Source organism: Rhinolophus ferrumequinum, chromosome 3 (assembly GCF_004115265.2).
Source record: "Rhinolophus ferrumequinum isolate MPI-CBG mRhiFer1 chromosome 3, mRhiFer1_v1.p, whole genome shotgun sequence".
Classification (NCBI taxonomy): domain Eukaryota; kingdom Metazoa; phylum Chordata; class Mammalia; order Chiroptera; family Rhinolophidae; genus Rhinolophus; species Rhinolophus ferrumequinum.
The window spans coordinates 20,882,233-21,026,411 of NC_046286.1; the positions used below are offsets into that span (position 1 = coordinate 20,882,233).

The 144,179-nt window shown below is 41.6% G+C and overlaps 1 protein-coding gene across 2 annotated transcripts; it reads right to left on the bottom strand.

Annotated features, from left to right (window-relative positions):
* Positions 1–262: 262 nt before the first annotated feature.
* On the bottom strand, positions 263–80,350 carry ELOVL5 (ELOVL fatty acid elongase 5). 2 transcript variants are annotated; one of them, XM_033097069.1, is made up of 8 exons: positions 80,028–80,350; positions 26,899–26,964; positions 23,479–23,666; positions 8,706–8,783; positions 7,688–7,859; positions 5,943–6,067; positions 3,459–3,593; positions 263–2,139 (listed from the first exon to the last, which is right to left on the bottom strand). In XM_033097069.1, the coding sequence occupies exons 2-8, from the start codon at positions 26,954–26,956 to the stop codon at positions 2,002–2,004; spliced, it is 894 nt and encodes a 297-aa protein (XP_032952960.1). In that variant the 5' UTR covers positions 26,957–26,964; positions 80,028–80,350; the 3' UTR covers positions 263–2,001. The 2 variants fall into 2 exon arrangements, with proteins under 2 accessions (XP_032952960.1, XP_032952969.1); XM_033097078.1 differs by lacking the exon at positions 80,028–80,350 and adding an exon at positions 35,726–35,744.
* Between the last annotated feature and the right edge of the window lie 63,829 nt (positions 80,351–144,179).

Genomic DNA, 144,179 nt, shown 5'->3' on the forward strand with positions numbered 1-144,179 from the left:
AGGAAAGAAGGAAGGAGGAGCATGCTCAAAGCTGGGACCTTCAGTGGGGGGACCAAGAAAAGGCAGAGAGGAAAGGGTTAGGGTGGAAACAGCACCACACCTTACCTGTGTGGGGGTCCCTCCTCACCAGAGCTAAGCAACAACATAACCTTTCAAACTGAATTATTTCCAGCTATTTGGGTGAGTTCCTCGAAGGTGCAGAAAGTGGATTTTTCTCCAGTTTTTCATAATTGGCAGCACAAAAACAATGTAAAACGCAAGCATAGGTAATCAAAAACATTTTAATGATTAATAATGTTTGGACATTATTTAACAGTGTGGGTATATCCAGATGAGCTAAAGCACACTTTGACAGCACACTACTGAATGTTATAGTTTCTGTATTGAAATACGTAAAGACTTTTGCAAACTAGTACCTAGACATACATTTACAAATATACACATTCTAGATTTGATAAGGTAAATGTAAACAGATGCTGTGACTCCTTCCAAACAGAAAACCCACAAGACTAGGAAGAGAACCAATTGGCTCCCTTTAATATGAATGTGCAAAATTAAAGCATGATAAACTGATATTTACATAAATATCAAACCAACAATTAGTTTATATATTGTCAATGACCTTCTAAGATGTGTCGTGAGTGGTTCAATGAATATTTTTTCTCCCCCAACGGAGAACTTATTCAGAGACTAAATTTCGACACTTTAAAATGACACATACAATAGTCCTTATCTGTTTGACCACTGCCTCATGGGTGTGAGACATGAGTTTATGATACGTAGTCTACTATTTTTAAACAAGCGGTTCTAAACAAATCTTTAGATTCTACACAGAAAAAAATTACAGATGTTATTAGATTTACATTAAACAAACGACCCTATCCAATTTCCTAGTTCTCTTATGCTATAGCTATCTGTTTAATTTTACCTTAAAAATTTTTTAAGGAAGGTCCTTTATCCCCCTTTATTAATTTTGGTAAGCTAGGCACATTTTAAAAGGAAGTTTGTGTCAAAACAGATAGCAGTACAGAAATCAATCCACATTTGGACCCTGGCAACCAGTTCCCTAGCGCTCGTCTACGGGACTCTGTCAAATGGTAAATAATCAATCATCTCTCTTGAAAAGTCTATCTCCTCTCTCTCATGACTGGAAAGCAAAATGGGCTTTGTTTCCTGTATAAAAACACTTAGCACTTCAGAAATTAAAAATGGCCTACTCATCCTACACACTTCCTAAAATCTTGAAGATAAAGAATATATATTTAAGTTTCATCAAGACTGCTTTGGAGCCCCCCCCTTTTTACATTATTAATAGTGGCACTCAAAATAAAAAAATAAGATCTGTTAAAAAGTTAAACTGACTGTTCCACTAGATTTGAGCCTGCCTGATTTAAAGCCAGTATTACAAAACCGAAGGTGCCGTTTCTGATTTCACATACACAAGTCACTTGAAATTATGTGTCACACACTAGTTTCATAAATCACGGTGTTGGATTTTTCTAAACAGAGCTATTAAAAATGAATAAAAACTTGAAACATACCGTAATTTAAACTAATAAGCTTTGGGCCCTGCTTTTTAAAATTTTAAGGCATGTGTGTTTCTCTACTGTAACAACATTGTACAAATTTACAATCACATGCATGACCTACAGTAAAAAAAAAAAAAAAATAGTTTGGATTACAGTGTTTTTAAATTGTGAATCACAATTCAGCACCTATCATGTTATAACTAATAAGGCAACAGCAGTGTCATATACTACAATAACTCTCCCTCCGCAGTCTAGCGCAGGGGTCGGTGAGAGCCCAGAAATGTTAAAAATCTTATGCCTACTTGACTAATCTGTATACATTTTCTAGGGGTTTTGAGCTGATGAAAGGTCCTATATGAGTCACACGAGTGTGGGCTGGGCTAGTTACAGCAGCTGTTAACGAGCATCGGGCACAACTCCTCCTGTGCTTACAATCAGGTGGCGTGGTGTGGAGGTCGGCAACGCTCCCTCTTCAATCCTTCCGTTGCTTTCTCGGCTTCACGTTGTTCTCCAGGGAGGAAAAGCGGGTGGTGTGTCCGTTCACAGCCACGGATCCGTTCTGGTGGTCCTTCAGGTGCTCTCGACTCCGGGAAGGCCCCTTCTTGTAAGTCTGAAAGGCACAAGGGCAGATGGGAGCACGTGATGCGCGGGCTCGGACGGGGGCTGCTCCCGAACCCTAGGCCGAGTGGCCTTGCAGGACCCAGCGCTGCCAAGAGGGAAGTTCTGTCGTCGAGCGACCCTGAACATGTTTTTCGCCACTGGTTTCGATCACTATTCTGTTTTTTGAGGCTTAGCCTGAGGTAAGTTCACTGAGTTATGGGTTGCAATATAAATAGTGTTTTAAAAATTAAATAGAAAATTCAATTTGTACTTCATTATTTTGCCCTTTCAGTATCTGGTGGCCCAGCCGGTGTCTCCCACTCTGCTGTACTTCTCCCGACACTCACACCCCTTGTCTTGAAGACTTGCTCGTTACTTCAGCAGCTGTTTCAGCCCTTTTGTACAAAGTGCTGTGCTGCTTTCAGCAGTGAAAGGAAGCATTAGTTCAGCTTTGTGGGGTCGTCCTTTAATCTCCCTCCTCCACGGTGAATGTCCCCAAGTGCAGCACAAGCTACGAGTCCAGCAGTCTATGAACTCATCTATACCACACCCGTGTGAAGAAAGGTACAGATGGGCACAGGGGTGGGGAAACGTGGTTGAGACCCCAGCTGGTGGCTACACACGACCAGGCTTTACTGCCTCCACATGTGAGGCCTCTGCCCTTGCTCCCGACCTCCTGTGCCTGCCCGGGAACGAGGCACTGCCCACGGGAGCAGGCACACACGTCACCAGGGGCTGATGGGAGACTCGGGAATCAGCAGTGGCTGCGAAGTGGTCTGGCTCCACCGGACATAATCTGCCCTAAAGGGATCCTTCCGTGAGCAAAAACCTGCATTACATCATACACTTGGAAATGACCTGAAGCCTCCAAACTCGAGAAGTAGATGTGTAAGAAAACTGGGACAAAAGGGCAGATTTCTATCGATAGCTGATAGACTGTGATGGAAATTTCTTCGGACATTTAATTTAGCTGTGAAGTTCAGAGCAGCGGGGCTGCGAGACTTCTGATTGAGAATCCCCTCTACCTTGTCCACTGCAAGCCACAGGGAAGTAATCCAGCAGCACGCTGAACAGTTTTGCTTTTGCACACAGATCCCGAGCCTCCCCTGCCATAGATCCCGAACTCAGGAGGTGTGGGACAGATCTAGTACCTCCTACGCCAGCAGTGACTGGCCCTCCCGATGCAGGGGCTGCCTCGTCACTGTGGCTAAATTCAAGCCCAGTGCACCGCACACACCAGGGGCTCCAAACCACCCCCTTAAACGAACAAATGAGGGTCTTTGCTGATAACATCCCAAATCCCAGCTGCCACAGAAGGGTGAGACTTACCTGAATGTAGAAATTTGTGAAGAGAACAATCAGAGAAATCATGTATCCAATCTGGAAATACAACCAACCAAGAGGGAATGCACACCGCCAGATGACCCCGCAGCTGGTCTGGATGATTGTCAGCACAAACTGAAGCTGGTGGGAGAGAAGGGACACAGATGAGCAGTGTGGCACCAGCCGACAGACGAGGTGCACGGCAGAGGGGCTCGTCACCCAGTGTCCCTGGGATTTGCGAAGTAACACTTATTAACCTTTCTGTAGGCACCACAGTACAATGCATACACTAAATGTATCCCAAACTATCTCTCGGTCTGCGTTTGTGCTATATATATTCTCCTCCTCCCCTCCAAGCTACTTAAACCACCTTCTCTGAAATTCGGGGAATAGTGAAAAATATTGTCTTCTATATTTGCAAGTTTCTAGGAGAGTACTCAGGTTCTCATCACAGAAAATACTGTAAGTATGTGAGGTGATGGATGTACTAATTAAACTTACTGCTGTCATCATTTCACAATACATACATATTATCAAATCATTACGCTGTACACCTTAAACTCATACGATGTTATATGTTAATTATGTCTCAGTGAAGCTGGAGGCAAAAAACAAAACACACACACACTTCAGGAACACAGTACAGAGATGTGAGTGTGAGTGTGTGTGTGTGTGTGTGTGTGTGTGTGTATGTTTAGGGAGGAAGAAAGGGTGTGAGATGTATGTTTAAAAGGAACCAGTGATGTCACTGCAGAACGTACAATCCCACTGGACAATTTTCCTATACCTTATCTGTGTACCCTCTTTTGGTTTGGTGAAGGCTCCTAAGTACATTTAAACTGTTATTAGGATATAACACTAAGCCCGTAGTATAGTTCTGGTGAGTAAATCTTGAAATGCATATGGTAGTGCTTGGAGAAACAAGGAAAAGCTGTTAAAATAAGGTGTGGCTCATCTATGTAACTTTACTAACTATTGTCACCCCAATAAACTTTAATTCCAGAAAAATTAAATAAAAAGAAAAAGGTGTGGCTTCCAGAGAGTGCCTCTTCAAAAGAGGAATAACAGCAGAGGGCTGGGTTTTGCCCACTGGATTTCTGGCCCGCTACCAGTGCTTCTATATAAAGAACCGGGCTTTTCTTTTTCTTTTTCTCTTTTTTAAGCTCAGTACTCTAGGTTGATAAATAACCAGGAGTGGTGCTTATAATAAACCTGGGCAAACTGGGTGCGATCTTCTGCCTCAAAAGGCAGAGCCTAATGGGAGACCAACTTCCCCATTCTGTTCTTTAAAATTTTGCTTCTGTAGAGCCACGGCTGTGTCTTGTAAATCAATCTCCTCATCACTTCTCCTCAAGTGTAACAAGAAAGTTAAAGAACAATTATCTTTGCTCATAGGTGGGTGAGGAAAAATTAAGGACTATATAGCAGCTGGCAAAAAGGTGATAATGAAATGTCAAACACATCAGCCGCTCGGATCTTCTCAGGTTTCTTTTTCCAGACTGTTATTTTTAAATATTGAAGAAAATCACAATTGACTTGGAGGGGTCTGAATCAGCTTGGTTTCTTTAGAAAAATATGTTAATAGGCAAGGCCAGGGCTAAAGGTTTAACGTCTAAGGCCTTCAGTCAGCTAGCTTTGGCCTATTGCCTCAGTGTCCTCATCTGCAAAATGGGGATAACAACATGAAATCAGGCTATGGGAACAATTCATGTAAAATTGCTTACTTTAGCATGAGTGCCCAACATGTAGTAAACTCAACAAATGTCAGCATTTAACATTAGTAGTAATAGCATTGATGATTCGTTCGTGGAAGAATTCATGAGGGGAGAGGAATAGGGATCTATAACATACTGACAACTGGGGAAAGCTTAAAAAAAGGATGGTGAGAAATAACCAAGTGCAAATCATCGCTGGATGGCCCTGGCAAACCTTGGGAAGGGGGCTGTCATTTGAAGCACTACAGGTGTCATCCTCACTAACGGGTGCTCCATTATAAAAGGGCTGAGAGGTCGGCTGGCACCGGCCTTACTTAGCAAATATCCTCACTGCCTAATGAGCTACAAGCACCCTGAACTCATGTCACTCCACAGCCCCTTCTGAACCTCCTGGGAACACAGATAAACAGTTTTCACTTTGGATTTTGGATTATAATTAGAAAACACACACACACACATATATGCACACGTGCTTTGTGCACAAACTGAGAACAAAGGACTGAACTTGAAGTCAGAAAATTAGATTCTTATCTTCGTTCTACAACTCAACTCGCTGTAAGACCAGAAGCGCAGTTTCTCCAACGATGAAAAATTTAAAAATTCCCTGCTCTGCCCACTTCATGGAGTTTTAATTGGATCCAATAAGAAAGGAGGGAAAGGCATATCTTAGATGCTATTAAACAGCAATAGAACTGGGAAGGCAGCAAGAGCATGCTAGGAAGACCTCTGTGTACAACCAGCTGCAAGTGCAGTGGCAAGAGGCCGAGTTACTCACCAGCTGCCCCTGAGTGATGTACTTCTTCCACCAGAGGTACGGACGCATGGAAGGGACAGAAGACAGACCATAGTAGGAGTACATGAGGACGTGGATGAAGCTGTTAAGTGTGGCACCAAAATAAGCTGCAGGAATAGGGGGGATTTGGACAGAAGGATGCATCAGCGTTTTATATATAACAGATATAAATAAAATGAAATACAACAAAATAAAATCCAAGATTCTTTTTAAATCTGAAAAACACATGTTTCTGAACAGGGGCTGGGAAACAGAGAAGCAGCAAGCACTACATGGATGTGCAATCAGAATTCAATTCCCCCCAGCAGGAAGTCATCAGGATGCTTTAAACCCAGGGTCAGCTGTAGCTGCCAGGTGGGCATCTGACACAGGAGCCATGAGACCCTCTGCCCTGCTCTGGCATCTAAAGGCTTTGCTGCCAGCTCCCCGTCCACTCCCAGAGGCAGCCTCAGATCACTGTTGAAGGCTTGAGGAAGAACAGCCAAGGGGCCTTATGTTCAAAGCTGGCTGTCTCTACACAACGGCTGAGGTTTGGAGAAGCCTTTGAAGTCACCTCCTAATTACTCCCCAGGCCTGCAGTACCGAGGCCATATATTTTTATTGATACTACAGATCAGAGTCCAGTTCCTTAGAGATAGAGATCTGTCTTTTATCACATGATTTTTAATCTCCAGTAAAACCACCCTCTGTTCTCCTTTCCCACAGTAGGCAACCACACAATGCTATCTCGCTTTTCCACGTGCAGGTAAACAAGGCTGGGATCAGGGAATGAGTTTGTACTCCTGGCTATGACAGTAACTGGCTGTGTGACCTTGAACAAGTCTCGTCTATTCTCTGGCTGTTTCACATGGGCCAGCTGGAACTGGTTAACATCTTTCATCCTGCAAGTTTTTTGAAAATGAAAAGCACTCTTCAAATGTAAGGAGGTGCTCTTTCTATTAGAAGAACGTTAAGTCAGTTAATCTATAGTCTCGAGGTTCCCGACAGTGAGAAAAGATTCTATGCCTGTGTGAGTCCTGGTGAGCCACGTTACTCAAGGGTAGTGTTACCCTAGTGGGGAAAATATGCGAATTGACTCAAAAGTTCTCTGTCAAGCATGTCAGTGATGGATGACACAGTGATGGATGAAACTTCAGATGACAACCTTTTCGAAACTACCTATACATCTTTCTTAGAGAATTTACTTCAAATGTTGGTGCTTCCCATAGAAGGTATCCTGCTAAACATGTTGCACAGAACACGAGAGTCATTAGATGAGAACGTGTGCAGACTTCCTGACGCACTGCTTAGCTCGAGCTGTATTTCATCATCAGCCTTGTTCTCTGGCGTTCACTCAAGGGTGTGATTTCATCTTCCTAGCCTGCGCCTGTCAGTCAAACATCTTCCACATTGTAGAGAAAGAGAATGAGAAAAAACCTGGAACAGCTGCCCTCTAGGACAGAGAACATTGTCCCTATTTGTTAATATGCCCCAGGCTGGGAATCAGCCATTTCCCTCACTTTGCCAAGGCAGCACAAGACATTTACGAAACCAGAAAAAGCTTACTGAGCTTTTTTTACTCAGCTTACTGAGTACACGGGCCACACAGAGTAGCATCCAAAGCATCCCAGACACAAAGGTGAGATGCTTGACCTAGAACTGTACAGAAACGGCACCTTTTCTGAAAGGCGGTTTCACGTCAGCCTGTTCCCGAGTCCCCTCCCAGCCCACCGGTGCAGGAGACTTACAGTGGCCGCAGGGGACCCAATTCATCACAAACCACCAGATATTCAGCATGGTGGCGTGGTGGTAGACGTGCAGCACTGTGATCTGGTGGTAGTTCTTCCGCAGGATGAAGAAGAAGGTGTCCATGAACTCTATGAGCTTGGAGAAGTAGTACCACCAGAGGACACGGATAATCTAAGAGCAAGGGGGGATCAATGTCTCTCTGGAGAATCACCTCTGACATGATTATGAACATCCCAGAATCCCATGGGAACTCAGCGAGGCCCGAGTGCCCCACAGGCTCCTCGAGTCCTACAGCTGTTGGGAGCGCTGGTCACCCCGAGAGTGGCTTTAAGCACAGAACACAACCAGGGGGAGTGGGAGGGGGAGGTTTGAAATGACATCAGGGACAATTTCAAAAGGGCCAATGACACCCTTTTCAAGACAAACAAAAACAGGAGGCTCGGATGTTTCCTCGGAAGGAGCCTGCAGAGAGCCGTCAGTACAGAAAAGGCCAACCGAAAGGCGCTTCTGGTTTCAGGTGCTGCTGTGGGGCAGGTGACAGGACACGAGGCAAAGACGAAAGGGAATCGGAACTTTCAGTGTCAGGTCTCTGCCCAGTTGAATATGTCAAACCGGTGCTCTAAGGAAATGACTGCCCACGTTAAACTTACACCAGCAGCCTTTTATGTAAAAAACAAAAGACTCAAGAGTGGCGGTCAGAATCTAAACACCACCCACTCAGAGGAACGAGTGAAGCATTTAAGATCTTATTCTTATGATCTCGTGTATATTAATATAGCATAAATACTGATAAATGCATGCAATTTTCTTCCTGGAAACTGTTAATAGGACTTACTTGTACAGAGAAGGAAACTTTAGTTCTCATTTTATACCTTTTATGTTGTTCAAATTTTCATATTGTATACATAACTTTTTAAAATGTCAACAGGGGTTACCCGGACAGTGAGGTTCTAAGCCATGTTGTCTTTTATACAACTTCTTTATTAAATCATATTTCAAATAAGAGAGAGACAGTACCTTCATATCTGCTTCTCCCGCACTGCGTGTGCCCTGACAGAAGAAGTTGTATTTGCCTTTCCATACTCCTGTCACTAACTAAAAAAACAAAACAACAAAAAAAGGGAAAAAGTCAATCACCAATAATATCAGAACCATGTGAAGATCTATTCAATTAAACTTCATTAGTTTCAGAATCTATGAAAATTGACCTTGGGCTGGCTGAGGCCAATTTGCTCTGAGCTAAAAACAAAACAAAACATGACAGGGGAGTATGAATAAAGTTTAAGTGTAAATGATGTGAGCCTCAGTTTCACCAGGGGTGGACCCGGCTATAGGGGAGGGGGCGGACCTGGGAGTTACTCCGGGTGGCAGCCTGCAGAGATGCTTCGTACAAGCTGACTTTCTCCAGAATCCTCAATTCCGGAAGCTATCACAAACGCCCTAGCAATTCCAGAGCACTGACCAACCCAATCACGGGCTCCCACTGCTGGCCCACACAGCCTCATGGGAGATCACTACATCACACAGTCAGGCTTTCCCTCAACCACTGCTTCTCCAACTTGAGTATGCAGCACCACAATCACCTCAGGGCCCGTTAAAACAGGCGGTGTGCGCCGCCTGGGGTGGGATCCCCCGGTGATACAGGTGCTGATGGTCTAGAGACCATACTCTGAGAACCACTGCTGTCAGCCTAGGGCTGACCTAGTCCAGCTTCATCATCTTCATTATTTCCTGTTGCTGTGCCTTCCCCGGGGCCCATGAGTTAGGCACTGCACAGCGGAAACTGTGCACATTCCTCAGAATTCAGCTGCAGCAGAGCAGGCACTGTGGCGTCACACAGGACCCCAGAATTGGGGCGCGAGCTCTAGGTTACAGACCTGCAGTATCACCAGCTCAGCGTGGAGGCCTCAGTTTCCTCACCTGCACACAACGAGGACACCTGGCCTAGATGAGACCTAAGGACTCGCTCTAACAGTCCAGCGGGAAGGTCTGACTTGACCGCCCTGTGCGTGTCCACCGTCTACTATGTTCTAGACAAACACCTATGAAATGATATTCTTTGCCCACGCAAACTATAGCTCACTGCTTCCTCCCGAAGCCTAGAGTGACCTCCAGTTTTCCGGACTTTCCCTTGGTGGCCACCTGGCACCGGATGGGGAGAAACCCGAGGTGGCCTGCTTTGTGCCCCATGTCATCCCATATCCAACACAAGGAACCGCCCTGGGTTTCAAAGTATTGTTCTTAAAGTGAGTTCCCCAGTCCAGCCACGTTAGCACCACCTGGGAACTCCAAAGACATGCAAATTCTTGGACCCGCCCCAGACCTTCAGAACCAAAACTCCGGGCCTCCAAGTCTCGGATCACAGAGAATCTAATACTGTGGTTTACGAAGTATGATCTAGACACAGCAGCATCAGCATCACCCGGAAGTTGTTAGAAATATGAAATTTCAAGCCCCACCTCACACCTACTGAATCGGAAATGTCGGGCTATGAAGCCCAGTGGTGTGGTATCAGCTTGTTTTCCGGGTGATTTTGATGCCGCTGAAGTTTGAGAACCGCTGGCTGAAAGCTGTGGTTCCCACTCTAGCTGCATCCCAGGATTACCTGAGGGGCTTTTAAAACGTGCTACTGCCTGGCCTCCCCCTAGATCATGAAACCAGAATTTTGAGGGGTCTTTTACCAAGTTCTCAAAGCAATTCCAATGTGCAACGACGAGTGGGAACCGCCGGTTTCACACAACATAACTTCAAATAAGAAATGGTTCGCCTACCAGTGCCTTGAGAAAGACTAACTGAGAACCCAGGACTCCAGAGCCTCCTGCGCCCCCCGGCCAGAGTGTATAGCTGGGTGAGCAACACGGGCTCCCTCAGGGAACAAAGGATTACAAGGGTCTGAAGACAAACTGGTAAACCTCCACCCCATCGGACCTCAGAAACATTATCAGGCAGTGGGTGTAGCCGTTGCACTCACACCAAACACCCTGCTTAGATAGAACCTGACTGTTCTACGAACTTCCTTTTTGTTGTTTTCCTTCTGCTCTGTCATCTTCTATACATAAAAAAGCACCAAAGACCAGCACAAGGATTTCGAGTACACATGTGGGTAGGCATCATTTTATGATGAAAAGCCACCAGGGTTAGGAAGCAGAAGGTGAATGCCGGGGCTATTTTGGCAACCATATCCATCTAGGCCTAAGAGCTGAGGCAAGCCAGCTAATTCCCTTAGTCCTTGGTTGTTTTTACTGTAAAAAGATGACGAGGTTGGACTAAATAATCTCTAAAGGTTCTGTTCTAATTTTCTACAATGTTTATGTTAAGACGTCTTGAAAACAGACCACGCACAAACTATGCTGCCTGACCTTTGAAAGGCCAGCACCCGCAAGGTAATTTACTGGAAAGTCTATTATCTTTTTTGTCTTAAACCACTCTGGAAAGCCATGGCCAGTTAAGCATACCACATGCAGACCTATCAGAAGTTCCAAGAATCAAGTTACAAAGCCTGGGTCCAAAGTGCAGTGAGGGGTGGGGTGGGGTGCTGGCGTTGTCCTCAGATCTGCGGTGGGAGAGAAGGAAGTGCCTTATGTGTTGGCACAGAGTTCGCGGCTCGTCCTTCTACCCCACGAGGGAACCAATGAATTATCTGCTGTGGCTGGAGGGTACAGAAAGTGACCTGATGCTTCTTGATGAAATTTTCACAGGACTATCGCAAGTGAGAATAAGGACAACAGAGCAAAGTGTTCATAAATCTTAGATTTGTGCAATTTAAAATACACCTTTATATATAATAATAGCCATACTTGGCAAAATGAAAAATTTACTAACATGATTTTTCTTATACATGTTTTTGCAATTTTATCATGAATCTAAAATTCGAGGACCTACCACCCGTTTTCCAGCTACCATTTTGGTTTATGGCGTCCTAAGACACCCTGGGTCAGTCTCCTTTTGCCAATTTTGGAACAGGATGGCTGGTGTGTGTGTCTGCACGTGTGTGCGTGCAGAGCTACAGAGGACTGAGCTCACGAATGTCTACCTTGGCAGGGGTGGGGAAAAGCAAGAAACTTCTCTGGGAATGAAAACAAGAAATTCTTGCCCATAATCCCACAGATGCCCTAACCTCGGGGCGGGGGGGTGGGGGGCAGAGATGGAGGGGTCTGTTAACTCCAGCAGAAGGCACCTCTGACACATGTCTTCTTTCTATTGTCTTTCAGAAGGAATCCAGGTAAGATTGGCACGACTCTTTAAGCTTAGTTAACCTGAAATGCCATTTGCCTTTCTCCCCATAAATGAAAACAAAAACAAAACAACCCCAAACCTGTTTAAAACACCTGTTCTTTGGAGGCTGAAGAGCTCAAACCTAGGTGTTGGGTGGTGAACCTCCCCAGGACCGAAGCACAGAGCAGGTCCACACCCCGGAAGCCGCTGGTCAGCGCTGCCTGGCCCACCAGGCTCCTGCGGGAGTGCAACCAGGCTTCCCGGCAACACCCCCTTGACTGACTGCCGCTGCCATGCAGCACTTGTCCTGGGGCTCCTGGGCTCCTCCAACCACAGAATCCTGTGTGTAAAACCCTTCAGTGACTCATCACCACCTTCAGAACGAAACCCTGAATCCCACGCCCAGTATTCAGGTGTAAGTGTTCTTCCAGGGCCTCTGGGCTGATCTTTCACTCCTCCCTCTCCAACAGTCAGATGGCACCCACGTCTGTCCTCCAAGCCTGCGGTTGGTTACTTAACCACCACACGGTGACCAAGGGGAAGAGAGCAAGTTTGGGACTAGACAGAACAAGGTCAGATCCTCGCTTCCCCACGTATAGCTAGGTGACCTTGGACAAGGTATTTCGATCTCTTTAGGCCTCAGTTTGCTCACTCCTCAAATAGGGTAAAAGTAATGCTCCCGCCTCTCAGGGCTGAGAAGTTAACGAGATGAAGTGTGCAGTGCTTATCTGACCCGACCTGGTCTGCGGGATAAGCACCACACGTTCGCCGTGACCATTACTCTCTTCCTTTCCATTGGAACGCTCTCTGCAACCACGGAGTCCCATCTCCAGCTCTTCAAATCCTATCTGTCCTTCAAAGTTCAGTTCAAATTCTACTTTCTTCATGCCTGCTCCCTTGAGGCCTGCAGCCTGAAGTGCGTTCTCCTTCCTCCAAGCTCACCCTGCCGTGACTTGTACTTATTTGCTCATGTGCTCCCTTTCAAGCCCTTTGTTAATGGGTCTGTGTTAAGCTCCTCTGTAAGCTCCCACATCCACACAGTCCAGCTCGGGCACTCGGGCACCGGCACCCAAGAGTGCACAACAAAAATATTTGCTACACTAATGACAAAGAGCTCAAGGTGCTGCTTTGTCCCCCAAATCTAGGCCTAATGTTTTATTTGCAGCAAAAAAAGGGGGGGGGGAGGCTTTACTTCTGGTTTGCAAATGGAGGGATTGAAATACCAGGAAGTATTTTAATGACGCTTGAACATGACGATATTCATCTGAATTCTGTTCACAAGATGAAAACCAGTCTTCATCAAATGTCATCTTGGTGACATGGAAAGTTTAACTCTCAAGCATCCTTGGCTTCAGAAGGAACAGAATAATTTAACACACAAGGGCCAAGCACCTGAGCTAAGGTTGATTCATCTGAAACTCTCAGCAATCCTCCACAAAATGGGCCTGTGTCTGGGTCCTGCCCCCTCCATTCCCGGCAGAAGAAAACAGCGCGTCCGTGTGTAACAGATCCCAGAGGCTTTGGGAGCGAAGCCTGGCCTTCCCTCCAGCCCCACGAGCAGCGCATGAGAGGAGACAATGCTCTAGTCAAAGACGCCTCCGCCACTGTTTCCCTTCAGGGCTCAAGCCTGGATTCTTTCCAAAGAGCTGCTTTGGTCAGTCCCTGGAAATTCATCAGTGTGCTGCAGGCACGGCAGGGGGAGAGGACTCAGGAGGCTGAACAAAGGAGAGGCACAGAAAGGAGGGCAGGTCTCTCTACCCGGGCTTCTGGGAATCAGCTCTGAAGGAGGCAGGACTGTATTCCAAGGAAAAAGCAGGCCACAAGGAACAGCTCGCCACTACCTGGACAGGTCCTGACACTGCTGATTACGAGAGGGCATCGTTTACCCTACCTGGCTTTTTCCAAGTAATCGAGATACAAACAGCATCACTGCAAACTACAGAGGTGCCAAAAAAAAATGTATACACATTTTAAGAAAGGAAAAAAAACCATTGTAATTGTAATACTCAATATATACCGATAACAAAAGATGAATACAAGTCACGTTTGACTTCTGCAATGACAAGAGGTGCTCTCTCAGTGGTTACCATCAGCGTCCAGACACTTCTGATGATGGTGAACTACTGCTTGAGCAACATTGGCCAAAGTGTCCACTTGTATACATTTTTTGGGCACCCCTGGTATATATGTGCTTCCTCCTTCCTTGGAGCAAAGCAAACTTTAATTAGTCCAGTCGCATGTGAACAGCTCTAATTAAAGCCGAGCGAGAAGCATTCTTTTCTCCTTAGGAGACAAATTCAGTAACCAAAGGTGGTTTTGTGCACCTTTTCATTTAAAGAAGAAAAGTTAGGTGAGTATCACAGCTGGTCTGGATGACAGCACACGGAGTCATTTCTAATAGTGAGAGTTGACTTTTCTCATCCAACACCAAACTGGACCACAAATGAGGTATATAACCTTTACCATGATAACCATTTCTATGGCACCCTCTGGAATGCTACCAAAGCAGCTCAAGAAAACAAGCGCATTTGAAATACTTAAAGAATAAGCAGGAAAAAATGCCATCCTGGGTGACCCTTATCATTCACCCCCACATCCCAAGATGTCAGAGCAACAAGATAACCCCCTTGCAGAAGGGGCTGGTGGCCTTTGGTGATAAGGGCTTATGAGCTGTGTGGTTATGACCCCCGAGGCAGAAAGGGAATGACAAGTAATGAGAATAGAGACTGTCCATACAGGCATTCAAATGCCTCGAGGGACACTTCTAAACACCATCACCAGAGGTGTGGGTGGGGTTGACATTTTCAAAACGACTTTCAGTGTTTCTATGTGAACCCCTAAGCGTGTACTTTTTAGACCTTGTAGAAGATGAGAAGTGATGGGTGGCCCAAAGGCACACAGCTTCTCGGAGGCACTGCTGGGGCCAGCACCCAGGAATCGTGGCTGTCAGTCCAAATGCCACCACACACAGCAGCTCCTAACTCCTTTGACCTTCTTTGTCTGTTTTTGAATCCTTAGTAAGAGCACACGGATACTCTATCCATGGAAGAATTCTGTGGAAAAGCAGACCTTCAGCTGCATCTTTATCTTCACCAGATGTTTGGTTAAAAAATTAACCATCAGCTATTCCACAATTAAAGTACCTATTCCCTCTAGGGTTTAGCTGGCCAATCTTGGCAGTGCCATGATGGAAGAGGGTCACGTCAAAGCACGTGGTTTTGAATTTCAGATCTCTCATGTTCAGAGCATAAGGACGCTCATTACGCTGTCACACCCATGACCTCCAAAAGTGTTTTTCCCCCCTTATGACGAGAACACCCTTGGGTTACAGCTGAATGGAATACTCTTAAGTCATAAGGACAGGCTCTGTACACTGGAGAACTCTTCAGAACAAAGCACAAAGAAACAGCTTGTCCTCAGCCCAACCTGGAACAGGTATGTCTGGCATTTCTCCCTGAATCCCAGGCCCTGCCCTCTTATGCTGGCAGTCCTTTTCTCTCACTGTTCAGGCCTCCTGAGAGGTGCTTCAGGTAGGTTGCTTCCATATATCCAGCAAGAAACACTCATTTTATATTCCATGGAGGTGTCGGTGGCTGGGAAGAGAAAAACCTCAAGCTAAGACATAGCATTCTGAGGCAGTACTGTCCAATGATTTGGAGCGCAGACTCGGATCCCAGGTCCACTCTGGAGCTATCGCTCTGCGCAATGGGGGCAGTAACAGTGCAACGAACATTAAATGAGTTAGCCCAGTACCTGGCCTACGGTAGGCACTGTGTAAGTCTTTGCTCTGATTTTAGCCAAACATTTACTATTTTCGCTTCCAAGGCCTGAAGGCCCACGACTAGGTCTGAAGTGGTATTGCTCCTACAGTGTACAGAAGCTTCCTACTGTGTACAGAAGCCCCAACCACAGCGTCCTTTGCATAATTTAAAGAGAGAGCTCCAGCCTACCTGCTGACTTGGGCTTTGCAGACAGAGCCTGCTTTAGTTGCGGATCTGTAGAGTGGTGCGCTCCCCGTTACACCAGCTGCAAGGCTGTGCTACCCAAAGGTTTGCAGGGTCAGTTTAGAGGAGTCAGGCCGGGCTTTGGACCAACTCCCACTGCCTCTCTACTGGAAGGCATTCCTTCCTTTTCCCCTGGGGGTGAGGAGTGAGGGGAAGGCTGTGCTTCCTCCTTCCCTCCATTTGCCCCCCTGAATGGCATTCTCTCAAGACAGTGCCAGAGAAGCTGAGGGGCAAGGGACAGAGCAGAGAGCGTCCACTCCCCGAGGTTTCTTTCTGAGCAAGGAACTTCAGTTGTAAGGGAACTAAGAGTGAGAAATACTTTAGCCAATGCTCAGGCTTTTCTTATAAGTATTAATCTCACCAGATGTTTCAGCTTCTCTGTACTTCTGTGAAATGGGGAAAAAACAGAACAGTAAATATCTTTTTCAAAGTATTTTGGTAAACAAAATAATTCTTTTTATAAAATTCAATCATCTATTGTCAGATCTTTTATAAAGTGTTTTTCCAAATCGTATTTTCCCACAATAATGTATCTATTTTAGGAAAGCCTGAAGGGAAAGAAAAACAACAAGATAGTTTAGAATAGAATGTTTCCAAAGCAACTGCTCTGTGGTTCTACTGAGGACCTTCAAAGCCAGAGCCCGGGGAGGAATCAATCGCCTGTCAGGTACCTGGGGAGATGCTTCAGCAGCATCCACGCCACAATTATACAGCGGTTAGAAAGCACAAGTGAAATACCCACCCCGTCAAGTGCTCAGTTTCTTTCATCTTTCCAATAAAGCAGCATCAGAAATCTTCACAAGATTCAAAGAAACAAACACTGACGTCTGGTTCCGGCAATGGAGCAAGTTGAACAAAAGCTGAACAACTCCCCCACTACTGACACACACACAGAAATGCTGTATGAAACACACCAAAAGAATTCCAACATCATTGACGCCTAACTAACTACAAGGTGAGGTTCCCCCCGGCCCCCCCAAAAAAGAATTATTTGGAAAAGAGGAAGTTAGCTTACCTTCAAGTCCTTTTAAAATCTTTTTTGTATTTGGGGAAGACACACTGACCTGAGGTGACGCCGGTGATACTAGTTTGGATGCTTACACAGGACGCCTGACAAACCGTTCTGTTTTTGTTTTTAAAAAGGTAAAGAAATTTAACATAGATTTAATATTTATTCCAAGAAGCATGACCTCACAGATGTAGCTGGAAGAAAACTTTTTAAAGACTATGTTAAAAAGCAATATAGTGATGATTAAGTTTGGACATCGCTGTCATATCTACATTATGAAGGGGTGAAAAAAGAAAGATGTTTCCATGTTATGGAATGAAAAAAAAAAAGAATGAGCCGTGAACTTTTGGAAATGAAAGCTACAGTCATTGAAACTGAAAATGAATGAAATGGATGAAACAGATTAGACACAAGTGAAAGTACGAGTGAATTAGAAGAATTCACCAATTTCACAGAAGAGAGAGGTGAAGATGCAAAAAAATGTGAAAGAGAGGATAGGTGGGATCCGAGAATGTCCAACACACGTCTAATAAAAGCTCTAGCAGGAGATAATGGACGGAGGAAGAGAGGCCTCAATCAAGGAGATGATGCCTGGTACTGCCCCCAATTTGTGAACCATAAATTCTCAGAATGCAGGCACACAAGTCCTGAATGATAAAAACGGATGACATCTAGGCACACCATAGTTTTAGTTTTAAACACTTTAAAAATACCTGGAAAGAAAAAGATTACCTACAAATGAATAAAAATGGACTGCATTTATTCCAGACTTCTCTGGAATAACTCTTTAAAGTGCTGAGGAAAAATAACTGTTAATCCAGAATTTTACGCCCTATGAAATACTCTCATAAAGACAAAAATGTCAGACAGAGACTTAGAGTTTACCCTTCTCAGAAATGAACTACTTCAGAAAAATAAAACTGAACCTCAAAGAATGGATTTCACAGATCAAAGCGAGCAAAATAAAAAAGAAACAAAAATCAGTAAGCATTGATTGTAATGATGATGATTGTTTAAGACCTGAGAAGAAGGTAGAATTAAACAATTGCCACCAAAAAACATGGAGGACGGGGCATCAGAGATGAAATCTTCTAAGGTCCTTATATTGTTCAGGAGCACAGAAACAGTAATTTACTTTAGACTTTATTAAGTCAAGAATGCATGTTAAAAACTTTTGGGTAACTACTAAAACCACAGAATTAGAACGAGTAACTTTTAAATAAAAATAAAAATATAAAAGTTCAACAGAAAGCAGGAAATTAAAAAAGGGCAAAGAAAACACACACATACGAGGTGTGATCAAAAGATACGGTGAATGTTTAAATAAAAAGAATTTATTACAATAAAAGACACATCGCCATTAATCCCTCTCAAAATGCTCCTCCTTGCTTCAAACACACTTATCCCATCGTTCTTGCCAGTTTCTGAAGCAGTTCTGGAAGTCCTCTTTCGTGAGTGTCTTTACTTTATCCTCCATCATGACAATACTCAGTGTCACACATTGCTTCTGGCAATTTCTGTCAAATAAAAACATTATGGCGTGTCCTCATCCACCTTATTCACCGGAGCTGGCACTGTGTGACTTCTGGCTCTTCCTCAAAGTCAAAATGACCATGAAAGGTAAACACTTTGAATCGATTCAGGACATTGAGGCAGCCACAACAGCACAATGAAGGACACTCAGGAAAGAAGACTTCCAGAACGGCTTCAGAAAGTGGAAAGAACAACGGGATAAGTGTGTTCAAAGCAAGGGCAAGTAATTTGAAGGGGATTAATGGCAATGTGTCTTTTACTGTAATAATTTTTATTTATTTAAACATTCACCATATAGTTTTTGATCACACCTCGTACACAAAACAGATAGAAATTATTCTAAAATAATTATTATTATGCTAAATGAAAATGGATTACATTCTCCACTAAAGGCAAGAAACTGTCAGACGCAGTCTTCAAACTCTTACATGTGTATGTGTATATCTGGTAAAAAAAAAAAAAAAAAGACAAAAACTCGATCACAGTTGCACAAGGAGATGTGTCCAAGAACACTCAACACAACTGTTAATTGGAAACCTACATGTTCACCCAAAGAAAAACGGATAAAATGGTGTAAGAAATTCTAACACTAAACTAACACACAAAAGTGAAACTTAATGATTAAAAAATCCTTAAGATTCAACATGGATTCATCTCAAAACATAATGTTAACTGGAAAAAACTATTTGAAAGAGAATGTAAACAGTATATCATTTAAGTAAATTAAAAAAATGGTCTCAGAATATACTATACATTGTTATGTATACATATATGTGTACTAAAAGCATAAAAACATCCAGAGAAGAAACATGTAAACTTTAGAAGTTACATCTGTGAAAGGGCTGTACTTTCTATGTATTTTGTAATGTTTTCCTTTTAAAGAAGAAATTAAAACGTCAATATTTGTTAAGTGCACAGATATCATTTATGTGATTTTATTTTCCATATTTTGAAGCAGTTCTGAAATTACAATTTAAAATAAAAATCGCAAAGGGAAAGAAAGAGCAAGTTTTGGATCTATGAAAATCCAGATCTATCTAGCCCATTAGCTGCCAATCATTTTTAACATTACATTTCAATGTTCTGAATGTTTGAGAGAGGGAATACTCTCATGCTAACCACACATCCAGTTCTAACTTCAAGGGAATAAACATACACAAATACTCAAAAAATAATCTTGTTTGCAATCTGTGATTTATCTCTGCTAAATAAAGTAAAACCGTGGTTCTGGCATTTGCTTTCTTTCTCTCCTAATGCTCAGGACACATTGGGAGGCCCATACTAACAATGGGGGAAAAAGAGGTGGAAAAAACAGTGTCATGACAACCATCCCCTAAGCCAGCGACCTGTGTCAGAAGGTGCTAGAGGGTATATCCACCAGAGCACTGTAATGGAAAGGAATGTAGCTCGCGCGTTGGGAATGAAGAGGTACCCTGCTGAAAAATCACTGCTTTGGAGCTCAGTCCTCTCAAGACTTCACAGAGGCACTGATCCTTGAGTAGAGTCCTCAAAAATGAGATGCAGGTGGTCAAACTGAGGCAGGCTTAGGTGAGAAAGGAAGAGACCAAAGAATGAAAGAGCCTGGTTCCGGGGTGGGATGGGGCAGGGTGGGGTGTCTGAGTAGAGCTGGTTGGGTATAATGGCCAGACAAGGAAGCTCAAAGTGTCCTGAGGAAAGAAGCGGGAAGTGCTCTCAGTTCGAAGCCACGTGGACTGTGTCGTACTGACCCATCTTCCCCGGCAGCTCCTGATGAGTCCCAGGATCAGTGCACAGAAGCGGGCTGATCAAGAGAGACGTTCCCTCTTGGGCTGGAACAAACCAAGCAATCAGATCCTCCCTGCTTAGAGTGGTAAGAGCCAGAGGCAAAAGGGAGAGAGCAGACACACCAAAATGCTTCCCCGTTGGGACAGAGCAGCTGGCTAAGTGGGAATTCCATGTTTGATAAGTTCTCACAAAGGAGTCAGCAGCGGCTGAGAGAGCTTGCTGGGTGGGCCAGGGGAAGCCGGAGTCCAGCCTGGGTATATAGAGCATCATGAAGAATTTCATGTGGGGTAGGTGGGGATTCCCAGTCTGGGGCTTGGGAACCAGGGGGAAGGCATGCGGATACTTAGAAAAAACAGAGGGGCATCTATTCAGAGGAAATATGCACTGAATATCTGGGGACAGGAAGGAACACAAGATTTTTATGTTTGCAATGAGGGCGGTTTTACAAAGGCAAATAATGCAAACTCAAGTTGTTTCCTTGTGTAACGTGACAATTTATTTCTGAGCCTTCACCATTGACTCTGATCTTACACAACACCTAACGGAACATGGAAAAGCTAAAAGGTTTGCCATAAAGTCCTATACTTTCAATCTAAAACATCCCACTGTTCAAATACACTTCTAATCAGGGATCTACGACCGTTTTCCTGGAAATAAACACTAAGTTCATGAGATACTGAGCAGTAATGCCACCTCTCTTCTTTTGGTTTTCTTCCTACCAAACGCATAATCTATGAACATGTCCATGTTCTTTCTACATTTTAAACTCAGTTACACAATTTTAAAATGTCGTTTATTGACTTTCTTTCTTCTAACAATTTTAACGTTTCAGTGACTCTCCCCCACCCCGACCTGCCCAGCTTTCCTGTTTATTGCCCCTTTTTCAAGATTTCCCTCTTTGTGTCCTTGAGTGATAATGTTATTTGTCTTAACCTAGAACTTGCCAAGGCAGCTGTGAATTGATGCCACAGGATTAAATAAACAAAAATATCAGTGAGTACATATTTGTTTTAAAGATTCTTTACAGACCCAAATAAGAGATAAGCAGGAAGGTAAATAAAGACTAACAATCATGACATGCCAATTGTGTGACCAAAGGCCTACGGCTCCAACTCTTGGGACATTTCTCTGAAATGAGGGGTCCAGTGGACCATCACCTCAGTTTGTTGTACAATTTCAAGACTGCCCTCCTGTGTTTCAGTATTCACTGGAATATACATGCTAAGTTAAAAAAAAAAAAAAAAGAAAGAGAGAAACCTGTAGCCAAAATGAAATTAAAAACTTGACAAATGATACGTTATAACGGTCTTACTGATGAGTTTATGTAAGTACAGAAAAAAAAGTCAGAAATCAAACGTAAATATCTTTACCTTGGATATTACCAGGGCTTATTTTCAACTCAGGTATAGCTAATCTGGGTAGAGTTCATAAACTTGATTTAAGTTAAGGAATTATTACCCCCTTATCTATTACTTCTCATGTACTCTACATTGTGAGTTGAAAATGTTATTTTCCTCCTCTGTATTATTTCTCAAATCTCTATATTCAGTGCTTAGGCACTGCTCAACACCTTCTATTGTTCTCACCAAGCTACTTATTATAATATTTCAGAATCCCCCAAATTCACTCCTATATGCATAGCAGCAATTTATACAGTTTTCTTCCCTCTTTACCAAGAAATTATCTGTTTAAAGATAATTAAGGTTAAATTATGAAGTTATAGCTAGCTCTACTTCTGGAACTTGAGAAACATAAGGCAGATGCTTACGTTCTATAAGCTTTGACAATCTTAAATACGTTTTCTCTAGAATATTGCTATGTGCAGTAATAAACTCTATAAAAGCTTCTTAAGGAAATGGCTCTATCACTTATCAATTATGGGAAACTAAACAGGTCAGTCTGCAAAACCTGACTGCTTGCTGCGGTTTGTCCCTTGAACACAGAGCTGTGCTGGGCCCAGGAGCCACTCCTGGGCACTGCTCCTGACTCCAGTCCTGCAATAGCCATCTTGGAGGCTAATTAAAACTGCCTTCGTTCTAGAATAGGACAGAAAAAAAGCAAATCAGGAGCTGTAAGCATTTCACAGAGTCTCAAGTATAAAAGCAATGGTAGTAGCATCTACCATTCTATTACAAAGCTTTTACTGTGGTTTATGAAACACACGTGAGACTTCCCATAGCTGCAATACCGCTGCAGCTCAAATGCAATGTTTTCCAGGAGCCTGTACACCCATATCTGCTCTCGCACACAGACACATCATCACAGCCTGAGGCTGATGGAGAATTCATTCTTTCCTCTAAACACCAATTTTAAGATTCGTATTGATCTCTCCCCTTATCTTCTTGACTACTCCTTGGAGAATTAAAACCACAATAAAAGGTTAAAAATCTACATAAGACTGCTTACAAGTGTTCCTTTTATGCATGGCTTGATTCTCTACTTTAGAGACGTAGCAGTAGTTTTGTGTTGTAAGTCTGAAAGGTGTGTAGTCCTTTCCCTAAAAATGTACACAAATTGTGCTTACCACTGGAGAGCTGCTTCCCACCCCCTTAGCTTTAAAGGTTGTATTACTATACTGTGCAAAATAGGAGGATATAGTAATGATGCTGATTCGTCTTTCATTTTTATTTAAGCTACAACATTTGCCTTTGAGGTCATCAGATATGGTTTTCAACATTCCAGTTATACAGAAAAAAGTAACTGGGCCTGAACTCACACAGACCATTCAAACCTGAAACACAGATCTCACTATCCACTCTTCTCAGCTTCTGAAAAATAACTTGTCAAATCTCAAAGCTATTTACAGTTATCAGAGCAGGAGAGGCAGGCTGACTTACCACAAACATACCAAACACAAGTACCACCCACTTCCTTCCTCCCCCACCCTCAAACAATAATCATTTATTAAACGCTTAATAAAATGCTCACAAATCTGTTTTTCACCTTTTGTTCATTTTCCACTCTGCATTTTGCTTGCACAAGAGTATTTCTGAAATATTTATTTAATTCTGAGTATAATGGGAAACATAAATAAAAGAATCAATAGCAAAGGCTTCTATTTTAAATATTCTAGAAGGCATATTTGCACACACAACTCTAGCATTTTGAGTGAGCAATCTAAAAACCTACTCAAAGGGCATCAATGTCCTTGCTCTTCCGGTTGTCTCCCCACCCCATGCAGCTGCCTTTCTTTGTTTAGGAACGCAATTCAGGACAGTGATAGTACAGGGAAGGGAGGGGAAGCCCGCGTTAACCTCTGACCTACCTCACAGAACATATAGAGAGACAGTAACGTGAGTCCAAGGTTATAGACAACTAAAATTCCTCGGCAAGAGAACGGCTGCCTGTTCTTCATGTATTTTGGTCCCAGCCATACAACCAGTAAGTACACGATGGAACAGATAAAAGTAGGTATATAATTGTCCAGAAGAAACCATCCTTTCACTCTGGTATCTGGCAAGTAATAAAAGAAAAATATTTAGTGATTAATAAGGCAGGTATAAAAATGACCACCACATTTTTCAAACATTAAAAAAAACACAAAAAATTTCTCTAACCACAATTTTATAATAGTCACCTAATACTCAAGGTCCTAAAACCAACAAAGCAACCAGAGGAGGAAGCATGAGTTTTCAACCTATATCATACGAGGGGAAGCTCCTTGTTTCATGCTGTGAACAACAATTGTGTATATTACTCATGGCTTTTACTAAGTAAAATGATTTTTAAAAATCCTTTCCAACGAATCTTTTTGAAAAAAAAAAGAAAACCAGGAGAAAGCTAAATTTTCCATTAACTGGATTTATTAACCAGATTTATTCAATTCTGCCTGGGATAACAAAAGCCTAGAAGTGGCCGTCTTTGAACTCTGTAGTCCTCCCAGCATGTGCAGACGCCCTTAGCCAGCTTAAGGAGAGTCACCGATCACACAGGCAAGCATCTGCTATGGGGGCAACGGTCTACAGCACAGGGGACCTCTTCTCATTTAAGGGAGGGTGAAGCAGCAATGGTTACGACTACTGAAGGCATTATGGAACCAGGTGAGGAGCAGAAGCTTGAGAGAAGCTACACTGAGGTGAGGGAGCTACTGGTGTAAGAAAGATCTGCCCCACTCCCTCCCATCCCTTTCCAAGGCAGGAATGAGGAGGAAAAGGAACAGCAGCTCCAAGTAGCTGCCAGCAGCTATCTGACAGCCTTCTCCTTAGACGGGAGTATAAACGCCTTGGTAGTCAGATCCCCTAGATGTTATCTGTCCCCTGCAAGATTCGACTTCCTCCTCTGGCCGACTCCCAGGAAGCCACCTCTGCATCCTCTTATGAATGCAGAAACCTGTGGCTCCTCAATCTTGTCTGCCCTCCAAGGCTTCCTACTCTGGAGCACAGAGACACATGCAGGTTGCATCTCCTGCATCTTCGGAGAAGCAGCAGCTAGTGGGGACAGGCTTTGCCCCCTCCTCGGCCTCCGGGCTGGACCATCTTGCTACTCTCTCCAGTGCTTTTTCCCTTGACCTTGGAGGACAAGCACAGGTTAAGTAAAGCATATTTCTACCTGGGGAAGCTACTGCCAGTCTCCTTTCTTGCAGACACCCTAAATCCTCCCCGTTTTCTTCTTGTGGCTTTCTTCCCTTGGCTTCAGGGGGAAACGACTCCCACCCTCTTGCACTAGTTGTGCTAGGCTGGCAGAGAGTGTTATTGTCAGTTCTGCTGAACTGGTGGTTGGTTTTTAGAAGTCCTTTAGGGAAGCAGCTGGCCCCGGTGACCCTGACAAGGGGTTTCTTAACATCTTTTGTCCTCAGCTCTGGGCCTTAGCTCTCAATTCTGAGAAAACAGGTTTCCACTTAGCAACTAATATCAGATGTTAGTTTGTGCGTACATTATATATCACAAACACAATAAATGCACACCCAAAAAAATCTCCCATTTCCTTTTATGTAAAGCTCTGTTTGCTTTTTACATTTTATAACCGATCTTCATCTTTCCATATCAGCAAATACCCAACCTCCTTCCACAATGCCAAGTACTTCCTGGGCAGATGGCCCCATCTCTGCCCCAGGAGGGGCAATCTTGAGGGATCTAGGCAATCATGGTCATCCTAACCCACTCTCTGTGACTGCTTCAGACATGGGCACGTGAAACAAGTGTGCCCACTGAGCTTTGAGGAGATGCCAACTAGTGAAGGTCTCTGGGGAATATCCTTGTTCTTAAACCCATGTAAATGAGCAGATTTCTTCCTCCTCCTCTTGACGGTTCTGCCTGGAGTTGCTGCAGCCATCCTGCAACCATGAAAGAGCAGACCTATTCTGAGGACAGAGCTGCTGATATACTGAGGATGCAAAGTAGAAAATGACAAGAACCAGGCTCCTTGGTTAACAACAGAGTCCCTGAAATAACTCAGGAGTTGCCCGATCTTGTAATGCAAGCTAACAGTTTTTACCGTGTTTCCCTGAAAATAAGACTGGGTCTTATATTAAGATTTGCTCCAAAAGATGCATTAGGGCTTATGGTCAGGGGATGTCCTCCTGAAAAATCAGGCTAGGGCTTCTTTTCCGGTTAGGTCTTATTTTCGGGGAAACACAGTACTATTGTTTCAGCCATTTAAAATTGAATTTTGGGGTCCTGGAAAGCCGAAGTGGGGCATCGTCCCCACACACAGATGGAACTAACTTATTCTTTCCCATTGGCTGTACACGAATTTATTCAACCTGTGTCCCCTACGGATGGGCATCCAGGTTAGTTCCAGTTCTGACAAGCAAGGCTGTAAGGAGCCTCCTTATACACATCTTTGCACAACTGATCAAGGGTAGCTGTAGATTAAATTCTTAGGATTCAATTAGCTGAATCGAAGGGCACGTGCATTTCAGTTTCGGTAGAAGACGAAATTACCCTCCAGAGCGGTTACACCGTGTTAGACTCTCTCCCCACACTTGCAGTATTATCGCAGATGGCATCACACGTAGGACTTCATCTTTGCCAGGTGAACAGATAAAGAGCCTTTTGTTGTGTGCTTTTGTATTTTAAAAACCGTGAGTGAAACGGAGCATCTTTTAAAAGATCTGTTTAAAAGCCTCTTGTAATTTTTCTGTGAATCCTTCTGTGAACCTACAAAGTTCCTTCTTTACGGATAAGACATCACAGATGACATTAAAAGAAGGCAGCATGAAGCTGATTTACTTCCTAAAAGATAATAAAAGATTAAGAGGAGTATAAAAAGTGAATTCAGGTGTACCTATTTACTTGTTGACATGACACAACATGAAAGGACACTGAACAGCCCTAAAATGATAAAAAAGGAAAAGAGTTTTAACCTCCTATTGCAGTAATACATTTTGGAAGCCAGTTTCAGCTGGAGACTCACAAGAATTAAGGAAAACATACTGGTGATAATGGTGAAATCGGTGGCCTTCTCAGGCTACAAGCTTTACAGCATGATTTGACCTCCAGCTAAAGTAAGCAGAGGATCACAGCTGTGTCTCTGTTGCAAAAGCCAGGGGACATGGCAACATTTCAATAACCATCAAAGGACTTGTCCAAGCCCCTTGTTATCCAGGACAAAGCATTAGTCTTATCACAGAAAATGCTCATGTTTTCTAGAATCTCATCATGCAATATTTACAAGTGGTTACAGTCGCGGAGGGAGAGGGGGAGAGGGAAGGGAAGGCAGGAAGCAAAACCAAAAACCACCTTACCTCGGGGGCCTAGCAATGCCTTGAAATAGGTACTAAGTGATGCATCAAAATTTTCCATTTTAAAACCTATTAAGAAAAAAAAGACATTGATTAATCTCTATTCAAAATGCTTTTTACACAGTATTTTTTCGTAAAAGAACTAGAACCAATTCTTTTCAAAGAATATGCTATGGATAAGGTTAAATTCCTCATGTTAAAACAAAAATGTTTTTGAACTCACACAAGTAACGTATGTGCCAGTTCTAATTTGAAAATCAAAAAGACACAATCCCGTGAATTCACTTTATAAATGAAGTGCCAGTCTGAACTTCTTTTCTCAGTTCCATAAAGCTGAAATCTCAGGGGGGAGAAGAGTGGAACTGGATTGAAAGGTGGCAGACAAGAGGCGATCCCATCTGGGCAAGAACCAAAGCCTGAACTAAGACAACAAAGAAAGGCAGGGAGAGCTGTATCAGAGGAAGGAACGCCACCTTGAAAAAACGGTTTCTTCTGCTTGTTACTTTTATTATTATTTTTAAATACTTCACACCCACAGTAAAAAAAGCAAGTATTAAAAATGAAAAGAGGCGGTAAAAAAATCTCATCACTTCCTTCCAACCACCATCCCTAAAGCCCCACCATCAGAAGGAAACTAATGGCAACATGCATTGGGTGTACTTTTCAGAGGTCATGCCAAATGGGTGTTATAACAATTGTTGACTGTAGACGTAGATCGTCCATTAGTAGATGATGATGTCAACTTGGCTTATTAAAAATAATAATAATCTAGATCATAATAATCAGAGTGAGAATAAATATTGTTTCATTAATCTTCAATGTTATTGTGTCACGTTTGTAAGTATGATGTACTCAGCTGTGATGAAAAATATATTCTTACTGGGGGGGGTGGTCACAGTAAAAATAAAATCTTAGAAAAACACTGTTATACTGAGAAGTGAGCCCTCCCTCCATGTTGTTGTCAATCGGTTCTTGGAACTATGGCAAACCCACTTATAAAGGAAACCAAGTTTACCACGGGCTCATTGATATAAACAAGAGTTAAGTTCCTTCAGCATCTTATCAACGTTGTAACAAAAAGACATTATTCGAGGACATGCTGTATATTACTTGTTTTCAGGTAATAAGATATCTTGGGGACAGTATCATATCAATAGTTATAGATCTACTTCCATCTTCTAAGATTTTATAAATCCCTACGTTTCCCCCCTATTTAAGGCTTACATTTACAAGGTAGCGAGGCATCTTTTCATCTGGGTATTGACCAGATTTTCTATACTAACATTAGGAGGCATATTTTTTCAACTTTCCTGGTCAATACTCTTACAGCAATAATCACACATATTTTACCTTCCAAGAGCAAAGGCAAAAATCAGTTTTATTAACTAAGCTGTTAATCTTTTTTTTATTTTCAACAAAATTTTTTTACAAGTTTCAGGTGTACAAAACAGACTTATTAGACAGATATTTACATGCCTCACAAAGTCATAACAAGCTGTTAATCATTTGATGCTACTTCTCTTCCTTGGCTCGCCACACGGACACGTATGTCTTGTTTGGGTAATTTCACGGATAAACTGCTTTATCTGTGAAATTACCTAATGGGCTGTGATAGCTAGAACTGAGTCAATCCAGCACAGCCGAGCTGTGACACAGAGAGAGCTGGAGCCACCAATGACCCTGGAAGTGGCAGCTACCAGGGTTCTGTCCAGCCCTGGAGGGGACGCGGGGAGGGGACTCACTCCCTCAACCCATGGCTGGAAAGCAAGAAGCCACCGGTTGCCACACATCCAAGTGCCACCAGTTAGGTATGTCACCTTTGTCCCTCAAGTTACACAACCATGCCACTAGGTCACTTCTGAAATTCAAAGATGAAACAGCTTTTTAACAGAGTTTTCCTAAGACCATTTTTGTCCTGAGCCATTGTCCTAACCTCAGACTGAAACTCTTCAGGAGACAGAAATTCTAGAAAATCCTGAGGAGAGTTGGCTCAGCTTTCCATTTCCTCCACAGAATTCTTCTTCAAAAGGATTCCATCCTTAAATAAGAAATGTATCTATTAAAGGCAATTAGAAGTCCTACAGCTAAAAAATAGTTTAACCGTATCCAGTTTTTCATCATCTATTGAAAATCGTCTAGAAAATGCAAGTAGTAGAAGACAACCATCTTGTTTTTATGAAATCCAAATCACTCTAACACAACAGAACCTCATCTGCGATGGGTGGTAGGCCATATATACAGAGGGCACAGGGTCTCAAGCGGCCTGGTCAACAGCAAATGCAGACACGGCTCAAGGAGAAACACGGTCATCAATGCCAAGACTACTGGAAGAATTACTGACAGACAAGCTGTCCACTCAGGCCACATTTACCTTCTTCCAAGACATTTTAACCCTGGACCCTTCTACTGCTTGATGGGCATATAGCTTCCTAATGCGTCTAATAATCAAGCAGGAGGCACAAAGGAGCCGAGCGCAGGTATGGAGGCATAACAGGCTGGCAGGTGATTAAGTCGCTCAACGCTGGGCTCTTTATTAGAAAATCTGGGTTTGAAACCTATTTTTTTCCACTTACTAGCAATGTGACTTTGGACAAGTTATTTAACCTTCTATCTGCAAAATGGGGGAAATGGTAATTGCCTCTAAGGTTAAGAAGGTCACATGACTTCATACACATTAAAGTCCTTAGGGCAGTGCCTGGCGTGAAATAAGCCCTCAGTAAATGTTTCCTAGTGTGCATTTGCCACAGGTTCAACCCCATAGTGAATGCTGCCAACCATGTGTGGCCACAGGGGCACAGCTGGCATTCTGTCCCTGGACCCATCTACTAAATGCCATCAGTGAGCTCAGTCGTGGTGACAACCCACCATGTCCCCTTCAAGGCCTAAAGCCCCCAGGGGGATAGCAACAAAGGTGGGGGATAGCACCTCAGGGGAGAGGGTCAGTATTGTCAGTAGGAGACATTATCCAAACATGAAAGACAAGACTAAAAACGAAACACTCATTAAATACACCAACAGCCAACAGCTACTGTGTACAAAAGATTGCTGAACTGGAAGAAACACAAAGGAGCCAACCTAGAGACCTAGAACAAACTAGACCTTCCCAATGGGGAAAGAAGTCAGATGCTGTAAATCAAACACAAAATTCAGTTTGCAAACAAGCAGATGTCAGAATGATGCATGCTAAAACCAGCTGTATATATACATGCTTAATACCAAGCTATAAAAACAATATTCAAATGACAGTATTCGGGGATCCAACGTCAGGAATGACCCTGACAAAAGCAGTACGGGAATCATTATCATTTTTTAATAAGAGGTCTTTCAGAGAACAGTAACCAGTTGGGGTTTCCATGTAAGACAGATATAGGAAAGCTGGGAACAAGAGGAAAGAAATGTTGAAGAACGACAGGATGAAGTTGGGGGAGCGGCAAGAACATTAGTGGACTTAGGAAAAAAACCAGGCCGAGGAATTGGTACAAATGACCTATTATTACAAGGACAATCAATCCCTAGGACAAAGTTGAACTTGAGAATCTAGGCTAACATCTTGCAACAGAAAAGCAGCTTGATTAAACACCCGGTAAAAATTCAGTCCAAGTGTCCTGAACAGCAGACGACCAAAGGGTGTGGAATTTAGTGTTTGGAGATACTGAAGAATTCTGTTACAAGCCATCTGTCCTGAATCATCTGAGTCTAAACCCAGCTTGAGTAGAGGCCCAAGGGAAGCTGGCAGGCACAGGGGCCCTCTTTCCTCTTTCTAACATAGAACATTTTCTCTAGAAAAGCACACGCACACGCAAGAGGTAATTTTGTCAGTAACGGCACACCTGCTCTTAGACTGTATTTCTTCTCAGCTGGAGAATTCTTCTCTTAGGTTTGCAGAACTTTTCATGATCAAACTCAAGAACGTATGAAATAGGCAGCAAAACATTCTCGAAAAAGACATACGTAGAAAACCACCACCATAATTTTCAAAACAGTTGCTCATTATTCCTGAGATGTCTGCATTGAAAGGGAGGAAGGACGGGCAGAGGCGGCCCGTGGGACATAGTCCCCTGATCGGTCCTCATCCGTGAGTCCCAGTCCTGATGCTGCATTGGACTCGGCCGTGCTAAAAGTTGCCCCCAAACTCTCGTCCTACACACTCACAACATGGACTGTAACCTTCTTATCCAGGGTTGTTTACACAGGTCTTTACACAGGTCACCAAGGTCTTATCCTGGTCTTTACACAGGTCACCAAGAGACAGCTGCGCCGAAGGTTGACTTTCATCATTTACTCCCCACAATGACATGTTGCTGTCTAGTCGGCCACATAGCTAGCATCCCTGGCTACCGTGCATTCATTTTTTCATTCCTACCACAGGCTTATCAAGGGCCTACTATGTGCCAGGCATGGAGGCACTATGGCCCTGAGGGAACAGAAATTCCAGGCTGGGGTAGAAACACACACATAGAAAATATGTTACAGAAAGTAATTGTTAGCAAGAACAAATAAAGCAGGGTAAACGGGGTGGGATCGCAGAGCGAGCGGAATTTACTTTGGAGAATGTAGTTAGAGAAGGTCCCCCTGAGTAGGTGTCATTGGAGCAGAGACCTGAATGGACAGAGCAGGCCACCTGTCTATCATGAGAAAGGGCATTTCAGGTAGAGGGACAGGTGGGTGCCATGGCCCCGAGGTCAGCACTACGTGGCATGTCAAGGACCGCAGGCCAGGCCAGGGTAGGGCGAGGCAGCAACTTGGGAGGCCTGCCCTCCTCCACTCCCCGCCTGGCGCCCAGACCTCGCTCAGCGGTCATCCATAGACATCCCTCACAGGGCACAACCTGTAGAGAGCATGTGGCCAACAGGCGGGGGACAGAAGAAGGTGCCAATCCTTAACTGCTCTCACTGCCACCATCCCTCCATCTGCCTGGCTGCATCCCACCTGCCAGCACTGTGCCCTTTTCCTTCTCATCCCCCTTGCTGAGCTTAGCTACTGGGCCACAGGAGCAGCACAAAAGGTCTCAGCAAATGAATTCTTCACTGCCAGGCTGGGCTGGCCCGCCCCACGGAGTGAACTGGGTACTTGCCCAGCAGCCTGTGGGCCGAGCTATATACGCTTTTGTACTTTTCTAAAGGAATGGGGGAGGCACAGAGCCCTGCAAAACCCTTGCCACTTTGCCTATTGATCTGGAATCATGGCAACAGCGTGACCCACTTTGTACAAGATGCCCAACGGCACTGCCAGGGCTGCAGCCTGCCTGCCTGCCACCGTTGCCCACCTTCTACGCTGCACGTGGACCAGTGACATCACTGCTCCATAACCGGAGTCACTCTATGGGCAGCTTGGGCGAGCTGGGCCAAGTGGGAACACAGCTGCTTTGTACAATTGTACTAGCAGGGACCAAGCCCAGGCGCTGGGCCCGTGGAAGAGGAGCTTTGGTCCTAAATGCCGCAAAAGAATAAGTCATTCTTTGATCTGGCTGGTTCCCCACATGCAGACAGGAACAGGGAGTGGTCAGCACCTCCGGGAACCAGATCACGCTGACATCAAGCCACGCGTGGCTTCCCATCCTCTTTAACCAGGAGTCTGTGACACCCACTCAACGTACGGGGCTTCCCAGCATTACAGGTCCTGACAGGAGCACAAGGATCCTTTAAAAAAACAAATTCCACCTACGACCAGTATCCAAAAGCTATTCACTCACTAATTAATTCAAGGGCCACACGCAGAAAATGAGGACTGTGAAAATGGGATAAGGGTAGAAAACAGAAGCAGGTAAAAAATTAGAATCGATTTTAAAGAATTCCTCTTTTATGCCTCTTTTCCCAAAGACTCTATCATAGTTGAAAGCCACGCCCCACTATCAAATTCAGCAGCGTTTCTGGTAACCGTGCAGACTGTTATTGTAATGGAGCCGCACTGTAAATATCTCACGGAGAAATTAGTTGGGGCTGGTCATTCTCTATCACTTAAAAGAGGATGTGGCAGAGTTCAGCACCCTGTTACCTAAAGTACGGTTGTGTAAATACCAGGAACTGGCCCCGAGACACAGAACTAAGTGTTTCAGGACTGAGGTGAGCCTCAGGCTTGCATTCAGGACAAACATTGGAACTACCACAGCACAAGATAGAGAAGCCTGGAAATACTGACGCAAGCAGAACACAAAAGGGCAAAATCCGAATCCCCAAAGAGAGCAGTGCTCATGTGGAAAATCCATCTGTCTATGCGTTAGCTCTCTGCAGGAGCAGTGAGCCCAGGTGAATCATCTGCGCGAGGTTAAAGAAGCATTAGTGTTCACTTTGATCTAATATCAGACGGAGTTTGCTGGAGGCTTGTCTGAAAAAAGACACAGTAAGCTTTTCAGCAAACCAGTCTTGCACCCCCTTCTATCGGGCTCCCAAAGAGGGACAACAATGTGAGAGAACTGGGGAATGGGTGGGGGGTGACAATGCAAGAAGGTTGCTGGGGTTAACGAAGGCTGGCATAGGAAGTAAGCTCCTTCCCTAACAGTGCTCAAATGCCAGTTCTCTGCCTCCATAAAAATGCAAATGCTAATAATCACTTCGGCCATTTACACCTGGAGCAAGAGAAAGCCGGACAGCTACTCTGGGATCTTAAGGCAAATCTGTTTTAAAAGACACCAAGATTAAAACAAAAAAAATTATAGTAAAGAAGTTAATTTCCTAAACTCACAACTAGGCTATTTGCTGAGTCCAAAGCTTAGCAGGCAAGATCATTAAGGTCACACCTTGGTTCTTGCTGCTCAGGTGACGGCAGCAGGAAGCATCAAGCTTGCTTGGAAAGCCCCCTTTCCTGTGGAATCAGTCAAGTCCCACCCGCTCTTGGTTTAAAACCGTTTTTATTGCAGACGTTTACCTACTGTTCAGCAGAACTTCCTCATCGCATCCTGTTTTATTTATTTTTTGAACTGTTATGGTTCATCTAAAAATAAGTCAACTGAGCTGGCCTTACAAGCAACAGGGGTCAGGATGCAATTTCCCTCCGTTTTCTTTGCTCTCTGACCCATTCATCCCTTTTAACAGTCAACTTGTGTTAAGCAGGCGTGGGAACATCCTTCAGATTGGCTGCCAATAGCACGAAAAATTAAATGCCACTTTGACTTGGCAGTCACAACACTGCTTTTTGAATTTAAAAAGGTTCTTCTAGTTGGAGAACATCAGCTCAGGAACGAGAGGAGGAAAATAACCAACCACACCTTGCTCAGAAACGTTAAATACAAAACATTGTCATACAGACCATGAAGGGAAAGAACATTTAAGTACGAACACGCTTTCAGATATGAAAGTACACTGATAACGGGATCCCTTTAGAATGCTAGCATTTAAATAAATAACTCCGGATTAAATCTTGGCTGGAGAGAAATTTCTGTGTCACATCAACACTGCTACCATTATTATGACAATCCAGGAATCTATTTATGCTTATTTTTTTTCCTCCACAGAACCCCCATAGTTGCTAACTCCCATTCTAAGGGCATAACAAACTCTTGTTAATACTCTGATAAGAGTCACCTTATCATATATTGTATAAGTAGGAAAAAAACCACAGCCTTATTTGGGGCCTTAGATAAGTAACTGCAAAAGTAGGGCACTGAAACGCACTCCCAGCTCCTGCTCAGGGCTGCCTATGTTTAAAGGAGGCTGAATAACCTCATTCTGGCGCAATGGACATTTGTGGGGGGAAATTTTAAATGTTACAACACAGGTTTCCCGTGTAGAAAAATCAGGTTAGACAGGTTAAAAGAGAAGCTCCCACCTCCTGTTCCTTGGTTGCCACCAGTTACTTAAAAAGCATTATTTTAACCATTTCTAGAGAAGGACATTCTTCTAAAGCAGTGAAGCTTTGCTCATCAAGGAATTATCTCTTGTCCTTCGTCCCTTTCTCCCAGGCCCAGGTCAGATGTTAAAAAGGCTCCCCCGTGTAGCTTCACTGTCTGGACAACCCATTTAGCACACAGCAACTTCGTCTTCTGTATGAGTTGGACACTTAGGATTTCAAGGTCTTATGGGAACACGCTCTGCACCTCCTGGGGTAAAGCCCCAACCGTTCAAGAGCAAGTACTCCCGTTTGTTCTATGTGTACAATGATTATCTGTTGGTGGTCCTATAAATGGGGCAATACACCTGCGATTATGAAGTAAAAAGGGGGAAACAGTGTCACGCACTGACACCCATGAAGCCCACCAGGGCGACGTCCTAAAACATGGACTAAATCCTACTTACAGAGGCGTTTCCTCAGAGGACAGTCCTCCGTGCTGGTGATCTGGAACGCTTAACAACGACGTGTTACTCCTGTCTATTATTACATGATCAGTAAAAGCATTTTACAGAAACAAATGCCAAAACAACAACAACAACAACAACACACACACACAACACACACACACACACCTCTTAAACATTCAAACAAATGTCTTCCCCACTCAGAGAGAGAGGAGAGTTTTTCTCGTTTTGGAAGGCAATACGTAACTACACATGATCTAAGAATCTCCGGTACAGATCATTGTTTCAGCAGCGGGAAGAGGGAGAGGGAACGTAATCTTAGCACTGTCTTCTAGAGGAATGCTTATTCACTGCTGGAAAACAGAATGTTCCATCAAAGTTCCATCAAATTCAAAGTTCTTCCCCATTTCTCAGCAGGGAGGAGGCAAGGACTCCGACACACCAACTCATTTAACAAGCAAGCAATTTGGAGAGGGGTTCACTGTAGAAAACTACTCTTGTCGAGTTTTATTACCTTAAAGAGGATGACTTAATTTTCATTTGAAATCAGAACAACAAGAAGCAGTGATGGTTTTGCTTGGGTTGAAGCACACTCTTACTTGGAAAAAACAATGCTGATCCATCCACAGAATGCTCTTGCTGGTGGATGAAGGCCAGGCTGCCGCAGATGGACTTAGAACTCTGCTCTCACAAACAGCTTGCTGACAGTAACTAATTAATCCTCACAAGGCTGCAGTGAGACAAGGTAAAAGATCCATCAAGTGCCGGGATCGGGTCACTCCCATGGCTTTATTTCTATCCTCCCCCATCATTCTCAGAATGACTGCCCTTCACTCTACCAGGCATTTGAAAGGCAGCTGACTCACTAAGTTAACAAATACTTAATGAGTGCCTACTATGTGCCAAGCTGTGTACTGCTCTTTAGGAAAACGGCAGGGCTAGACATGACCTCTGCCCTCTAGAAACTTAAAGCAGGAAGCAATATGCAAAGGTACCTGCGGGTCGATCACTTTTGGGTAGCAGTGGTTAGGATCACGTGCTCTGGAGTCAGACAGCCTGCGTTCATATCCCCTGTAACTTCCGGCAAGTTACTTCACCTTTTCATGGCTTATTTCCTCATTTGTAAAATAGGTAATTATAGTTAGTTTTATAGTCACCTTCCTCTTGTGACTACATGAATGAATCCATGCAGAATACTTAGAATAGTGCAAAGCACACAATAAATGCTGCAAACATATTTGTATTACCATCATTACAAAGGCGTGGCATTGACCGACTTCAATGTCAATGTTTATGAGCGAATTCTGTAAAGGCGTAAATCAGAATTCACTGAAAATCCACGGGCAATGACACTTGCCCACATCCATACCTCACGGTTCTGTTATTCTCTCCTTGGGACGGAATCCCATCATGACAGTTGTGAACCCAAGGATTTTTAAGAGTCTCGGGATAAATTTCTCTAGAATGGTAAGGGGATGCTGGCCATTGACTTCTTTGTGAGTAGAAAGAAGATCAGTGTTCATACCATCTTAGGACGGAGCGGAAATCAGTCCATATCTCATATGTCTGTTTTGTACGCCCCGCAACTAGCATATAGTAGATGCCCAAAGAATTTACCTATTTACTACAACTGGAGAGGTGGCTGAGTTGCCAACGGTCACAGAGCGTGGACGGAGACACAGTCTAAACCCAGGTTTCCTACCCTATGACCCACTGCTCTTAAAATACCCCATATGGCCTCTTTTTTTTTTTTTTTTTTTTTAGTGTCAGGAGCACAAGACAAAGTAATACTTAGACTTTTATCATTTATATCCCTCACACTGTGTGAACCCCCCTCCCCCATCCACCTACCCCCTCCGACATCGCACACAGCCATTACATTTCCACTGTCTCTATTCCTAGTGCTGTACTCCGCTTCTTGTAAGTACATACATATACATACAAACTTGTAGTTGACATTCATTATTGTTCAGCTTCAGCTTCAGGTGTACAATGCAGTGATCAGGCATCTACATCATCCCTGAGGTGGTCTCCCTAATGGGACACGTGTCCATCGGATACCCTACAAAATCTTTACATTATTGATTACATTCCCCAAATTCATTTTCAAAACCCCATCCCATATGGCTTTTCAAGGCAGCATCTTCACGTGGTCATTGTTAAGAAGACAGTGACAATATTAGTAGTATTTGAATTCATACAGATTGAACCATAGGAATAAGAAACAGAACTAACTTACTTTTAAGTAACACTGTCAAGGTAAACAAACAAACAAACAAATAAAAAACAGAACAACAGCCAGTTGTATTTCCCTATGATGCTTGGTTACAGAGGCCTTAGAAATTGCGGTAATTCAGACCTATGGGAAGATGGTAGGAAAAGGGAGGCAGTTCTCCTCGGCCTCATTTTCATATGCTCATCACCACTTCCACTGTATCTCAATCAGTGATACAATTATAGGCTTATTTTTTAAGTGCTATAATGATCGGTTATACTATAATTATCTGTTCATTTGTTCACGATCCCCATTAAGCTCTAAGCTTTTCTATGGCAAAATCTCTGATGTTCCCATTTGTATTTCCAGAGAGGCTGGATCCATGCCTGACAGATCACTGATTATTACATGGTTGAAACCATGAATAAATGAGTGAATGAATGAACGCCTTCATGCCTTTTAGAGTTTCCTATCAATGGGTTCTCAAATGTGCCTACATCTCAAAATCACTGAGGAGCTTAAAAAAAAAAAAAGATTTCTGGGACCCACTCCTAGAAATTCTGATTCAACTGTCTAGAGCCTGAGAAACTGGTCCTTTTGAAAAGTTCCTTAGGTGATTCTGACGAGCAGCCCTTTTTGGGAACCAATGCTGTGTATATAAATTGGGCTTTTGGACTCAAATAAAATCCCCCACTGCTCTTGAAGTTTTGTCAGTCTCCATATGTTGACAGTACTGCACTTACAGAGTCTAGACTGGGCCGGTGGTGGAGGATATATTTCATTCCTGCAAATCCAGTTACAATTCCCTGTTCATTCTAACTCCACCATCCTTTCCTTTCAAACCATCTCTCAAGCTGAAATAAAACCCCATTAAGTTAGGGATCAGTTCTCTCACCATGTATCAAACGCCATGTTACACAGTACCCATCACAGATAACCAGCATGCAATCAGTAGTGTAGGCTCTTTCTCCGTTCCAGAATGTTGTCGTAAAGAATACCACTGTCAGTAGGAGAGACCCCTTCACCTGTCACTTCCTGAGCCGGGTCAGTGGTGGCCAAGTTTGTAAAGCTCAGTGAGGGCAGGGAACATATCTATCTTGCTTCCTGTAATCCCCAGCAGCACAAAGAAGGAAACTACGAACTACTTATTGAATCAGATTGAACTGGGGCAGTGTGGGGTGTCGCCGAGTGGCTGCCTGCACAGCCGTGGCACACACGTGGCCACCGCCAATTGTATATACTCCCTGGAAGGAGACAAGGTGAGCAATGGGAAGAATCTGTACACTGGCTGAGAGGTGGGCTCTGGCTTGGGTCCCATTTTCATCAGTCCTAAACCGAGCCACTTCCTGTTAGCTTCACGACCTGGAGGAGACGATCAAGGTTTCGAGTCAATGTGGTATCTGTGGACGGCAGCCTCTAATAAGATGGTCCCCAAGGATCCTTTCCTGCCCCAAACCAGGGTTGTGTGTGCAACCAACAGAACACAGCGGAAGGGATGTTATGTCACTTCTGGGATTAGGTTATAAGAGACGTTGTGACTTTCATCCCGGTCAGGCAGTGTGACTGTCTGTCTCAGATCACCAGCTCTAGAGGCAGCCAGCTGCCATGTTTGTGAGCAGCCGAATGGGGAGGCCAACGTGGAAAGAAACGGAGGTCCATGACCACCTGAGCAAGCCTGGAAGGAGATCCTTTGGGCCCAGTCAGCTTCAGATAACTGCAGCCACAACTGCGACTTCAGGAAAGACCCTGAGCCAGAAAGAAGCACCCAGCTAAGCCTCTCCGGAGTCCCTGATGCTGCGATGGTGTGAGATAACGTTTGCTCTTTCCAAGAAGCTTTAAAGCTGTTGCGTCCATTGGTTACTCAGCCATAGACAAACGGCTTAGAAACTAAGGAGATCGGTGGGGTTGGGGTAAGGGGTTCTTAAAAGCCAACTCTCAGGATGTGGAGCACAGGGAATAGTCAGTGGAACCGTAACAGCTATGTACGATGTCGGAGGGCTAGTAGATTGGGGGAAGGCGGTTATCACTTTGTGAGGGGTGTAAATGTCTATTACATTGTTTTATACACCTGAAACTAATTAAAAAAAAATAAATATAAGAGTTAGTATATTAAAAAAAAACACACACACACAAAAAACGAAAGTCAACTCTCCTCCTTGCTTTCCTTTTGGTTACTACACATGAGCCAGGCACCAATTAGAAGCAGGGCCATAAAAAATAAATGTGCACCCTTGATTTCACTGGAACTGGGAAGGAAATGAAAAGGCTTGTTATCTCAAGTACAGAATTTGGTTATGAAAAAAATACAACACTTTTATTACTAGCCTGAAGCTTAACAGACAAGAGAGGTAACATTTATCGATTGCATACATAGCTTTTCAAAGACTGCGGAAGAAATTATCCTCATTTTAATAGATGAGGAAACTAAAACTCAGAGATTTTAAGTAATTTGGTCAGACAACAAACAAGTAGAGCCATTTAGCTAACTAGGTTTTTATGACTTGGGGTGGTCAGCCGTCCTGGTTTATTGGAACTCAGGGATTTCCTGGGATGCAACAATCAAGAGAAAAAAAAAAATCAGGAAAGTCCAGGGGACACTGGTTTACCCTATTATGTCCAAATATTGTGCATTTTAAAAGCTATCATTTTGGCAGCTTATAATCTGCAACAAATTTTGAAATGTCACCTATGGGGAAAAAAACACAAGCCTTTCTAGTCTTCATCTTGCAGTATACAAGAAAAACTTTTAACAGTTGCTATTCTTATGATACAAACTAGTATGGAAATTTCTCAGTGTTAAGAGTTTCTACAAACTTCTGTTTCAAAACAGCTCTGGAGTCTACAAACCACCGATAGTGGCTCAAAGTCGGAGGGGGGATTCCTCATAGAACTGCACACCAAGTCAGGTGCTCTGACAGGAGGGACGGGCAGGTTCCCAATTTCCTTTTCTTCTGCAGAAGCCCAGAGACAGACACAGCTACCACCATTGGGACCTTCAACATGAGCAATGCACGAGTGGTTTTCATACCTGGTAGGTCAGAAGTACACTAACTACCAAGTTAGTGCAGCCCCAACAGCTCTGGCCCTTTCTCTTTTAAAAAGATCCACATTAATACCCACCAGGATGGCTATAATCATAAGGACAGACAATAACAAATGTTGGCAAGGATATGGAGAAACTGGAAGAGTCATACACTGCTGGGGGGATTGTCACATGGTACATGTGCTGTGGAAAATAGTTTGGGAGGGTCCTCAAAAGGTGAAACACACAGCTACCATATGACCTGGGAGCAATTCTACTCCTAGGTACATACCCAAGAGAAATGAAAACATATGTCTGCGTAAAAACCTGCCACAAATATTCACAGCAGCATTATTTATAGCCAAAAAAGAGAAACAGCCCAAATGCCCACCAACTGATGAATGAATAAATAAAATGCAGCACACCCATAATATGGAATGTTATTTGGCCATAAAAAACAATACAGTACCGATACATGCTACAGCATAGATGGACCGTGAAAACACTATGCTAAGTAAAAGAAGCCAGTTACACAAAAACACATATTGTATAATTCCATTTATATGAAAAGTCCATAATAGGCAAATCCACAGCGACAGAAAGTATACTAGTGGTTGCCAGAGTCTGGAGGGAGGAGGGATGGGAAGTAACTGCTGACGTGTATGGAATTTTTGAGGTAATGAAAATGCTCTGGAATTAGATCCACTTAAAAAAAAATTAAAAAAACTTTAAAAATGGAAAGGTACTTAAAAAAAAAAAAAGCTTTGAAATTTTGCATATTCGAGCCCACTTCTAGAAATCCTTATACTAGGGGGGAAAAACCAAAACAGACGTGTATTAAGATGTTTACCTATGAGATTGTCATCAGTGGTATAACAGAAAAACGGGAGGGGGGGCATCTTTAAATATCCATCTAAAAGTGACCTATTAAATACATTGTGGTACAGGCATATAATTAAATATTGTGCCATCATTAAATTGAAGTTGTTGGGCATTTCTTGCAGAGAAATGGAAACATATTTCCACAAAAACCTGCACATGAAAGTCCACAGCAGCTGTATTTGTAGCAGCCCCCAAACTGGACACAACCAAGATGCTTACCCGCAGGTGAATGATTCAACTGTGGTACATCCTTACCAAGGAACATTACTCAATGATAAAAAGGAACACACTGGGAGGGGGGCGGTTAGCTCAGTTGGTTACAGCGCGGTGCTCTTAACAACATGGTTGCCGGTTCGATCCCCACATGCGCCTCCACAACTAGATTGGAACAACTACTTGGCCTGGAGCTGGAAATAGGATTGAGTTGTCCTGGAAAATCATATTTCAAATAAATGAAAGTTAAAAAAAAAAAAAGAAAAACAAGGAACACACACCATTGATACACTAGACAACCTGGATGCGTCTTCAGAGAATTAATGCTGAGTGAAAAAAGCCAATCCATCTATGTAACAGTTTTTAAAAAATAAAATTAAAGAGAAAGAGAAGAGGTTAGTGATTGCCAAGGATTAGACATGGTGCGAAGGCAGGAGGAAAGTGGATGTGGCTACAAAAGGGCCACGTGTGCTGTCAGAAGGTTCTGTATAGTGGATCTTGACTGTAACGACGTCAGTGCCCTGCTTGTCATACTGAGCTCCTGTTCTGCAGGATGTTACCGTTGGGGAAACTGAGTAAAAGGTACTTAACAGCTCTGTATTATTTCTTACCACTGTGCATGAATCTAGCATTATCTCAAAATAAAGTTATGTTAAAAAAATCTACAAAAGTGAGGAAAACACATCAATGAACAAGACTAAGCATTTGATTTTTCAAAAAGTTCAACTACCACCCTCGCACCCCCAACCCACGGACACATGGTTGTGACTTTTGGGCATCTGTAAGTGCTTGTAAAGGAAGGTTGGTGCTGGAAAGGAATAGTCTGAACTATGACTCCATTCAGGAATCATTAACCCTTCATCGAAATGCTGGTGTTTTCACTTTTTAAATTTTCAGCAGTCTAATTAGCTTCCCAGTAAACACTTATTTATCCAGATTACTCAGAGTACTGTTTTGATCCACTTAATGTTTTTACTCACTTCAAGGGATCATACATCTCAGCCTTCATATAAGAAAAATCATCAAATGTATCAAATAAAATTTTCAATGATTCAGAGGCATTTTGTGACCTGGACGGGTTTCAGAGTCAGAATTATGAAAGTCAAATCCTGTTTTACAGAACTGTGGATGAGGAGGCATAGATAATTGGGATAAATCTGTAAATCTGTATGCCTCTATGATTTAAACCGTAAGTTCCGGCAATCAGCTATTTCCTTGCTCCTTTCCATTCTTATAAACAGAACACAGGAAACTCGAAATAGAATTGAGTTGTCATATTCTAGATAGTTTTTGATAATAACAATATGAACAAAAGTTTTCTGCGGGATGAAAAATAAAAATTGTGCTTTCTTCTATCTTTTGGATCATTTCTTGTCCATCCACTGGAAACACACACAGTGGTGAAGAAGCACTTTTATAACGTAGAGTCCTATCGTGTGATCCTCTAGTTTCCTGTGGTGAGAGTTCTGTCCGAGTCACACGTGTTCTTTGCAGTGGGCCCCTCGCTGCCTGTCAGGAGGAAGGAGCCGTTCACACAGCTCTCCAGGGCACAGTGGACACTTTCCAGAAAAGGCTGAGATGACTTCTGTAACCCTCTCTGGAAATTCTCTAGCAAGATAAGATCTCTTCCTAGCAGTGCTTTTCTTCTTTTCACCAAACGCTTTTTCCAACAAATACGCCACTATGTTTCAAAACCCCTTGACAACTATTAAAGGTGAAGAAATACTGAGAATCAGGCCCTAATGTCATTACCTTTTAGTGGAACTGCAAATATTTTAGAAAGTCATATTAATGTAACTGAATATTCTGACTGGCTAATAAGATTTTCCCTTCGTTTCAATCCTCCCCAAGTACCAATTCAACTCCAAGCTGTCATAAAAGCCATTTTGCTGTAACCAAATGAAGAAAGCAAAGCCGGTGATCAAATGAACATGAACCCAATTAGGTACCTACCTAAAGCCACAACACCAATGGAGAGACACAAGCAGATCCCAAAATCAAAATGCAGGACATAGGTAAGAAGGAAAAAACAAGCCATTTGTATAAAAATTCTTTCCTGGAGAAGTTAATCAGGTGAAAATTTAGGTTGTAAAATGGCACATATCATTGTTTTAACGACATGCCTTTACTGAACACCAAATGTGTTTAAGGCATTATGGCAGCTGGTAGAGACAGAGGACGTGGTCCTTTCCCTTAAGCTCAGACAACTAGCTGTCATCCAGTTGGAACCCATATTTTTAGCTCGTTTCAAAACACAGAAATTCAGCAGAAATCAACAACAGGTCAACACACACACACATACTCTGAAGGGCAAGAACATTTTATTACGGAAGGGGGATGGATACAAAATGACACATACCATCCTACTTTGATTTGGAAAAGCTATCACACATTTTCCTATGCAGAACCAAAGGAAAACTATTACTTAAAAATTAATGTGACTACAGAAGTAGTGATATGTTTAAAATGTATTCTGTTTTCTCCAATGCTTTTTTCATACACATGAACAATTTACTATATGCCACCAGGTTGCAGAGTTGGAAAAGGAGGGGAGAGTGTCTTAGTCAGCTCTGGCTGCTATAACAAAATGTTACTGACTGGATGGCTTAAACAACTGGTATTTTTCACTGTTCTGGAGACTGGAAGTCCAAGATAAGGTGCCAGCAGATCCAGTGCCTGGTAAAAGCCCTCTTCCTGGTTTGGGGACAGTCACCATTTAGCTGTATCCTCCACCTCACAAGGAGGGGAGAGGGGGCTCTGGTCTCCCCCCTCCTTGTAAGGACACTAATCCCATCACGGGAGTTTCATGGCCTCACCTAAACCTAATTACCTCCCAAAGCCCTCCCCTCCAAATACCATCACACCGGGTGGAGGTTATGGCTTCAACATAGGAATTTGTGGGGTACACAAATATTTGGTCCCTACTGCACCAACATCATTTTTCACTTTCCTCTCCCCTCTGTCCCATTTAAGAGGCAGTTTCCCATTTAAGAGGTAAAGAGAATGAATCACTGTTTAGAGTCCAGAGAAAATTGTTACTTTTTAAAAACCTAGTCTTTAAGGTGAGTCATTTTCATTCATTCAAGTTACGAAAATACATCATCTCTACTTTACAAAAGGGTTGCGTTCCAGATGTTAATATGTAAACGAGTGATCTGGCCTTTGGGAAATTCTATTTTCAGATCCTATTTTCTGTAGAAATTGTTATATTAGTAGTTCTTAACCTTTTGGGGATCCCATACTGACTAAAAATTTGATTCAAGTAAAGGAGACCTTTCTATCCCCAAATGATAGAGAGTTTGGATAAAACTGACATTTAGAATGCCCCAAATCCTAGGGACCCCCAGTCCCCAAATTAAGAACCCTAGCTATATGTGGTTGATAGAGCCCAGATGAGCCCGAAACTACTTAATTCATAATGAAGAGGTACCTATAGGACCATAGATTCTCACTGTTATATGAGAAACTAGAATCTATAGGATGTATAATTTGAGTTGCAATCCTCTGGGCTTTGACACAACACAGTACTATGGTTTATCGTATGCTACCAAGACTCTATAGAGCTCAGTTTCCTGATCTATAAACAAGACATAATGACGCCTACACGTCACAATGTTGTGACGATTAAATGAGAGTCTATTAAACTGGCACAAAGCATAAGCACCTCAATTCATGGCAGCTATTTTTAAAATCATCATCAGAAATATCCATCAAACATACATTTAATCCACTGTGGTAGGTGCTAGAACACAGAAATCCACAAGACAAACCTGCCTCCAGAGACGTCTGAGTCTGGCAAAGGGAGAGAGAAGAGATAACTAACAACAGAGTGAGGTCCTTGACACAGTGTGTACAGGGCGACGTAGAGAGATAAAAAAAAGAAAAAAACACAGTCAAGTTTACATAGGGACGTCCGGTGGGTCAGGCGCGGCTTCAGACAGTAATGCGTGAGTTAAGGCTTGCCAGTGGGGGAGAAAAAAGTAAAAAATGATGCTGGAGCAGGAAAGGGCTCTAGGGTTTGATTTTAAACCGGGGTGTGGGGGTGGTGGGGTTGCGCAGGAGGTTGGCAAGAAGGGGAGATCCAGGTCAGTTAGAAGACAACTGCAATAGTCCACAAGAGGGACGGAGGACGGCAGGGGAGGGAATGGGCGGGGCGGGGGAGAGGAGGACGGCCTCAGCCACAGCCTAGATGGGGGTGCTATTTGGTGAGTCAGGGAGCCCGGGGCAAGCGGGTAGGAATAAGGGAACAGGGAAAGTTCGACCATCTAGAAATGTACTGCTCGCCTACTCATCTTACTAATCATAGATCAATTATACAGTTTCATAGGTGCCTGTTGAGTTCGGAGGCAGACTATGTATTTTGAATTACTGGATTGCAAATTAGGGAAAATTCACTGCACTGACGTATTCTCGGATAGGGAAAAATTGAGAAGATGTTTGCACTGTGCAGTGAGTCGTAAGGTTAAGTCTAAGAAATTCAAGCTTAAGGTAGGACCTAAGCCACATATTTGTTTAGGGATTTATATACTCTTGTCCTGAGAGTACAGTAAGCCAGCTATGCTCAAACATGAACTTCGAGAGAGCCTGAACTATTTAGCAAATTGCTACTTCCCTTCACTAAATGGTCTGCTAATGACTGGCCGCTACAAGGAAGATTTCCAAAGTCATTCTCCTATCACATTACTACTTCTCCAAGAGAATCGAATCAGCATTTAGGACATAATCCAGCCTACCATTTCAAATGATTTTTTATTTTCAAGTCCTTTCCTTTGAAGATAATAATGATTATCACAATAACAACTAACCCTCAGTCCACACTATATGTCGGTAGTTTGTCTGCTATAAATTTACATGGAAAATCTCAGGTACTCCTCTTACCAGCCCTTCCATGTATCCCCCTTTCATAGATAAACACACTGAGGCAGAGAGCAATGAAGTCATTTCTCCAAGGTGACACCAATGGCAAGCAGAGTGACTCCAGAGTCTGCTCTTTCAACCACTAAACCCACTGTAAAAATGAAAAAGGGATGTTTAGTACAGAAAATCTAGAACGTGGAGAAAAGTTTTTTGTTTCATTTTAAAGTAAAAACAAAAGCAACCAACCAAGAGTGTGGCAGAATCCATGGTGCCCTTTCTACACCATTTACAAGCAGAGCGATCTTGTACAAGGTAAGCTCTGAAAGCCTCAGGCTGCTCCTCACCTGGAAAATTCCCTTGAAATGGGAATAACAACACTTATCTAATCAATGAGACGGACAGTTCATGGAGAGCATTCACCACGAAACTATGGTAATATTATATAATAAACATGTAGGTATGTATAGACTATAACCTTTTCCCGTTTTCTATGTTTTAAAAAAGCATATACTTGTAATCTAGCATTTCAACACTGTAGCAATCACTTTATGAACCTAATTTGAGTTCTGGAACAATGTTTATAAAAATGCTTTAATTATTCCCCCATTATTAGTCATTTAATCTGTTTAAGTTTTTACTGTTCTTAAATAATACTGCAATGAACATCGTTGCACATAAGACGTTAGCTGTATTTTACATTATTACCTTGGGTGAGATTCCCAGAAACTGGACAATTAGGTCAAAGGTCTTTATATAGACTGCAAAATTTCTTTCCAAAACAGTTTTTTATCTGTTAACATTCCCCCCAGCAGGGCCTACATGAACAGCCTAGATAACTGTACCCTGGCCAGCACTGGGTACAGTAATCTCATGAAGGAAAAGAGAAGATGGTGTCACTAATTTAGTCTAATATAAAATGCTCTACTCATATATTAAAAAATAAATCATACAGAAATCCCAGTGGCTGAATAAACAAACACTGAACATATACATTAAAAATCTGTATAAATAAAGAACCATTTCTGGCTAACACTTGTAACAGAAAAATGAGTAATAAATTCTGTGCATTCTCCGCTTTCTAAAGGATTAATCTGTGAACACGAGCTGGTATTTATTAACTGATCTCTTACGTTAAGAGTTTTTCTTTCACTCAAGCTACTAGTACAGGTGTCCCCTGCTTTTCTTTTTCTTCTTTCTCGTTCCACCACTTCACTCTTGCGACAGACCTACATAGGTAACCACCCATTTTCGCTAATCAAAAGTAATCTGAAGAGGATTTTGGCTTTTACAAATAAAGGTGACCTGCAAATAGCGTTTAGGTTTGTTCTACAGTGAAAGGACCACACTCAGCTCCTCATTATCAACCCACCAGAGCTCTGAACTGTGTCTGTGAGCATCTGGGCTTTATCTCAATTTAATTTTGTGCATCTGTTAGCAAGATGTGTCCTGAGGTATCAGAAAAGACGAAGGGAGCTTGGAAGGGTGTTATGCTTAGTGTAAAACTGGACGTAATTAACCATTTTCATGGTGGTGAACCAAATAATGACATTGTATGTGCACTGAATTTGGGGTCTGGGAACCAAATTTTCCATATAAATTCAATTAATGGTAATAGCTTCTCCGCTTTGTACCATCTCGGCTTAGCAAAGGTTTCACAGGAAAGCTCTACTTTCAGATATTAGGGGAAACCTGTGAATGGAATTTTCTGCATTCCACAAAAATTCCCCCTTGTACCAAGGAACTAAGTCTAGTTATCAATTTTTAAAAACTGAGAGAAGCATTACATCTTGCATAAACAATGGTGATCTTGAGAACAAGTATGAATTTTAAAAAGCACCATTCAAGCATTTAAGTATCTATTTTGTCAAGGGACATGGACTATTTTTTAAAAACCTGAATCTACAAACCCAGCCACAAAGAAGCCTTGTAAAACAACAGTAAATTCGGTTCTATTAAGAGAAGATTATAAAACCAGCTTTAAAAAAAAAAGTGTTTTCTGAATTTAAGAACTTCAATAAGACGCTTTCAGTTGGTTTTTCTTTAATTGTGTACATAACATTTTGCAGGAGATGGGCCATTTTTTGCTAATCAGTAGCTGAGTCAGACAAATTTGGTTTATGTCAATATTACTGTCAATAAAGCATCATAAAACAGCTTGATTTTTTCCAATCCCACGTGGAGGCACTGAGTGAGCAGTTAGGAAAATATTTTGACTTGCTCACAGAGAAATTTCATATGCATTTCACAGGACACAAACAAGAAACTCCAGAGTCCCCTTGCCTGCACTTTTCAGCTCAGTCACCACACCCAGAATAAATAAGTGGCATAGAGCCGAGCAGTTTCAATTCAGAATCAACCAACTCCTTCCTCCTGGGGTCATACAAATCCTCATGATGACAAGTGAGTGGCCCACTATCTGAAAATGAAGTCACACCGAAAGGAAAACTTGATCAGCAAAATGTCAGACAGACACTGGGATAAGCTATCCAAGATCTAACAGGATAAAAACGGCATTAACTCTGGCCTATTTTGCTCCAGCAAACAAATCTCCCATCGTTATAGATTGAAACGCTTCACTAAGGAGTTAAGAGGATTTCATTATTAAACCATATTATTTTCCCCTTAGAGAGTCCCTGGCTTAAGGCGACTAAATCATTAAAATCAGAAAACGCAACAATAATAACCATGAGAGCAGCTAACACTGAACACTCGGTACATGTTCATACCATACACATCACACGCATTATTTCATTTTCTCAGTAACCCTGTAAAGGGTTATTTTCCCCCCACTTTACAGAGGAATTGAAGGCTCAGATCCTAGAAACTACTGCACGCGATCAGTGAGCCTGTATTTGGTTTATGGGACTCAAACCCTGGTTGCCTGTCCTCACAACCTGAGCCTCTTGTAGTGAAATTACACTAAGTTGAACTTTGTCCACTAGGAAACTACAAAAGTGCATCAAACTAGCAACCTACAAATACCTACAGCACATTACTGGGTCCCAAGCAATAATCTCAGGTTTTATGAGGAACGGTTTATGACCAAGGCCCTAACACCAGGATAATGGTGTACAAAGCATGAGGTCAGCGAGCCAATGGTTATGTGACACACACTTGATTTGGTTTTTCTTCCCCATTCAAAGGAATCATTAGATAGACTTTGGTGTCCTGCAGGCAGCACAACTGAGGTCATATAATTCTCAGGTAGCAGGCCTGCTTAGAAACTGACATAAAAGCAAATAATAGTGATTACTTGATTTCAGTGAGGCTGTGACTGAAAAAACTCTCCAGTGGAAACGTCTGGTGAGAGTGTACTGGACGATAACATGATATGGAATGAGACATGTGTCCACCCTGTTCAGCACTGGTCAGTTTCCAGAGCCAAGATGAGTAATGAGTTTTTCCCATATCCCTTTAAACTATGGATATGCAGCATAGAACAAAATCAGTTCCAGATCTCTATTTCTAGCTATTAAGTGTATACATTTAATAATGAAAAATACACATTTTTAAAAACATAGTTTCTAGAATATAGACATAGAATATATTGAGTTACAAGATTTTTTTTTAATGTGCCTCTGGCAATGAGTTGGGGTAACTATCTAGTCTTAGATCAAAACAAAAAGCTGAGGACAGAGCTATCATAAAAAATAAGAATTTCTCTTTCTCCAAAGAGGATCACAAAGAAGCATTAGCTTGAGGTTTGACTGAAGGAAGAACTTTCAGAAATATGCAAATACTAGAAAAGGCCTGTGGGGTTATTGCATAAATAAGCCCTCCACCTCTCTTCAGTGACTGGAAGAACAGATTAACCTGAGGCCAAGGCCTTTTTTTGGACCCTGATAACCCTATTCCACGTAGACCGAAAAAAGGTGCAAAAGCACTGTGTTAAAGGTCACCACCACCCCGTCTCCTGACTTTGCCCTCCCCCCCCAGGCCTACTTTCTAATGTGAAAAGTCAGTTCACGGCTTAGGCTCCCACATGCCATTGACTGCTGACCACCTTCTCATGTGTTTAGATGCCCTTCTCATGTGTTTAATGTATGGAAAGATACAGCAAAGCAGACACATTTGGGGATTATCCTTTGACCGAAAACAAAATTCTGGGTTAAGATACCCATTCCTGTGTCATAAGCCAAAGTATGATACTTATACCCAACGCTGTGTTTTTTAAGTGCCCGTATCTTATCTGTCATTTATGGGAAATTGGGACGATCATGAGCCATCCGTAGATACTTATGTGTGCCAACTATTTACAAGCACTCTTCTGGATGGAGTGGACCTGAGAATCTTGTAAGATCCGATATAACTGGAACCACATATACATAATGTGGATGAAAAAGGGTTTGCACGGAAAGTAACCTCACAGGGTGACCTAATCATAAATTCCTAACTGGGCAGGTCTTGGAGGGTAGTTATGCCCCAGGCATACAACTTCTTTACTAAAAGGTTTATCTTTGCCTAAACAAGCTCTGTCCATTGTTTCTCTGCATCTAGGTTAACACACCTCTGAAATCACCCTCAAGAGAGCACATAATCTTGTTAACTATCCTATAATTCAATCTCTGCCATGCTTTCTCCCACCTTCATGTAATTTTCCTTAAATTCCCTCAATTCCAAATGCATAAAAGAAACTGCAAACTATTATTCTCTGGAGCATTTGAGATCTTGCTTCCTGGCAATTGTTGCCAGTGTGGGCTCAAATAAAACTCTCATAAATATTCGTTACATGTTTGCATGTTTCTTACATCCACAATAGAAAGTTACCAATACCACAATAGCACCCAGTAAGAGAGGGAAAGCCAAAGGGGGAGAGCGGGGGTGAGAGGGGAGAGATCTCACCCTCCCAGTCAGGGGCTGTGACACACAGAGGCTTCCCCAGGAGGAGGGGCTTGACCTGACACTTGAGAGATTCGTAGATGAGGGTAGGCCAAAAAACGCAGGCAGGGCATTCCAAATATCAAGGAGTGGAGGTGGGAGTGGACAGCCACGCTCTGTGAAGAGCTGACAAGGGACAGGCCTGAGAAATGCTTCAAATTCTACCTCAACTTTATTAAGCAACCGTGTAATTGGCAAGTGATTAACACTCCTCTTTCACTAGAAAACCAAGTCAACAATGTTTTAAAGCACAGTAAAACATGTGAACGCTCTATAAATATTTGTTACGGTTACTGATTCTGAGCAGTGGATCGGGGAAGACGACACACAAGCGGCACATGGGCAGGTTATAAAGGATTTCAGAAGGCGGAAGGCGTAGGAGGCAGAATGCTGATGGGTATTTCAAGCTGCAGGCACAGGAAAGGGTACAGTAGGTTGAAGGGGCAGGGTGCCAGAGCAATGCCATCACCTCTTAGCCTGCTGACGCTATCACCCAAGCACCTTACGCATACCCACGTCTTCCCACCACTATCCCAGGGCACTGTTTTCTTTCACGTGGACTCCTAGTTGACTTTCAAGCATCCACTCTTGTCCCGTGTTATTCATCTCTACAGTGCACTAGTGTTCTTTTTAAACCACCAAAATGGTTAGGGCCATTCCTGCCTGAAGCCTTTCAACTATATCTCCTTGCTCTTTGGAGACAACGTGTAATTCCTTACTTCGCTTAGAGCCCCCTTTATGCGCTGGCGCACACATGCTTCCAGCCCAACTTCTGCCCTCTCCTCCCGCTCAAATGCCCCAACCACACCCGCTTCGTTCCACCCTTTCCACTGCCCACCTTACTGAGGCAGATCCAAGCCCGAAAGCTCCCTTACTCACCTGCCCCTTTTCCCCTGACCTCAGCATCTATGCTGTAAACCTCTGCTGAAAGATCCTTTACTTCAGAGAACTCTTCCCTGACTCCTCCCCCAAAGCCCCAGGCTAAGTTAGGTCCCTCTACTCACACCCCAAATAAACATTTGGTGAGTATCTAAGTCCTTGAGGATAAGAGCTGTGCCTGCCTGGTTCATCACGTGCCCTGCACTCAGCGCTCAGACACAATGCGTATCCATTCCATATGGAGGAATGAGAGGTGTGCCGGGTCAGGAGGCTGGAGAACAGACTGGGGACTCAATGGGGAGACCCTGGAAGCCAGTCAGGCCCTTTATTCCGCAGGCAGTCAGGAGAAGACGGCTGGGCCTGGCATTCGCCTTGCTGTCCCCACTACTGGCCTCTATCTCTGCTCCGGGCACCAACCACAACGGCTGGCTCAGCTTGACCAACCTTCCTCCAAGGAAGCAGAAAGAAACTCAGGGTCTGCTCGCCACCACCCTACTTCCAACTGAGCGAGAAGCCCTCATTCACCCAGCAAGGCGGTCTTCCCTCTCACTGGCCTCCTTGGAAGCTCGGTCTGTCCATCTGCTCACCGCAGAGGGCGGTGATGGATGACTGGTCTACCAACAGAAGAGATTACCCCCACTCTGCGTGGGCTCCTGCTTCCACACGCATGCTCTAACTTGGGGCCTCAAATTTATCCCATTTTGAAATAGGACATTCCTCCCCCTCTTAAAGCAAGCTCCTACCCTCTCACTCCTCTCTAACCTCCCCCCCAGCCCCCAATGGCAGTCAGTTTGCCCTTGGCAACTGCCAGCACCAGATGCAGACCTCTGCTACCCCCCCTCCCAGGTCTGGCCCCGGGGGGGGGGGGGGGGGGGGGGGCGGGCATGCTTCCCTGCTCAGACGGGACCTCTCAGCCAGCCATTCCACAAATACTCTTGATGCCACATCCACCTCTGTGGAGTCTTAATCCAAGGTATATCCAGCTGGCTGAACTGTTTTGCTGAGATGCAGGCTGTCAAAATGAATTCCTTAAAACTCCCTCTGCTTAACTTTATATGCTATAATGCAGATGAACCCAGAAAATAGTATACTAAGTGAAAGAAGTCAGATACAAAGGTTACAGATTGTGTGATTCTATGTAGATGAAACACGCAGAATAGGGACATTCATAAAGATAGAGAAATTAGTGGTTGCCCGGAGGCTAAGGGGGGAAGAGAACAGAGAGTGACTGCTGATGGACCCAGGCTCTCTTTTGAGGGTGATGAAAATGTTTTGGAATTTTATAGAAGTAATAAGAGCACAGCATTATGGATAACTAAATGCCACTGAATTGATAAAGTTCTATATTATACGAATTGCACTTCAAAAAAATTCAAACACTTTTTGAAAAAGTCAATCTGTCCCTCCCAATTCAAAAAGAGTGGCTTTCCATCCTCCTACATGCACTCTGGATCCTTTCCTGCCTCTTTCAAGAATTTGGGGAATTCAAGAAGGGGGAATTTCATTACCCCTTTTATCGTCAATTTCCTTTCTCCATAGGAGGCACCCCCTTTTTGTTCCCTGCTGACAAATCTGTTCAAATCTCCCCAACCTAAAAATCCTACCCTTAACTCTGTTTTCTCCTGGACTCTCATCTAGAACCACCTCAAGAGCTCATAAAAAGCAGCCAATATCAACGAGCCTCCATTTTCGACTCCAATATTCCCTTCTAGTTCCATTTCTGGGGATAAGCAGTCTAGAGATAGTGAAACCTACCTGCTACAGCATTTCCAAAACTGATAGACAAAAAATACAAAACTATTGTAAAAATGTACTGATGAGCCTGCAAGAAACCCTGAGGTCAAGAAGGAGACAGGAATGAGTCTTTGAGGAGCTGCCAGGTACCCTTCAGAGTTACACTGCCCAATACCAGGGACGTGAGCCACACGTGGCTTTTTAATTGTATTTTAATTAAAATGAAAACTAAAAGCTCAGTGCCGCAGCTGCACTAGCCACATTGCAAGGGCTCAATTACTTCCCATGGCTAGTAACCGAGTGACTATTATGTTGGACATTGCAAAATATATCCCACTGAGAAATCTCGGTATCTAGCAATGGAACAGCTCAAGGTGTTCTGGTACCTGATTCAGGTAACAGAACCGAAGATTATAACCATTTTGAAGAATTCTGTAGAATAAAACAAAGGGGAGGCAGATGTAGTATTTACTAATCTTCCCCACTACAAAAAAAGCCAGAGGAACCTTCCTGCAACACATGAAATTATAAAGATTAAACAGAAGAAGGTGGAGATGTGGGACGCAATGTAACAAATTTTTATTAAAGAAAAAGCACTGTCCAAAAATCAACAGTTTTTTTTTTAAAAAAAAAGTCAAGTAGGCATGAACAAAAAAGAAATTAGCTATTTTAAAAACTATTCCCAAAAAACAGCCAAACGGAAGGTCCAAACATTACAATGTGTAGATAGCAAAGAGAATGGGATAAATAAAGAGATAAAACAACCTTCTCAAAAACTGTTTATGCTACACTGAGACCACCATCTCTTAATTTACTACTTCGTGCTTTGGATTTTTTTTAAAAATTGACCATTATAGCTCTCCAACAGGACATCCATAAAAGTAACCAATGTTGTTCTAAGACAGGAGCTTACTTTTAAAAATTATCCACTTAAGTAGGACACCCTATATAGATACATTTATTTGACAACGTGACCCAAACCAGTCCACCTGATCAAGTTCAAATACAAAGGTGGTATTCAGCGATCTTGTGGCATACATTAAGAAACTTAGGCAGAAGGAAATAGGAGGCAACAGTTGCTGAGTAAGAAAAAAAAAAATGTTTTTATAGCTAAGAAGGGTGGTCCTTATTTAAAAATACAATAAATAGGATGTAGTTAGAATAGGGACTCTTGCAGCACAGCCCACATATGGCTGAGGGTCCTTGAATCCTTTGCAGGGGTTCCATGAGATCAACACTATGTTCCTAATATGACTAGGAGGTTACTTTTTCAGTATCATCTCTCTTATCATTGTAGAGTGTCCCAGAGGAGACATGATGTGTGATAGCCAAAGACTGAATGCACAAGCAGATAAACGAAATTCAGCTGTCTTTCATAAAGCCAGACAGTATGGCAAAAATGTCAAACAATGCCTGTTTTCACTATTTTTGTTTGTTTTGAACAATAGATTTTCATGAAAATATAGGTTATTGATGTTATTCACCATGTAATGGGCTAATTATTGTTCTTAGATATATTACTAATTATTTTAAATTTTCATTTAAAAATCATGCAAAGTTAATTTCTAATAGAGTAAATACCAATTGATACGATCCACATGAACAAAAGTTCTGAGGTTCTCAATTTTTTTCAAGTGTAGGTCCTAAAACCAAAAAGTTTGAGAGCTGCTATGTTAAAAACTGTGTACAGATTTTTTCCTCTATAAAGTTTATTTCTAAAAAGACATTGTAAATTTAGCTCCAAAAGAGTATCTTTATACTTGACTTTAGGAGCTAAATTTAACTTGGAGTACACAGAGTTTAAAATCTGAACACTCAAATCCTTGAAATTTGTTAAAATATGGTCATTTGGAAAACAAGCTAACAATAATGAACAAAACTTGTAATAAATATTTTCCTTTAAAGTACTCTGTGAAATAAGTTTTTTGGTTCCCCAGTAACTCATCAAATTATATTTAGTATAGTATTACAAGAAACTCAACCCCGATGAAACAGGGTGAGCTGATTTTTCACATTACTATGTGGGCATAAAAACTCTGAAAGTTTCTTTATCCAAAGCATAATACTAACTCCCTTCCAAATCAGGATACGCCTCGTGGAAACTCTTATTCACCAAAAACTAAAATTCTGAGTCATAAATGAGACGCAAGTTTCCATGTGGCTAAATTGCATTAGGTAGAACTGCAAGTAGAATGTATTCACCCTCATCAAGCACTATACAGATGCTGAAGTGTTTGTATATTTATATACTGAGAAAGAAAGCGAACACTAGCTCAGAATCACAGACAAAAATACGTATTCTTGACTTCAACTTGCCACAACAAAACACCTCTTAAAAACCACACTTTCAGGGCCGGCCCGGCCCGGTGGCTCAGGGCGGGTGGATCTCTATGCTCCTAACTCCGAAGGCTGCTGGTTTGATTCCCACATGGGCCAGTGAGCTCTCAACCCCAAGGTTGCTGGTTTGATTCCTCCAAGGGATTGTGAGCAGCGCACCCTGCAACTAGCAACAGCAACTGGACCTGGAGCTGAGCTGTGCCCTACACAACTAAGACTGAAAGGACAACAATTTGAAGCTGAATGGCACCCTCCACAACTAAGATTGAAAGGACAACAACTTGACTTGGAAAATACACACTGTTCCAAATAAAGTCCTGTTCCCCTTCCCCAATAAAATCTTAAAAAAAAAAAAAACAAAAAAAAACACCACACTTTCCATTTGCCTGCCTATCGCCTCAGCTGTCCAATTTTCAGCAAGGTTTCTCTGACTCACTTTGCTAATAATTCAAGTTAGCACCGTGCAGTTTTCTCAACAATTCAACATGCGGCCTCCTCAGAAGAAAGCCGTCTTCCCCTGCAGGCTGCGGCCCCAGCTGCTATCTACACCCTGCATCAGTGGCTGGGGGGCTGTGGGTTCATCTCCTTTCTTCCTCTAAATGGGGTGTCAGTTGCAGGTGTGGCCCTGACATTGCACAGGAATATAATTAGCAGAAGGAAAACAGTCCCAGCTGAAGGAAGAAAAACAGGTCAGCAGAGAAAGACAGAGACAAGAATGAACACAAATAAAAGAGGGAGAAAATTGCATGATGCTCCCCTCTCTTCCAAAATAAGAAGAATCTGAGGGACTTTTCAACCTCCCCAAGCATGACTTTCACTGTTTAGACGCTTATTCCTTTGAAAGAGAACAATGTCAATGAGAGAACAAAAAGTGAAGCCTAATACTTACTATAAAGGTACATTACATGCACCCATTGGTTAGGAAGAAACAATGCTTTTTAAAATTAGAGCTCGGGGCAGTAACCTTTCGGTGCTAGACACAGAGCAGATATTTGAAAGTTTCTCTCTACACAAAGTTTTCTCTATTTGCTTTCTTGGTTTGGAAAACATTACAGAGAAATGCCTGTAAGCGAAGGAGACTGTCTCATTAGGGGAAACAATATGATTTCAAGAAAGAAAAAGAAGTCACAACTGTGTGGACGGTACAGTTGAAATGTAACAATGAATCGGAACTGAAGTGCAGGACAAACTTTCTGGATGGTTTGGGGACTGTCTTATAAGGATACTGACGAATGTCAATGACAACCCACAATGTAGCACGTAAAAGTCTTATTTTCACTACATCAAGGGGAAGGGAGCACAGCAAGTTTAGCTGGTCAAGTTAGAATGAAAGAGCTCTCTTGCTTCAATCTCATTTCCCTTTCTGAAGAATTGAAATGTAAGTAACTCATTAGTGAAACTGAAAGTGAATGTCATGTGTGGTTTACGGAATCATTACTTTATTAGTCATACTTCATCTCTTTATAGGCTTTACCATTTTTTAAATTATATTCAGTGCAGTCGTCATTGAAAATCGCTTCACTTGTAAGCTCAAATTACACGGTGCAAATGCCACCACGTAAGTAGGTAGACGGAGGCGATGATGAGAGAGAGAGAAAACAGCATCACAGACAGGTAGGAAGCCAGTGTGGTGCCACCGGAAAAAAAGTCTCTGATGTCAGCACATTTTACACAGTTACTCTGAAATGGTTTCTCTCCCATTTCTCAGGAAACAGGATGTAATTTCAATCATTACAACCAAGTTTATTAGGAAGAACAAAGGAATTCAGAAACCAAGAACTTTCAGGGTGTAACCATGTCTAAAATAAGTGTATATATTATATATATAGTTTGACGGCAAATTGGTATTTTTAAGAACAGACGTGGGACTGCTACAGCGGACAGCATCCATTTCCCTTTTTCCAGCGCAGGCCAAGTTTTGTTCAGGGCTCCGTCCTCTCACTGGGTGAGATCTGACAGCATCAGGACCCGGAGGGGCTGACCCTGAGTGACTGGCGGGGTGACAGAGACCAACCAGAGCCAGAGAGGCTTCCTGGAAGACAACCTGCAGCACCGGGTGAAACATGCAAGGGGGAGTTTTACAGGATTATGCTACTTTTATTTATTACTTAAATGCGTTATTATTTAGTATTCGCTTATCTTCATTAAAACTATTTTAAGGGTATGCAGAATTCCAATGGCAGCAAAAATAATTTAGGTGAGTCACTGAGAAAAACTTAATTTTAAGGATTGTGACATATTGGCTTCTTAAAAAGGGTTGCTGAGTCTCTTCACCAAAGGGAGAGATTTAAGGAAAGAGTATAGATCAATCAGGACCAATGACACCAATCCTGTGTCCTCAATTATGACCCTGAAGACCAATTTCCATCTGGATCCCTCTCCACCTACTACATACATGTGGTGTTCCTAAACCTCAAACTCAACAAGCCAAAAGCTGAGTCCATCACACTTCCCCTCACAACCTTCTCTTCCTTCTGACACCCTGAGTTCCATGACTAGCCCCCTAACCTTCCCAGGAAGCCAGCCTCCAAAGCGTGCTCGATCCCTTGTCCGGCACTGGATACCTGGCCACCCAGGCTTTGGGTGCTGTTGACGGTGCTGCAATTTCCGCTGCCCCCATCTCCACCTCCACCCCACCCCTCTCCAGTCTAATCCTCATCACTTCTTTTCTAGAACTGTCTCCTATGGATTCCTTGCCACCCAGAACCTCCTCCTATCCAATCCAACTAATAAATGAATTTGTCACATTGATTGATCTATTACAGCACGGCTCTCATTCACTTGACAAACACATACAGACCACTGGATTAGTTTTCTGCGCTAACAAATTACCATAAACTTAGTGGCTTACCACAACACAAATTTATTTTACATTTCAGGAGATCAGAAGTCCCAAATGAGTCTCGCTGGACTAAAATCAAGGTGTCGGCAGGGCTGCGTTCCTTTCTGGAGGCTCTGTGGGCGGAATCCCTTCCCTTGACTTTTCCAGCTTCTTGAGGCTGCCTGCATTCCTTGGTTTAGGGTCCCCTTCATCCATCTTCAAAGCCAGCAACCTTGGGTGAAGTCTCTTCAAGCCGCCATCTTTCTAGTTCTCATCTGCCTCTCTCTCCCACGTTTAAGAAGCCTTGTGATGACAATACTGAGCCCACCTAGATAATCTAAGCTACTCTTCCTGTTTTAGTCAGCTGATTAGGAACCTGAATTCCGTCTGCAACCTTAATCCCCTTTGTAGCCTAACATTCACAGGGGCTGGGGATTAGGACACGGACATCTTTGCGGCGGGAGGGGGCATCATTCTGCGGACCACAGCCACCAGATACAAGACATCGAGACAGGCACAAGTCAAACAAAATAAAGGCTCTCCTGTCAAGATCATGTTAGGCCTTTTGATACCCAATGTTGCTTAAAGAAGTCTAAACTACGTAGTCTTATATTAAAGTCTTCATTATTTCAAAATGCTTCTGTAGCATTAACTACACTACTTCCTAGTCGCACCCTAGTACTGTACTCAAAATGCAGAACTCAGGCGCACCACACACACACACAACACCACACACACCCATTCTCACGTAATCTGCTCTACCTAACAGGCCCTCTGGACTCTCCAAATTATACTTATCTTTTAAGGCCCAGCTCCCATGCCCGCCACCCTCTATATCTCTCCATCTTCTCTGAATGCCCACAGTGCCATTTCCCCAAATTAGCACATGCAGCAGTGACATAAAGGAAAGAGTTTTCAGGCAGAAAAATGGTTTCCGGTTGCTGCCCTACAGCTCGCTGTGTGACCCTGGGCGAGCCAATTCCACATCTCAACCTTGGTTTCATCACCTATCAAGCGAAAATGCAGGCCACATGTTTCTAAATTCTTCCCCAGTTCTGAAGCTCTATGAAATTGAGGCTTCTTAGTCACTTATTTTGATCCCCAAGCCACCTCTAGTCAAGGCCACCATGGTGTCAACCTGATTAATGCACTCTTTTCCTAATGGATCCCTCCCTGCCTCCGGTCTTGTGTTGACCACCCCCACCCCCAAAAAAAAGCATCTTACTAGGTCACTAACTTCCTCAAAACCAGTTAAAGGCTCTCAGGAAATGTCCAAAACTCCTCAGTGTGGCCCCCAGGACCCACGCGGTGGCCCCTGCTTCCTCCTCGGGTTTCCCTCACCGCCTTTCTTTCAGTGCCTCACAGGCTCCTCCAACCCCCAGGGACCTGCCTGCCACCTTCCCTTCAGAGCCTTTGCTCGAATGCCTATTTCCTCTCTCCTCCAGAGAAATCCTTGCTTCTTCTCCAGGCAACCTTGCCTGATCCCCCCAGCCTGAGTCAGGTGTGCCCGTCTGCCCCCACCGCATGGTCACAGCCTTTACCACTGTAGCACGTGACATCTGTCCGTATGTCAGTACCCTCCACCAACTCCAGCTTCCACGTGGGCAGGACTGTCTGTCGCACCCACCATCTGTGGCACAGGCGGGTGGCTATTGCCCCAATTCTGTAGAGACCAGCAGGACGTTTAGCTGCCCACAGCCACTCTGGGCATCTGGGATCCCCGTCACTTAGAGCCAAACCGAACTGCACCATACATGGCCGTAGCCACAGCACCAGTAAGTATCTGCTGACTCACCTCCACACCTCGCCTCTTCTACTGGATTATAATCTCTTTGCCAGTCGGTGTACTGTCATGTGTCTCTGCGGGATCCATGCTCCTTAGCAGAGGGCAGCACATGTGAATGATCAATGAGTTAATGACCACTTGACCTCTGAAGCAGATAGGCTCTGTCCAACCTATATGGTCTCCTTCCACCTGGGGTCCATGTTACGGCCAACCAAAACGAGGTTAAAAAAGCGTGTCTGTTTCCTCCTTTATTTTACCATGGAAGAGCTGGGTGCCTTAGTCACCAGAGTTCACGCTATTCCTCCTTGGGGACAATGTCCCCAGTGTGATCTACAGTGGGCATATTGTACCTGAGCACTCTACAAAGGAATAGGCAAACGGGCAAGGCCCTTTAAAATAACAGCATGTGTCACCTCTGCTCCTGGGCAGGTGGGATCTCTAGCAATTTGTATGATCGTAAGGCTGTTGGTGCTCTACTCCTGGAGGGGGAGAATGGCAACACTGGCAGGGAAGGGAGCCCTCGAGAGTCCCCTGCCTGAGTGGACTCTCCATTCATGAAATATTAAGTCCTGTCGGTCCATCAAGGGACACTGCCCTTCACACAGACACGAGCACAGATTACTGATTATACCTGAAAGGTACATATTTACAGAGACGTACATGCAAATAATTGCTAGACATCTACTACATGCCAGACGGTATGTAAGTACAGAGGAGAGATAGAAATAAATATGCCAGACACTGAACAAAGGGTAAAGGAAAGTACCAGTCATTCTCACTTGAAGAAAGAGGAAACTGAGGCAGACGAAGGTTAAGTATTAGAACCAAGGTTATACAAGTAGGAAGCAGTGAGAATATCTAACTCAGTGAAAAGGATCAAAGGTCCTAGGGCATGAGGGTTTGACCTATGAAGAACAGGTCTTTTGTTTTTCAATTATTTTTTTCAGTTATAGTTGACATTCAATATTATTTTATATTAGCTTCAGTGTACAGCATAGCGGTTAAACATCTATACCATTTGAGAAGGATGCCCAGGATTAGTCTAGTACCCACCTGGCACTATATATAGTCGTTGCCACGTTATTGGCTATATTCTCCATGCTGCACTTTAAGGACTTTTTCTGTTACTAAGTTTGCTTTGCTGTTCTTGGTTTTGGTGGGGAGCAACTGATGAAGAAGCATCCAAATACATCCTGAGCGGAGCAGAGATGGGAGCAGGCAAGGCACATTTGGGGACACAAAGCCTGCGGTGGCAAAAATGCAGGAGGGAAAGTGGCAGGAAATGAAGCCGGGTCAAGGATGGCCCCGAAGGAGGAGTAAATGAAGTTTTTAAGGTGGCATGAAATGATCCTATTAATATGTCAGAAGACCACTGCGATGAGAGTAGGGACCTGAATACTGAGAAGACAGAAAGGGGCCAGGGAGAAACTGTACCCAACCAGGAAGGGACTGACGTGCTTCAAGGGACAGAAGAGGGAAGGAGAAAGGGCAGCTCAGACGGACAGAGAGGAGCCCAGGGGACTGAGAGAGGGAGAAGGAGAAGGATGTGGTTGATGACAGAGAGAGAAGGACCCAAGTACCACCACCAGCTGATGCGTGGGCAAAGCGCTGGATAGAGATGCTTCTGGCCATGTTGTCCAACAGGAGAAAGGTGTGACTGTCGGGCATCCAGGTGAATCTTGCTGACGAGAAGTTACAAGTCTGGAGCTCAGAGAAACGAAGTCGATTAGAAATAAATATCTGAGCTGGACAATGGGTGGGTGGGTACCTGACCTCATGGGCAAGTAGACCGCCCATTGAAAACAGTCTTCCAACAGCACTTTGCGTACTACGCAACTAAGTGTTGAATTGTGGGAAGTCCTTTAAAATACGCCAGTCCCATTTCTCAAAGGGAAATTCGAGAGTGAAGCTCTGTACCAGGGTTCAGGGAAAGCACCTACCTCACTGCGCACTGACCCTTTGGGGTCACCGAGCCTACTCCAAATCTACCACTCTTTGCAAGTAAACAAAAAAGAAGCTGCTCTGAAAACGAAGCAAGCATGGCAATTACAGCATTCTCCTGGGGACCTGGACGTCCTGAGGTAGTGTCTTGCAGGTGCTCTTTGGAGAAGCTCCAAAGAGGGCGACCACCTTCGTGGGTGAAGCATACTTAGAGAGAGGGCCGGCGACGGCTAAGGCAGATCCCGGATATCAGTGTCCCATGCGAGCCTCTACCGGGGCCCCTGAAGGCTGGGTTTAAAGAGGTTGAGCTCTACTTCCATCGTATTGCTACCATTAAATCAGACGGTAATTGCAAATAGCTGGGAGACAAGCTTTTAAGAGGCCTTTACCCAACATTTTCTGCTAGGTGCAGCTACTTGTAATTCTTACCTGATTACAGTCTCTTAACTGATGTGATTACTTGAATATTTAAAATAAATTATCACGTTCTCCAAGCTCATTTTGTATAAAATATACAAAGACAGTGTTAGAGCCTCAGTTGAAATTGAAAGAGGGTGGAGAAACATAATTAACAGTTACGTACCTTCCCCCGCAAAAAAAGAAGCTTTAAATTCAAACCTGTGTAATGTAAATAAGGCATGTGACATGAAAACACATTATTTTTTAAAACCTGAATCTAAACATCCACATTTTATAAATAAATGTTGTTTGGGTGTGGGGGTAAATGAGGAGCACAGCCAGTGTTAAAAAAAAAGTCTGCTACAATGGGGTCTTTTTATTTATTTATTTTTCCAGGACTACTCAGCTCCAAGTCGAGTAGTTGTTTTAATCTAGTGTGGAGGGTGCAGATCCCACTGGCCCATGCGGGATGGAACAGCAACCTTGTTGTTAAGAGCACCCGCTCTAACCAACTGAGCTAACCGGCCGCCCCATACAATGTGGTTATTTTTAAAAGCAAACTATCTAGTAATCATTTATTCCTCTCTTGTGTAGTGTGTCTCTAAAGCTAATAGTTGTTTTATCACCTGGTCACGTTCCATGTTAATATATAAGCTGTTCTGCGAATTTGGTGATTCTCTGATTTTAGGAATTACGGTGCTCATAGCCTTTGTAATGTTGTCAGACCCAGTGACCACACCCAGAAAGAAAACGAAGTTCTAAGAGTCTAATAACTCCAAGAGAACTGAAGGTGGTGGAAAGTGAGTCTATCTGCAGCCTGAACAAGCGGCCCTTAGCTGGGCCTGTGTCAGAATGACCTAGTAGATGTTTTCAAAATACACATGACTTCTACCTCCACACAAGGGAAATCAGACAGTCTGGAGACAGAGGCTCCCGAGAGGATCTGGGTGCTGTCCCAGCCCGCACCTCTCAGGTGTTCTATACCTTGTAAATAAAACCCAGGTGAAGCTGGGGTCAGGGAAGGAAACCGATGCTGGACGCCGCCCTTGGCCAGTCACACTAGTCCAGCCAACTGGCAACTGGGCACAGTTTGAACACTGATTTCTTATACCAGTAATTATAGAGCTCTCCTGTGTATGCACTTCTGGTTACACCAAAAAGAGGAGGCTTAAGTGCAGAATATCTAAAAAAGGAGTCAGAGAAGAAACAAAAGGTCACCTTCTTTCAAGGACTCATCTTAAATGTTATTCCTCTATTAACTTGGTCTACATTAGTTACTCGCAAAATTTCTGTATCGGATACACTGTCAACCGCCCACAGTGCAACGATGAATAAGAAACTCAACTCTGTTTTTTCTAGTTCTGTATCAAGAACTTTAAATGCATAGATTTAGGTCTAACAGGTGCACAGCAGACCAGGTGGCTCAGTGCAGACAGACTCTAGCCAGTCTGCCTGGGTTTGAATATTGCATCTGCCACCTACTAGCTGGAGAGCCTTGAACAAGTCACTGAACTTTCTGTGCCTTAGTTTCCTCATATGCAAAACTGGGGGACCTACCTCGGGGTTTCTGTTGAGGCCAAAATGAATTAATATACACAGAGCACTTTAGAAAAGTGCCTAGTATGTGCTATTTGAGCAGCTATATTCAGTACTAGCCTCATTCTTTTTATAAGTTGCAAAGTATTCCATTGCCCAACTGCAACATAATTTCTTTTTCTGAAGGACATTTACTCTGTTGACTCTTTCAATCTTTTGCTATTATAAACAATGTTTCAGTGAATATCCTATTTAACAGAGGGATCTTTTACCATGATCATCAAATTAAGTCAGTCCCCTATCTAACCTGCATGTATAATACTGATAATTTGAACACCTTCTAAGGTAGGCACACGTATTATCACCTCCAAGTTCTACACAGAAGTCTCCACGAAGTGGAATGATGTACGGCCAGAGCCAACACAGCCATAAGTGGCCGAGTTGGAACCCTATCCAGATGTGTGGCTGCCAGCCTGAAAGGCGTCTTCTTCACTACACTTCCTACATCTTTGCTTACTAAAAAAAAAATCATAGTAGATGCTCTTATAAATGCACCTCAGAGCCACAGTAGAGACAAATATTCAGAAGTTCTGTAAGAAGTAAACTGAAACTTTCACAGGTGCATATCAGCTCACAGATGGGGCAGATGGAGGTATCAACAGCTTCTGTGAATATTCAAGCAATTTATTTCTTCTGCCAAAGGCTGAAGCAGAGGTACCCTGAACACTACCCCTAGGGTCATACACCACACTGCCAAACTCCCAGGGAAGCAAATGAATACCCTGTTTCCCCCCAAAAAAGACCTAGCCGGACAATCACCTCTAATGCGTCTTTTGGAGCAAGAATTAATATATAAGACCCGGTCTTATATTATACAAGACCCAGTATTATATTATGTTATATTATATATTATACCGGGTATTAGATTATATTATACTATATTATATAAGACCCGGTCTTATATTATAGTAAAATAAGACCGGGTCTTATATTAATTTTTGCTCCAAAAGACGCGTTAGAGCTGATGGTCTGGCTAGGTCTTATTTTCAGGGAAACACGGTAATTACTGAATTTGATATTATGAGAACTATTCTTTGGGGAAAGAGAAATTCATGACAATTATTTGTAGTAGCATTTGCTGTGCCAGGACAAAGGGGAACAGGTACTCTGGGGTTCAGAATAACTTAGATAAATAAAGATCTAAGTGGCCAGTTCTCTAGCATGGCGTTAATTAGGTCTGCTCAGTATGGGCTTGGCTTATAAAAGATTCGTTCTAACAGGGTGAAATTGTTGACAATGGGAAAGAAAAGGGCAAAGTTAGAACTTAACAGAGATGGAACCTATAAACTAGCAAGTGCTAACAGGAGGGTGGCTAATCTAAGTATAAGGATTAGAGTTAGAGTTAGAAATTGCAGGTATGTTTCAAGAAAATGGTTATTCTCTTAACTAGAGGAGGCACGACAGTACCAGCACTAAAAATCTTAAAACAAACTAGGATCCTAAATCCCAGGCAGCAAGAAGACTAAAGTGTAACTTAAAATATAACTAAGTAACACATTACACACAACTAACTTTACTTCCCACAGAACTGGCAGGAGAGGACGGTGGGAATGTCGTTTTTCTGAACACTCACCAAGCATGAGTACTTCAAATCCAGGGAGCACACAATTCTAAAAGCAAATGCCTACAAGTGAAATAAAAATGTTCCCATGGAAGAAATATGTCAGCGGGGAGCCCAGTGGGAACCAAACAGTTTGGTAATGATAACATTTCTGGGTTGAAATCAGGGTTGGAGGTGTGGGTGGGTGGGTGGAGGTTTCTACTACAGAAATTAAAAATTAGGTCAGGTTACCTTCCTAAACAATTCACTGTGCTAGGTCAAAACATCTCCAGCAGTTACGTTTAACCTCTTAAAGAGAAAACTGTAATTTCCATCACTGATTCTGACATCTACCTTTCTCAGACATGTCGACAAAAAACATCCAGCCCAAGAGAAAGCTTGTCAGAGTTTATTTGGGCCACCCTGACAACAGTTGCCGGGAAGCAAAATCTCAACGGATTGAGAAAATGCTCTGCCAAATAGCGGTTTGCAGCCTATTGTATACATGTAATCAAGGAAGGAGGGTTACATGAAGTCCACTGGTGACAGATTAAGGGGGAGGGAGAAGCAAAGTGGGGAAATCTCTGGGACTGGATAAAGTAAACTGGAGAGACAGGTACTTCTTTCACAGAGGTGGGTACAGGATAGTTAGTAATTCACATAAAGATGTTCATCAAGGGATAAGGCTAATGAGGGATTCTGTTCTTTCCTGCTCTGGTCCAGAAAAAGGGACTACTGACATTCCAAGGATGTCATCTTAGGTGCAAAAATACAATAGACAGGCCCACTTAAAGGCACAGATTAACTTTATGAAGGAAGCTTTTGGCTAAAGATGTGACTTCCTGCCATGGCCCACTTAGTTATGAATTTTTTTTTTTTTTTAATGCGGACGCCATCTTATGTGGTTATTTTCAGTCCCGAGCTTGTCAGGTTTAATATGTGGCCCCTTTTCCTTCCCCAGTTTCCCCTTTTGGTCATAAATCAATCCGAAGGATGCACTGATGACCAACCTTTTGGTTGGATAGGGCAGTCCCACAGTGCCAGGAAGGAGCATTCCTAGAAGTCTTAGTGTCAGCGTTTGTCTTGCTGAATGTCTGACCATTGGGGGTGGGGCAAGACCATACGTTAGACAGCAGTCGAGGCCAAATTATTTATTTATTTAAAAGACAAGGTGAGCAAATGGGAGGCAGTCCGATCCTGTATGTCTAAATTAAATATATTCTGGACCATTTCTAATCTTTGAGCTATCGTGATCCGAGCTTTTTTTCTCTGCCTTATGTTGTTTTTTGCATCTAGTATAACATGTACAAACTAGGACCAAGAGCAGTAGTATTAAACCAGTAACACCGATCAGGAGCAGAAAAATGTCTAATATTAGACAAGTATGAGTCTGAGAGGAGCAAACATCCTAACCAACCAAAGAACCCTTTACGTGCATTATCATAATTTTTTATTAAGCTAATATGTTTTCCTCCCTCGTTTACAGCTATTTGTACCTTATGATAAGTTTGGCGAGATGAATGAAGACTCTTATATTTCAGGATCTGGAAGTTCTACTTTTTCTTTTGGCCAATTAGTTTCCATAGAAAGGACTTCATGGGGAGGATTAAGTTCAATATCCCAATACATTGGATTTCCAGTATCAATATTATCATGGGTTTTATTAACCTCAGGCAAAGTTAATTTGCCTATGATTTTAGTATTACACCATATTCCTATAGCATTTACAGGAAACCTGGTATCATTCTAATAGAAATCAGTTAGTATGACAGAAGAATTTTCTAATCCTTCTCAAAAACGTCCCCGTCCCATATACCATATATTCTTGTTTGTTGGGGTGGATACGACAGGCCAGGATTGGGTGAATTCAGAATTCCATATAGATTGGGGACATAACCGTTCACCTTTTTGATTTAATATGGCCTACCTAGTTTATATTGGAAGCACTCAAGTGTCATTTATTAACCTGAATTCTGCTAGTTGTATAACAGGGAACTATAACCTTAAGGTTGAATAGGGGCCAAGGCGGTAAGAACACTATGGTATAAATTACAATTACTCCCTAAAAACTTCTAGAGGCCAGGAGGACAGCACGAGTTTCATAAATAAATTTTCTGTGCCTCCGCAGCCATGTAGAGGGCCATTTTATAAAATATACATGCACGGCAGCTTCTATCTGAATTAATATAGTGAGTAGTCTATGCCGAGTGAGGGGGTCAGCACAATTGGGTTCTAACATTTATGTATATAAAATTCCTGTCTCGATATTTCTTTTCCACTAACCTTCCTACTTCTTCCCTCGTCCTTCTCAGTTTGTCTCCTTTTCCTCATTCAGAAGTAATCAACTTACTCGGACAAACGACTTCCTTTTAACCTCTCAAAAATACAGCCACATCCCTTTCCTTCCTTCTATAGTCATATTCCTTCTAAATTTCAAAACCATAAAATTAATATTATTGATAATAAAGAGGTTATCTTGTATACCCTTAGCAATTATTAACAGTTGGGCTATCCAAGTACAGGGTTTGAGAAAAGCCTAAAGAACAATGATCATTATTACTAATATTCTTATTAGCAGACAGGTAAAGACAATGAAACAAATGGTTATTTTAAGGTCAATATCAATTATGTAGATATACAGGCCTTCTAGATGTCCTGGGACAGCTGGCTCACCCTGATGTCGGCGGCTTCTCAGCCCTGAGGACTCTTTGGGCCCTTCCGACAAGGTGGGTTGGACAGTCTTTAACTGATGTCTTGTCCAGTGGAGAAAATCTCCTGCTTGTGAGTCGTGGTCTTTGAAGTTTTCATCTCCCAGGAGCACACTGACGTGAATCAGCTACTAACTTATTAATTTCTTTAAGATAATTGATAAGTCCTTGATAATAATGTAGAATGTCTCCTTCTAGTAGGGTTATGTCCTTTCACATAGGGTGAACAATGACTCACGAGGAGAAAGCCGTGTTGACCAAAAGGAGTATGTCTCAGGTTGAGAAGCACTATAGGGAGAGCTTTTGGCCAAGGGAGATTAAAAGCTTCTGAAAATGTACCTCGTTGAGTTTTAATTCACCATTTGCACACTCTACCAATCCAGGGGACTGGGGATGAAAATGCTGTAAAATAAGCCAATTATTACAGATAGATTTTATCATTGGCTCAGTGAAATGAGTCCCTCAGTTACTATGTAACTCAATGGAGTTCTCTAATTGAGGATTACTTATTAATATTTTCAGTAACTTCCCTACCATTAAGGCTGTTGCTCTCTTGCAAGGGGATGTCTCAACCCAGTGAGGCAACATACGAATCTTGACTAACACATCGTTCTATCCTTGAGATGGTGGCATTTGGATAAAATCCAATTACCATACCTCTAATGGACCTAAAGGAAATGGGAAATGTCCTTGGGACCCATGGAGTGGTTTTCCAAGGTTATATTTTGTACAGATAGAACATCTGCTGTATACCTTATGAGCTACAGTAGGAGGTTTCTAATAATACTCCATGAAACCATCTTTCCAAGACCCCAACGCGTTAGCTCATGTACGTGCTAAGCTATATCTGTTTGGATCAAAGTTCCCTCTTTTGTTACCGTATTTTATTTTCTTTTGCAGCTGCCCATTGGAACTGTAACAGTCTTTTATTGATTTAACAGGGAGAAGAAACAATCTCAAGTCTGGATAACTTGGCTGTTTATTGCTGCCAGACTAGCTGCGGTATCAGCTAAATTATTTTCTTTTCCTTCTATGAGGGCAGCCTTAGAATGTCCTGGAATTTGATAATTGCCAATTGTTTCAGTTGCTGTATGACATCTAATTTAAATTCTGCAACCTGTTTTCCCTCCTTACGGGCGGCCCTGAGGAAGTGAAGCCTCACTGCTTCCCAACAAATTGTGAGCTACACCAAAGGCATAGCAACTATCAGTGTAAATACTGGCTATTTGATCTTTGGCTCATTAACAAGCTCCTGTTAGACCAATTAATTCAGCTTGTTAGGCTGATCTTATCCAACTAAATAAGAAACTTCAATTTATGTTTACCATGAAAGTCACTGCATATAGCATAGAATAAATTATCCACATATTGGATTAAAGTAGAATTTCTGGGAAATTCAACACTATTCAAATCAGTTTTTAATATCTGAGAGAAATCGGTGGGACTCTATGTATACCCCTGGGGCATTACTGTCCAAGTAAACTCTGATCTTCCCAGATGGAAAAACAAAGAGGTATTTGTCTTTTTTTTTTTTTTTTTTACAGGAATGCTGAAAAAGTCACTACATAAATCTATCACTGAAAAATATTGGCAATACACACAGGAATCGCTGATAATAGGGACGTGGAGTTGGAACCACAGGACATCTACAGTTCTGAGATCCTGTGCAAATCTCCATCCTTTCCCTATTGGGTTTCTTTACTGGAAGGATAGGAGAAGTGCAGGTACCATAGAATTATAAGCCACCCTTTTAAAACTAAGCTTGTACAATGAGCTAATTCCAGCTGGTGTGCCAGGCCTCAAAGGATACTGGCAAATATTACGTAGAGGCAAAGTATTATCAATAATTATTTTAATAGGAGTGGCTGACTTAATAGTGCCAATCATTATCTGTACTGGAAAAAGCCTAAAATTATATAGGAACATCCTGTAACAAACATCCCGTTAGTATCAAGACTAGTTTCCTCTCACTTAGTAGTAGTTTCTTTTGAAATCATTATTTTCCTAATCTGACTCACTGAGTCCTAAATACATCTCACCCTTCTGGGAGGATATGTGGGCATCATTGGTTAGAAAGTCTCACTCTATCAGGTGAATTGGGACAGATTTAAGTAGTAAAAATATGTTGCCCCTTAACATTTCCTAGCTGGAGAGGAATAGGTTCTGATTTAAACAGAACCTATTAGATGTCCCTACCATTTGTACAGAAGCTTTACTCCAAGGGAGAGAGCAACTTAGCTGGGTGGTGCTAACAGATAAAGTAGCCCCAGTGTTAGTAAGAAGGGGAGATGCCCTCATAGTCCTTGCAGCAGCCCTATGCTTGCTTCTATTCCCTTCCTTTTTCTAAATCCTATTTTAGTTTTCTACAATCCTTAAGGTGACTTGTCTTTTTACAATAAAAGCAGATTCCTCTGCAGGAGTTACCCTAGCAAACCTTTAATAATTCTGTTGCTTTGCTCTCAGAAACCAGTAGGTGCATTAATTGGATGGAATAAATCAGAAAAGCCAGGATTATATGTTCTAACCGTTAATTCAAATTCCTTTGCGAACTCATCAGGGTCCTAGAGAGGGCTGGGGGAATCTTTAGATGTCTTAGTTCTGCCTGCATACAACCGTGATTCCCCTCCGTCCAAGACCAGCTAGCTCCTCTCCAAAGAGAGCTGCAGCAGAGCTGCAGGAGATGTAGGAAAAGGAGAGCAAGTCCAGACAAGTAAAGCACACAGTGGGGCAGCTGAAGGGAACCTTTAGTTCAGAGACAGTCTCTAAAATTTTATTACTAACTTCCTGGAGAGAAGAGTGTCTCTCTACACCATTTCAGAGGCTGCTTTCTATTTGCCAATTGAGGTAAGCCTCCCATTCCATTTAGTTGGATTTTTAAGCCAGCGTTTTCTAATTGTGCACACAAAAAATTAATTTAGTTGTCAAAAGAACTCCATTTGGGCCATCTTAAGTTGATATCACTTCTAGATACATCTTTCCACGTTTGTTAAGTACTTGCAAGTAAAGACTCCCTAGGAGCTGTACATCGCAGGAGAATGAATGAGGCTGGAGTCTGAGGGCTTGTCGGCCTTGGAGGCTCGATTTCCCATGTTAATTTTTAGTTTTCTGAGATCTGCAGAGTCTGAACAAATGTCTAGTGATCTTGTGTAGTGGGTTGAAGTGTGCTGCTTATGGGTTGAGCTCCACGGGGCTGTTACCTCCCGAGTCGCTTCAACCATCTTATGTGCCTTGGTTTCTCTCCCCGGCTGCCTAGTACAACCGTGAGGACCCAGAGCGCTAGGCAACCAGCCTTTCTGAGTGTGTCCCCAGACAAGTCAAATATTTAATGACAGTTGTGTTGGAATTCCTGATGGGGCCACTGCACGTTTTGAGGAGTACAGTACCCTCAAACACGTCCACAAAGATTCTCAGTCACCTAAGAATACCCAAAAGAGACTAAATGCCCCTTGTCTTCAAAGTTGAACAAGTTCAGACTCTCATTTATCCAACAAAATTTTGTTCACTCACAGTAAGCAATTCCAATTGAAAAGCCAAAATTAAAACCAGCCTCCCATTTTTTTCTCCTGTCCTTGAGTTATCTTAATTCTTGTCCTTAACCTGGGTTATCTCAACGCTTAACCTTTAATGCCACCTCGAGGATTTAAAAAAAAAACACCCAGAAACAGCTCAAATAAAAGTCAGGGCCTCCTACCTTAAAACAGGGAGGTCCAGAATTCCAGGAAAAACTCACCCAAGTTCACCCCAATGCAAAGCAGGGAGCCGGTGGGGCACAATGGGCCCCTGTTGGTACTGAGCACCAAATCCGGGTCCGCAGGGTGGTCCTGGGTGGGCTACTTTGGAATCCTGCCGACTATGCCAAGTAATGTCGATGAGAAACATCCACCCTAAGGGAAGGCTTATGAGAATTTATTTGAGCCAAACTGACAATTGCCAGGAAGCAAAATCTCAACAGATTGAGAAAATGCTCCACAACATGGCAGCTTGCAGCTTATTTTATACATAGAATCAAGGGAGGAGGGTTACATGAAGTCCACTGGTGATAGATTAATGGGGAGGGAGAAAGCAAAGTGGGGAAATCTCTGGGATTGGATAAAAGTAAACTGGAGAGACAGGTACTTCTTTCACAGAGGTGGGTACAGGATAGTTAATAGTCCTCATAGAGGTGTCAATCAAGGGACAATAATAATAATGAGGGATTCTGTTCTTTCCTGCTCTGGTCCTGAAAAGGGATTACTGACATTCCAAGGATGTCATCTTAGGTGCAAAAAGACAATAGACAGCCCGCCCGCCCCCCCACCAAGATTTACTTTATGAAGGAAGCTTCTGGCTAAAGATGTGAATTCCTGCCATGGCCCACTTAGTTATGAACATTTTTTTATGCTCACGCCATCTTATGTGGTTATTTTCAGTCTCTTGAGCTTGTCAGGTTTAATATGTGGCCCCTTTTCCGTCCACAGACCTAAATGACTTCAACTTTCATTCTCTATCCCTAGTCAGACAAAACCAAAGCATTTGCCCTTGGCGAAAGTGAAAATGAAAAATTCAGTTTGGACAGGGACCTGAAAATCACTTTAGTTCAATCTTTAATTTCTAAAGAAAAAGAAAATCAAGCCCAGACTTGATTTTCTTATGGTTGGTAGGAAGTTAGGACAAGAAACCATGGCATCTAGGTTCTATACATCTAGGTTCTATGCCTCACCCTACCTTAAACAACCATGCCTTGCAATCTTCTCAAATTACTTCAGTTGTAATAAACAAAGAAACATGCATGTACTTTACTATAATCCTGTATCATGAGGCAATCTTTATTTATTTATTTTTCTTTTCCAAAACCTTAACTTACTCAGTCTATAAAGACCTGGTTGCCATGTGAGGTGACATATTGACAGGTTCTGTGGATTTGTGTTGTGGCTGCTCGCTCGCAGGTTGTGAAAGAAATCACGAGGAAGGTAGAAATACAGAAGAAAGATTTATTAAAGTAAGAGGAGGGGTCGGCTGGGCAGAGACTAAAGCCCCGAGTCTTTGTTTCATCTTAAGTTTTATATTTTCTAACCAGGATGTAAATTGCTTTGGCCTGTAATGGAATCTTCTATTAGGTTCGGCTTTGTCTGTTGGGCTGAGGGAAGGTGCAGTTAAACTGGTTACCACAACCTTTGCATATTATATAAATTTAAGTTGGAACCAGGAGTGGATCCCCTACATATGCAAAAACCTCTCCAAGTCAGGGCCAGGCACGGAAGGCTGAAGTAAATAGAACCACTGAAACTGGTACCGTGTTTCCCCCAAAATAAGACCCAGCTGGACAATCAGCTCTAATGCATCTTTTGGAGCAAAAATTAATATAAGACCCAGTATTACAGTAAAATAAGACCTGGTATTATGTTATATATTATATTTATATTATATAAGACCCGGTCTTATATTATAGTAAAATAAGACTGGGTCTTATATGAATTTTTGCTCCAAAAGATGCATTAGAGCTGATTGTCCAGCTAGGTCTTATTTTCAGGGAAACACGGTATTCATAGTAAATGTATGGTAAACAGTCATTAAGGTTTGGCAGGAAGGAGTAAAAGAAAGAAAAGAAAGATTTCAAAGTCCCAAGCTAAATTATACTTGTTAAAAGCAAATCATACTAGAGGTTAAAATCTCAAAACCACCAACCCGTCTTATCAATTAGGATGAGGACAGCTGGGGTGGGGGGCATTATTCAACCTACCACAGTCTGCCTCTGGTCCCCAGATTCACATTTGTCCCACATGTAAAACATTCACCCCACCCCAAGGTCCCCAAAAGTCTCCACTCATTACACCATCAACTCAAGTCCAAATCTCACCCAAGTCTCACCAGCCCAAAAGCCCCAAATCTCATCACGGAAATCATCAAAATTAGGTATGGTTGAGGTTCTAGCTAAGTAAGAGGCTGGGTAGGAAGAAAATAGCATTGGCCATTCCTGTCCCTACGGGCAGGGGGCTAATTCACTGCCTTCCCCACACCCATCAGAAACTTCCACATCAAAGGCCGTCCTGGTCTGGGGGGCAGAGAGCCTTATCTGCCCTCACGCCCACCCTCACCCAGGACTGTGAGGGTCCCCAACTCTTTCTGCACAGGGTTCCACTCATCACAAAACCTGAGATTCCACTCACCCCCGCACCCTTGCTACAGAGGGACAAGTCGAGGCTCAGAGCCCGGGCCAAGGCCATGACGGCCCCCCTCGGCTGCCCTTTTGTCTCCCCTCCTGCACCGCCACCACCTTCTGCTGAGGCAATATTTATGTAATATCTTTGATGTGAGCTGAAGTAACCCAACGGATAGAAGGAACCCAGAAGCTTTGGTTCTATCTCCAGGCTCTACCAGCAACTGACTGCATGAGTTTGAGCAATGCTGGGATCTTCCTTTTCTCACCAGTGACACTTTATTAAAAGGTGGGAAGCATCCTGACTCCAGTACTATGAAAATGTGAAAAAAGTGCTTGTAGCAATTTTAAGATACCACTGATTATAAGCTGCATCTCTACCTAGATATGTCAAAATGTGAAAAACTGTCTGAAAATGGATGAAATGTGCTGGAAATGTACTTGCAGGAAGGCAACAATAACAAAAAGTAGCTGAGAGAGACTGGCTGCAAAGAGAAGGAACTGCAACTCGAGGGGAAGAAACGGTTTGTGTAGATACATCTCTAGATTGTTAGGATATTTCCACGTGATTACAAAGCATCCTTCTTCTGTCGTGATGATACCATGTTTCTTCTACCACCCGGTCTTAAGAGTGTCCTTCCTCTTGTTGGCCCTCAAATCCAACTGGTCTCCAAGTCACCAAGATCTCATCCTCACAGCAAGCTGGAACAAAGAGGGCTCTCCAGTCTGTGCTCATGGCTGAGCCTCCAGGTGGAGCTTTATCACAGCGCCAGCCCCTTCTAACAGCCTCCCCGCTCATCTCTACCTTCCCAGCCTGTCCACGCCAATCCATCCTACACTCTCTGACAAGACTCATGTTCTTGGAGCACAGAATTCATAATGCACTCCTGCTGTTTCAAAAGCTTCAGTGGTACCCTGTTACCAAATGCCTCAGGAGAGAGAGCAGGCTAGGCGGCCCAATGACCTGGGCTGTTATGCTTTGTGACCGTAGGCAAGTGTCTCAACTTCTCTGAGCCTCCATTTCCTCACCTGTAAAGTGGGAGTGCTCATAGTACCAATTAATAGTAATTGAGATAAATCCAGGTAAAGTGCTCATTGCAGGGTTTGACACATAAGAGCTCAATAAAAGTTGGCCGTTATTAGTATCATCAACTTGCCTTTCTAACCTTTTCTTCCACTTCTGCCCTCTCTATCAGCTTTCAGCCAACTGGGCTACTTGTTTTTTGCCCAATAATTCTATACTTGTTTGCTCTCCAAACTCCCTCTCTTATAGAATGCTCACCCTCCTATCTCTGCATGTGAGATTCCTCCATGGAATAGAGGCCTACATTCAAATGTCGGTTCGATTCTGTTCAGTTGAATCCAATCAACTCTTCAGTACTGAATCCCTGTAGGCCCACACTGTGCTCACGGCCCGATGTCCATACAGGCCCTCCCTGAAGATGTACAGTCAGGTACAGGTGAGGCGAAATTTAAATCCACTTCCTCAGTTCTGGAATGGGCCACAGGTTATCCGATTGCCATTGTTCTAGTTACTACTTCAAGTAAACAAGGCCTAAATCAATCATCTCAAGGCCAAGGACCTTCTTTGGAGGTGGAGGGAAGAGAAGTTCCCCTATGAGAATATGGTACGAGGAGGATCCAAATTGTTGCTGGCAGCCACCTTGCAAAATCAGCCTGTGGACATAACCAACATCTGACAGGCCCCCAGGGAAACAAGCAAAAGCTCCGCCATGAGGACTTTTCGGGTCAGGTGGTCATCTGAGTTGGGTTTTCTGTCTCTTGCACCAAAGGCATCCTAACCAATTCATCAGCACAAGGCACTGGTACGTCTAACATGGACAGCTCTGCCATAAACCTTTCTAACACATAGTTAGACGAGACCACAAGAAATCTTCTGACCCTCTTTTATAGCCCAAGGTGAAGGTGTAAAAGGATTAAACTGTAAACGACTTCAGGAAGCCCTCTGGAGTTAGGAACTGTGCCATTCAACTTTTCTGTAGAACCTCTCCCCCCATCTCAAACACACAAACACACACACCACACACCACACTCAATAACTGACAGGTCAATGAATTAACAACAAGAATGAATCAAATATGGGCTAAAAGGAAGGGAATAAGTTTTAGGAAGGCTTGAAAGGTGACAAATTGTTAATCTTGGATGGCTTGAAAGTGGACCTTTAAACATGAGGTGAGATTTTTAAGTTACAGAATGACAGAGTTACATAAATGGCACATAGCCCACTGACCAGATCCTACTCGTAACGCTAAGATAGACAGAGGAAAAGGTGTGATACAAGAGAATTTGGGGAAAAAAAAAACCACTTCGCTATTCTAGGCTTAGTTATCATTCTCTAAAAAAGATGTAGTAGGGCTAACACTTCTCACAGGCTGGCGTAAGAATTATGTATGGAAAGCAAAGCAACTATTTATAGGAAGGTACTCGCATCAAGAATACCTGAAACTGCATGCAAAGGCTTAGTTATGGGTAACTAATGGAAAGATTACTCCATCAGGAACAGAAGAGTTCGTAGGCAACAAAGGAAGAATTCAAAATAATTACAGAATGTCACAGGAGAGCAGAAGGATGTGACCAAGTAAGAAAGAAGCAAAATTATCACTCACACTGTCAACTATTTACTTAGGCATCAAAGTTACCCTTAAAGGAAGGTAACCACATATACCTTGATTTGTATAATTCAAGTGGGAAATAGGACACCCAAGGATCGATATACTCACCTACAGCAGTAGCAGGATGACCAATAATTATGCTGACAGCAGTCAAAGTAGTGAAAAAAAAAAGATCCTTGAAACATCTTTGCAAATGTCAAATATCCAAAGTCTCTAACCAAAACACAAAAAACTCTGTTGATCCCAGAAAATGAGATAACTGAGCTCACTTTCAAAAATGAATTCATAGGGATACTGGAATTAGTGCTTGTGAAAACCTAGTTTTGAATATTTTCCCAGTTATTTGAGATTCTCAAGTTTCATTCTTGGCCACATCCCCTAAACCTCACTTCCCCTTCCCCAAGAAGAAAAAAAATAAGTGAAGAAGGAAACATTTGCAGACCCATGCTGTGCTCTTTCATTGGTATCATCTCTTGAAATCCATATAACAATTCTGCAACATGAAATCCCCACTTAGACAAACAAGGAAACTGAGTCAAGGGAACTGAGGGCAACGTCTGAAGTATGATGAACTTTTCTTGGAAAATCTGACAAGTTTTAATATGCTTTCTACTTTCATTTTTCAGCCAAGTTCTAGTCTATATTCTGTAAAATTAGCCATCTGTAACCATCAATAACTTTTTCCCTTCTGTCTTCAGTTAGAAATGGAAGAGAAAGAAAAATGCAAAAGGAGAAACACTACAGAAAAGTTCCTGGCAATGAGAAGTTATAATCTGGGGTAGGAGTCTAAAAGGGACATGAGTGACATTTCTCTTTCAAGTGCGGAGCTTTCCTGGCGAATCCCAGGCAGCGTCTAAGGGGGCTAAAAAAGTGATCCACTTTGTCCCTTAACCGCAGATGAAAAGTGAGAGTTCGTTCACAGCCATCGCATGCAAAACCGGCTGTGTCCGTATCTGTCGATTCTGCACCAAATGCTGTTGGCTGAGATGTGCAAGCAAAACAACTGCAAACCAACAGGTTATCTACCAAGTGGTTAGGGGAACAGTTTACAAAGCCTAACAAGCAACATTAGCTCTTCCGTACAACCCTATAAAGTACTTCCTGCCACGGCTCCCACTGTTAAAGAATTAGGCTGCCTGCTCCGCACAATTCCCCAGCGGGCACCCCTCGGTTTCTCAGCCCAGCTAATATAAGTCATACACTGGATTCATCCAAAGGGTTTGGCCGAAAGCATGCTTTAAATTTGCAGTGAAGCTGGAGATAAGCTTAACCACAATCGTCAGGAGGGGAAACCATCTCCCTTAAAGTGCAACACCAAGGAACGTCTGTTTGCAGGACAGTTTGAAAGAACAACTCTTGCTCCAGGCATGAGTCGAGGGTGGACTCGAGGAGTCGGGGCGCGGCGTGACTCTTACAGGCGTGGAAACTGTAGAAGGGCACTTTTCCTTACGACTCGCAGCACCGCGACCCGAGGTCTTGCCCCGGCCTCCCTCCCCGCCCGCCGCTCCCGCGCCCTGACCCCTTAAAGGACCGCGGGGTCGCTCTCGAGTCCCCGCCCCGTTGCTTTCGCACCGGCCTCATCCCTCCTGGAGGACCGCGGCGGGCTGTAGTTATCTGGTTTTAATAAAAACTGGAGTGGTCCGGGGCTAGCGGTCTTCCCTCCGGAGGGCAGAAACAAGGCCGGAGGGTCCCCGCACCGCCAGCTCAGCGCGGGACGAAGGGGGGCGCGCTCAGGCTCTGGGTGCCGACGCGACTCGCGACCCCCGAGGCTCTCCAAACTCACCCAGGTTTTGTTCTCCCCAAAGAAAGCTCTCTCTCCCCTTCTCTCCCCCCCCCCCGCCCTCCGGAGGGCGCCTCCCCGGACTTCCCCCCAGCAAGTTCATCCGGACCCGGCGGGCGGACCTGAGAGCACAAACCCATCCATCCCGCCTCTGGTCTGAGCACAGTGTGCGCCCCCGCGGCGCCTGTCAGCGTGCGAACCTGCCCGCCGGCGGCTTCCACGCGCCGAACAGGTGAGCCAGCATCGCGGCTGGAAACTCCCGAGGCGCCCAGCCTCAGCCTCGGCGGCGGAGCGAGCCAACCTCGCGCCCGCACAGCCATCCCCGCGCCGGCCGGCCGGCCGTGCCTAGGAAGCCGGGCTGGGGCCCCCGGAGCCGGCCGGGCTCCTCCGCCATGCGGGCGGAGCGCGCGGGCCGCGCGGGCAGCTCGTCCGCGGCCCCGGGTCCGGGACCTAACGGCAGCCCGCTCGTCCCGGCTGCGCGCTCACACGGGTGTCATGGCCGAGCGGCAGCCGCAGGCGAAGTTTCCCGGAGCGGACGGCTTACCTCTTCAGCCGAGGCACAGCAGCGGCGTCGAGAAGCGGCGAGGCGGAGACAGGAGCGCCCGTGGCCAGCGCAGCCGAGGAGGATGTGGGAGGGAGGCACCGGGACTCAGGAACCGCGGCGATGGGAAGAGGAAGGCGCCGGGTGTCTACAATCAGAACGTGGGCTGACCGTGACGTCACAATGGCGCGGCCAGCCAATCGCGGCCCCGAGGCGGAATCAAGCGCTATGATGTCATGCGGCCCCGCAGCCAATCGCGAGACAATAGAACTTTCGTGATTGTAAATTCCAGAATCCGATGCCCTGGGGAGCCGAGACCTGGCTTGGACCCCTCCGGTTCGCGTGCCTCTGGACAATGTTATCCCCTTTCTTCCTAATAAGCCTGCGTAGAGCGCAGAGCCTGCGCAATAGCGGCAGTGAAGTTCCCGATGCCCTAAACTCCGGTTCTCCCAGTGCCAGGCGTGGCTTGGCCGTGTGGCCGCGTCTGCACCGCAGAAGCCCCCGCTCCTAGCCGCCGCCTGTGTGGTGCTGGAAGGGATCTAGTTCTGGGTTTTAGCTGATAGGGTTCAATGCCTACGGAGACCACCGGAACGAAGGTCTGCAGTGGAACAAAACTGATCTTACAGCTTAACTCCCCTGTGATCTACCGCGATTTTTCTTGGGGATTCTGATTTTCCCAAGAGGTCACTACCAACTCCATGTCTACTCTAGGAATGATTCCAAAGGCTTGTAAAAGGAGGAGAGGTGGTGGAGTGAGTGACGTCTTTTCAGCTAGACAAATTTAAGCACTTAAAATGCTTTGGGCTCAAATGGGGCACATAAAAGAAGATCCTTGCTGTTTTTCATTGATATTTGGATAATTTTAAGGCCTTCATCATTCTAGTATCCTACGCTTTCCCCATATCAAGCCCCAGAAATTAAGCCTTTCTCCTTGTGCCCTCTTGCTCTATTTCTAGTACTCCGTGCCTTTCCACCCAACATAGTCAACCATTTAATGCAGACAAATTTATTCTTTCACATTTAAAATGTAATGTTTATCATGCGCCAGCTGTGTTCCAGGCACTGAGCCGTTGCAGTAGGAATGCAGATGTACAAACTATATACAAATTTGGTAATTTAAACATACAGAAATAATTGAGATTTTTAGCAGCCAATTGCCAATTCAACTTCACAAACACTGAAAGACTTCGGTTTGTCAGATACTATGCTAGATGTTAGGAATAAAAAAACTTCAAGGACCCCTCTGCCTTTAAACCAGGAAACAACTAGTACTATGTACATAAATGCTAGAAGCCAAGATATGGATCAACTAGAAACTTTCTGTCAAGGGACCTGTGAAAAACATGCTAGAAGCATGGAGGAGTTTGGCAAAGGTATCTTTACTCTTCTGCCAGCAGCCCAAAGCCAGAGCTGGTTCAACTCTTTGTCACTCTGTCCAAGCCCTGTCTTTCCAGGTTTTAGAAGTTTCAAATTTAACTTGATATTCCAAAAATTTCAAGTTTTACATCACATTCAATTGTTTTTATTGTTCTCATCTATCAAAATATTTTAAGACCACATTACCAAAATATCTATATTTCAAATTATGGACTTACATAACTGTCAATTCATACATTAAATTTTAAATGGTTTTAAAGATACATATAAAGTTCTAATATTTTATTCCTATACCCCAAAGCATGCCTTTTCCCATGCCCCTTACAGATAGCTCTTAATCAGTGTATCTTAGTTTTTATTAAATAGCATTTTGTACTCAGCACTGTAGTTGTGTCCTGATTATACCAACTTGCTCAATCCATGGGGTGCTTGTACCCCCACTTTAAAGACCACTGCTTTAGATTGTAAACTCCATTGGAGGGGGAAACATTGGATTTTGTTCGTTATTTATCCACAGATCTTAGTACAGTCCCTAGTATATAATAAGAGTTTAGTAAATATGTTTTTTTTTTAAGATTTTATTGGGGAAGGGGAACAGGACTTTATTGGGAAATAGTGTGTACTTCCAGGACTTTTTTCCAAGTCAAGTTGTTGTCCTTTCAGTGTTAGTTGTGGAGGGTGCCATTCAGCTTCAAGTTGTTGTCCTTTCAGTCTTAGTTGTGGAGGGCGCAGCTCAGCTCCAGGTCCCGTTGCTAGTTGCAGGGGGCGCAGCCCACCATCACATGCAGAAGTCGAACCGACAACCTTGTGGTTGAGAGGATGCGCTCCAACCAACCGAGCCATCCGGGAGCTCAGCGGCAGCTCAGCTCAAGGTGCCGTGTTCAATCTTAGTTGCAGGGGGCAGAGCCCACTATCCCTTGCGGGACTCGAGGAATTGAACCGGCAACCTTGTGGTTGAGAACCCACTGGCCCATGTGGGAATCGAACCGGCAGCCTTCGGAGTTAGGAGTATGGAGCTCTAACCGCCTGAGCCACCGGGCCGGCCCAGTAAATATGTTTTGAATGAGTGAACTCTTACTCCTCTCACCATCACCATCACCATCACCACCCTGGCTTCTATTTTTTGCTCCAGAACTCCAACCCTCTGTCAGATAATCACGTCCCAAGACTATTGACTCCTCTAAAATCTAAGTTAGTAAGGTCATGTTCTCATTCTTCCCCCATGGAGAGACTTAGGGTTCCCAGTACATAGATGATTTAGAGGGAATTTCCCCCCCACACACATACACACAATTCATCTTATACCCTACAGTGTAAACTAACTACCATGACCACTGGATGAATTACTCCATATTGTAGCACCACATTCATGGATAAAGCTGCAAGAAAAGCAGAACTGAAATGACTCCCCAACTTAACTGTGGGTATTCAAAATAAAAGAATGCTTGGGATTCAATGCCAGCGTTCAAAGAAAGTGTTTTAGTTACGTCAGAATCAAGTTCCTGACCAACTAGGTTCTGGATACTGCTGGAGCCATCCCAATCCTTATAACCAACCTATCAAAAGTGAACCCAGGGCAGGTGCAGTAACAAACTGTAACTTTTACTTGTTTTTTTTTTTTTTTTTTTTTATAGCATCCATATGGTAGTTCCCCTAGAAGTGACTGTTGAATCATCTTCATTAAGTAAACTATTTTATTCCTACTTCTCTCCCTTCTCCTGCTGTCATTTATTTATTTTTAAATTCTGGTAGCATTTTTCCTTTTGCTGTTAATTTTCATCAGTGGTCTCAGACCTCCTCCAACCACACACTTCCAAGTATATTAGAAGGTTGCTTCAATGTTGCTCTTGAGAAAGAAAGTATTTAACACTCTGGAAAATTTATTCTGCTATTGCATCTGTAGTTGGATTAAGAAATACAATTGAAAGTTTCCTTAGAATGCAATTCTCATTAGCTGAGACTGTTGTTTCATTTCATTCACGTGACATGATGAAACCTGCCTTTTGAGATAAAGCATAAAAGCCTGTGTTTACCCCTAGACATTTCAAAGTTGACTAAAATATAGGCCAAATATAAGCAAGTTTATTCTAAGGATGCCACTATGCAGTCTTCATTGGTTTCTGCCTTTTTTCTTTTTCTTCCCTATGATCTTGCTTTTTTTCTTCTTTTCTAGGTTGCATTTTCTGTTATCTTGTTGCCTGAGGTTTCCATTGGCCTGTTTTGTCTTTGCTGAGGCAGATAGAAAAGTAAAGGCAGTTTCCTTTCCTCCTTAGACCTTGGAGTCAGTTCCATACTCGCACTGTTGCTTTGCGGCTATTTCCTCTTCATTGCTATTCAACAATGTGACTGAGGTTTATCTTGTTACTATCCTTGAGTGTTCATCTTGGTGGATGTGAACCACTTGCAGGCACTGCCCATGCCTGGTCTACCATGTTGTTTTCCCCAATGGCCAGTGGAACCTCTGTCAAATAGCAAGTGCTCATAAATATCTGCTGAAAGAAAGGATAGTTTGAACTATTTCTGGATCTCTAGACTTTTCTTTTGTACTTCCTTTAACTCTCTTTAGTACTCTACACTGGAGCGACTGGCCTATGAAAGGAATCTCTGTCCTCAGTGCTCTCTGTCTACATTTACTTCCCAGGTGATATTATCACCCCTTTTTATGGCTTTGGATTCCATCTATACTCGGCTGATTCCCAAATGCATTTCTCCAGCCCAATTCCAAACTTACACACTTAACCGCCTATTAATGACTTCTCCTCTTGGATGTCCAAAAGGCATCTCAAAATGAGAATAATAAAAAATGAACTCTTGATTTTTCCTCAGACCTGCTCTTCTATGATCTTTCCAGCTCTGTAAATGACAACTCCATCCATTTCCTCAAGCCAAACTCCTTAGAGTTAACATTTAGCTCCTCTCTTTCTCTCACATCCTACATCCACGCATCAGCAAAATCCTGCCTGCTCAATCTTCAAAATATATCTAGAATCTGTTTACCTTTCACAATCTTTACTACAACCACCAGTTTAAGTCACTGTCAGGTGTTACCAAGAATTTTTTAATAGTCTGCTAACTGGACCTCTACTTCTGGTTTTGTCTCCTACAGTCTTTTCCCAAACCAGCAGCCTAAGTGATCCTCTTAAAACCAAAGCCAGACCACGTCCCATGTTTGCTTAATAACATCTCATCTCAGTAAGAATAAAAATCAAAACCCTTACAATAGTCTGTAAGGTCCTTCATGACTTAGCACCTTACCATTTCTCTGACCTTCAAAAGCTAGTGTCTTCCACCCACAGTGGCCTCCTTCTTATTCCTTGGATATACCATGCACTGGACTTGGACGTGCCTCAGGGCCTTTGCATTTACTCTTCCCCAATGCCCAGAATAATTTCATCTGAAAGCTCCAAGGCTTTACAGCCGTGCTTAATTCTGCTCTCTATAAATGTCATCTTAGAGATTTCTCCTTGATCACTCTCTATATTTGCATCTCTTTCCTTGCCTCCCACATTCTGGGAGCTTTGTTCTGCTTTATTTTACTCCTTAGAACTTATCACTTCTGACATACTCTGGGTTTATTTTTAATATTTGTTTATCCCTCTTCCCTCCATAAACACATTGAAGACACAAACTTTGTTCTGTTCTCCACTGTATGCCCAGCACTAGTATATTGGCACCTAGTTAAGAGCTCAAAAAATATTTATTCAATGGCTAAATGAATGAAGACATGAATGGAAAATTGAAATGCCAATCAGTAAGATATGCTTTCACTAGACACCACTTGGCCACAAATTAAGTCTAAGAGAAAGAAAATACCAACTATAATAATTTAAAAATGATTATTTATGGGTATTGTTTTTCTGTTTCCCATTAAAGTCAAGATAATAAGTTTTTCCTGCCACTTGCTAGGACAGAATGTTTGTTTCCTAATCTCCACATAACTAGAGCACTCTGTGTAGGCCTTTATCACTTATACTATTAATATTGTAATTATTTGCTTATTCTTCTCTTCCCCAACTCAAGGCCGGAGAATTATAATTCATTTTTGCTCCTTTAACATCCTGCTCTGCCAGATATATAGAAGGCACTCAATAAACATTTTTTGAACTAGACTTTCTTTTTTTTTTTCCTTTTTATTTTTGCTTTTTAAAAAAGCTTATTAAAATACACCTAACATACAATATTATATTAGTTTCAGGTGTACATCATAGTTATTTAACAATATCCACCTGGCACTATACAGAGTTTTTACCACATTATTGGTTATATTCTCTATGCTAAAGAAGTAATCACCATAAAAAGTCCAGCTACCATCTGACACTGTACCACGCTATCACAATTATTATTGACTGTATTTCTATGCTGTACATTACATCCCCAAGACTTACTTGTTTTGAACTAGGCTTTCAAAAGACTATTTACTTTCTCATGATAAAGACAGCAAATAAGACATAGTAGGTTGTTTCAGGTAATACAAGAAAGACTTTTGGAGGCCCAAATTCATTTCAACAGTTTCATATGATTTGAGAACATGGTAGGCAGCTTCTGAAAATGCTCCCAATGATCTCTGGCACCTGATATTCATGCCCATGGGCTGGACCTAGAGACTTGCTCCTAAAGGACAGAAAGAACATGGCAAAAGGGATGGAATGACACTTCTAAGATTAGGTTAAAAAAGAAGTGATTTCTATCTTACTGGCGTTCTCTGGATAGCTGCTTGGCTTGCATACTTGGATGAAACAAGGTGCCATGTTGGTGATACATAACAAACTAAGCGTGGCCTCTGGCCAGTAGACCCCTAGTAACTGAGGTCCTTGGTATGACAGCCCACAAGGACCTGAATCCTGCCAATGAACACATGATGAACTTGGAAGTGGATCCTTCCCCAGTAAAGCCTTGAGATGTCTACAGGTCTGGCTGATATCTTGATTGCAATCTGTGATAAACCCTGAAACAGAGAACCCAGCCAAGGAAGAAATGCCCCAATTACTCACGTACAGAAAATTTGAGATAAAAAATATTGTTTCAAACCACTAACTTTTAGGATAATTTGTGTTTTGAAACAACAGATATCTAATACAGATGGCATCGATAGTTTTACTTTTTAAAATGGAATCAAGAGACAGAAGAATTGAAATAAAGTTTATTTATTTTGTCAGAACAATCAAGATACACCTAGTATTTTGATAACTGTATCAATATTCCAGTCACAAGAACTTGTCTTTCCCAATGTTTTCTCATATTACAGAAAAACATTTACACATATAGGGGTAGGTTGCCAAATTTCGAAAGAAGGCAGTAGAGATTAAGGCAGGCCACTCTGTAAACATATTGAGCTGCTGCTTCATTGAAAGAGGGCTTCCTGGGAAGGGACCCTCATTCCCAACCATCAGCAAACATTTTCTCAACTCAAGGTGTTAGTCAAGAGCCTCAAATTTTCATTTCATTTATTACTTTGAATTAAGGCATTGTAGGTTACTATTAATATTAAAACACAGACATGAAAACAAATACAAATGTATGGGAAGAATAATGTGCTGCACTGTCATTCACTAGCGGGCAGACCCAATTAATTTATTGGATAAGCCAATTAAGAAGTAACTAAGCTCTGAAAGTGTGAAAGCCTGGAAAATTGGCTTGTGGTTATATAATCAAGAAATATTTCCAAAGACTAGGGATAAAGAATAACACAGTGGGTGTTTAGGACAAGCATAAAAAGACAAAGTTAATACTCAGGAAACATTTAGGAATACTCTACTCACTTTTTAAATTATCCTCGGTACCTAGCAGGGTACCCGGAAGTCAGTGGATGCTAAGTATATATTTTCTAAGTATTCTTTGGGGACCTGGTATGTGCCAGGAGTTGAGATAATAAGTCTACAGTACTTGGTAAAAAGTGATGTGCCTTAAGAAGTGCAAAAAAAAAAAAAAAAAAAAGTGCTATGCCAGTTCAGATGTTGGGAAGAGGATGAGAAAAGGGGATTGAAGCAGCAGGACCTTTGCAAGGGCTATACTTCTACTTAAAACTACTCACTTCCCCCTTTCTAGATCGCAACTTAAAAGTCACCTTTTCAGATTGGTCTTTCCTATTACCCTAGCTAAAATCAAGTCTCTCCTCTTTATGTCCCCTTCGTAGGCCACTAGTTTATACTTAGTTCACAGCACTTCTCACAATCTGTAATTGTTTTATTTGCATCCCTACCTTCCCAATTATTGAAACTTCACGATTGCACAAACAAGTCTGCCTTGTTCACTGGGATGTGCCAGGCATAAAGTATGCACGCAATAGATATTTGTTGAATGACGGAATGTAAAATGTGAAGTCAAAAAAGGGTACTGGTGTAGGGATGGAAAAAAAGCTGGGTGTCCAGACATGGATTCCAATCATAGCTCTTCCTCTGACGAGCCGGGCCTTCTTTGCATTTCGTGCTCCGAGCACCTAGGAGGGATCTCAGCGGCGGGCGCGGCTTTCTTAACCGCCCCCCGCCCTCCCCCACAGACCCCACCCGCTGCCTCTACCCCGAGTCTCGACCGCAGCCCCTCCAGAGTCCCCATCACTTCCGGGCCCCCACACCCGCGCCAGGCCGCGGGATCAGAACCCGCCTACCGGGCCTCTTCCTCTACTCGCGGGGCGTGGGGACCGTTAACCGCTCGCGGCGCAGCGCGGTGCCACCAACCCCCGCCCCGCTGCCTCCCGGCTGCACTCCGGGATCCCGCGCCCTCGGCGTCTCCGCCCCGCTCCCCCGCCGCGGTCACCCCATTCATCCCGCGGCCGCACCCGCCAATCACCGCGCACACACGGCGCCGCATCTGGCGATGGGGCGGGGCCTCGCCAGGCGCGTGCTCGCCCCTTCCCCGTCCGGAGCTCGCGCCCGGGCCGGGTTATTCCCGGCCAATGACCCGACCTCGTCCTCGCGCTGACCCGGCTAGGGACAGTGTGGGATGGGAGAGGCGCTCAGCTCGGGAGAGGAGAGTTGTGCGATCCTGGCTGCGGAATCCTGGGATCCGAGGGTGGCCAAGTCCCGGGGGGAAAGATCGGAAAGCGGCCTTGACTCCCGGTGGCCCCACGCCCCTCGGATCCAGCGCTCAGAGCTTTCGGATCGGCGCGTAGGACGTTGCGGGTCCCGAGACACGCGACTGGCAAGAACTGCGTGGGGCGGGAGAAAAGGGGAAGGAAGGCAGGAAGAAGATGTGCTTCTGTGTGCAGCACAGCCCTAGTCTGGTACTAGGGAAGGAGGCCTCTGGAGAGGAATCTAAATCGTTACTCAGGTTTCACAGTCATCTTTTATAATCCGTGAATTAGCCCTGCGTTGTAGATTTTGTTAATGTTTGTCCAGGATGCCGATAGTGAGGGTAAAATAAAAGGCTGCTCCTGTCGATGTTAAAATTATATTTACTTTTTGTGTCATAAATTGTGATAATGAAAGTATCTTGGTATATTTCATAAACGGACTTTTTCTTTTTCTCTTCTGAGATATCTTTCATAATGTCTTATTCACCAGGAAGGATAAGAGAAAACCTAGTGGCTTTTCTATTGGCAGCAAAGGTTGACTCCCTACTTCCTCCCCCTGCACTCCTCCGCCCCCCAAAAAAGCCTTAAAGACACAGAAAGCAGTTTGACCACGAACTGCAGCTAGATATTTTCACTTCTCATTTAATCCTCCTAACCAATCTGTAGATACAGGTATTATCATTGGTTTTGGATGTCAAAATAGACTCAGAGATTAATCTGGCCAAGGTCACAGTCCGTAAGTGAAAGTTTGGGCCCTTTCCACCCTTCTTTCCTCCAGACCATGAAATTTAAATCCACAATAAATTGAAGGTGGAAAGGAATCTAATGCTCTTGAAGTCCTTAGCTAAGAGTGGTGCGTCTGGCCAAGTGCAAGCACCTCTTGGAGATGGATTTGCATTTCTTGAGAACTCTTTTAAGTGCATAGTTTTCATGCCAGAACTTTGAAGGGAAGGAGGAGAGTTCCTTGAAGCTCTGAAATGCCAGGTCACTTATGGGCTGATGCTTTTCACAACCCTAGCTTGACCTGAAACAAAAAACCCCTTTTCGTAATTCAGTATTACCAGCCCAGATGCTGGAGGGCTGCCCAAGGCTTATTCAAGGACTTAAGTCTTTGTGGCAAACAGAACAGGAAAGCTGGATCAAAGACAGACTTAATTAGGTCACAGAATGTTTTGGGGCAGAGAGTAGCAAACTATTGGCCAGGTATATCTGCTCCATGCTCTTTGCTGTGGCCACGCAGGATGGGTAAGAAACTTTTCCTGCCCGCTGAAAAAGATTACAGTTAAGGTGAGGTGCATTAGTGAGTCAAGTGTATGAATAACAGTAAAGGAAGGCAGCACATAAAGTGAGAATAGATAGATACAAGACAAGAATTATGACAGATGTGTTGGGGTGTCCGGTTAGTTCAGTTTGTTAGAGCCCAGTGCTCATAACACCAATGTTGCCGGTTCGATTCCCAGATGGGCCAGTGAGCTGTGCCCTCCACAAGGACTTGACTTGGAGCTTATGGGTCCTGGAAAAACATACTGTTCTCCAATATTCCTAAATAAAAATTTAAAAAAAAAAATCAAAGGTGATTTAAGAATAATGATTTAAAAAAAATTGTAGTGGAAGTGATGAACTTTGACCCAGCAGTGTTGGTCAAAATGCAGAGGAAGGAAGGTCAATCCTTTTAGATTCCAAACTGAGGAGTCAGGACTTTCCTTCACCAAGCAGCTAGAGTGGTCTTTAAAAAGAAATGCCCACCCAATACCTTTAACATCCTTTAATAGCTTTCCCATTGCACTTGGTACAAAATCCCAAATCCTTAGTATGATGTAAATACCTGTATACGAGCTGGTCCTGCTTACCTGCTTACATATTCCCAGGGTACCACTGTCTACACTTGTGCCATACTACTCATCTCTTTGCTTTTCACAGATGAAAGTTTTTCTCACCCCAGGCTTTTTACACATGCCGTCCCTTCTTTCTCCTTGTCATTTCACCACCATGTCTGTACCCCTTCTCCCAGTTCATCTGTCCTTCCATCTCAACTTCAGGTTGTTTCCTCTGAGAAGCTTCCCTTCTGAATAAAGCCCACCATTATAACTCTCATCAGATCCTTTTCTTTCCCTCCGCCCACACTTACCATAATTTGTAAGATTTATGATATTATTTGTGTGATTATCTTTTCAATATCTGTCTGTCCTGGCATTGCACCCTTTTTTCCCATAGGACTTATAACAATCTATAATATACATTTATTTGTGCAATTATTTATTTTTATGTCTGGAGCCCTACTTGTGTTGGGGCTCCATGCAGACATGGTTTCGTGTCTCATATCCAGTGGTTAGCACAATGCTTGGCACGTTGCTAGTGCTCAATAAATATTTGTTGAATTAATGTTCAGGATTAGTTGATCTAGAATACGTGTTGGGGAATAGTGGGAGACAGACTTAGTAAGGTACCTCGGAGCCAGATTGGGGGAGGGGGTGCAGAGAGAGGCCTTTCTCCCGATCAGTTATTTCTGTACTGTTCAATATGGAAGCCACTAACCACATGTGGGTACTGAACACTTGAAATGTGACTGAGGAACTAGATTTTACGTTCTATTTAATTTTAATGAATTTTACATGTTCTAAACTATATTTTAAACAATGTGGGTATGTGAATCTACTTTATCAACTGTACATTTTATGAAATCTAAATACATATCAAGAATTTTGGTGAAAATTTATCATTGGAATTGAGAAGTACTATAAATGCACTGGATTTTAAAGACCTCATAGAAAAAAATGTAAAAAATCTCTCTGTTTTCTATTGATTACATGTCGAAATGGTAATATTTTGGATATATTGGGCTAAGTAAAATATATTTTTAAAAGTAGTTTCACTAATTCTAGGTATATACCCAAAGAATTGGAAGCAGGGACTATACATACGCTTGTACACCAATGTTCAAAGCGTCATTATTCATGGTAGTCAAAAGTGGTAACACCCAAACATCCATCTACAGATGAATCAATAAACAAAATGTCATGTGTGTATATAAAATGGATTATTATTTAGCCTTAAAAAGGAATGAAACTCTGACATATGCCACAACATGGGTAAACCTTGAAAACATTATACTACCATGTTTCCCCGAAAAATAAGACCTAACCAGACAATCAGCTCTAATGCATCTTTTGGAGCAAAAATTAATATAAGACCCGGTCTTATATTATATTATGCTAGATAAGACTCGGTCCTATATTATAGTAAAATAAGACTGGGTCTTATATTAATTTTTGCTCCAAAAGACACATTAGAGCTAATTGTCCGGCTAGGTCTTATTTTTGGGGAAACAGTGTAAGTGAAATAAGTCAGTCACAAAAGGACAAATATTGAATAATTCCACTTATATGAAGTACCTAGTATAGGCAAATTCATAGAGACAGAAAATAGAATAGAGGTTACCAAGGGCTAGGAAGAAGGGGAATGAGAAGTTATTGTTTAATGGTTACAGAGTTTCTGTTTGGACTGATTAAAAAGTTCTGGAAATGGATAGTGGTGTTGTTTACACAGCATCGTGAATGTACTTAATGCCACTGAATTGTGCACTTAAAAATGCTTAAAATATGAATTTTATGTACATGTTACCACAATACATTTGTAAGGAATTCATTTCACTTTCTACTTTTTAGTTTTAAAAAATGTGGCTACTAGAAAATTTAAAATTGCATACGTGGCTTTTCTCATTTTATTTCTATTGGACAGCTCTGGGTTAGACAATTGGGAACCCTGGGAGAGGGTGAGAAATTTTCTGTAATGAAGGTTTCACTAATGTCTGTGACACCAGGAAGTCTGCTTGTAAGGAGTGCAAGAGGGTAGCAGATGATGAACCCAAGAATTTAGGAGGTGGTGGACTATGTTCTGTAGAGAAAGGCACATGAGGAAAAGCCCAAGTAGAAGGGGCTAATGCATAGTCAAGTTCAAACTGGGAAGGGCTTTATTTGTGGCCGAAGCGAGAATGTTCTAGAGATAGTTTTCTCTACTGTAATGGGATAACTTGGCGGTAAGCCCAGCATGGTGTTCCTTAATTGTTGTGGGATCAAATGAGTTCCATGTGTGAAAGAGCTTTCCAATCTGAGGTGAGAGTCACAGGTAAGATTAATCACAAGTACGGGATTTCTTCAATGTGTTGGTGGTGAGGCTTTCCATCTGGTGTCTGCATAAAAGCTATAGCTTTAGGGAGTTTTCTACCCACGTCACATACTTTATCCTTTATATGAAACGGTGACAGGCACATCCATTATGACCTCCTGCTACAATTAGAGAAACGCGCTTCTCCAAAATTGCCCCATTACCACTTTAAGAATGTTGCTCTTAGGGAACGGTTGTCTTCACGTGTTCAACATCGTTCTGCTGTTTATGAGGTTTTCCACCACCGAGAAGCCAAGCAAGTACTGACCCAAACTTAGGAATGTGCTCTGTGCCCAAGGACCAAAGGTGTGTGAGAAGGTGGCGGGACAACAGTCAGAGTCAAATCCAATTGTTCAACTTCGTCTGGTGCTCAGGAAGCCAGTGTGAGATAGATGACCCAGAACTGCTGCGGGGCTGATCTTATGGGTTCACAGGGATGTGAACCATGCTGGGCGTCTGGCCCTGGTCCCAGCACATCCTTACAGCCCTCCACACAGTTTAGGAAACAGTGCAGCTCCTTGGGTTTGTCCCAGATTAAGAACGGTCAAGGTTGGAAGTAGAAAACCAGGTCCATCCTGGTCAGAATGATGTATGCTTCACCAGAATGAAAATTTCACCTGGGTCAGGCTGGAACTGACTCTGACCCTGGGAATGAAGGAAGGAAAGCCGAAGTTTACCAGAGAAAAGTCTGTATACCCAGAATATGAATTTAGTATTCTACAAAACAATGCTGGGGTCTTCTCTGCCCAAATGAAATCAGAAGCAAGTAAAACTGCTAAACAGTTTGAACCAAATACGTTTTTAATCTATTTATTGCTGTTGTAGATTGGTTTAGTTAGCTTAGTTTTTTTTAAGATCCCTGTAAGGCCTGAGATTATATCCTGGTCTGACCATTCCAACAGTTATCAAAAGTCAGTTCCTGGACCAACAGTCTACAGTATAGGTGCTGGTATGGAATGAAGGAGTATGGGACTTTTAATGTCATCTAAATTCCCACACCCTAGACCTGGTATAAATAGTATCTTAGGTGGGACTTTCCCCTTCACTCCTATTGTGATGGCCAGATCCTAGCTAGGACTTTGCATTATGTTTCTAGATACCACAAGTAATTGAGTTGCTAGAGCAAATTGTTCCTTTTTGTAAATTCCAAGAAAGCTATTTCCATGCTCCACTTTATCTATGGCTTCTATGGCTATGTTTGCTGTTGACAAAGTAGGAATTAGAGGTAGTTATCTGAAAACAGAGAAGAAGATCCACTTTGGCCTGAATCTCTTAAGTAACAATTGGTTAACTTAACCTGGTAATGATTCCAGGATCCAAAACTTCCCATTTCAGTGGGAAATGTGAGCATTATGCAGATTCCCAGGAAAGGAAGAGGCATAGGGAAGAAGAATTCATCTATTGAATGCTTTTCATTGCCTGGCATTAACTACTAAGACATGGCTCCATACAGGAGACTATTAAAAATCACTATTTAATAATTTAGCAAGCTTCTTGATTCATTTTGTCTTATCTGTAATGCCAGAGAATGCATTTCAGCTACAAGTGTTAAGGGATTAAAAGATATCTAAACCTTTTAATCTAGCAACACCTGTGTCAGATAAGTGTCAAAAGTCTTTAATCTTTTAGATGGTTCTTGGAGAACCAAAGTGGTGTGATAGGTAATGTGATCATAATGTCTGCGCACTAAATTGTCATGGTGTGAACATTTCTGGGGTTCTAAATCTGTGGTAGTAGTTACTGTAGTTGTTTTGTTTTTTATGAGAAGTTAATGGTTATGGTTCTGTTTTGCGACTTGTACCGTTGTCCACTAAAACCAAGTAGGTGTTTACTCACTAACATTAATTAGAAGCCTTTATGGGACAGGCAGAAGCCACTGCTTTCTGTTGTTTCTATTTTCTGAAGTGTTCATATTGCTTGGTCTGAATGAGTACAGATTTTAAAATCATCTAAGCGACGTTATAATCCTCTGAATAAAAGGAAGACAATAATTCACTGAGACTATTCTAAATCAAATTGTTCTTTAAAATCTATCTTGTTGCTTTCTTGTCCACTTAAATATACATTTTTTTACAGAGTTGTACAATTTGGGTTCTGCTGTTTTTAACTTAATAATGCATTATGTTTTACCATGTTGCTGCATTATCTTTTAAAAAATGTCCATTCAGTGATTGCACCACAGCCATTGCCTAAGCCCTTGGTGCTCAATACAGATTTCTAGGCCTTGAACCAAACCTCCTGAATCTAAAATACTGGGGGTGAGCTCAAGAATGTCCGTTAAGTAAGTTCTGCTTTACCAAAAGCATTCACCCTGAGGACACTAGGTAACGGAGCTCCTCTAGTGCTGAATAGGAAAGTCATGATTTTCTACTGTTGTAAATCATGTTGCAACGAATCTTTGTGAACACACTTTTTTCCCTCTTTTTTGCATAATTTCCTTTTTTTAAATTTTTTTGGTATGTCATAATCCTTTCTCAATGAGATGAACCAAATGCATGCCTAATTTTTATCTACTTTCTTATACTCTTTTCCCGTATTCATTAATCAACAAATATTTCCAACAACAGTAAACCGGATTCTAGCTACATGTTAAATTCTAGATGTTAAGACAATAGTTTAAATCCAGGGAAGTTAACAGATAAAATAGGAAATTCTTCCAGATTCTACCTGGTTGACTAACTAGGTGAGGGAAGAAGGCTGTGGAGATGCGAGGTGGTTCTGCAGCCAAACATCATGGGGAACTGGGCAGTGGTAACAGTATTGACTAATGTTAGTGAATGTTCTTTATGCTTAGACAGCAATTGCACGTTCATTATCAGGTTCTCTCAGCCCCATGAGGTAGGCGTGATATACGTATATAACTACACATATGTATACATTAAGGAAAAGGATGCATGTATGTTTGTACAAGGATTTTTTTTGCATCATTGATTCTTTAATGATTCTTAAGCAATGATGAGCAGCATTTACTACATTTTAATGAAAAAAAGGTATTCAAGTTTATCTCACATTCTCTCTCTCTCTCTCACGCGCGCACACACACACACACACACACACATACATACACATACATATACACACGACCTTATCTATTTCTGAGAATTCTTCCTAAAAACCACCTTACAGGGTAGTTGTCTTATTTTTTTAAAAGGAGGTCTTTTTTTTTTCCTTTGTAATGTATATCTTAGTCCCAGGTCCTCTGGGAAGTGGAGCCTGAGGCAGAGGTCAGGTGTAGATGCTTGACTTGGAATGCCTTACGTCCAAGGACCTAAGAGTGAGTAATAAAGGGAAATGAGGCCCGGGAGTTGTAAAGAAATGTAACGTTTCCTCACTGGCTACTGTTTCACAACAAACTGCACAGAGACTCAGCAGGTGGCTGGGAGGGCACGTTCAGGCAGCAGGCAGGATTTCTCTGGGTTGTTGCAAGGACCAGCGGGGCCTCTTTGAGTAGTCCACAGATGAGGCAATGTATGGGGAATTTTCTTCTTGGTGCTACTCGTCTCTCATTTCTTGTTGATTAGGGTTTACTCTGTCACAATTCCCCTACACTGCTGGGTTGGGTCATATGGCATCTCCATGGTTACCCAAAAAGCCAGATCCCATACCCCAAAGCCTGGTACTTCAAGTCTGCAAGTGGAGGCCAACCTGGTGGGTGGATTCAGCCTTGAAAAAGAAAAAAGGAGCCAGTCAAGAGACTCAGAAGTCATCCAGAGTCAGTACCAAGTGCAACCAGAAGAGGACACGGCCCCAGCCATGTTATGTATTGCTTCTGACAATAGCAAGCACTCTGGCCAACCTCAGAAATGACGATAGCTGAAGGGCTCCGAGAAATAACCTTTTAACCTAGAAGGCAGTGGGGAAACCAGATCTATGAAGACGCTTTTATCCTAGGAGTAGTTAGCTTCTGTGAAGTCAGGTCAGCAGGCAGCTACTGAGCGGCTATCCTCTCAGATGCTCTGAACATCAGATAAACTCTTGCTGCCCGGAGACACCCTTGAACTGTAGGCAGTTGCTATTTGAAGTTCTGTTTGCACTAGCAAAAAGCTGGACACCGTCTGTTTAGATAAATCATAGAACACCAAACAAGGGAAGTCTACTCAGAAAAAAGAACGAGGCATCTTTTTATGTTCTGACCCAGGAAGGTATTTTTTTAACTACATTAAAAAAGAATAGATTATATAATGATATATAAGTTATGATTCCATTTGTGGGCCAGGGAAGGTAATGCTATATATGCTTGTACCTGTGTTAAAAATTTCTCTAAGGGCAAGGGAAAAACCTGTTGAAAGACTCTGCTAGTGTGAAAGCTCTGAGGAGACAAACCAAGAGGTACAGGAAGGGGAGATCTTTACTTTTTACCTTATGCACATCTATACTGTTTGAATTATTTTTAATGCACACATTATTTTTTAAATGAAAATCAAAACTAAAATGAAACGTATCTATAGCTAACAATACTGTATTGTACACTTAATTTGTTAAGAGGGTTGATCTCATGTGTTCTTACCACAATAAAATAAAAGTTTTTTAAAAAGTAGAATGAAAAAGTGTAAGTGAGATATGCTTGAAGTAGAAACTGTTAAAATATAAAAAAGGGTAAGGAGGAAAATAAAATTCACCTGCAATTCTACCAACTAGGAACAACTACAATTATACTTTCTGTGCGCGTACATAATTATTATTTTAATTTGGATGAGATCATACATACGCATAGTTTGTCACTCTGTGTTTTGAGTCATCATTTTTCCAGGTTAGAAGAAACTATAAATCACCATTTATGGTGACTACATAGTATTCTATCTTGTGGCGATGCCACAATTGGTGTACACATTCATTCGCTTCTTCACTGACCTTAAGCTTCTGTCCTTTGTTAAACAATCATGTAGACCAGTTCTTGTCACAGCTCTGGGCTCTAATCACACTGCAGTCTTCCCCCTCAGATGGGGGGCAGGGACGGCCTCGGGGGCCACCAGGCCGTGTTTCCTATACGGGTTAGCCTTTCCTTAGAGAGGCCACCCTGATTGTCATTTTTAAATATCGTTGCCTTTCATCACTCTCTAGCTCTTTACCCAGCTCTCTGTCACTGTTGTTATTGTTCTTGTTAGTGGTAGTGTAGTGTTTTTGGTGACTGGCATTGTTGTCACCTCACCATGCCATATATGGCTTTATTGTCTGTCTCCCAACCTGGATTGCAAGATCCACAGATGGTGCGGCCTTTGTGTGGTGTTGTTTTCTGCTGTATCTACTGTGCCTACATTCGTGTCAGGCAATGGCAGATGGTCAACAAACAGGAACATACAGGAGGGGAAACTTCATTGCTTCTATCCCTCTTTCCTACTTAAAAAAAAAAAAATACTGTTCAGTTCCTAAGTATAAATACTACTAAGTATAAATGTTCCTAAGTATAAATACTCCCTAAGCAGGATGATGTATTGCTTGGGTTCCTACTCTTTGCTCTTAGAATGATCAAGTGTTAGACCTTGATAGGGACCCCTTAGGTGATCTCTTGTATCCTTTTCACATAAAAGGAGAATGTAGGTTCACCACAATAGTGAGCGGTGGAGAAGTGAAGGTGGGGAGAAGCAACAGTATTTAACTTAAGAAGTTTACACTCTAGATGAAAAGAGAAGATTAAGACGGAAAAAAACGCTACACAGTTTGAGGCAGTGTATCATTATTTATCAAATTGTGTGGGTGTAACTCCATGTCTGCCCGGGAGGGTTTTATAATCTTGTAAAAGATGAAACAAATAACTTATTTACGCTTTCAATAAAGACCAAAACAATGAGAATTGCCTTTGGGAGATAAACTTGGGGAGCAGACTGGAGGGAAGCACTTGTTTTATTTGGAAAGGTTGAGACAGTTTCCTGGAGGAAGGGAATATTTGTTAGTGTTGAAGAGATCAAGAGTGCTGGTCAGAGGTGAGGGTGTGGGGAAGAAGGCGTCAGAGGCAGAGGGACATACGCAAGTAAAGGCGTGGAGAAATAAACATGCATGGCAGGATTGAACAATGGCAGCTTTCTGGCACCTAGAAGGCAGAAGGAGAGAGATACAGGTGATGAGGGCTGGCCAGAGAGGGAAGGAATGATGGATGGTGAGGCAGAAGGGGTACTTGGGCCGACTATGCCTCTGTGCTGAGAGTTTGGACTTTATTAGTTAAGTAATGGTGAGACACTGAGGGTTTTTCAGTAGGGGTGTGACAAGGTAGGATCTGTGTCTTAGACAATTCTGATAGAAGGGTCAATGATATACTGGGATTGAGATGGGAGAGAGGAGACCTAGAAACAATGAAAGCATTTAAGAAACTCTTGCAATTGATGGTTACAGTGTGAGTTAATGAAGATCTGAATTAGGGAATTCTTATATATAGCATCATGTCATCTGCAAAGAGTGACAATTTAACTTCTTCATTCCCAATGTGGATGCTTTTTATTTCTTTCTCTTGCCTGATTGCCCTGACGAGGACTTCCAACACCATGTTGAAAAGCAGAGGTGATAGAGGACAGCCCTGTCGTGTTCCTGAACGTAGAGCAAAGGGCTTCAGTTTTTCACCATTAATTATGAGATTAGCTGAGGGCTTGTCATATATGGCCTTTGTTATGTTAAGGTATTTTCCTTCTACACCTATTTTATTAAGTGTTTTAGTCATAAATGGATGTTGTATCTTGTCAAATGCTTTTTCTGCATCAATTGATATAATCATATGATTTTGTCCTTTATTTTGTTTATGTGATGTATCACATTGATGAATTTGCGGATGTTGAATGAATTAGGGAATTCTTGAAAATGAAGCAGAGATGGTTTTAAAGGTACTTCATAGGTAAATCTACTATAAGGACTTGGGGACTTAACAAAAGTCCTGGGAGTGTTTATAGGTGAGACAAATATGAACCATGCTATCAGGTTGGGAGAATCCCTAGGTGTTCACATTGTGGCTTTAGCCAAGCTAACCAGGCGAGGAACAAATAAACAAAAAACAATAACAAAAACTCCTGAAAAGTAAAAATAAAGTGAATCCCTACCTCCACCCGAACCCCAACTAACTCAGGTGCTTTCTGTTCTAAGAGTCCCAACACAAAAGAAGCACATTGAAATGCCTGGGTGGGCCAATTCAGCTTTCCTAACCTCCTCCCTTCCCCTCATCCCTGACTTCCTTCTCGAAGGTGCTCTGAAGAGTCTCTGCCTGAGGCAGGAAAGCCTTTCCTGGTTTGCATACAACTGCCCTGCTGCGCTGAGCAAAGCCTTTCCTTGGCCGTGCTGGCAAAGAGGCCATTGCAGCTCAGGGTGGTGACTATTATGGGATACTCTGACTCTCACCCTACTCTCACCAAGCTTGTCTGTCACTCCAACAGTATCCATGCACGCCATTGGTTTCCTCCCCTGACAAGACTGCCTCAGAATGGATGTGACCTTCTCCTATTTTCTAGACTATGGGGGGTGGGGGGTGGCCAAAAAAATGTGTACCCATGACTTGTATTCATCTTTCATTACTGGTATGTGTTGAGTATTACAATTTTAATACAGTTTTTTCCTGTCTTAAAATATGTATACTTTTTTTTTGGGGGGGGGCACCATCTGTATATATCTTCTCATTGCTTTCTCAAAATGTCTCCTTCCTGGAAAACTTTCTTGATCAAATTACTATACCATCTACGACAAGATCTCTGACCTACTTTTGTGTCAGTATACTGTAGTAGCTGTGTTTATATGTGCTGTATGTGTGCCCTGTCTCTGTTATTTGATTGGAAGCCCCTTGTCGGCTCCTCTCTGCTCAACCCCTTTTTGATGTCGAAGACAGACAAAGCTGGACACTAACGTGGAAAGGGCGGATTTTAATCAGTACTATACTACTGCAATAGGGAAAGGAGTCCAGAGTGAACTGAACTCAACTTTGATTTGTCCAGAGGTGACTAGGTGTTTTAAAGTGGGAATGAGGGAACACAGGGAGGGGGGAAGTGAAATTAGGGAAGCTAAAACTTACAAAAAGGGGGGTGGTGTGGAAGTGAGAGGTAGGGGCGTGGTCCGTGCAAAACAAATCTGGGGTTGCTAACTTGGCATTTACTGGTCTGGCTCCTATCCTGCCATAGAGACTGGTCCTGCCCTATCTTCTGGTGTTGGCTGCAATGAACAGTAAATTCCTTTGGCAACCTTGAGTTTTCTCAGGCAGACATTTTTAAGAGAGGCTGGGTCACCCTAGGGATTTGGCCTTGAGCCGTTAGAAATGATGTTCATGTTTGTTCAAGTCTTTACAGGCCAAGATTGGGGCCTAATGGAGAAGGGGGCTCAGAGAAGCCTGGCTAGAGTTTGGTCTAGAAGAGAATCTTTTATAATAGGTCAAGAAAATCAAGAACATGTGGGAAACGTGCACTCTGACCTCAGCAAAAGATCTAGAGAAAAGGAGATGAACATTATAGGGAAACAAAATAAAGGATCATTTTCATTACATTGAAAAGACTGCTCAATTCCAACCACCAAAAACTAGGTATATTGTCCGTACTATGTGCTGTCAAAATCTAAACAAACAAGCAAAAAAACTGTTTGCTTCGTTTTTATCTGGTCTCTTGGGATAAGCAAAAATTAAGGTTGTGAGTTGTATTTTAGCTTAAATACCTCACACATTATTAACTAATTCCTACTGAAACGCAGGAATAGTGATGCAGATTGACTTGTTCAAGACATCGTTCCCTTAGAACTAAAGGGAAGCGACCTTTTCTTTCAAATATCCGGTTTTATCATTTAAAAATAATGAAATATGAGTTCATTTTGTAAATGTACAATGTTCCCTTCTTATTTTATGCCTCTGTTTATTTGAACTTGGTAATTCAACTTCGGTTGATATTCTGCCCCTAGGGTTTATGACTCATGACATAAACCTTTATTTTCCCACATGATGTTCATGATAACTCATGATAACATCATGGTCCAAAAGGCAAAAAGATGAGTTGGACATGTATGGAAGTAAACTTCAAATCTTAATGCACTCTTTATTGAAAGTGTAAGGATTAAAGAGCTAGAGAATGCACCATGCATTTGTTTGCAGGAAATGAGTTGTTTTCAATTTAGATATAAATTACAGGCAGTGAAATGCACAGGTCTTAAGTATACAGTTGAACCAGTTTTAACAAATGCATATACCCATACAACTCACACCTCTATCAAGATATCAAGATATAGATGTATTTCCATCAACCAGAAATTTCCTTCACGTCCTTTCCCACCACTTGTAGAAAAAAACTACCATTCTGATTTCATCACATTTTTTTTTCTGCTACAGAACTTCATACACCTGGAACTATACAATATGTACTCTTTTGTGTCTGACTTCTTTCGCTCAGTATAAAGTTTTTGATATTTACTCACGTTATTGCATGTATCAGTAGTTTGTCCCTTTGTGTTTCTAAATAGTATCCCATCGTATGAATATACCAGTCTGTTTATTCTACCAATGGACACTTGGGTTGTTTCCCGTTTTCAGCTATGATAAATAAAGTTGCTGTGAACATTCTTGTACAAGGCTTTTTGTGGACATATGTTTTTATTTTCTTTGGGTAAACATTAGGATTAGCATTTCTAGATCATAGGAATAGATGTGTGTTTAACTTTTTAAAGAAACTTTTTAAGAAACTTTCAAGCAGTTTTTCCAAGTGGTTATACCATTTCACATTCCCACCAGCAATGACAAAAGTTCTGTTCGCTCCATATTATCTAAGCTCCTTAAAGGATCAGAAGAAATTTTAAAGGGTGGTTGAGACTCTGTTTGAACTTCTAACTGGCAACAATCCTGAGCATGAATAATGCAGTTATGATACGTAGTATGGATCTTTCCCATGTACTCATATGTAGTTTATATAAAATGTAGGCATCTGTGCTCTGAGCAAAAACAGATATTAAAAACAATTTTAAAATATGAACTTTAGAACAAGAACATCTTTGAAGCAGAGATTAAGAAAGAATAGCAAAAGGGAGAAAAGGAAATAAAAAGGAAAGAGAAAGAAAGACTTTTAGGTAGTATATGCATAATACAGTACCAAATTCAACAACACAGGTTTTCTGTACGATCAACTAAGGCCTACCCAAGTCCCCCCTAGTGAACCTATCAGAGTCTGGAGATCACCTACTGTTTGAAAGTTTATATTGTTTTATATGACCATGTCTTTCTTGTTTCCATTTACATCTGGTATATTTCCTCACTCAGATCTTCATCCTCCTCCCTAATTTCTACTGTCATTGATATTGTTCTTTCCACTACCTCCTTTTTTCTCTTAGCACTCCATTTTTACACACTAATTTTCACCCTTCATACAGTATTGCTTTCTCCCCCACTAGACTGCAAGTTCTGTGAGGGAAATAACCATGTGTGTTTTATTCAGGACCATGTTCCCAGGCTCTAGTAAGTGTCTGACAAGTGACAGATTCTTAATAAATCTTTGCTGAATGAATACATGAGAGTAAAAAACAAAATGTAAAATATGCCATTTCCTCCCTACCTTATTTCTTAAAAGTTTAAATCACAGCTCCTCATTTTTTATTTTATGGCTTAGGTTGGGGCTAGAAATTATTTTATTTGAACCTAAGCATACTTTACTGTGTAGTACACCCCTACATAAAAGTGGATATATACGTTTTTCTTGTAATACTGATTTAGGAATGATAAATAATTCAAGTTTATGTATATAAACAGTTTAAGGACAAACTTTTGAAAGCAAAAAGATGTATCATCATTTCTTAAGTCCAAGATTCTTTAATAGTAGCTATCCAAGATAGTATCTGTGAAGGACCAGTTTCCTCTGCAAACACGGGTTTCTGCCACCTGACCTCATTCCTGAAACTTTTCGTTTCAGGAGCTGTCCCATTGTCAAACTATCCCTGGGGAATCTGGACAGGCAAATCACGCTGTGGACTCTTCTTCTCTCCAGGATACATCAATCTTGGGTACATAGAGATCAGGTTGAAACAAGTGTCAAGGAGAGCGTTAAAGGGAGAAGAGAAGCTTGAAAATTGAGATCAGAGACGACTGTTGGTTTTCTAGCCTCAGTCTCTATGCTTTGCACTGGGTGGATTAACTCATGCCATGGTTTCAGTACCACTCAATGTTGATAACTCCCATCTCTCAGAAAAGTTCTCTCTCTCTGATATCTCAGATTCAGTGTGCCTAAAACAGAGCTCACTATTTTGCCCCTCCACCTGCAAAGTATACCCCTTCCCTTCCTGTGTTTCCATCTCCCTAGCCACCAAAGGAAGATGCCATTGAGTCACCCTGATCTTTTCCCTGGCTCTGTTACTAAAGCTCTATTGAGTTGATCTCTAAAATCTCTGTCTTTTCTCCTTTGTCCCCTTTCCCGTTTCTCTTGCCTTAATTCAGGATTTTATTATCTGGTTGCAATACTTTCCTTATTGGTATGTCTGCTTTTCCGTTATCCATCGCACCTTTAGTCCCTCATTTAAAACAAAAATATTGGTCCTACTGGGTGCCAAGAAGTGGGCTAGGCACTAGTGATATCAAGAGCACTGACACGGCCCTTGGCCTCTAAGGGTTCAGTCTATTGCACAGTTTAGATATGCAGACAAATGACTAGAAAATCACTTGCTAATTGTAGTGATAGAAATATGCCCAGGGTATTATGGCAACATTGAGAAGGGCACAGAAACTAGCTTGAGGGTATGGGTAGGGTGTGTGTGTGTGTGTGTGTGTGTGTGTGTGTGTGTGTGTGTGTGTGTGTATGTTTAGATTAGAGAAGACTTCTTATAAGGTGATGACTTGGCTGGGATTTAGAGGAGGAAGGTGTGGGTGAGGTTGTGAAGACTGATGAGAGGATAGGAGATCAGAGAGAAGGGACATTCCAGGCTGAGGAATCTTCCTACCAAAAGCACAGAAGCAAGGAACAACATGGTGTGTGTGTGTGGACCAACAAATACTTTTATATTGCTCATGCATAAAATGTTCATTGCGGGTAGTGAGAGACGAGACTGTGTAAGTAGGCAAAGGCCAGATCGTAGAGGGTCTTGTATACTTAGTTAAGGAGTTTGGACTTAATCCAGAAAATGAAGGAGGTCCATTGGCGATTTCATGCCAGGGAATAACATGGCCATATTATCACTTTAGGTAGCTTATTCTGGTAAAAAATGCGACCAGACATTCGCTGTAGTAGAAAAACTGAACGAGGACAGAGGTAAGCATGGAGTTGGTAAACACATAAGCAATAAAATCAGCAGAACTTGGCAATTATCTAGATGTTCAGTATGTGGAAGAGGGAGAGCAAGGATAACATGTGTCTAGATTGCGTGCGTGGAGGTATCATCCTTAGAAATAGAGAACTTAGGAGAAGCGGCAGATTTGGTGAAAAAAATAATGAAGTCACTTCTGGATGAGTCTGAGGTGCTTGTGGGGTGTCCAACAGGCAGCAGGACATAAATATCAGAAAAGGAAGGGACCCGGCCCCCAACGTTCCTGCTAGTGCTCATCGGTGGCCGACATCCGGCTGTGTTGCCAACGTGCCCAGCGGTAGGCAGGTACAACCCTCACTGGATAGATGCCAAGCGAAGGTGATACCAATTATCACCAAGTCCTTCTATGAGATTTAAGCCTGGCAACATTATCCTTGTTCTCCAGCCCAACTCCTGCAAAAATGACAGCTCTGTTGGCTAATGAAGAGGGAATTTTCATTGATGATCCCGGTATCTTTCACCCTAGGAGAGAGCGGATTAATAATTTTCAAACCTCTTTTCCCATAACTTATTTCTGTTGCTTTTCCCATAACTTGTTCTGTGCCTGGCAGGTGTCTATTATAACTTATCTAGCCTGTTGGGAGGATGAATGAGTGGACCTAAAATGAAGACAGTTTTCCTTTGGATTGGAGGAGCAGGTTGGGGTGGTAGAAGGAGGGGTAATAAAGTCGGTGCAGAGGGACATTAGGCAGGCTGTGGAGTCTCAATTTACTGTATCTGGTCTTCATCTGAGCTTGCAATATTTCTTCAGGCTTTTCTTCATCCTCCCCAAGTCAGATAAACATAAAGAGTGCAGTCCTTATAATTTAATTAAACATTCAAGTTTATGGAGACTATACTATGTGCTCAGTTGTATGTGCTTGGGATTTAAAAATGACCACGACACAGCTCTCAGCCTCAGGAAATTCAGCCTGTAATGGTAATTCTCAATGCTAGCTACACTTTGTCCTGGGTAATGCTAGAATTCCCTGAAGCTTTAAAAACATTTTGGTGTCCCACCCCAGACCAGTTGAATCAGTCCCTGGGGTGGGGTTTGGATATCACAAGTTGCCATCTTTGTTATAGAAAACTTAAAGATAGGTAAGGATAGAATAGGACAATGCTGCCTTCTCCTTCTCCCCCCCTACACACACACACACACACACACACACACACACACACGGTCAATTGAGTTCCTGAACTCATCCTAGAAACAGTGCTCCATATCTCAATACTGAATGTCACTACGGTCACCTTCGAAGTACTCCCCTTGGGAAGCTATGCACCGACACCAGCGCCTAGTCCACCCTTCAAAGCAATTTTGGAACTCTTTTTCTGGAATGGCCGTCAGAGCTGTCATCGTATTACCCTTGATGTCCTGAATGTCGTCAAGATGCCTTCATTTCAATATTTTCTTTATCTTTGGGTAAAGAAAGAAGTCATTGGGGGCCAGATCACGTGAGTAGGGAGGGTGTTCCAATATAGTTATTTGTTTACAGGCTAAAAACTCCCTCACAGACAGTGCCGTGTGAGCTGGTGCATTGTCGTGATGCAAGAGCCATGAATTGTTGGAGAAAAGTTCAGGTCATCTAATGTTTTCATGCAGCCTTTTCAGCACTTCCAAATAGTAAACTTGGTTCACTGTTTATCCAGGTGGTACGAATTCATAATGAATAATCCCTCTGATGTCAAAAAAAGGTTAGCAACGTCGTTGCAACAAGTTCGCGAACTTAATTGTCGGACCTCGTATATATCTCCAAATTTAGCAATGATCAACAAATGGTCAGTCTACTCTCACAACCTCCCCCACGCCTCCTCTCTATTGAAGTGTGTTATAGAAAACCCCCCAAAGTCTATCAACTCACCTTTGATTACTTTGACATGTTATCTCTAAAATTATTTATGAAACACATTTTTATCATATCATATTTAAGAAATAAATAAAATTTCTTAATCAAATATCCAGTCATTTCTCAAATTTCCCTATTTGTCTCATATACAACTTTTTGCAGTTTGTTTGAATTAGGGTACAAGCAATGTCTATCCATTGCGTTTGGTTAACATACCTCTTACATTTATTTTAATTTATAGGTTCTGCCTCACTTTTTTTCTCTTCTTTGCAGCTTATTTTTTAAGAAACCTGATCGGTCACTTGTCCTGTAGAGCTTCTCACATTTTGAATTTTGCTGATTGCATCCATATGGTCCTGTCATGCTTTTTTTTTGGTTCCTGACTTCATGCAAACCTATAATTAGATCTACTCCATATTCGGGTTGGAATTTTTAGCAAGAATCTTTCTTAGGTGATAATGGATTTCCTATTGTATCACATCAGGAGGCACATAAAGCCTGGTTGCCTCTTTCTTTTGATCAGTAAGTTATATCTTTTTTTTTTTTTTTTTTTAATAGGACTTTACTGGGGAACAGTGTGTACTTCCAGGACTTTTTTTTTTCCCCAAGTCAAGTTGTTGTCCTTTCAATCTCAGTTGTGGAGGGTGCTGTTCAGCTTCAAGTTGTTGTCCTTTCAGTCTTAGTTGTGGAGGGCGCAGCTCAGCTCCAGGTCCAGTGCGTGCTCCAACCAACTGAGCCATCCGGGAGGCAGCTCAGCAAAAGGTGCCGTGTTCAATCTTAGTTGCAGGGGGCAGAACCCACCATCCTTTGCGGGACTCGAGGAATTGAACTGGCAACCTTGTGGTTGAGAGCCCACTGGCCCATGTGGGAATCGAACCGGCAGCCTTCGGAGTTAAAAGCATGGAGCTCTAACCGCCTGAGCCACTGGGCTGGCCCAGTAAGTATATCTTGAAAGATAAAGTAGAACAAATTTATGGTGGTGCTAATATCATAAAGAACTAAGATTTTCAGCAGCAGAACAAAGGCTACACAAACATAAAATCAAGATAGATAAATAAAACCTCTAACCCTACGTTTGAACTGGAAAGGTCAAAATAAAATCCTAATATATTTTCTCCTTTAAAAAATACATATTTCCTAACTAGTCACACACACACAAAAAGCCTATAAAAATAACCAGTTTAGAAGCAATGGGCACCTTTAAGCCCACATTATAGTCTCTAAATATCATTTCTCTTTAAAAAGCACCAAAACTCCTTGGAGCAAGGCATGGGTTAGTCTGGAGCAGGAGATATATGAAATGAACCTGGGATTTTCTTGTTTTTCCTGTATGTACCTCAAGATATATAAGGAGCAGAGGAAGAAAAGTTTCTTACGGAAAAATTCTAGTAAATGAAAAAGGAGGAAAAGAATTAGGCTATCACCATTTTGCAATTCCCCATGGAATAATGGGTCTAGTCAAAGTACAAAGTCCGTTCTTTTGTGTTGCCTATTTTATTAGTTTATTTTAAAAAGGAGGTAGTATAATTTTGGGATCCTTCCCATGCCAGTTTTTAGGATGCTCTGCGCCTTGCCCTAAAACCCCCCATCTTGAGTATAAAGTGGTCAGGCAGAGGGTGCACATTCTTCAGTGATCACCGAGAGGTTGGACCAGTATCAGGAGTGTTGAATCAGCCTTCTGGTCGATGGAGCCAGCCCTTCCTGGCAAACTCTCTTCCCAGTCATTAATAACAACAAAGGAATTCTACTACAAGAGGTGATACCCAGGAGGGCTTACCCTAGTGATTAACCATCCCAACAGCTGGCCATGGTACCCCAAGGGGATTTGTCCTGCCTCCTGTGATCCCTGTTATGTTAATTAACTTCCGGAAAGTTATGGTGACTGCCTGGCCAGGTGCCCTGCTCACTGCACCAGTTGAATGTAAACATAGGCAAATAGCCAGGTAGTGTGGCTATCAGGCCTGTTAGTGCAGTATTCACTAGGAAAAACTCACAGACACAGGATTGGTCTCCCCTTGCTCATCGTAGGTGAAGCAGAACACCAGACTTCTGTTTCTTAATTTTTTTTTTTTTAATTGGGGAGTTCTGGGGAACAGTGTGTTTCTCCAGGGCCCATCAGCTCCAAGTTGTTGTCCCTCAATCTAGTTGTGGAGGGCACAGCTCAGCTCCAAGTCCAGTCGTCGTTTTCAATCTTTAGTTGCCGCAACTTTGTTGTTGAGATCTCGCGCCCGCTCTCTAACCAACTGAGCCATCCAGCCACCCCCAGACTTCTTCTTTCTCATGTTGTGGAGCATAAGCTGAAAGATGAAAGAAGTACCAGCCCCTTCTCTGCCATAAGGATTGGGTGCCATAGTTATGCACTGTGGCACCTCCTAGTTTCTGGTCTGATCCTGTCAGAGCAGTTTCCAGGTTGGGAGAACCACCAGTCCTCTGCCAGTGTGAACAGAAGGCTGGGGTCCAATCCTTACAGTTCCAGCTTTTTAAGGGGGCATGCAGCTGGCAGGGTTTGCCATGTGAGTGTTCAGGATTGAGGAAATTGCAGCCCCACCCCTAGCATTAGCAGGGTGAGGGGGTTGCTGCGATCTAAGCTGGCAGGGGATCAGTCATGGGCATTTTAGTCCTTGCATCTCTGTACATTTGGGTTGTTTTCAGGTTTTTGCTATGAGACATAGGGCAGCAATGACTAACCTCCTTTTGCAGATTTCCCATCAGTGAGACTGAGTCCTAGAAGACGATGGCTGTGTCAAAAGCCATGTGCAAATTTTTTAGATATTACTTATTCTGTGCTATTTCATCAGAATTTTCACAAGTTTCCTGAGCAATTCTCATGTGCAGGCTGTATTGAGAAACACTGGTCTAGAATAGATTTCCAAAAATTTCTTATATCATGTGAAAATTATTTAGGCTTTTCCATTTCTTGGTAAATCTCTGATTAGGTCTTCAGTTAAAAAAATCCCATCAAGAAACAGGTGAAATTAATTTTAATAATATATTTTATTTCATCTACTATGTCTAAAATATTTCAATATGAAATCCATATAAAATTACATTTGGGATATTTTACATTGTTTTGTACTAAGGCTTCAAAATCCAGTGTGCATTTTATACCCATGACTCATTTCAATGTGGACAAGCCATATTTCAAATGCTCAGTAGACACGTGGTGGCCAGTAGCTACCATATTGGACAACCCTAGGCAGAGCGATGGACCCCCTACTCAAAGAACTGGTCTGCTACTTTTCTAGCACTTATCATAATCTAAAATTATCTTATGTATTTATTCTTTATGTGCTTACTGTTTGTCTTCCCTCCTGGAAGATAAGCTCCATGAGACCAGGGATTGTATTTCGTTCACTGCTGTGTCCCCAGTCATTCGTACTCAATACATACTTTTTAAATGGACGAATGCGTGAATGCTTGCTTGTTAAACAGATGAATGAATGAATCAGTGATTGCAAACCATGGGTGAAACTGCCTGGTCTCTAGAGGCATTTGCACGTGTGATCCCTGCCTTAGCTAATCACATGATTTTTCTGAGCCTCTATGAAATGGGGGTAAATTCATCAACTTCATAGGGTTGTAAGAATTAAATAGCAATGTTTGTAAAATTGTCTCATAAACTGTAAAGCCCTCTGTAAATGGTGGTGATTGTTATTCACTGACTTGCCCAAATATGTTGTCAGTAATTTTTGTGTATGAGAGTATAAAAGAGTGGGGTTTTGGAATCCTGGAGTCCTGGCTCTGCCATTTACCAGTTGCATGGCCTGGGCTCATTGCTTACCCTTTCTGACCTACTAAAACAAAATCTCCAGGGAAGTGGGTCAGAAAACTGGATTTCTGACAAGTGTCCCAAGTGATTCTTATTATCAAACAAGTTTGGGAAACACAGGATATGATATTACTGCTTTGCCAGCGTTAGCTGTGATGGCAGTTAAGACATGGTTACCCTGGTAAGCCCTTGCATCTAGGTTAGTGTCTTTGATTGAGTGCACAGCTTTGGAAAGATCAGTGAGCAGCCATGAGAAAGATGATAACACCTCATCAGCCAGATCAGCAGTATCACCCTGGTGATTAATGGGATGACAGATGCTGCCGCCAACTCGTGCTCCTTTTCTCACCTGGAGGCTGATGTCAGCTCTGGCATCAATTACCTGGTCGTGGTGTGCTTTTCAGGCCAGAAGCTGAAATCAAGACAGAGGGCCTTAAGAAGGAGCCACAGACTCTCTCTCCCTTTGAAAGGTCAGATGTCTAAAAGAGGGATCCCTGGTTATGGCCACTGAGAATGCACTTTCCACCTGTTGACAGACCCCCAAACAGAAAATCAGGGACCAAAGTGAAAGCCTGGTGAGTTGTAGCAGTCCTTTTGGAATGGAGTATAGAAAAATCAGGACAACCTTCAGATGAGTGCAAGGTGGTTATGGTACATATAAAATTTTTACTTTTAAAAATATTTATTAACCTCTTCTAATTTCCTTTAAATATTCTTTAATATTTAGTATTTTAAAGTCCCTCCACTGCCCACCTAAAACATATAGTCCTCAACTTCATTCAAAATAAGAGACTTCTGATGCCATCTTTTTCTTTTCTTTTGCTTTTATCTATCCCATTGACAAATATCCAAAAGTCAACATACTGTGCTCGCAAGGATATTGGAATTAGATACTCTTATATGTTGCTGATGGGAGTGTAAACTGGTACAAACTCTTCAGTGGGTTGTGGGGAGGGTATAATTCAGCAATAGACATAAAACTTACAATGATATATCTCCTTGGATCCAGTAATTCCATTCCCCCCTTATGTATATTAACATATATGCAAAGTATCATATGTGCATACATGCAATAGAATGTTGTTCAACCTGGAAAAGGATAGAAATTCTGATATATGAATAAACCTTGGCTCAGTGAAATAAGCCATAAGTGCCTTGTAGAAAAAACGGCTAAGTGAAATAATCCAGACACAAAAGGAAAATTATTACATGCTCCGACTTATATGAGGTACCTAAAGTAGTCAAATACATAGAGACAGAAAGTAGAGTAGTGGTTACTAGGGCCTGGGGTGGGGGAGGGAAGAACGGGGAGTTAGTGTTTCATGGTTATGGACTTGCAGTGTAGGATGATGAAACAGTCTGGAGATGGATGGTGGTGAGGGTTGCATAATAATGTTAACGTCCTTAATGCCTCTCCAAATTCACTGCTACTCTCTCTGCCTTGTTTTGTTCCCTGGAAGGCTGCCCTTTCTAGAATGCATCAAGTGGTGTCCATTGCCCATGACTTCCGTTGGTAAGACCACGGGAAGCACCAGCAGGAATAACTTCCTTGGCTCTCTGTCCCCCGGGCTTCATGTTGGCAGTGCAGTGTTCCTCTCTCGACAGCTACAGCTCCTATTGGGAAGGGTTCTGTCAATATTCTGCCCCCGCTCCCCCCGCCCCTTCCCGTCCAAGCCTAGAGGTAGAGGAAGCTTCCTACTGTTGCTAGCTCTGGGGTACTTCACCATCCCTTCTTGGTATGTGCTGATGTTTTATTGAAGTCTGGACTCAGTGGCGACATACAATTATTGAGAATGATATATTGTAACTTCCCTGGAATGCCGTGCAGAGAGAAGTCCCAAGGCATAGGGAGAGAGAAGTGTTTCAGTGAATGTGTATGTGCGGACCGTTAAGCCACCTGCTAACCGTACACCCCAGGAGGTAAGGAGAAGGCTCGTTTCCTGACATTAGGAAGTACATTATAAGCGAGAGAAGTACCCACATCTTTGAAAAGTCCTGTGGTAGTGGTTCTCTCTGGGCCGGAAGTGAGGGTAGGAGATGCTGTAATGGAGTTTCAATGGGAATAATGGAATCCGGGAGTGGTGGAGGCCACATGGCAGCAAGACACCAGGAGACTACATTACTGCAATAAGCCACAAGGCTCCTGAGGGAAGCCAGAGGTTTTGCTCTGTAGGGATGTGTGCTGGTAGCAGCTAGCTGATCGTGGGGTCCTTAGGAAGGAAATAGATGGGCAGACTTCTAAGGTATACTGTTTGACCCGATAAGCAGAAAAACAATTCTAGGAAAGCTGGGCAGAAATCTGACCTGGTCTCTTTTTCAGTTTCCAAATCTAAGACAGTATGCAGGCTTGGAGCTCCTAGATTGAAGAGGAGGTCAGACCTACTGAGGAAGGGCTCTGCAGTGTGGTCACAAAACTTTCTTGGAGGAATGTGCAGGAATTTACCAGACTTGCAGACTGTACAACAGAAAAAGTTTATACCCAGACCTTCTTGGAGTTACTAAGAAGCATCTAACGAGATGCTAATTTCTCAAGGCTCAAAATGCCATCGTCACCCTCCTGTCGAGAAGGGACTTACAGAGATTAGGTGATCGATGAAGTCCTGTTTCACACCTATTACAAAGTGTGTCCAGTGGGATCCTGGCCCCTTCCTGTGCTTATTTCTCTTGTCCCAGACAGTAGAGTGGTAACAGATACTCTGCAAATAGATAAAGCCCCAGATTGGCTCCCTGATCCATGGAGTGAGTGCTATTCGGTAGGAAGGGGGGACTTCAAATAGAAGTCCCTGGAACTGCTCCCATTCTGCCCTTTAACCCAAAAGAGTAAACGCAAAGCAATACCACATCCCTGGGGGAATTACAAAGGTTCATAATTCAATCAAAGTCTTAAAAAAATAAAATCACACAATGGGTAATTCCTGCCATAGTTCCATTTAACTCACCAGTTTGGAAAGTACAAAAGCCAGAGGATCTTGGACATTGGAGATTATTTCAGATTTATTTAGGAGTAGTTCCAATCTCCACTGAGATTCCAGACGTATAGCATGTGTACTGGCACACTTAGCACAGCCCCTCACTACCTACTACTGGTGTTCTACTACTGATTTATCATAGACATTTTTGTTCATTGCTATCAGCTAAGGTAGGCAAAAGCAGTTTTCCTTCATGAAGCAGGGAGACGAGTACCTTTACTGTTTTACCTAAGGGCTATGTCAGCTCTATTTCTGTCACAATACCGTCTGGAGGGAACTTGATCATCTTAACATCTGACAGAGCATCATATTGGTCTGTATTAATAAAGTTATATTAATATATTATATTAATAAAGCTGTATTAATAAAGTTATATTAGCTGGACGTAGTGAGTTGGAAGGACCCTAGATGTCGTAGTAAAGAACATACATGTCAGAGGTTGGGAAATAAACACAGCAAGGCCCTTGGCCGCAGTGGGGATGTTTCTGTGGACATCCAAGGGATTGGGGCACTGTCAGATAGCTCCCTTAAAGTGACAGATAAGTTGCCTCACTTTGTACCTTGCACCAGGTAGAAAGAGGCACAATGCTTGGTGGAGCTCTTGATTTTGGAGGCAATGTATACCTCACTTGGGCATGATGCTCTGAGTCACATTCTGGGTCAGCTTTGAGTGGTACCCATTGTAAACACTCTCTGACAAGTCAAGGCTGTGGTACAAAATGCCCTGCCAGTTGGGCCCTATAACTCAGCAGACCCAGTGGCCTTGGAAGTGTTGGTGGCAGACAGAGATGCTGCATGGAGCCTCTGGTAAGACCAGTAAAAGAATTACACCCAGGCTCTTAGGATTTCAGAGTAAGGTCATCCTCTCTTCTTCTGAGAAGTGTTACCTCTTTGAAAAGCAGCTCCTGGCTTATTGCTGGTACAAATGAAACAAATGTCTGTTTATGACATACTAATCAACTCTGTGTCCCATCGTGAACTGGATGTTATCGGACCCACAAAATCATAAAATGGGACATGTGCAGCAGCATTCCAATATTTAATGGGAATGGAATATCCAAGACCAGGCGAGGAGGTCTGGAAAGCACAAGTAACTGCATGATCAGAGGGCTCAGATTCCCATGGAGCCTGGGCCAATGCTCAGGGCTAATGCGTTGCTGCCTTTCATTCAGCTTATACATTAGGCCACATGGGATTTCCCTATGTGGCCTAACAGAGAAAGAGGCACAGGCCTGGCTCACATAGAGGGCCTGCATGGTGTGCTGGCACCAGCAAATGCAGATGGCCACTGCTTTTCAGCCTCACTTAGAGATGGCCCAGAAAGTGTGGTGAAGGGAAAATTTCGCAGGACATCAGGTGGACGTTTCGTTGTCCACTTTGCCTGACGGGAAAAATGACCCGATGTATGGACCAATCCTAATTTACAGGCAGTGCCTAATGTACTGGTCTGCTTGTCAGGGGAAGAATAAGACTGGAAGATTGGGGACAGAGAAATCTGAGGGAGAGAGATGTCGATTGGGAACAGAAAGTGAAAATATTTTTGAGCCGTGTGATTGCTCACCAAAGGTCATGTATTGCAGAGGAGTTTTCTTAATAATCAGAGGGACAAGATGATCTTTACTATACATGTCAGTCAGCCTTTCGCCCCAGTCACTCCTTTGCTCAATTAATGAGACAGAGTGCATAGCAGCAGCGACTTTCCCTCACCCAGGCGATCTGGCTGTCACCACAGCATGATTGCTTAACCTATCAATGGCCAAGACCAAGGGGTGATCTCTTAATGTGGCACCATTCCTTGGAGGGATCAGCTAGATACCCGGTGGCAGGTGGATTACATGACACCTCTTTTATCATGGCAGGGGCAGCACTTGGTTCTTAATTGATAAATATACAAGTTATGGATTTGCTTTCCCTTCTCACATGCATCTTCCAGCATTTGTTGACTTAAGGGAAGTTTTAGCCTTTATCATGGTGTCCCATTCAGCATTGACCCTGACCACATTTTATGGCACAGGTATGCAACCACGGGCTCGTGCTCTCAGAATTTATTGGTCTTACCACATGTCCCATCTCCCAGCAGCAGCTAGCTTGAAAGAATGATGGACAGACCTACTGAAAGTTGAGGTGTTGTTCCAGAGAATGCAGTACATGCCTTAACCTAGGAACCACTCTATGGTGGTGTCTGCCTTATAGTAAGAATCCAGGGGTCTGTGAACCAAAGGGTAGAAGTGGAAATGGCCTATCTCATTATTTCTTACCACTTACTTTCATGTTTCCCCCTTTGGATCCCCAGAACTGTGGATCCAGTGAGTTTGGAGGCCCAGGTGCCCAAAGGAGGAACGCTATTTCAGTTAACATAGTCAGGCAGTCTTGCTACAATGAAAATCAAGACCTCCTCTCTGGCCATTTTTGGCTCCTTTTTTTTTTTTTGATAAGTAATTACTGGAAATTTTAAACATCAAATGAATAAACTGAATTGATGGTTATGACTATAATTTTCAACCAATATACAGATTTTTATTCAAGGTCTGGGCTTGATTTCTAGATAGTAGTATTCACATGCATTCCCTGTGCCTATTTTTATCAAAATGGGATCTCTTGAAAGTGGAGCCCATCTTTGTTTTGATTTCAAAGAGGCAGATAAAGGGGTGACTCTACTGGTTGGGGTGATGAATCGCAATAAACAAGGAGAAAATGGGTTGCTATACAATGGAGACTGCATTTGAAACTGAGGGGGATCACTTTAGCAGTCAATCAAGAGAAGCCCCCCAAAGACTGAAATACTACAAGAATGAGGTTTCACTATGAGGAATGAGGTTGAGACTGTCTTAGTCTGTTCGGGCTGCTATAACAAAAATACCATAAACTAGGTGGCTTATAAAAAACAAACATTTGTTTCTCACAGTTCTGGAGGCCGGGAAGTCTGAGATCATGGCACCTGCAGATTCGCTGCCTAGTGAAAGTCTACTTCCTGGTTCACACACAGTGTCTTTTTGTTGTGCCCTCACGTGGTAGAAGGGATGAGGTGTCTCTGTCTGGGGTGTCTTTTACAAGGGTACTAATCCCATTCGTGAGGGCTCTGCCCTCATGACCTGATCATGTCCTAAAGGCTCCACCTCCTAATACCATCATCTTGGAGGTTAGAATTTCAATGCATGAATTTTGGGGGGACACAAATATTCAGGCCATAACACCCTATCAGGTAAAGAACCCCACTCAGCTGAGGTGCTGGCAGAGGGTCCGGGAATGTGGAATGAGTGGTAGAGAAAAAAGAAGCCATGATTCTCAAATTAGGCTTTGTAACTTGTTAGAGAATTGAAGCATGTAGCAGCCGTGTTATGCTAATTTTCTCTCCCACCCCCTTCCTTGATAATATTTTTACGAAGCATTCGTATAACATAAAATTCACCATCTTAAAGTATACAAGTCAATGTTTTTTACTATATTCATATGTTGTGTAAACATCACTGCTATCTAATTCCAGAACATTTGTGTTATCTCAAAAAGAAACCCCATACCTATAAGTAGTCATTCCCAATGCCCTTCTCCCCCATACACTAAGAATCATTCATCTACTTTTTGTCTCCATGGATTTGCTTGTTCTGGACATTTCATATAAATGGAATTATACAATATGTGGCCTTTTGTGTCTGCCTTATTTTACTTAGAATAATGTTTTCAAGGTTCATGGATGTTGTAGCATGTATCAATACTTCATACCTTTTTATGGCTGAATAATAGTCTATTATATGGATATACCACATTTTGTTTAGACATTAGGATTATTTCCTCTTTTTGGCTATCATGAATAATGGTGCTATGAACATTCATGTGTGTTTTCTTTTCTTTTGGTTATATGCCTAGGAGAGAAATAGCTGGGAATTAATAGTTCTATGTTTAACTTTTTGATGAACTTCCAAACTATTTTCCACAGTGCTACACCATATTATATTTCCACTAGCAATACATGAGGGTTCCATTTTCTCCACATCTTTGTCAGCACTTGTTTTTTTATCCATTCATTCATTCATTCATTTTGTTATAGCTATCCTATCAGGTATGAAGTAATATCTCATGGTAGCTTTGATTTGCATTTCTCTAATGGCTAATGATGGTGAGCACCTTTTCAAGTACTTTTTGACCATTTGTATATCTTCTTTGGGGAACTGTCTATTCAAATCCTTTGTCCATGTTTAACGGATTTATTTGTCCTTCTATTGTTGTATCATTAGAGTTCGTTATGTATTCTAAATACTAGACCCTTAGATATATTATTTATAAATTTGGTCTCCCATTCTTTGGGTCGTCTGTTCATTTTCTTAATGGTGTCATTTGACAAAAGTTTAACATTTTGATGAAATTCAATTTATCTATTTTCTTCTTTGGTTTCTTGTGCTTTTGGTGACATATCTGAAAAACTGTTGCCTACCTGAAAGTCACAGAGATTTACACCAGTATTTCCTTCTAAGAGTTTTATAGTTTTAACTCTTATAGTTAGGTCTTTTTTTTCATTTTGAGTTAGTTTTTTATGTGGTAAAAAGAAGGAGTCCAAATTTATTCTTTTCATGTGGATATTCAGTTGTCTCAGGATCATATGTTTAGAAGACTATTCTTTCCCTTCTCAATAGTCTTACCACCTTGGTCAAAAATCAATTGACTATAAATGTATGGGTTTATTTCTAGATTCTCAATCTATTCCTTTGATCTACATATCTGTCTTTGTACTAGTACCACTATGTCTTGATTACTGTTGCTTTGTAGAAAGTTTTAAAATCAGGAAAATCTTCCAACTTTGCTCTTCTTTCTCAGAATTTTTTTTGCCTCTTTGGGGTCCTTTGCATTTTTATTTAAATTTTAGGATCAGCTTCCCATTTTGGCAAAAAGAAGAAATTGTATACAGAGGGTGCCAAAAAAATGTATACATATAACTTGTATTCATCTTTTGTTATTGGTATATATTGAGTATTACAATTTTAATACAGTTTTTCCTTTCTTAAAATGTGTATTCCCTTTTTTGGCACCTTCTGTATTTGATAGGGATTATATTGAATTTGTAGACCCTCTACTAATTTAAATGAAGAGCAATGTAGTGGGTAATGTTTAATGATGTTAGAATATGACTGAATGACATTACCCTATGATGGCATGGTAGCTGATGGGACTTTGTGTATTCCCTGTGTTCGGGACACAAATTTCTCATCTAGACAAAGAAGAAAGTAGATGCTGAGAAGTAACGCAAGTGGACAGTGTCGGATATTTTCTGTTTTTCCCTCTAGATGCACTATCTCGCTTTCTCAATACTGCTCTGGGCTCCAGGAGGCTGAACTTTGTGGACTGCATAAACCAAGCTCCCTCGCCTTCTGGCTTTAGGTTGGACTCAGCTAATAGGAGGCACCAGCAGGAGACTGTAGAATGAGAAGAAAAAGATTAGGATATTCCTTATACCCGTTAGGCTCCCTCCTTGCTGAGGTGAAGGTTGGCAGTGGCTGTGTTTTTCTATCAAAAGTCGCACTCTTGTTGGGTCACCCTGTCCTACAGCAACACATCTTTCTGGGTTCTGATAACCAGTACATTTGCTTATCTTTTCAGGTCTAAAGGTACTAGTGGCTTTCCACTGTGGCTTCCCCCTCCCTTATTGGTTTCTACTAACCCTGCCCACATCTTTATAAATAGTCCTTTTATTTTTCTCTTTATCACCTGTTTGTAGTGTGCCATCTGCTTCCTATCCTCCCTGACAGCCAACAATGGAAAGATCTACAAGATATAGTCGAAGAAGCAGAATACAGAACAATTTAATATTGAATTATATAATATTCTAATATTTTTGTAAAAAAAAAAAGGAGATTATATCTTCCTATCTTCTTAACCATTATACTAGTTGGGAATTAGGTTTAGCTTCAAGTGATAATACCCCCAAATAAGTGGATTGGAAAAGATAATTCTTCTCTGTAAATGTCTAGGGGAAGGTAGCCGGAACTGAGACAAGGGCTCTGCTGTATGATACACTCAGGGAGTCAATTTCCTTCTAGCTCACTGGCCCTCCATCCTTACAGCATGGCCTTGTCCTCGGCCCAAGGAAGCTCCCACTTCCCAGGCAGTGGGATGGAGAATGAGAAGGGGCAAAGGGCGTACACCAGGGAAGGTTCCTGGAAACTGGCACATAGCCCTTCTGTTTATAACCAAACGGTCACATGAAGCTATGAGGGAGCCTTATATATGAAGCTGCATATGAAGGGAATATAGTTTTTATTGCTGGCAGCCATATGCCCAAATAAAAATTATACTTCTATTTAAGAAGAGGAAAATTGATAAGTATTTAACAGTCTTTGTCACATATGTGCCTTTAAAATAACTCAAGAAGAGTATTGAGAAACTAATAGCAATGTTTACCTGGGCAGGGGATTGGCAGCTGAGAATGGGGCCGATGACAGATAACAGTAGGAGGAGGGACTTTTCACTACGTATCTTGTTACATATTTTTATTTGTGAAATATGTATACATATTACCCATTTGCCAACTTAAATGAATCAATTAATAAATTCCTCCCTAAAGATAAGTAAATCAAAGAAGAAAAAAAGGAAGAAAGAAATGTTCCAGCCAGTTAACTTTAGTAAAAACAAAGGAACAATGGGGTTCAGTAGACTAATGGCCCCAGCAATTAGAATGCTAATTGAAACAGGAAGGTATAACCAGGGTATATTAGTTTTCCATTGCTGTGTAACAAATATCACAAATGTAGAAGCTCAATATAACAGAAATTGACTCTCTTGCTGTTTCTGTATGTCAGACGTCTGACATGTTTTATTTGGGTCCCCTCTGTTCAGGGGCTCATAAGGCTGAAATCAAGGTGTTGGATGGTCGTGTCATCAAGAGGAGGTTTGACTAGGGAAAGATCCACTTTCAAGCTCATTTAAATTGTTGACAGAATTCATTTCCTTGGAGTTGTTGGCTGTTAAATGGGGGACACTCCCAATTCCTACAGTTGCTCTCAGGTTCTAGACACATGTCCCCATCCATCTCAGCAACACGTCTTTGTCAAATCTTGTTCATGCTGGCTTCTCATGTGACCAGCCAGAGGAAACTCTCTGCACTTAAATGGCTTGTGTGATTATGTTGGGCACATCCAAATAATCTTCCTTTCTTAAGTCAACTGTGCCCATATAAACAAATGAAATAGAATAGAGAGCTCAGAAATAAACCCTCGGAAATATGCCCAGATGATTTTCTATAAAGATGCCAAAACCACTCACTGGGGAAAAGGACAATCTCTTTAACAAATGGTGCTGGGAAAACTGAATATTTATAGGCAAAATTATGAAACTGGACCCTTATCTTGCATCATATACAAAAATTAATTCCAAATGGATTAAAGATCTAAGTGAAAACCTCCAAATTACAGAATTCCTAGAAAAAATATAGAGAAAACTTCATAACATTGGATTTGGCAATGCTTTGTTGGATATGACACTATAGGCAACAAAAGCAAAAATATTCATATATAACATATATAGTACTACACCAAGCTTAAAAACTTCTGTGCATCAAAGGAAACCATCAACAATGAAAGGTAGGCAATGGAATGGGAGAAAATATTTGCAAATAATATATCTGGTTAATATCCAGAATATATAAAGAACTCCTACCACTAAACAAAAAACAACATAACAAATAATTATAATTAAACAATGAGTAAAGGACTTGAATAGACATTTTTCCAAAGGTGATATAAGTGGCCGAAAAGCATATGAAAAGATGCTCAACATCATTAATCATTACAGAAATGCAAATCAAAACCACAATGATACATCCTCTCATATCCATTTGGATGACTACTATCAAGCAACAGAAAATAGCAAGTGTTGACAGGATGTGGAGAAAGTGGAGTATTTGTATCCTGTGCGTGGGATTGTGAAACGGTGCTAGCTATGGAAAACAGTATGGCAGTTCCTCAAAATTTAAAAAATACAGCTACCATATGATCCAGCAATCCCACTTCTGAGCATATATGCAAAAGAATTGAAAGCAGAGTCTCAAAGAGATATTTGCACACCCATGTTTATTATAGCATTATTCACAAAAGCCAGGAGGTGGAAGCAACCCACATGTCTATCGATATATGAATGGATAAACAAAATGTGCCATACACATACGATTGAATATTATTCAGCCTTAAAAAGGAAGGAAATCCTTTCACATGCTATACCATGCATAAACCTTGAGGACATCATGTTAAGTGAAATAAGCCAGTCACAAAAAGACAAATACTGTATGATTTCACTTATATGAGATATCTGAAGTAGAATGGAGGTTGTCAGGAGCTAGGGGAGAGGGAAATGGGGAGTTGCTTTTCAATAGGTATAGAGTTTCAATTTTGCAATATGAAAACATTCTGAAGATCAGTTGCACAACGACATGAGTATATTATGCTTAACACTACTAAACGGTGCACTTGAAAATGGTTAAGATAGTAGATATTATGTTTTTTACTAACAATTCAAAAAAGTCAACTGTGCCATATAATATAAACTAGTCGCAGGAGTAACAGCTCATCACAGTCACAGATTGTACCTGCAGTCCAAGGAAAGGTTATTACAAAAGGGTAAATGTGCTTTGGGGATCATCTTAGAATTCTGCCTACCACACAGTAAGACTAAAACAAACTACTTTTCCGAGACCTCTCCTATCTGGATTTTCATTTTCCAGCTATAGCTTTGGCGGTTCTGGATTCAACGTTACTTAAGAGAGACAGGATTTCCTTCTCTTATAATATTCAGTGATGCCTGTCTGAGCACCACTTCTGTTGGTGAAAATTTATTTTCCGGAGTGAAATGGCCACTCATTCATCCTGTGTCTTTTGTGTTAGATCGAACTGCCTGTTGTAGCTCTGGGGTTGTCTGCCTGAGATGGTCATCAAAGCTTGTCCGGGAAAACCTTTCTTCTAGTGAAGAAATATCTTCTTAAGAATTAATAGTTTGAATAGATGTAGGAAATAAGGAGAGGCGAGGACTTGAAAGCATGGTTTCTAGCACTTTTAACTTTGTCCCAGATCTCAAGGATTAAACAACGCCCATGGCCAATCCGAACTTGAATAATATAAGGCCTAGGTAAATAATTTTAAAGGTTAGAGGCTTGAAAGGATTGTGAATACAGTATTTTATGGAGCAAAGATATATAAGTGAAGGCATACTGGCTGGTTTGCAAAAAGAACTTAATTTAATCATAGTATATAAAGCATAATTTAGCTACAAGAGAGGTAGATAATGATAAACCAAGCCGTTAAAACTTAATTTATAACCTCTAGTATTCTAAAAGGAAAGGAAAAAAATCTTGTAGCTATATTTTTGGATATATAACTTATAAACAGAGAGCAAGGACGCCTCTAAACCTTCTGCCTCTTATATTAGTTAGGACATGAACTTTAGTTTATGCAAACTGCTCACAGTTTTTGCCTTTTCAACTTCTCTTTCCTAGTGCCCTCATTTTTAGAAGTTAAATGACTGAAATTATTCTTGTGGGCAGGAAGATTAGTGTAGCCTGTTTAATGATTTTGATCATTAACCTGTGAGATGACCCTGAATTTCACTCAGCGTAACGTTCCCAAAATATCACAATGAGTCTGGAGGGCCATTTTTCTCAGCAAATGAAAGTCCAAAGAGACTGTATCTTGGCTGTTTGCCTGCTCAGCTAGTGAATGTCAGAAGAAAATACTTGAGCTAGAAAATAGAGGTAATGCCCCTTTCCCAGACAAGATGCTTTCAATTTTTCAGGAACATTCAGTGATGTATGGCTAAGAGCATAACCCAGTTTCAAAGCTATTCTTGCCAGAGAACTACTTCAGCGTTTTCAAGTAGTACATTGATTGGTACCAGGGTTGTCAATGACAACCTGTCCCATTTCAGACCAGTCTTTCATACTGAGAAATGGAAACATACTAACGAAGTGTCTTAATTGGTCACAATCATGGGAGTTGGTGACGTGAGCTTCTCTTGGCAGAATGGCCTACCTACTGGGGACAGAAGGGAAGTGCTGCTTCCAGAAAGCTAGTATTTACCAGAAAGAAAACCCACAAGTCTCAGGCCTCCCTGTATGGAACCAGAGTATATGGCCTGTGGACATGGACATTACAAGATAGATTCTCTTCTACTCTGAACCTCTCTTGCATAATATCATTTCTCCTTTAGATTAACTTGAGAGCTCTCAGCAATCTCCAGACTCCAGGGACCCTGTCTAAAATTGATAAACACCTTAAATGGTTTCTTCCCTGTGTTGTATGAGGCTGTGCATATCCTATAAGAAAGCAATGAGGCATTCAGATCAGCCTAGAAATGTTCCTAAAAACCATTTTCTCCCAAGCACCACTTGAACTTATCTGATTTCCCTGATTTCTGTCCTCTTGATTTGATATCTGAATTTTTTCCTCCTCTCTGCCAGGTCTTTTCTGGTTTTCAGCTGATAATCCACCAGGGTTTGGGATTTAACTTCTCCCTGAGATAGTGTTGGGACGTGAAAGAGTAGCCTGAAAGCCAGAGCACCCAGGTGTGGGCTGGTCTGGGAGGGAGGCTTCACACTCGTAGGTTGTGTTTCTGGTAAATTGCTTTCTGGGGGCAGCAGTTACTTTCTGTCCCCAGTCTTATCTGTCCCCAGTCTTACTTTTTGGAAGGCAATTCACTATGACATTCCTACACTTTTTGGACTATCAGTTCAAGGATGTTTGAAGAGCAAGTGACCTTGGAGACTAGAAAGAAAGCTTAGAAACGTTTCCTTCTGCAGACACAGTCCAGGATAGTTAATCCTCTTCCTCTCCCTGGAGAGATTTGCTTACATTTCAGAGGAAAGATAAATCCTCTTTCTTTCTCTGGAGAGGAGAATGGGCAGATCACCACTAGCCCTATATAAGTGTGTTTTTCCTAATTTGGTGGTTCCTTTTCTGTGATGCACCCCAGTGCCTGCCCATGTAACATCTGGTCCTCACTGTGTCACCCTGTGGGGATTGGGGTTTTGGGAACGAGCCCAAATTACTGCTTTGGCTGCTGACTTTATTGGGATTAATAAACAGTCTTTGTCTGATCCAAAAGGTATGTGTACTGCCAGCATATACTCGCTTAAATAAACCTGTATGTACTCGGAGCAGACTTATTTGTTAGCTTGTAAATAGGGTAAAATCTCCAGTTCTTCAGTTTCTGATTTAATAGTCTCCCTTAGTATTCCAATGAGATTCCAAATTCTATACTTCCTTCATCTTCCAATGAGAGTCCAAATTCTAGAATAGAAGAATACAATGAATGAGATTTCTAATTCTGGAGTAGAATACAATTCAGGCATGAGTCCAGATTCTTTTTTTTAAAAGATTTTATTGGGGAAGGGGAACAGGACTTTATTGGGGAACAGTGTGTACTTCCAGGATTTTTTCTCCAAGTCAAGTTGTTGTCCTTTCAATCTTAGTTGTGGAGGGCGCAGATCAGCTCCAGGTCCAGTTGCCATTGCTAGTTGCAGGGGTGCAGCCCACCATCCCTTGCGGGACTCGAATTGTTGAACTGGCAACCTTGTGGTTGAGAGGACACATTCCAACCAACTGAGCCATCCGGGAGCTCAGCGGCAGCTCAGCTCAAGGTGCCATGTTCAATCTTAGTTGCAGGGGGCACTGCCCACCATCCCCTGCGGGACTCGAGGAGTTGAACCAGCAACCTTATGGTTGAGAACCCACTGGCCATGTGGGAATCGAATTGGCAGCCTTCGGAGTCAGGAGCACGGAGCTCCAACCGCCTGAGCCACCGGGCCGGCCCCAGATTCTTATAGTATGCATGCTGACATGTAGAAGACCTAGCTGTAATCTAACTGTATTTGCTCAGAACATTTTCATCACTCTATATTAGAATGTCCAATATGTTTATGTCTCTCATTTTCTCTTATAAGAAAGAGCTTTTATGATGAATAACATCCCAGAGGTAAACATGGTAGATGAGAACAATAAGAAGAGATTTCCATTTAAAATATGGAGGAGAGCAGTTCATTTTGCCATAGAAATAGGTTAAACACCGCACTGCAATTTTGGGGATATTGCTCAGAGGATATTGCTCAAAGTTCATGAACTTTGTTGCAACGATATTGCTAACCTTTTTTGATATCAGAGGGATTATTCATTATGAATTCGTACCAACTGGACAGTTAGCCAAGTTTACTATTTGGCAGTGCTGAAAAGGCTGCATGAAAATATTAGACGACCCGAACTTTTCACCAACAATTCATGGCTCTTGCATTATGACAATGCACTAGCTCACATGGCACTGTCTGTGAGGGAGTTTTTAGCCAGTAAACAAATAACTATATTGGAACACCCTCCCTACTCACCTGATCTGGACCCAATGACTTATTTCTTTACCCAAAGATAAAGGAAATATTGAAAGGAAGACATTGTGATGACATTCAGGACATCAAGGATAATACAACAACAGTTTTGATGGCCATTAAAGGTGACCATGGTGATATTCAACAATGAGGTATGTAGCACTTTTTGTAGGATGAGTTTGCAAACTTAATTTTCAGACCTGATAAAGTTAAATTCAGTAAGCCAATTAGGGAAAAAAGAAAGCAAAACAGAAACAACAACCTAATGTGAAAATATGTCCAATTATAGACCACGAGCTATGGAAATTTTTTTTTCCTTGGAATAATATTGAAGTCTCTGGAGAGAGTGAGAGCTATTTTCACAGAAATGTTTTGACACCACCAGGTGAGGTTTGGAAGTTGAACGAGGAAGAATGAAAACAAGCCTCCTCCCAGCTTCTTAAGAATTCACATGTCTTTTGTCATTTATCTTCTTTGCAAAATTGATTTAGAGCTCCTTGAGGATTTGCGCTTCTTGGGTACAAAGTAAGCAGCGTGGTATTAAGTAATAATTGATGACACATACTTTTTAAAGCAACCTACCTACTTGCATTTGTTGCCACATCCAAGGAGAACAAAGGCATCGTTAGCAGGTTATATAGGATCAGTAGCTCAGAGCTACAAAAAACCCCCCAACGTTTTAAATCAATACAATTCACCATTGTGTCTGGATATTTTGGCATAGTCACGTAGTCACAAAACGTAAGCCTGGTGCATGCAAAACGAATAGTGCTCATAGAGTTTAGAAGTGATCGTGACCTTAAAGACCACGCAGAGGAACCGAGCATCAGTGGCTTTATGAATCCTCCCGGTGGACAGTAGTGCGGCCAAGACAGGAAGTGCCTCCTGGACTGCGCAGCAGCCCTGCATTTGATCTGTGCTCACTAACCATTAGGTAGGACATACAGGTGAATATCAGCCCTTACCGATGAAGCGTTTACAGAATGGTTTCAGAATTAATTTCTTTGCCTGTTTTCTGTACTTGACATCAGGATGGTATCATGGCCGGGAGTTCGAGCTTTGGTGCCAGTCAGACCTGGACTTGAGTCTTGGCTCTGCCACATACAAGCTTGTGACTTCAGGAGAGTTGTTTAGCCTCTCTGAGCCCCTCAGTGTTCTTGTCTGTAAAGGACACATAACAAGAATCTTCCTTATAAAGAGTAGATGAGATCATATATGCAAAGCACTTAACATAGAGCTTGGCATGTAGTAGGCATGAAACGAGTGATTAATATTATTACAGTGATCAGACACATAGTACTGGAGTGGGAATATTCTTCATATTCAACCTGCCTTTGAGGTACACCTCAATATGTGTTCTCGTTTCTTAATCATTCTGTCGTTTCATTGTGTCTTACTTTGTGCGTCTCCCACCTCTAGAGACCTACTTTATGCTCAATCCTGTCTCCTCGACTTTACGATGATTTTCTCCTTATTCTGAACAGTAAGGACAAAGTCAGCTCTTCCTTTGTTTCATCTCAACTCCTCCTTCTCTGGGAAGTCTCCTCAGATTTTTTTAGTTTCCAAGGATCCCTCCCTTTTCTGAACTGCTGAATTATCTCCTTTATACATAAGCCATTTAACTGATGGCTCTGTACCTTCCTTTATGCTTGTTCAGTCTCCCCAAATACTCCATAAGCTTCGGTAAGATTCTACTCCTCTGTTGGACTGTCATAGCAGAGTGCTGAAGCTCTCAAAGGGACTCAGCAAACAATATGTAAGTTGACCTAGTGTGTCCAGCTAGAGAATAGACATCAATGTAGGAAATTATTTTTCTCAGGGATTCTTCTTGGCTTGCAAAGTATTTTTAAAACTTTAGTTTGTAAATTTTTTGTAGCCAGTAAATGTCTGATGACCTCTCCTAATGTTTCTTCTTGTCTTTTTTTTTTCCTTCTCTCCTCTTCCTCCTCCTCCTCCTCCTTGGTTTTAACAAACTGATTTCATGGAGAAAAATTGGGGCAGTAACACTGATTGGGAAAAACAAATAGATAAGGAGAATTTTAGTAGCTATTGATCAAATTTTAACTTAAAAATGTATAAGAATGTTCTGAGTGATAAGTATAACTACTATGTATGCCACCAGAGACATGTTTTGTGCAAAAGAATTGTTCCTGAAAGAATTGAATGTAAGTTGACTTCTGAAAAGGATTATCATACTTTGACTCCATAGATCTTCATATTTATAGATATTCTACAGTGAATCCTCCTGCCATGAGACAGGTACATTGGCTGTGTGTTGTTATGGAAGAATTATCCTAATATTTAGTAGCTTAAAACAATATTTTTTATGTTGCAGTTTCTGTGGGTCAGGAATCTGGTGCTGCGTATCTGGTCTGTCATTCAGGCTGTCTCATGAGGTTGCAATCCAGGCGTCAGCAGAGCTGCAGTCGTCTGCCGGCTCCATTGGAAATGAGCCATTTCCAAGTTCATACGTGGTTGTGGGCCAGAGGCTTCCCACAGTCCCTTGCTTGTGGGCCTCTCCACAGGGTAGTTTACAACATGGACACTTGCTTCACCAAAGCAAGCAAGTGAGCAGAGCCAGATGGAGAGTACCGGCAAGACAGAAGCCACAACTGTTTATAAGTTACTGTCAGAAATGACATCACATCACTGTCTTTGTTTTTTTTTTTGGCATTCTATTTATTACAAGACACTCAATAGATCCAGTCCACACTTCAGGGAGGGGATTAGACAAGGGTGTGAATACCAGGAAGTGTGGATTATTGGGGACCATCCCAGGGGACAGGGGACAAGGGTTAAAAAGTTGGCTTTTAAATTTATTTATTTATTTATTTATTTATTTATTTTAATTAAAGTTTATTGGAGTGACAATGGCTTACTAAAGAACTGTCTTTCTTAATCTGGATTTCTTTTTCATTTCAAAATTGTGTAACATGTCTCTGTGCAAAGTGGAGTTGCAAACTTCCTAATTTATGTTACATCTATTTGTATCCCTGAAGAAAATCCTGTGGGAACAACTTATTTAGTCATTTGAAGTTAATCTCTTCTTCCATGCTCATGCATAAAATTATGGTTTAAATCAAAAAGTACCAAAGAAAAGAAGATCATAAAATGAAGGAAGTTAGAATTAAAATATATTTCTCACTAAAAAAATTTCAAGGTACAGAAAAGTGGAGAAAATAGTATAATAAACCACCAAGTGTTCATGACCCAGAAGAAACAGTTTTATCCTTTATTGACTGCCTATTCAAATTATTGTATAAAATGTTCCCAAAACATTGTTTTTACTTCATCCTATCAATAATCTTGAAAGTAAATGTTGTTTTACTTAAGGATAAGGTTAAAAAAAATACTTTAGGGCCAGCCCAGTGACTCAGGCGGTTAGAGCTCCGTGCTCCTAACTCTGAAGTCTGCTGGTTTGATTCCCACATGGGCCAGTGGGCTCTCAACCACAAGGTTGCCAGTTCGATTCCTTGAGTCCCGCAAGGGATGGTGGGCAGCGCCCCCTGCAACTAAGATTGAACATGGCACCTTGAGCTGAGCTACCGCTGAGCTCCCAGATGGTTCAGTTGGTTGGAGAGCCTCTCAACCACAAGGTTGCCGGTTCGATTCCCGCAAGGGTTGGTGGGCTGTGCCCCCTGCAACTAGCAATGGCAACTGGACCTGGAGCTGAGCTGCACCCTCCACAACTAAGACTGAAAGAACAACAACTTGAAGCTGAACGGCACGCTCCACAACTAAGATTGAAAGGACAACAACTTGACTTGGAAAAGAAAGTCCTGGAAGTACACACTGTTCCCCAGTAAAGTCCTGTTCCCCTTCCCCAATAAAATCTTTAAAAAAAAAAAAAAGTAAGAAAACTTAAGTCTCAAAAAAAATACTTTATGTAGGAGAACACTGACTCAAGTTGGGTAAAAAAATTACTCAAGGTTATATAAGTAACTGGCAGAGCTAGGAATTATTTTATTTATTTATTTTCTTCTTTATTTTTCCTATTCCAGTATCACTCTTTTTACTCTCTGTTCCTTTTTGCTATTGTTGTCCTATAATTATGTCTTTTGCCATTATAACCCAATCACGAGTTTTATAATTATGACTTTATGCAGTTGTCTTTTAAATCATTAGAAGAAGAAAAGTTACTAACAAAAGATACATTAACGAGTATGCTATCTTTTATAGGTACCTATGTAGGTACCCTTACTGGCACTCTTTGTTTCTTTTTGAGGATTAGACTTACTGTCTAGGGTCCTTTCATCTCACTTGAAGGCCGCACTTTAGGATTTCGTGTCGGGCAGGTCTGCTAGTACAGAGCTAGGATTTGAACCCAGGTTTTCTAACTCCAGGTTCAAAACTATTTTTATCACACCCCAGGAGCAGTGAGAAGCCATGAATCCCAGGCCTATTTTCTCATGAAGAGCTTAATTTCATCATCCTGGATATTGATGTGGCCAAAAGTTCTCAACACTCTCATGAATCCTTTCACCTTCACTGCCACAGAAGCTTCTATGAGCAAATTAGTTGCACTATTTTCTTGGTTCATTTTGTCCAATATCACACTATTTTAAAGCCAGCAGGGGTTAAAAAGCAGTGAGGCAAGGGAGAGGTAGGAACTGAAACCCACAGGTGTAATGTAAGTTCAGGTTGGCCCCCCCCAAACAATGATCTAATCAGAAATCTACTTGTAAGAAAAGAATGAGGTCTTGCCAAAGTTAAATATATCATAAGATTAGGAATCGTGTTATCGGATCAGAGAGAAGACAAACCAAAATCAAGCCAAATCTAAACAAGTAATCGGCTACAAGCACCATAACGCAAAGATATCTGTGCACTGGATAACCAGGACCAATTCCAGAAACAGCGAGTAAAGATTAGCTGCTTTTTCCCAGTGCTTGCAAGTGTGGTGGCAGTACCAGGGTTGTATAGTATTTGCCTGGTAGAAAGCTGTAACCTGGACACCATTTAGGAAGGAGAAAGGAGCCTCTAGGATTCCGTCTGAGTCTTATTACTTCCCTTTGTGTTAAGTCAGCATTTCTTAACGTTAAATAATGTATGCAGGGCCTCTCAAGGTGTGAAAGAGGCATGGGCATCTTGGGGCTCCAGGTATAATTTCAAAAAGAAGAAAATGTGCTATATTTTAAATGTTTCATTTTGTCAGTGTATGTCAGTTACAGTATGTGGGTCTTCATTTAGAGAGACCTTTAAAAAAAAATCTAAGTTTCTTGTCTTTGTAAGTATGAGACCCATGATCAGTGGGCCCTCAGGTCAACTTTCCTCTCCCCAGCCTTACCCTGCAATAGTTCAGAAGGCAGGGACCCATTTAAAAAGTATTGGTGACAGCATAGGGAATAGAGTCAATGGAATTGTAACAGCTATAACGATGTCAGAGGGGTGGTAGATTGGGGGAGGGGGTCATCAATGTGTGAGGGATATAAATGATAAATGTCTAACTATTACATTGTTTTGCACACCTGAAACGAGAATAAATAAATAAATAAATAAATAGAAAAGGAAAGGAAAAAAGTATTGGTTTGGTAAAACTAATCATGCTTCTCACAAAAATGTCAGTACTACAGAAAAGTTAAAGAAGAAAATAAAAAAAATAAGCAAGCAAAACAACCACTTTTCAACTAGCCAGAAATAATTATCATTAACATTTGGCAGACCTTCTCTTAGTCATCATCTCTCTATATATGTGTCTGTATATGTATATAGATATAATTCTATAAAAATAGGATCTTATTAGAAATACTTTTCAAAAATGAAAAGTACTAAATTTATCTTTACTTGAATTTAACAGGAGAAAAGCAAATGAAATTTATAGATTTGTTCAACTTCAGATTACTAAGAATTTTTTCGTATCAAGCAATTTCATTTCCTAAAAGATAATCCTAAAATTTCTAGATTCTTTCACTTAAAAAAACACACAAAACCCACCAAAATATGTCAATTTAAAGAGTATCTATGGACTTCCTGCTCTGAAAATGAGACACTTGACACTATCCTTACCTCACTCCTTCAAGACCATATTTCTGTTAAACATATTACTTTTACATTATCAAAATTCATGAATTTTGTTAATGAACAAACCATAACCATAATTGTCACAGTGTTGATTTTTCTTTAAACCATTGAATGGATTTAATGACCCATCATTGTTTGGTCATGGAACCTCCATTTCTAGGTTCTTTATTTTCATTTATCTGTTGGTTTGCTGGACTTTGTTGTTGGATGAATTTTTTCAAAGAGCTCATGAGCACTAAATTTTTTGAACTTTATTTATTTGAGAATGTTTGTTTCTTGCCTTTATGCTTAAAGCACAATTGGTTGGCACAAAATTAACCTTTCCTTCCCTCAGAACTTTATAAAGAATTTCATTGTCATTGAATTAAATGTTGCTGCAAGGAAGTCTGAAGATAGTCTGATTCTGTATCTCCCACACAGCTCTCACATTTTAGATTTTCTTTCTTTTTCTTTTTTGTATGGATACCCTTAAAGCTTTTAGTTTATTTCAGTATATGTCTAAGCATTAAATATTCTTTATCAGATTTTCCTGGAAAACATTTTCTCATGGACTAAGTCTTCTCTTTTTGTTATTAAATCTTTCTTAGCCTTTAAAAATTTTTTATTTTTCAATTACAGTTGATATACAATATTATATTAGTTGCAGCTGTACAACATAGTGATTAGGCATTTATACTTACAAAGTGCTCACCCCAATAAGTTCAACTCCCGTCTGACACCATACATAGTTATTACAACATTATCGACTCTATTTCTTATGCTGTACTTTACATCCCCATGACTACTTTTATAACTTAATTCCTTTCACCTTATTCATCCATCCCCCAACACCACTCCCATCTGGCCGTCACCAATTTGTCCTTTGTATCTATAAGTTTTCTTCTGTTCTGTTTGTTCATTTATTTATTTTTTTAGATTCCACATATAAATGAAACCATTTGGTATCTTTCTCTGCCTGACTTGTTTCACTGAGCACAATACCCTCTATTTCCATCCATGTCGTCTTAAATGGTAGGATTTCTTTTTCATGGCTGAATAATATTCCATTGTATATATGTGATACCTCTTTATCTATTCATCCACCTATGCACACTTAGGTTGCTTCCATATCTTGGCTATTGTAAATAGTGCTGCAATGGACATAGAGGTGCATATATCTGTTTGAATTAGTGTTTTGGATTTCTTCAGATAAATACTCAGAAGTGAAATTGGTGAGTCATATGGTAGTTCTATTTTTAATGTTTTGAGGAACCTCCACACTGTTTTCCATAGTGGCTGCACCAATTTACAATCTCACCAACAGTGCACAGGGTTCCCTTTTCTCTACATTCTCACTATTGCTTGTTGTTTGTTGATTTATTTATGATAGCTATTCTGACAGGTGTGAGGTGATATTTCATTGTGGTTTTAATTTGCATTTCCTTGGTGATTAGTGATATTGAGCATCTTTTCATATGTTTATCGGTCATCTGTGTGTCCTCTTTGGACAAATGTCTATTTAGGTCCTCTGTGCATTTTTTAGTTGGATTTTTTTTCATGTAAGTTGTGTGAGTTCTTTATATATTTTTGATATTAAGACCTTATCAGTGTATCATTGATGAATATCTTCTCCATTCAGTAGGTTGTCTTTTTGTTTTGTTGATGGTTTCCTTTGCTGTGCAAAAACTTTTTGGTTTGATGTAGTCCCATTTGTTAATTTTTTTCCTTTTGTTTCCCTTGCCTGGGGAGACATATCCAAAAAATATTGATGAGAATAATGTCAAAGAATTTACTGCCAATATTTTTTTCTAGGAGTTTTATGGTTTCAGGTCTTACATTTAAGTCTTAATCCATTTTGAGTTTATTTTTGATTATGGTGTAAAAACGTGATTTAGTTTCATTTTTTTTTTTTTGCATCTATCTATCCAGTTTTCCCAACACCATTTATTGAAGAGACTGTCTCTATTCCATTGTATATTCTTGTCTCCTTTGTCATAGATTAGTCGACCATATAGGAGTGATTTTATTTCTGGGCTCTCTATTTTGTTCCATTGATCTATATGTCTGTTTTTATGCCAGTACCATGCTGTCTACCATGCATGGTACCATGGCATAAGGAAGTGGTCCAGTTTCATTTTTTTTTGCTTGTGTCAGTCCAGTTTTCCCAGCATCATTTATTAAATAGACTGTCTTTACCCCAATGTAAATTCTTGCTTCCCTTGTCATATATGGTCATAGATTAAATGACCATATATGAATGGATTTATTTCTGGGCTCTCTATTCTGTTCCATTGATCTATGTGTCTGTTTTTATGCCAGTACTTTGTTGTTTTGATGACTATAGCCTTGTAGTATGATTTGATGTCGGGTAGTGTGATACTTCCTACTTTGTTCTTATTTCTCAAGATTGCCATGGCTATTTGGGTTTTTTTTATGGTTTCATATAAATGTTAGGATTATTCTATTTCTGAGAAAAATGTCATTGGTAGTTTGATAGGAATTCCATTGAATCTATATATTTCCTTTATACATATATGTATATATATAGTATATATGTAAAAGGTATTGATATTTTAACTATATTAATTCTTCCTATCCATGAACAGAGTATGTGTTTCCATTTATTTGTATCTTTTTTCATTTCTCTCTTCAGTGTCTTATAATTTTCTGAGTACAGTTCTTTTACTTCTTTGGTTAAATTTATTCCTAGGTATTTTGTTGTTCTATGATAATTATTTTTATATTAGGTTTCCCTTCTTTATACTCAATATCAGTAATCACATGTCTAATAATTTTCATCTTTTCCCATTTCACATTGTATGTTCCTTCAAGGTTGTCTTTTGTATCCTTAATTGTTTTCAATCACATGTATTTTATTTTTGGTTGCTTCTACATGGCCTTTATCTATGAAAAGATTTGGTGACTCCCCTGGACTTGCCTTTTAGCACTTTGAATATCAGCATTGTGGACTTACATAGTTTTGGGGCTTGTTTATTTTCCTTCTTTTTTACATCAAAGACTCTTTGCTCTACTTGAATCTGCCAACCAATATAATAAACAGGATTCAGAACACTTTAGTAATAAATAATGAAAGTTAACATTTATTGAGGGTTTATTAATGCCAGGCAGTATTCTAAATGCTTTACGTGGATTAAATAATTAATCCTCTGAATAAGGGTACGTTCCTATCTAGAACATCACTTGCTTAGGAAATACCCACACTGAGTGGTACGTTTCACCACAGCTGGTTCTAACCACTTGAAGCTGGAAAAATGATTGAGAACTCTGTGAATGTGTATGGCAGACCCTCATTGAATCTAACTGAAGATTCTTTCTTGACCAATGAAAAATAGGCTTTTGCAGACCTATGAAGTCATTCTTTCCTATGCAGAGTGCAAACTTTTTATTCTTAATTAGTATAACCACTGGGACCGTCACCTGCCCCTTCATTTATTCATATAATGCCCCCGCCCGCCATGAACTTCTTTACTGGTGCGTATTCCCTTGCCTGGCAAGTAAATAAACTTAGATCTTGCTTTATTAATCATCAGGGCAAGGAGAAGAATGTGGCTCTATTTGCATACACTTCATTCCAGCTGGTAGAGGCTGTCCCGATTTTCTCCCAGAAGGGAGTGTCCTGGCTACCAGATGACAGTGATATTTGCTCCAGACCATGATTACCCTTTATATTAACTTGCCCTCAGGTGGCTCTGAGTCATTTCATTGCTGGACTTTGTCAACCCACACATCTTGACTGGGTTTCCAGTAGCTGCTCCCAGTGAATGGCTAACACAGCTGATGACCGTTATTGGCTTTCCTTTATGCGCTCACAATAACTCAGTGAGGTGGGTTCTCAAATTACCCTCAGTTTACTCTCGAGGACACTGAAATCCAGAGAGACTAAAAGACTTACCCAAGATCACATTGCTAGTAAGTGGTGTAGCTGGGCTTTGAACCTTGTAGTCTAATTCCATGGTCTTAACTATAACTCTGTGTTGAAATGGTAGAAAAGGAGAGGATGAACATGTATCTGCAGGTAGGTATACATTTCACAGTGGGAAGAAGAGATAACTTTTATTTCCTATAAAAGTAGAATGTTATGATGAATACAAGGAAACCAACCAGCTAACTGCATGATTTTCTCTAGCATTGATCACAGGCCTCCATATGGGCAAAGGAGAGGTCCACCCACCTTAGAGAGGAGGCTCTGGGAAGCCTGTGGTTGGCCTGAAGAAACAGATAATTGAGCAGAGAATGCCTGGGAGGGAGAAGCAAAGCAAAGGATAATACGGCACTGAAGATGGAGAACCTATTTTACAATGCTCTCCGGAGCTGTCTTAGCATTTAGAATGGATGAGAGCCTAAAACTGTTTTAGGTTCAGGGCAAGGAGAGGAGTGTGATTCTATTTGCATACACTTCATTCCAGCTGGTAGAGGCTGTCCCGATTTTCTCCCAGAAGTGAGTGTCCTGGCTACCAGATAACAGTGATATTTGCTCCAAACCATGATTACTCTTTATATTAACTTGCCCTCAGGTGGCTCTGAGTCATTTCATTGCTGGACTTTGTCAACCCACACATCTTGGCTGGCTTTCCAGTAGCTGCTCCCAATGAACGGCTAACGCTGCTGATAACTGTGGGCTGTGAAGGCAGAAGATGGAAAACAATCTCATGGAGAATATGGGGGGACTGGATATAGGGCATTTTAAAAAAAGAAGATGCATTGAGAAAGAAGCAGAAGCCTCATCCTTTTAACAAATATTTAACAAAAGCCAATTATAGAGCAGACACTGGGTTAGAAGATTAAAGACCCTTCTAAGCCATTCCCATAAAGGTAGGGAGCACGATTCCATCTTTCAGCTTGTCTCTGAAGATACTGGTTACTGGTCCTTGTATGGACTAAGAGTTTACTAAACAGTTGATGAATGGCTTAATAAAGGAAGGAGGAAATGCCTGCATGTCTTTGCTGTGCTATTCTCTTTAACTGGGACACTTTCTTTTCTTTAATATAATCACATAAGTCTCAACCTTGTTTGAAGTTTCCCTCTCCTCCAGAAAGTCTTCTTTAACTCCTGCCTACAGCTAACTTTTCCCTTTTTAATGTCTGTAGTGCAGATACTATCTAATATTTTGTTTTGGTGTCTCTCTCTCTCACCCTGGCTCTTTCTCAGACTATATAGATATACAAATACACATATCTTAGTTTCCGAAAGGTGCATATTTCCTAAATGCAGAGACGGCATTTTTTGCTTCTTTTCAAATACCCAGGGTTCCTTATATGGTGCAATGGATAAAGCACTGCCCTTGAAATACTTACTGATTTAACTAACTTTTTGTTATTGCCAAAGCAGCACTGTCAGAAAAATGCTAAGGCTTCTCGTCAACTCAGACTGGACACAGAATTGTAATGACTTTTCTATCTAATCTTTAGCCTAATCTTCCAGCCCTAAAAATGTATGCATCCTTGATCTATATGGGATGTTATAATATGCTATTCTATTAAACAATGAAAATCAAAAGGTAGATTTAAACATCTTTATCTGGCGGTATCATGAAATGTTGAAATTTGTAGACAATTTGCACATGAATATTAGTTAATTATTATGATGATTTTGCTTTATATCAGTCTAAAACTTCTGAGATATTTTTAAAGGGTAGCAGCAGGTTGTGAATGTTCAAATAGACAAAATTCCAAAGTACATGTTTATTATTGACTTAATTCAGCTTCCAAGACAAACAGAGGTTAAATTTCATCAACTTTCTCAATACTGGCATGAAAGTAGATTATATATTTGAATTAGAGAGGACAGGTAGAAGAGCACGAGAAACCTTGGCGGATGTATTGTAGAGGAGACTTTAACAGATAATCCAGGCATTTTCTCTTCCAAGCCTGACTATTGTTTTGTATTTTTATTACTGGTCCAGCCTTAATTCAACTTATGCCAGAATTCTGTGGTTCTTCAAGGTTGCAGTCTCATTACCAAAGTGCGTTTAAGGTTTATTGGGAAAGCATGAAGCTGAAAGAGCACTTGTTCAGCCATAAAATACTGCCATTTGATTATACTCATGGAAACTCAGTTTTGTACTAAATGACCTTTAATTTCTCTCTCTGCTCCAAGATTCTAAGTCAATGTATTTTCATAGAACTAAATGCTTTTCCTGACTATTTTCACCTGTTCAAGTGTTACTCCCTTCAAATATGACATCTTTTGTGATTTCTCCACCTGGAAATGGTCATTCATTCCTTTGAGCTCTCCATAGAGCCTAACTTGTGACTCTTTGTTGCTGGTGTTTTAGTTACAGATGTATGGAACATCTTCCTCAATGAACAAAAAGCTTCTTAAAGGCAAGGAGAATGCCTCGGTCATATTTGTTCTAACCACAGCAGAGGATTGCACTTTGCAAAAGGTTTTTCAATGCTCACTAAACATTTATTGACTGTGATGTATTAATGTTACATAATAATCCTATGGTGTATTAATGTTAAGATGAAAATTCATTCATTCATTTATTCATTCATGGAGGAGGTTATACCTGGGGAAATGGATTATGGGACAGAGAACTTGTGTGGGTGAATAGAAAACTAGTTGCAAGTCTAGTGGAGACATTTGAATGAATAAGAGCAAGCCATTCTAATTGTCTTCCTGCCTCCAGGCTTGTGGCCACTGGCTACACATTTACCTGAACAATACTTTTATAATTTAAAATAGATAATGCCACTATCCTGCTTAAAAATGTTTAATGATTTCCTATCATTGTATTCTGGTAAAATCCAGAGTCTTTACCTTGCTCTGGAAAGCCCTACAGGATCTAGCCCCAGCCCAACTCTCCATTCTTTTCACCTAGTACCTTCCCCAGTTACTATATCCACATTGGACACCTTTTGGTTCTTTATTGTCAGTCTCACTTTCATCTGAATTGTAGACCTTGCCTCTGACTGTAATACTTTTTCTCTTGAATTTCTCTTGGTGGATTTCTTATTGTAACAGTAAGTGCAAAGGCTCAGAGGTGGCATCTTGCTTGACCTACTTAAGAAAGAGCAGAGTTACCCCTATGGCTGGAGCCAGGAAAGCAATGGGAAGAAGGGAGAAATAAAACCCATGCCACGGTCAGAGGCAACATTGGTGTGGCTTGTCAGCAATATTAAGGACTTTGGGTTTTATTGTGGATCAGAAGAGAAGTCATGAGGGATTTTGAGCCAAGGACTGACACAATCTGACATATTTATAATGAACGGCTCTGCTGTGTGGAGAATGCAATACAGAGATCTACAGTAGAAGCAGAGAGATCAGGTCATTAGTCCAAATGACAGATGTTGGTGGTCTTAGACTGAAGGGAGAGTATCTTAATCTTAATTGCATAAACATCGATTTTCCACCGTTTCCATAGTGACAGAATTGTAGTCAGGCACATGGCTGCCTGGCCTCACCTCATTTCCCAGGATTCCTTGTAGTTAAGTTTGGCCACGTGATTCAGTTTTCCTCAGTGGGATCAGAGAACACATCTGTGTACCTTCTGGGCTGAGGCCTTCAGACAGTCGGTGTGCTTTCTCTAGGCTCTTTTTTCTCTTTCCCACAAGTTAGTTTTGAGCATGCAGATGAGGACAATGTACTAGGAGATGATGAAGAAACAAATTGGAAGGAACTGGGTTCATGAAAGACCACATAGAGTAGAGTTGCCTGCCAAGCTGTTATGCTGACCCCAGATTGTAATGTGAGAAATAAAGCCTGAATTATGATTGGGTCTCTGTAACAACAGCTTAGCTGTCACACTGATAATTCATGTATCAAGTTACTTCATCTCTTTGAGTCTCACTTTCTTTATCTGTAAAGTGGGAATAACATTGATACATCCCTTGTAAGGCTGTGGTGATAAATACATGAGATAATCCGAGTAAAGTGCTTAGGGCAGTGCCTTTCTCATGGTAATCTTTTAGTAAATGTTTTCTACTAGAATTATAATGAAGATGATTCTATCTTTGGTGGGGATAATGGATATTTGGCTAGTAAAACTGATGGGGATGGTGAACTGATAGAAAGACCTATTGAAACAGACTTGCTGTGAGTAGAACCCTAGTATTCATATTTTTAAATAGTTTCTCAGAAGGCTCTGGTGAGTACCTTGGTTTGGATATACATACTTTATATTTGCTATATATGTCATACAATAATTTGTTAATTAAGTGCCTTGATGCCTTTCTTTGGAAGAAACACTGTCTAGAATTCCTGATATTCTCAAAAGTGCTAGAAAAGGGAAGAATGGCAGGCCAAATCAGTCATATTCAATGAAACAAATTTCTTGTGGATGTTGATGTTTAAAAAAAAAAAAAAATCCTGCCTGATAGATTTCCATTTGGGGCAGCAGGGTCACCTATATTCTCCAAAGACCCCTCCTACAAAACAATTAGATCCATCATGAGAAAAGTTTTATTGAAGTTCTAGGATCATTAAGATAAGGGATATGAGTCTCCAGGTCCATAAATCCAACCCAACCGAAACTGTGAGCTAAACCTGAAAAGTGAGCTGTGAGCAGACGCACAAGTGGGGCTATCTTAAATGCCAACCTTGGCATTGAAAGCAGGAAACCAACACATAGGTCTGCATAGAGTTGGGGAGATGAACCTGAGACTCCTGGATTAAGCTGGAGATTCTGAAAGAAACCAAATGTTCCCAGATCAGCAGTGTCCTTGGCCTACTGGCAAAAGCAAATACAAATCATCACTGGAGGACAGCATGCCCTATTTAAGGGATCAGGATTGCTAGGAATAAAGGAATAATATATAAGCTAATATTTAGGAAAAAAATATTAGCTTATAAGTGAAGACCAACAAACAGACAAGGAAACATGCTTTCATAAGTGAAGAAAGGAACCAAAAGGATATCAGATACTGGAATTATCATATTCAAAACAAAGTAACTCTATATTAAGTTTTTTTTTTTGTTTGTTTTAAAAGAAAAGGAGCTTTCTTGAAATATAATTCAATACCATACAATTTACCCATTTAACCCATTCAATGTAATGCAATGGTTTTTAGTATATTCACAGATACATGCGACTATCACCAGAGTCAATTTTAGAACATTTTCATCACCTGAGAAAGAAACTCTATACCTTTAGCTATCATCCCCGTCTGCCATTCTCCCCCAACCCTAGGCAACCGCTAATTTACTTTCCATCTCTATAGAGTTCCCTATTCTGGACTTTCATATAAATGCAATCATATCCCATGTTTCCCCGAAAATAAGACTGGGTCTTATATTAACTTTTGCTCCAGAAGACGCATTAGGGCTTATGTTCAGGGGATGTCATCCTGAAAAATCATGCTAGGGCTTATTTTCCGATTAGGTCTTATTTATGGGGAAACATGGTAGTATGTATTCTTTTGTGATTGATTCATTTCACTCAGCATAATGTTTTCAAGGTTCATCTATGTTGTAGCATATATTAGCATATATTCCTTATTATGGTGGAATAATATTCCATACATTTTATTGTATGAGTATATTTTGTATACTATATTTTGTATCATTTGACCTATTTATAGACATTTGAGTTATTTATACTTTTTGGTTATTACAAATAATGCTGCTAAAAACATTCATTTACAAATTTCTGTGTGGACATATGTTTTCATTTTTCTTGGTTATTTATCTAGGAGTGGAATTGCTGGATCATATAGTGACTATGTTTAACCATTTGAGGAACTGCCAGGCTATTTTCCAAAGTGGCTGCACTATTTTATATTCCCATTAGCAGTGTATGAGCGTTTTGATTTCTCCACTTCTTGCCAACACTGTTGCTATCTGACTTTTTGACTCTAGCCATACTACTGAGTATGAAGTGGTATCTCACTGCGGTTTTGATTTGCATTTCTCTAGTGATGTTGGACATCTCTTCATGGGCTTATTTGCCATTTGCACATCTTCTTTGGAGAAATGTCTATCTAGATCTGTTATGGACTGAATGTGTGTCCTCCCCAAATTCATATGTTGGAGCCCTAAGCCACAATGTGATGGTATTTGGAGGTGGAGACTTTGGGAGGTAAGTAGGTTTAGATGAGGTCATGAGGGTATGGCCCCATGGTGCAATTAGTGTCCATATTGGAAGAAGAAGAGAGACCAGCTCTTTCTTTCCCTCTGTCCACTATGTGAGGACACAATGAGAAGGCAGTTGTTTGCAAGCCAAGAGGGCCCTTATCAGAACTGAATCTGCCAGCACCTTGATCTTGGACTTCCTAGCCTCCAGAAATATGAGAAATAAATGTCTGTTGTTTAAACTACCCAGTCGATGGTATTTTGTTATGGCAGCCTGACTAGTACATATTTTGTGAATTTTTTAATTGGGATATTTATCTTTATATTATTGAGTTGTAAGAGTTCTTTATTTATTCTAGACACTAGTTCATTTTCAGACACTAGTTCATTTGTATTTCATATAAATACAAATATTTTTCTCCCATTCTGTGTGTTGTCTTTTCACTTAATTGACACTGTCCTTTGAAGCACAAAATGTTTTAATTTTGATGAAGTCCAGCTTATCTATTTCTTTGGTTGCTTGTGTGTTTGGTGTCAAATTGAGGAATCTTTTGCCAAATCCAAAGTCATGGAGATTTACCCTTATGTTTCCTTCTAACAGTTTTATACTTTTTTGCTCTTAATTTAGGTCTTTGATACATTTTGAGTTGATTTTTATGGATGGTGTGAGGCAAGGATCCAATTTCATTATTTTGCACGTGGCTATCCACTTTTCCATTGTCATTTATTGGGGGAAAAAGATTCATTCCACATTAGATGGGCTTGGCAGTTTTGTGAAAAATCAGTTGGCCATATATGTGAGGGTGTTTTTCTGGACTCTCAATTCTTTTGTATTGATTTAGGTATCTATCTTTGTACCAGTACCACACAGTCTTGATTATTGTTGCTTTGTAATGAGTTTGAAATAAGAAAGGGTGAGCCCAACTACTTTATTCTTCTTTTTCAGGAATGTTTTGGCTATTCTTGGTTCCTTGAAATGCCACAGGAATTTTAGGATCAGCTTATAAATTTGTACAAACACATCAGCTGGGATTCTGATGGAGATTGTATTGAATCTGTAGTTCAGTTTGGGGAGTATTGGTATTTTAACAATGTTAATTCTGCCAATCAATAAACATGGAATGTTTTCCGTTTATTGAAATATTCTTTACTTTCTTTCAAAAGTGTTTTGTAGTTTTCAGTCTACAAGACTAGCAAGTCTCTTGTTAAATTTATTCTTTTTGATGTTGTTGAGAATGGAATTATTTTCTTCATTTCATTTTGGATGGTTCCTTGCAAGTGTACAGAAATACAATCGATTGTTGTATATTGATCTTGTATCTTGAAAACTTGTTGAACTCACTTATTAGTTCTGATACTTGTTTTTTGGGGGAGGGGATTCCTTAGGATTTTCTATATACATCTGCAAATAGAGATCTTTCTACTTCTTCCTTTCCAATCTAGATGCCTTTTACTTATTTTACTTGCCAAATTTTCCTGGCTAGACTCTCCAGTACAAAGATGAACGGAAGTGGTGAGATTGCACATGCTTATCTTGTTGCTTGCTGATCTTAAAGGGAAAGTATCCAGTATTTCATCCAGCGTCTCACATTAAATGTGATGGTAGCCATGGGCTTTTTGTAGATACCTTTGATCAGATTGAGGAAATTCCCTTTGATTATAGTACTAGTTTGGTGAATTTTTATCATGAAAGAACAACAGAGTGTGTCAAATGGTTTTTCTGCATAATTGATATGATTATGTGATTTACAATTTTTATTCTAATAATGGGACATTCTAAATTAATTTAGTTTTAGATATTAACCAATCTTGAATCCCTGGGTCAACATCACTTCGTCATTTGTGTAATTCTTTTTAAGTATTGCTGGATTCGGTTTGATAACTTTTTTTTTTTTTTTTTGGAGGATTTTTGAGTCATTCATGAGAGATACTGGTTTGTAGTTTTCCTTTCTTGTGATGTTTTTGTCTGGATTTGGTATCAAAGTAATACTGCCATTTTCTCTTACGACCATTACTAGATGCTTACAGCAGTTAAATTTTAAAAATAATTTGTCCTCCAAGTCCCCCAGTTTTACAGGGAGCAGGTCAGCAGAGCTGCTCATAGGGTCATATCAGAAGTATATACAAGTTTTTAAGAAAAAGAGATGCTGTCACAAAAATTAGAAAGTAGCAAGAGATATAAAAAATGAGTAGCAAACTTGCAAAGTAACCACATAGAGTTAGAAAAATCTTATTGTCTAATAAATAAAAACAGCAGATGGGTTACATAGCACATTAAATAAAGTCAAAGAAAGAATTTGTGAACAGGCAGCAGAGACAAAGAAATGCAAAACACAAAGGAAAGGTTAAACTTACAGAAGATAAAGAGATGGTCAATACAGATAAAATTGACCTTCACTATTTGAAGGGTACTGGCTAAGGCAGACTGTTCAGA

Coding starts and splice junctions, on each gene's coding strand:
- ELOVL5 (XM_033097069.1), bottom strand. CDS start 26,956: ATGGAAAATTTTGATGCATCACTTAGTACCTATTTCAAGGCATTGCTA. Junction 23,667..26,898: donor GGCATTGCTAGGCCCCCGAG/GTAAGGTGGTTT, acceptor ATTACTTGCCAG/ATACCAGAGTGAAAGGATGG. Junction 2,140..3,458: donor TCACAAATTTCTACATTCAG/GTAAGTCTCACC, acceptor TGTGCCTTTCAG/ACTTACAAGAAGGGGCCTTC.